Source organism: Dryobates pubescens, chromosome 11, assembly GCF_014839835.1.
Source record: "Dryobates pubescens isolate bDryPub1 chromosome 11, bDryPub1.pri, whole genome shotgun sequence".
Taxonomy (NCBI): Eukaryota; Metazoa; Chordata; class Aves; order Piciformes; family Picidae; genus Dryobates; species Dryobates pubescens.
In genome coordinates, this window is record NC_071622.1 from 30,285,082 (window position 1) to 30,386,113 (window position 101,032).

A 101,032-nucleotide genomic window follows, 5' to 3' on the forward strand; every position below is an offset into this window, starting at 1 on the left:
CTCACTGAGAGCAGAACATGCCTTCTCCTGCTGATTTCTGCTTGCCATATTGATTGCAGCAGGGTATAATGGAGACGAGTCAGGCAGAAAGCCAGCCACCCTTGGGAATGATTAAAGAGCAAGCAGAAATGGATAGAAGTGAAGAAAAACAGGCTGACACTCAGGACAGGGTGGGTTTGGAGCAAATCATGTCCCATACTCCACCTCACCCCAGCGCAGTGCCCAGGACAAGGCAGCAGCACCTCTTTGTCAGCTCTGCCCAAAAGAAGCTTCATATAGACCCCCGTGTAAGTGGGGAACAAAATCCCCAGAACGTGTACAATATCCCCATTGTGCATGGATTTGCAGACTGATTATTCTGCGCGTAGCCAAGGAAAGGTAAGGCTATGACCCATTGTTTTGCTGCGATCAATTGAATGCTGTCATTTGCATTTAAAACGCTCCGAATTCGCACTGTCAATATGCCAAACAGCTGCTCGGGCTTTTCAGCATTCCATGGTGACAATCACACTATCGTACATCATTGGCACCAGGACTTGCAATACTCTCAGTGTCAAAATTTTGTGGGTTTTTTTTTTTTTTAAGGGAAAAAAAAATAAATCCACCTCCCCCCCACCCCACCCCTCCCAAATACCCAAACCTGTGAAAAATCCACTTTTAAAACGATGGCTTTCGCTGCTGCTAAGCAGGCCTTCACAGATGCCAACATATCAAAATTCATCTCTTTTCTTCCTCTCCTACAATTAAAAGGTAGTTAAGAAAGAGGCTGTTCCTGATAGATCCACCTTCTGTTTTCTCCTTTGTATGCGTATTATTCATTAGCAGCCTAATAAGAGTTTCAAAATGCTCTGTGCCTCTGCCAGCAGGGCATATGTATGTAGACATGTGCTTGTGACAGATAAGTACATAAACAGCATATTGGCACCAGAAAGACATCTGTGCCTAGAAAAACGCTTGTGATATGTACATAAATGACATTTTAACTCCAGGCAAGTCCTTGTGGCTTTGAGAGGAATATGTGACTGTACTCTTCTCTGTGCATACTGAAAAGGTGCATAGTGGAAAGGAGGGGATTTCAGAGGTTTGCGGAGAGCCGGAGGAAGAGCTTCGGCTGCGGGAAGCCGCCCCGTGCGAACAGCCGGGGTTGCAGCCCCAGCTCTGCCAGGTTGCGGCAGACGGCGGCGGAGTCTTGCCAAGGGGATCGTGGGCGGTTGCCGGCGGCGGTGCCTTGAGCATGGCCCCCTCAGGGGGAAGCACCCGGCACCTCCCAAATCGGATTCGATAGGTCCGTATGGGGTCTGCCGTGACGGGCTGGCGAAGGCAATGCAGTTCCTGGCTGTGAAGGGAAAAAAGTCTTGGCGCAAAGATCAAAAAGTCAGGGGGTGATCCAGGGTCCGGAGGCATGGCGAGTGCTCCCTGCAGCACTTTCTGCTACCTACATTTAATTTTCTGGCTGAAAATCCTTTCATCACAACTGTCTTGTACAGCAGTGAAGGGACATTTTAGTTTGTGACAGGAGGGGATGCAGCATCCCACCTTCATAGATTCATAGAATGATTTGGGTTGGAAGGGACCTTTAACAGATCTTTTGGTGTCCTTCCTGAATTGCACAATAGGACACTTTATAGGTCTACCCACGCTGCTTAGTTTAGGCTCATAATGTCCTAATTTATCCATTCATGGTGACAGTTGCCTTATAGCTTTAATTAGACCTGGAAACGTTGTGGCCAGGAGGCTATAGGTGAAAGGTGTATGGGAGTCCCAGGAAAACTTAGAGAATATTTGCATCTAGTCTGAGAGAGAGAAGATGCAAAATTGAAGGCACTTTAGTATTCATTACACAGGTACAGCAACAAATATGGATGTAGCTCCATGATTTTGGGGCTCAGAGTCAGACTCACAGACACATTTGAGCTCTGAGCTCCCATGTATGTCCCGGTGAAATCACCCAAAGTGGGGAAACCGAAGTTTAACGACTGGGTTCAAGCATATCTTTCCTGAGCTTGCCTGGGGAGGTACAGGTGCCCCAGCACTCTCTGTTCATTGCCTTACTCAATTACAAATCTCCTGCAGATTTGAAAGGAAGTGAGTGTCCAGAGCAGTCATTGCTTCCAGGTCCATTAGGACTCACCTGGGCTGGATCATGAAACAGCAAGTACAATTGCATGAAAGCCCTCTGGCACATGGTCTTCATGCATATATCAAGGTGGTCACTGCTTGCTGCTGGTGAAAATGGCACCATTCATTTGAGTCTGACTTAAGGAGGAAAGAAGCAGCAAAATATTCCTTCTTGTAAATCAGGATGCGTCCTTGGACTTCACTGGAGCCTGTCTGTTGACATGACCTGAGCACGTGGCTCCACGGGTTGGACAGAGTCTCACACCTCCAATGTGGTGGATGCAACCACAGCGGTGGATGAGCTGTTACTTGCTTGAAAAGAAGTGTTGGGGGGGGTGAAAATTGTCTCCAGTCATTCTCATTTTGCATGTGATTTTTCCCACATATGCTTCTAATCATTAAGAAATTCTGTAGCTTAAATAATGCTCTGAAAGTACGGTAACTGTTGGACTACATTCTGCTGTAACCTTATTGAATTTCACTTCTCTGGAAAAAATAATGGGATACTCTATCTTGAAAAACAAATGGTAATTGCATTTTTAACAGAATGTTTCTCTTTGTGTTTCAAAACCTTCTGCACACAGTTAGACATCTAGCCAGGGAAGAAGGTACAAAGCATATGGGCCAATTTCTGTCTGTTGGCTGTTCAAGACGCCTTAATATTCAAGCAGTGATGTGTGTGTGTGTCCATGCAATATGGCACAATTTATCTACACAGTATCCATGAGCTCAGGTAAGGGGGTCAAAAAGTTGTCTCTTGGGGTCAGAAGAGATCAAAAGCAGGATCACATAGGGTAGCCTGCACAGGAATGCATCCAGGTGGGTTTTGAAACTCTCCAGAGAAGGAGACTCCACAACCCCACTGGGCAGCCTGTTCCAGTGTTCTGTCTCCCTCATTGTAAAGAAGTTTCTCCTCATGCTGAGGTGAAATCTTCCATGTTCAAGTTTGTATCCATTGTTCCTCATCTTATTACTGTACATCACTGAAAACAGCTTAGTCCCCTCCACTTGACACCCACCCGTCAGACATTTATAGACATCGATCAGATCCCCTCTCAGCCTTCTCAAGACTAAACAGCCCCAGGTGTCTCAGTCTCTGTTCACAGGGGAGATGCTCAAGTCCTTTATCTTTATATTAATTCACATTTTAGCTACTTGGACCACAGGATTGATGTTCCTGTGTACATGGTGCTGACCAGAAGCACAGGTTCACCTTTCAGGTGACCAGGGTCTTACAGCTGAGGGTCTTTGTTAAGACTGCAAAATTTAAGGAATTGTCCACACGTTTGTCCTGCCCATGTGCTCCAGCAATGGGACTTCCTCAGTGCTTTGGGGATTTGCGCAGCACCACGTGGTGAGAACTGATTTGAATAAAACCTGGGAGGCCCCAGAATAGCATCGTCACAACGCAGTTTGGTAACATGCTGGTGTTACTGTCTACCAAGGTTAGGAGAGCCCTGGTAATACCAGAATGCTCTTCCCTAATTTTTTAGTAAATCTGGCATGTTAAGAACTTTGTGAAGAGATGCATTTGGACATGTGAAGCTTCAAGGCAAAGTAATAGGCTTGAGGTTTCTGACTGACAAGACACATGTGAGTACATGCAAAATGTGCTCCTCCTGCTAAAAATAACATTTCTCCTGTCAACCACGATGCATCCACCCCCACAACACCACCCAGAAGAACACATTAACACCTTGGCTTTGCACGTAGCCCGATTCACAGCAGCCACAAGCGGTAGAGGGATCTGCACTCTGTGTGCATGCTGACAAATCATATGGCAGAGCGAAGAACAGAGGAGTGAAACTGGGCTAGCAGAAGTTGACGCCTTATCATCACAGTCCCTTTGAGCATGCTGTAGGCTGACACCTCCACCAACCGAGTCATCTCCCCGATGCCAGGATGAAGAGCACAAGCCCACTATCCTGATTTAGCCTCTGGTAAGCAAGGCGAGGCTTGCCACCAGGAAGGGTGGAATAGGTGCACTGATGGGTACAGAAGCATCAGGGGTGAGCTGGCATGTGGACAAGCCATGCCCAACCACTACTGTTCACAGCTGTGCTATGGTAAGATGTGAAATATACATTATAGACCTGCAACAGAAGATGTTTCTGCCATTACTGCACCCTACTTGGTGACTAATACCACCCAGAAACCTGCAAATAGTACTTCAGACCATGAAGCCTGGGATTTCAGATAGATATTAACCTTTAAAAGGATTCCTGCAATAACTAAGGTACAGCCTGGGTGCACTTCTGCTGGTACAGGAGGTCTCATCTCAGTGTCAGAACTATGATCTGGTAGAGAACATGGTTCTGACTGAAACTTTCTTTTTGTTTCCTCCAGGACAACCATTTGACCCTCATTACAAAATTAACAATGCTGTTTCAAACATCATCTGTTCCATAACTTTTGGGAACCGCTTTGACTACCATGACAACCGCTTCCAGGAGCTGCTGCACTTGCTGGCTGAAACGCTGCTGCTCATCAGAAGTTTCTGGGGCCAGGTGAAGTCACTTGGATGCTTTTCTAGCTTCAGGTGCACCTAAGTGTTCAGAAACTGGAGCTGAAATCTGCTTTTCTCTTGTAGAAAGAGTCATGTTGCAGGGGAAATGACCATGAGCATCGTTTTACATTAGGCAGTGTTTATACACAAAATCTGCCAGGAGAGCAAGGAAGTAGTGAAAATTACTGAGGCAGTTAGTGTAAATAAACTGACCTTTGTAGCAAAATTGATGTTTTTCCTGGTAGCAGAGATAATAAACTGTACAAACATCTCAACTATGATCCCTGCTCTCTTTTAACTCAAGAAATGCTCTTCTGCTCTGTTTGGTTTCTCACCAGCTGTACAATGCTTTTCCTCTCATAATGAGATTGGCTGCCAGGACCCTTTAAGAAAATCTTCAGGCACTGGGAGAAACTTGAGCATTTTGTGAAAGGAGTGATTGCAAAGCACAAGGAGGATTTGGACCAGTCTGAGGCAGGAGATTATATTGACTGTTACCTGAAGGAGATAGAAAAGGTAAGAGTTTCCCTAAATCTTAATCCACAAAATGAGAACACAAGACTTGAGGCTGTTTTGTTAGAAGAGCTTGGGTCTCCCATGTTGCCTTCTCCTCTCTACCTCTTCCAACTCAATCTTTTTAGCAACAGCAAGCATCTGGTTACTTTGGAAACACACAGATTATTTCTTTCTCTTTTCCTTTTCCTTTTCCTTTTCCTTTTCCTTTTCCTTTTCCTTTTCCTTTTCCTTTTCCTTTTCCTTTTCCTTTTCCTTTTCCTTTTCCTTTTCCTTTGTCATTTCAAAGTATTTTCACTTTGTCTTCTTCCATTTTTCATTCTGTAACATGGCATAGGGGGACTCTTGGGGAACATGTTCACATTTCTATGAGTGTTCACAGGCCTGATTCTGCTGGTGAGGAGCCCCAGGTTTGAAAATGCTACATGCTTTCATAAAGGACAGCATGAAGCTTTATTCAAAGGAGATTTCAGAAAATCCTGGAGATTTAAATGCATAAGTTCCAATCTCTCCCTTAGGTGACAGGCACAGGGGCCTATGTTCCCACTCTTGAAATTAAGCTCCTTTAACTCTTCTTTAAGTGGCTAGGCAGAGTAATGCTTCCCTTGTCCGAACTTCACCTGATGACTCTGGCAAAGCCAGGCAGGCTTTGGTGGATGCTAAAGACATCCAGCCCTTTGCAGACAGTGCTTAGCACTTAACAGGATCAGCCCCTGAGCAACTTGCATGGCGTCCATCACCTCAGATGCCTTACCATTTTTTTAAATTATGCAACGCCCACCATATGTAATTAGCCAAGTAAGCTGCTTTCACCTAACCTCAGATGTTTGTAATGCTTATAATCCCATTGAAGTGTCTGTATAAAGGGGCTCCCTGTTAAGGGCAGAAGGCAGAAATATTCTTCCATAAGAGAATCAGGGAGTTGACAGCGATGTAAAGCTAAAAGTTTGCAGCATTGCTCCTTCGGGGGCAAATATTTTGAAGTTTTGGGTTGTTTTTTTAGATTCTTGTGTTTAAACTTAGTTGTTCAGCAGGTGGTCTGGCAGTAGCTGTGCATGAGAAACCAGCTTGCTCATGGCTAGTCCTGTCCCAAATAAGTTATCATCATCCTAGCTTGTTTTGTTTTCTTTCCAGTGCTTTCTTGCTTTTGTTTTAACAAATGTAGTATCAGCCTCAGGTCCCTTCCTTGAAGACCATGGCCTTATCAGCCAAGATGGAGCTTCAGTTTTGGCCTAATTTTGTTTCTCTCTTGGAAAAACTGAATGGTTGGATGATCTTGGTGGTTCTGGTCACATTTCTTCTGGTTATTAACCTTGTGAGAATGAGACGACCCAGGAATTTCCCTCCAGGGCCACAGCTCTTTCCTCTGGTGGGAACTTTTGTGGACTTTAAGCAGCCTCTCCATCTTGCACTGCAGAAGGTAAGATCCATAGACATTTATCCTACTAACAATATTTACTTCTTCAGTGGCTTTCATCACCAAATCCTCAAAGCAAGGGCAGCCTCTAATGAACAAGCTATGTAATAACCATGTATGATAGATAACCCTTTTTGGTTTTATCTCTAACTATCATCTCCTCTTCCACGGCAGTAGAAAGGTCCATATAGTGGAGAAACACCTGCATGTTCCTCCTCTTTCTCCCCATCTGATCAAGACTATTTTCTGCTGAGGCCCAGGAAGGGTTTGGAGGGGTTGAGCCAGGCTGAGGGATGGATGGCAAGTGCTCTGTGAGAAATTAAGTGTTTGGATTGTGAAAACCATCTCTGGAAACTTTCTTGTCAGTGTATTTGCTCAGAGGCCAACGATTTGCCCCATTACATCTGAAAGAAACATTTAAGACCCTGAGGCACACTTAAGATCCCTGTGGCACCTTCTGTGTCACAGAAAGTGATAGTGATTCCTCTGGAAAGGTTTCCAGAGCTTTGACTCCCTCCAAAGCCAATAAAAGTGAGATATTTCATACATGCTGAGTATGCTTCTCTGAAAAAGTGGAAGAAGTTCTGACTTGTGGTTGCAAATATCCTTTCTGCTGATTATTTATCTCTTGTCTCTACTTAGCAGGCTGACACCAGTCTATCTAGCCTGGGTTTTCACAGAGTATCCTCTAGGAGATCCCCTCAGGAAGGCTGAGGCAGTGTGAGCAGGATATTTTGTCAATATACCCAATTAATATTAATAAAATTAATCACATTAACTTACACATACAATGACTAAGACACCCATTTAGCCCCAGACTGGTTTCACAGGTCACCATCGTAGTCCAGGGTGATCACGTTTGTCCTTCCATATAGACCTGGCAGAGTAAGTCCTGAGAGATAACACGATCACCCTTTGCTCTTGTACATCAGGGAGTTAAACACTGCACAGGAGACACTAACACTACCAAGGTTCATGCGAGGAAAATGGCTCTAATTTGGCCATAAATGCACTCAGGCTTAAAATTAGAAGCAGATTTCTAGCCATCAGCAGTTGCAGCCACTTTCTAAATGGGATAGCTGGAGCAAGACACCACATGACTTTAGACACAACGTTGTTGAAGGGATAATTTGTTGTGCTTTGCCCTCAGCAGCAAGAGCCTGGGCATGGTGACCCAGGTGGTGCCTTCACCTCTTACTGCACCCTTGCTGTGAAGAAGAAGGATGGAGCAGATGCCCATCAGTTACAAAGCAAGTAATGTGCTTTTTACAAGTTAAATTGATGCATCCTCCTGCTGAAACCCAGGTCCCACTTGATAACAAATACAAGGAAACTCTCTCCCACACTACAGCTCTCTAGCACTTTTTATGCCACTTCCAGTCTTCATGGAATAGTTTAGATTGGATGTGACCCATGGACTTGGGTTTGAGATTTTCTTAAGTCCCTTTTCTTCAAGCAAGACTAAATTCAAAGATAGATGCCATTGCTCAAGGTCTTCTCCAGGTGAGTTTTTTAAAACCTCCACATTCTTGCTCTCAGAGGGTGATGAACTCTCTTCCAGCTTACTGGTCGGTATGGGAACATCTTCAGTGTGCAGTTTGGAAGTCTGACTTTTGTGGTAATCAACGGGTACCAGATGGTGAGAGAAGCTCTTGTCCACCAGGCTGAAATATTTGCAGATCGGCCAAATATTCCACTCCTCCAAGAAATATTCAGAGGCTTTGGTAAGCACAGCACCCAGGATTGTGCTACAGGTTTTTCATCTATTTGCAATGGTAAAAATGAAAGTGAAACAGGTTAAATTCAGCCCTTGTGAACCGCACCCATAAAAACTTGCACAGGGGAAGAAGGCAAGAAGGGAATTCAGTATAATAATCTCACAGGTGCACTTTTTAATCTCTCTAGGATATAGGGAAGATGATGAGATCAAAGACAGGTCTTAATGAAAGAGGAGAAATAAATCCAGCTGCTCAGTGAGCAATACACTTGACGAGTTTTCCCCATGGGTTTAATTTGTTCTTTCTCTCCCCCAGTTGCATGTAACTCCAGAGATGAGGTGCAGTGCTCCTGCCTGCAGCTCTGCCAACAGCATGATAGTACTTTAAGTATTTTGACTTACACCTTTTTTTTTCCCACGCAAAGTGACAAAGTAGCAGATTAAAGCAAATCCATAAAGCTAGATCTTTAGCATAAGCCAATTACTCTTGAATGTTAATTCCCAGGCAAAGCTATAGATTTTTCCCATGTTTGGGGGTTTTGTTCAAGATGAGCGACCATTTCTGAATCCAGAATCCGAATCCTACGTGACCCAGAGGTGAGGTTTGTTCACTTGGGTTTTTTTTCTGCCTACAGGTCTCATATCATCAAATGGGCATGTATGGAGGCAACAGAGGAAGTTTACTGCAGCAGCACTGAAAAGCATTGCTGTAAGTTTTGAGGAGAAAGTGCAAGAGGAGAGCCGGTACCTTGTGGAGGCGATCGAGGAGGAGAAAGGTGTGTGGTTAAGGTACAGCACCCTGCCCAGAGCTGCCAGCTTAATGGGCAACAAGAAATAAAACTCTTACTCCAGCCCAGTTCCTAGCATGATAAACATTTCTTCAATAGCTCACAATCTTACACTTCCATATTGTGCCTTTCAGCACTTACTTTGGACCTCAGGGCTTCTATTTTAGTGCTTTCTTATTCATGTTAAGCAAACATAAACTAGGTGCTTATTAAAAATATTATGCTTATGTGGCTCAGAAGTCCCTCCTGTACTTTGAGAAGGAATAAATGTGGCAGGGGACTAGAACATCTCTCTTATGAAAAAAGGCTGAGGCACTTGGAGGTTTTTAGCCTAGAGAAGACTGAGGGGGAATAGTCTCTGTACTTATAAATACTTAAAATCTGGGTGTCAGGGAGCCAGTCTTTTGTCAGTAGCACCCAGCAACAGGACGAGAGGTAATCAAGCACAAACTTGAGCACAGGAGTGCTCTAAACATGAGGAGGAATTTCTTTGAGAGTGGGAGAGCGCTGGAACAGGCTGCCCAGAGAGATGGTAGAGATCTCTGGAGTCATTCAAAATCTACGTGGACATCATCCAGTGCAACCTGCTCTAAGTCAACCTGCTTTGGCAGTGGGGGTTGGACTGGATGATCTCCAGAGGTCCCTTCCAATCGCTAACATTGAATGATTCTCCTGGTGTCAGGCACATACACTTGGAGGCTGAGTTAACCTCTGCCTGTCCTTGGTTTTGCAAAGTATTTTAGAACTTGTTTAGTCAGGCTTTCCTTTTGTATCCTGCACAGATGAAGCCTGTGCCTTGCTCTTTTATGGTCCAGCTTTTAAGAACTGCCAGAGGGATATTAGTAAGAATAATTTGTATGTTGGTACATGGGTGAAGTTGCACTTCAGCTTTAAATAGAAGCAGATGGGGTTTAGCTAATTCTATGGAGCTATATATAGTAAACAAGAAAGATCTAAATAGGAATTGTGAAATTATATACTGAACTTGCTCCATTTTAATCGCTGGTGTGCTGAACAGGCCAAATACTTCACATTGCCAATTGATTATAGTCCTTTATAGTCCTAATCAATAAACTAATTAAGCTGCTGGTTTGGGCCTTTCTTCCCATTAGTAATGACAAATAGTGATCATGTCCATCATTCTGATATCTGAGCACCAGCCCAGTTTAATTACTAAGAGATCAGCAGTCCTGTGCAGAGTGCCTTGCATTTCAAAGTGATGCTCCCAGCATGCTGACAGCAGCTCGGGGCTGGACTGGATTTGTTACTGATAGTCTCTCCATATGATGGCAAGTAGCTCTTCAGGTTGCCTAAACATGTCCTAGAAGATGACTGCCCCTGCTCAATAGCTGTCCCAAGGAATGCAGGTGTGATCAATGTCATGACAGGCTTTGCTCATATAGGAGCTGATGTATATGGGCCATATGAGCTGGGTTTTACAGGTGGGCCCAGAAACTTGCAGTCCTCTCCCTGCTCTCTCCATCTCATTTGATTTCTGTGTGGTGGACAGTTAAAGGCCAAGGCAATGGCATTTTTGCAGTGTGGTTAGTCCTGAGCTCCCTCTCCCGGGCTAAGCTTTGTGGGACCCTCTCCTGGTGTTTCAAATTGCCACCAGAAGCATGTTGGAGCATGCAGACTCAAAACCCAGTGTGGCATGCTTCTGGTTGTTTTCTCTGCAATAAGGCTCAAATCCTGCTTGGGCAGCTCTGTGCTAACATTGGTGTGTGCCAACAGCTGGATACATGAGAGGATGTCCTTGGAGAAAGGAAGTCCTGGCCCAAAACACCCAAACTCCAGTAGGATGACAGAAATTATGGAGACTCCAGGATATGAAGTGAAGCCTTAGCAGCAGCATGGGTGAAAAATAGAGGAGGTCTAATCCCAGTGTCAAAACTATGATCTGGTAGAGAACATGGTTCTGACTGAAACTTTAGAAGAAAACAAGAAAGTTGTCTTTCTTTTTGTTTCCTCCAGGACAACCATTTGACCCTCATTACAAAATTAACAATGCTGTTTCAAACATCATCTGTTCCATAACTTTTGGGAACCGCTTTGACTACCATGACAACCGCTTCCAGGAGCTGCTGCACTTGCTGGCTGAAACGCTGCTGCTCATCGGAAGTTTCTGGGGCCAGGTGAAGTCACTTGGATGCTTTTCTAGCTTCAGGTGCACCTAAGTGTTCAGAAACTGGAGCTGAAATCTGCTTTTCTCTGTAGAAAGAGTCATGTTGCAGGGGAAATGACCATGAGTATTGTTTTACATTAGGCAGAGTTTATACACAAAATCTGTCAGGAGAGCAAGGAAGCAATGAAAACTGCTGCAACACTATCAGATTGTAACATCAAAATGACCTAACCAAGGATCAGTGGAAAAACCCGGAAAATATCCATGTTTATCCATGGTTTTATGAAAGGAAAATCCAGTTAGTAGCACTCTGAAAATGCCCATCTTCCACCCACACCTTGCTCAACCAGTTTCTCAAAACTGTCTGAGAGCCCAGGGTATATCCAAAAGAGGTGCATTTGGGGTTATAGCTTCTGTATGGCCACACACCACTGGTCAGATCTGCCCTCTGTCCCCTCCAGGAACAGCAGCACTAAAGGGCTTCTCTGTAACCACACTGGTTTCTGGCTCCAGTGGCCACCTTACCTTAGGTGACAGCTTTGGCCACCCAATATTAGAGATATCAGCAAAAAATAATCTGCTTGATTCTTATCTTGTTTGTCCTTGTTCACATGAGTGTAAATAAACTGACCTTTGTAGCAAAACTGATGTTTTTCCTGGTAGCAAACAGAGATAATAAACTGTACAAACATCTCAACTATGATCCCTGCTCTTTTTTAACTCAAGAAATGCTCTTCTGCTCTGTTTGGTTTCCCACCAGCTGTACAATGCTTTCCCTCTCATAATGAGATGGCTGCCAGGACCCTTTAAGAAAATCTTCAGGCACTGGGAGAAACTTGAGCATTTTGTGAAAGGAGTGATTGCAAAGCACAAGGAGGATTTGGACCACTCTGAGGCAGGAGATTATATTGACTGTTACCTGAAGGAGATAGAAAAGGTAAGAGTTTCCCTAAATCTTAATCCACAAAATGAGAACACAAGACTTGAGGCTGTTTTGTTAGAAGAGCTTGGGTCTCCCATGTTGCCTTCTCCTCTCTACCTCTTCCAAATCAAACTTTTTAGCAACAGCAGGCATCTGGTCACTTTGGAAACACACAGATTGTTTCTAATTTTTTAATTTTTGGTCATTTCAAAGTATTTTCACTTTGTCTTCTTCCATTTTTCATTCTGTCACATGGCACAGGAGGACTCTCTTGGGGAACATGTCCACATTCCTGTGAGAGCTCACAGGCCTGTGCTTGCTGGTGAAACTTCATGTTTAAGAATGCTACATGCTTTCAGAAGTCACTCCATGGCAAACAGAATGTCTTTCAATGCAGGTCATAGGGCTTGAAATTCAACGAAATTAAGAAGTAGCCATTTCCAAGTCCAGGAGTTGTGGTAACAAACTAACAGCATAACTTGAGCTATGTACAGGTGATTTTAGTATGGGGTTTAGAAATCTCCTCCTTAATGAGAGTTTTCATGGTCATGTTTGTCTCCTCAAGTATAAGGATGACACCAGCTCATGTTTCCATGAGGAAAACCTGCTGCGCACCACCCTGGACCTCTTCTTAACTGGGACTGAGACAACAGCAACTGCCATCCGATGGGCTCTGCTCTACATGGCCACACACTCCCACATTCAGGGTATGGCCATAGATGGGTCTTTCGTTTATCTCAAACCTAGAGAGGTGAAACTCAAAAAAGAGAAGTTATTTCCAGCTCTGACACACGCTGGACATGCCTGCATCCCAGGTTTCTTTCCCATTGAACACAGACTTTTTCAATGTTTTCTGGCTTCCTGCAGAGCAAGTGCAGCTGGAAATCGACGCGGTGATTGGCCAGTCCCGCCAGCCCACGGTGGCCGACAAGGAGAACATGCCCTACACCAGCGCCGTGCTGAGCGAGGTGCTGCGGATGGGCAACATTGTGCCACTGGGAGTGCCTAGGATGTCCACCAGCGACACCACCTTGGCTGGCTTCCACCTGCCTAAAGTATGTGTGGACACCAGCCTTTCCTTTGTCCTACCTGAGCAGGGTTCTCATGGCCCAAGTCTCACCTGGAGGGGAACCAAGCAGAAGGATCTTAGGGAGATGTCAAAGTTAAAGAAATATGTAGAAAATACAAGCCCTCCTGACAGACACTGTTATGGCTCTCACCTCCTTATTGAGTGGAATTGTGAGATCCTATGGTGTTGGTTATAATTTTCTATTTTAAAAGGTTAGGTTTACCCCTTAAATTTTATGAATGATGCTTTCCATGTATTGTGGGAACAGAAAGCCAAGAAACATAGGAAAGAAAAGAATGTGGGTTTGGTAGTTCCACAGAGAATTAAAAATAATCTGTTTAAAGTAGCACTTGATAAAAGCCAGGTAACAGGTACTGATGTGTAACTAGTGGAGTCCCTCAGGCATAAGTGATGGGTCCAGTCCTGTTCAACATCTTTATCAATGGCATTGATGAAGGGACAGACAGATACACAGAGTGTCTGCTCAGCAAGTTTGCTCATGATATCAAACTGAGAGGCTTGGCTGATACATCTGAAAGCTGTGGACAGACCGGAGAACTGGGCAAAGAGGAAGCTAATGAGGTTCAAGAAGGATAAGTGCAGAGTCCTGCATCTGGGAAGGAAGAATAAACTGCACCAGTACAGGTTAGGAAGTGAGTTGCTGGAGAGCACCACTATGAAGAAAGACCTGGGTGTTGTGGTGGACAAGAAGTATCCGTGGGACAGCAATGTGCCCTTGTGGCCAAGAATGCCAATGGGATCCTGGGGTGTATTAAAAGGAGTGTGTCCAGCAGATCGAAGGAGGTTCTCTTCCCCCTCTACTCTGCCCCAGTGAGGCCCCACACAGAATATTGCATGCAGTTCCAGGCTCCCCAGTTCAAGAGAGACAGGGATCTACTTGAGAGAATCCCACAGAGGGCTACAAGGAGGATTAAGGAGCTGGAGCACTACTTTGTGAGGAAAGGCTAAGAGACCTGGGGCTTTTTAGTCTGGAGAAGAGAAGACTTGAGAGGGGATTTAATCAATATCTATAAATATCTGAGGGCTGGGTGTCAGGATTCAGGAAGGGACAGCCTCTGCTCAGTTGCACCCTGTGATAGGATAAGGGGCAATGGATGTTAACTACAGCACAGGAGGTTCCACCTCAACATAAGGAAGAACTTCTTTACTAAAAGGGTCCCAGAGCACTGGAACAGGCTGCCCAGAGAGTTTGTGGAGTCTCCTTCTCTGGAGACTTTCCAGACCCATCTGGATGTGTTCCTGTGAGGCCTGTGCTTGATTCTATGGTTCTGCTCTGGCAAGGGAGTTGGACTCGATGACTTCCAGAGATTCCTTCCAACCTCTAACATCCTGTGATCCTGTGATATATACACATTGTTCTGCAATTATGAAAACAAAGATGAGATTTAGATATAACTATTTCTTCCAGGTATACAACTATTTCTTCCAGGTATATAACTATTTCTTCCAGGTATATGATTGGTAGCAGCAAGGAAAATGAATAAACAATCTAGGCATTTTGCTCCTCACTTATTAGAATATTTTCCTTTTCCTGATGGAAGATATGGAGATAAACCAGATTACTGAGGAAAAAAAAAAAAAGGCACAATTAAAAAGTTTGATTAAAAATTATTTGGATACGTTGCTCTGAATTCCTATGGGAGCACAGCATAACCACTTTAAAGTCGGTTCATGTTGCCATCACCAGTGATAGCAGCACAAGGTACAGATCAACACTATGTTGATATATAGAGACACACAGAAGTGAACAATCCTGTAGGCTTTCACCCTCATTTAATTACATAGCTTAGGAAAAAAACATTTTGCTCTTTAAATAAATGAACAAACAAACAAATAAATAAATTAGTAGTTTACTTTGTGTGTGGAACAGAGCTGACAACAAACTCATCTGACAACACTCCAGTTCTTCTCCATCACCTAATCCCCTGTTTTCTCTACCTCTTGCAGGGTACCACCCTGATGACCAGCCTGACTTCGATAATGTTTGACAAAAATGTGTGGGAGACTCCAGACACCTTTAATCCTGAACATTTCCTGGAAAATGGCCAGTACAGGAGGCGGGAGGCTTTTCTGCCCTTCTCTGCAGGTAGGATGATGGATGGATGTAGGGAGATGATTTTCCTTTCCAAAATGCCTTTTTTCCCCCTTTCTCCCCCCCCAAAACCCTCCAGAGTAGAGGGTACTGCTCCTTGTCCAGCTTTCAGCCCATCCCCACAGTGAAAATCCCAGCAACAGTTAATAGTGACTGCTCAGAGCAGAGGGGAGATAATTTGTTATCATAGGATGACAAAATACTACTTCTTCCTCTTGTGCAAGCTGCATAGTTTTGTTTTCTTTTCTTTTCTTTTAACCGAGTTTCCCCTCTTCCTCTTTCTGAGCAGCCGTCACTGTTTGCTCAGCAGTAAACTTCTAGGGAAGGTTTCTGCAAAATGTGTGGGTGAACATTGCCACCTAACCTTTCGAGGAAGAAAAGCTCTTGCAGCCTGTGCAAGGCAGTGCAAGCGAGAGGAGCCTGAGTGGTGGTTGAAACTCAGTCTGAACTTGGTGGGGTTATTTTTGTTCCTTTTCCAGGCAAGAGGGCTTGCCCCGGGGAGCAGCTCGCCAGGACCGAGCTGTTCATCTTCTTCACTAGCCTCCTGCAGAAGTTCACCTTCCGGCCACCAGCAGATGCTACACTGACCTTTGCCTTCACTCTCAGCCTCACGCGCTGCCCCAAGCCCTTCCAGATCTGTGCATTGCCCCGTGACTGAAGTCGATGTGGTGCCACCATAATCCCACCCCATTTCAATCCTCCACAAACTGGCAAGTGTCCCTTCTCCCTTCTACCCTGCAGATTTTGAGCTGAGTTGACAGACCATGGACATCTAGCACCCACCAACATGAGAGTGGCAGTGGGAAGGGCAGGAGGGACACATCCTGCACACTGTACCTATGACAACACTTATGGCTCTTTCCCTTCACCTCCTGCCTCCTGCCCTCTATCAGTTTGACAAAATGCATGAATTTACAGAATCACAGAGTGATGGGGGTTAGAAGGGACCTCTGAAGATCATCTAGTCCAAACCCCCTGCTAGAGTACAACCACCTAGAGTAAATCACACAGGAGACATTATTTAAGCTCTTCCATTTGGGCTTGAGGTCAGTGTGGTATATGCTCCCTCACCACCATGCTGCTGCTTTGTGATGGAAAATATCTAAGCAGAGATCTCAGCAGCAGTAGCATGTGTTGTATTTTTCATCAAAGAATCACAGAATAGTTTTGGTTGGCATAGAGCTTTAAGATCAAGTCCAACCATTAACCCAGCACTGCCAAGTCACCTCTAAACCATGTCCCTCAGCACCACACCTACATGTCTTTTAAATCCCTCCAGGGATGGTGACTTTACCACTTCCCTGGGCAGCCTGTTTGAGGGATTGAACACTGTGGTGGGTTGAAATTACCCCCCAACTCTTTTGGAGAAAACACACCCCAAAATAAAAATTGCCAGACCAGCTCAGTTGGAAGCAAATGAAGCTGTATTTATAAGCAAACTAAAATCTAGAAATATGAAATGCGTGAACATGTACAAAATATACAATATTTACATGTATTTACAATTTATAGACAACACAAGAAGCCCCCTAGGCAAAACCAGATGGCTATCAATAGTTTCCCCCCTCTCCCCCTGCCCTGGAAAAGGAAAAGAGAAAGAGAAGAAAAGCAGAGAGCAGCTTGTTAGTTACTTAGCCACAATGAAGAAACACAGCCAAGGTCAGCAAGCCAGCAGAAACAACCAGCTAGTACCTGCTAGAATGAAGAGACCAAGAAAGAGAGCAGAATAGTTATACAACTACCTTTATGTTCATTATCAGACCAAAGGGATTATTTAGACCTTATCACTATTTTCCCTTTACATCCAATGGTAATTTATTTACATTAAACCACTTTCTACTCAATCTGTGGAAAACTTCCTAGGCAGCAGCCTACAACCTGCCACTAACACCCTTTCGAGGAAGAATTTTTTTTCCTAATATCCAACTTAAATCTCCCTGGTGCAACTTGAGGCTGTTTCCCCTTGTGATTTCCTTTGCTACTTGGGAGAAGAGACTTATTCATGAGAAAGAAAAAAAAAAAATTGCAAAAAATGAATGGCATGGGGTGATCAGGAGCAGTTTCACTGAAGCTCAAGAGAATCAGAAGCAGCAGAGTGTCAGAAGGGTCATGCCCACAGTGGTTCACCACTGGCTGTCAAGAGAAGGGCAACAAAGTTGGTGAGGGGCTTGGAACACAAGCCCTATGAGGAGAGACTGAGGGAGCTGGGGTTGCTTAGCCTGGAGGAGACTCAGGGGTGACCTTACTGCTCTCTACAACTACCTTAAGGGAGGTTGTAGACAGGCAGAGGTTGATCTCTTCTCCCAGGCAAACAGCACCAGAACAAGAGGACACAGTCTCAGGATGCGCCAGCAGAGGTTTAGGCTGGAGGTGAGGAGGAAGTTTTACACACAGAGAGTGATTGCCCCTTGGAATGGGCTGCCCGAGGAGGTGGTGGAGTCACCATCACTGGAGGTGTTCAGGAGGAGACTTGATGGGGCGCTTGGTTGCATGGTTTAGTTGATTAGATGATGTTGGATGATAGGTTGGACACGATGATCTTGAAGGTCTCTTCCAACCTGGTCTATTCTATTCTATTCTATTCTATTCTATTCTATTCTATTCTATTCTATTCTAAATATCAGTGTGGAGGCTTTGTGGTGGGAAGTCACAAGCTCATAGCTCCCCCTCTGTGTCTGGCAACGATTTGGGACCATGCACAACAGGCATGTCCATAGCATGGGCCTGGAGGAGGTGGGTCAGGAGCATGGCATCCTCTTTGATGGAGACACTGCTTTTGCCCACACTGGGGGTCTCCTTGTAAAGGAGTTCATGAAATATGCAACTTCTAGAGAACTTTTTCCATTGATGTGAGCAAGCATTCATGCTAAGATGTGTTTCTGCCTGGAATAGAGTCACAGCAAAGATTGGAGATTTTCCCTCTTTTATTTTCTCACCTTCCACAAGTGACTTTTCTGTGGGCATCCACATAGGATACCACGTAGTTATGCGGAGTAAAGGATTAAACTCAGTCTCATCTGAACTGCCTTTAGACTCCATCTCTGGCAGCAACGCCTTTGCTGTTAGAAAGCAATCACCGTGCAGTGGCAGATTTATGCCACATGGGAGAGTTCTTTGCACATCACATGGGCACACCAGGATTTTGCCTATGAGCTGTCCTTCTAACTGATCACTTTAATCCTATTGCATTTTTAATTAATGTTTCGCTGTTACAAGCTCCCTCAGTGGCTTTTTTTTTTTAATTTCTAAAAGAGAAAACATAAAAGACCCGTGGACTTTTCTTCACCTAAGAAGTTTCCAAAGCCATTCAGGACTAGGCACTTGTTTCTCTCAATTTCTGTATTCACTCTGGTGTGGGTTTGACCTCTGATACGTGGCTACACTTTGTATCATTTGTACTGGCTTAGTAAGCAAATGTTGTTCTCTTCCCTCTTCCATATACAACTTGCCTTTCCCTGTTACTTAAGGGGTGCCTTCCCACCTCATGGGCAGAAAAAAACAATTTATGCCATCTTCTTTCTCACCTTTTTGGGTTTTGGGGGGCTTGGGGGATTTTTTGTGTGCATGTTTTTCTGTTTGTTAATAATTTGGGATCCAGAGACATTCAATTTATGATTCCATATCATAAAGACAGGAAACTTTTGTTGTTGTTGTTATGTTTTGTTTGGTTGATTTGTTTTTGTTTTGGTTGGTTGGTTGGGTTGGTTTTTTTTGTGAAACATCTCATACAAGTGAAGCAGAACATAAACATCCCTGCAGGCTGATGTCTACATGTGCTTAAAGGCCAGGGGTAAAAAGAGAGAAAACAGAGGGCTTTTTCCCCCTTAAATTCCAAAATTAAACAGTGGTTTTAGCTCTTCAGGGTTCTCTGCAGTAAAAGTTATACAGCAAGTTTCCTTTTGCACATCTGGCATCTCTCCTACACCTCTGTGCCTTGTCTTTGCCACTACATAATCCCAACAACCACAACTAAGGTCCCCAAAAGAGAGAAAATGAACCGGAATTATGCCCAGGAGCAGAAGGCAGCAGCTGATGACTGCAGCTGGCCACAGCAGGTCCACGTGATGCAACATCAAAGGGCTGCTGCAGACACCCCTGCTTTCTTGTGAAAACAAGAAAACACAAGACAGAGGTCAAACTGCAGCGTGGGAGATGTGAGCATGAGCAACTCCCTGCCTCAGAACTATTCCTAGATGGGAAAACTCGGCCCAGCCTCTTACCTGCTACCGCTGAAGGGCCATAGCATGATGAGCTGGGCATCTGCTTTGGCTTTTCAGCACCTGCCTTAGCTTTGGGCACTGCTCCAGCACAAGCTATACACTCCAGGACCTAAGCCAGTGAGACGGGATGGCCAGAGGGTTTGGTGCAGGGCCAACACCATGGCCGGAGCAGGTTGCTGTGCTTGCACTTGTCCAGCAGGGATCACGCAATCCCAGCGCTCAGAAACAGCTGCAGGTCCTGGCTGACAGCTTCCAGCCCACATGGCTCTGACAAACTAAATCCTCAGCCGGTGGTCAGGTGGTTTGTGAAAGGTTTGCGCAACTCTCTCGGGGGACTCCCGTGTCCTGGGGCTCAGCAAGGAGCAGTGAAGGAGCTTCTACAAAGCAGGAAAGCACAAGGTGCTCGGAGCAGCTGGAGCCTCCCTGGCACCTTGAAGCTGACAGCACGACCTGGCACGGTGAGGGCACCTCGGGGAGCAGGGCTCGCACTCAGCCCTGGGCTCCTGAGAGCGTCACGGGAGGCTGCCGGGAGGCTTTCAGCCCACGGAGCTTGTTGGTGTCCTTTAAACAAGGACGCGGATCACTAGGCGGGGGGAGTTATAAAGCGGTGCTGGGAAGTGGGAGGGAAAAGGAGGGGCTGGAGGTGGTTTGGTTTGTGGTTGTTTGGTTTGCTGTTGAGAGGAGACACTAGAGTTTAGCCAAGAAGGGGTTAAATGGAATGGTCCTTGCTGACATCCGGGGCACCAGGAGTTTGAAGACAGCCTCCATGCCAGGTCAGAGAAAGCCGCTCCACGGTGTCTTGTGTTTCTGCCCACAGCTGTCCATCTCCCCCTGTCTGTGGGGGTTCAGTGGTACCCTGTGAGCTCAGCCTGCCCCGACCTGCCGCGGGACACGTCCCAGTTGTGGTGCACTACCCAGCCATGCTGCTCTTGCTCTGGGATAGCATCTCCTTCCAGATGCTCCTCATCTTCCTCACTGTCTTCCTGCTCGTTGCTGACTACCTGAAGCGCAGGAAGCCGAAGAACTACCCTCCCAGCCCCCTCGCCCTCCCCTTCATTGGGCACCTCTACCTGATGGACCTGAAAGATCCTGCCAAGACAATGCAGAAGGTAGGGGAATGGTGGGCACCATGGGGGAGGAGGGATAGAGGGGATTGCATCTATGCAACCCTTGCAATACGGGGAAGGGTTTAACTCCAACCCCATGGGGCATGAGGACTCTGAGGAGCTTGCCCCAGGGTGGCCAGAAGATTTGCACTTGTTCAGCAGGATCATGGATGAGGTTTGCCTGGGTATGAGGAAAGGGGCAAGCGTGGAGCCATCCTTTGGGCAAAGGGAACACCACAATACCAGGGATGCAGTCACAGCTGTGGGAGCCTCATAGGGCTGACTTGGGTCTGGAAGGTCGTTGGGGAAGGGAGTGAAACAAAAGCTGTAAACCAGCAGGATGGTGTTACCTGAGCGATGGCCAGACAACACCAACTCCTGATTTGGGAGGAGAGGAAAGGAAAAAGTGTACAGTGCCCTGGTTTCAGCTGGGACAGACTCCATTTCATTCCTATCAGCTAGTGCTGAGCTGTGTTTGGAATTTCACAGGAGAGTAATGTTGCAAACATGCTGCTGCTTTACTTGTTGCTAAGTAATGCTTATCCTATGTCAAGGAATTTTCAGTTTCCTGTGCTTTTTGAGGGAGCAAGTGCACAGGAAGATGGGAGGGTGCATGGGCTGCTTGGGGCAGATGTCCCTGAATAGTCAAAGGGATGTTCCATGCCATAGAACTTCAGGCTTAGTACATAAACTTGGGGGTTGGAGTTAGCTGAGAGGGGCTGATTATTTCTCATGGCCTGGCTGGGCATAGTTGGTGAGTAATTTCATTGTGCATCACTTGTCTTGACTGGCTTTTATTTCTCTCTCTTTTCATTTTCTTTTATTTCAAGTATTAAACTGTTGGTCTCACAAGTTTAACCATTTTATTCCTTCCAGTTCTCCCCATTCCACTAGGGCAGGGGATGGACTGAGCAAGCAGCTGTGTGCTGCTTAGTTGCCAGCTGGGGTTACAACTTGACACACAATCAAGCAGACGCTTGTGGAAACACCTCATCTCCCATCCTGCTCCCAGCTTCACATGTCTGCATCCATTCTCCCTGTCAGAGCTGTCTCAGCATGTGCAGTAATTTCAAATTAAAATTATTTTATCTATTGCCCCCCCACCTCAGCTTATAGAAAAATGTGGAGATATCTGCAGCACACAGGTGGGCAGCGCATCATTTGTGTTCATAAGTGGGCAGCAGCTAATCAAGGAAGTTCTTGTTCATCAAGGGGAAAACTTCATAGATCGGCCTGATATCCCTTTGGAGCATGATTTCTTCAGCACCAAGGGTGAGTTACACCTCAGGACACTTAGCTGTAAGATCAAAGTGCTGATCCTGCAGAGGTCTGAGACAGGTGGAGATAATGTAGAACCCTAGAGCATTTTCCCCTCTGTGGAGGGATCTGCCTTGATCCAGGGTGGGGTCTTTCTGACAGGACTGATCAACTCTAACGGGCTCTTATGGAAGCAGCAGAGAAGATTCACCTTGAGCACCCTCCGGACCTTCGGGCTGGGGAGGAGGAGCCTGGAGGAGCGCATCCAGGAGGAGTGTCGGTACCTGGTCGATGCGTTTGGAGAGGAGCAGGGTGAGTGCCATGGCTCTCATAAGCTGTGCTGAAGGCAGGAACTTGTATGGTCTGTTAGATCTTCAGCCACAATTCTCTGCATGCTGAACAATACCTCACCTTGCAAGCGATGTTAGCACCCTGCCATCATCTTAGCTCCTTTTATAGGTCTTTTGCCTTCAACCACTGGGGAATGCAGCATGGTAATGCCCCCTGCCCCGTGGGAGACCTCTGCAGAACCCCAGGTGTGTGCAAACAGCAACGCTGTCACTGAATTTAAATTGAATCTAATCTTCTGCAGACCTTGTTTTCCAAAGTAAAAAACCATCTCCAATCATGATTTAACTGGAGCCACTAAGGATACCCAGCCAAGCTTGGCCAGTACCTGGGGGTGCTGAGGTGTCCCAGGAAATCAGGCCATTCTGAGGCCATTCACTTCACTTGTATTTGCTGACAGTTTTACCTCTGAGGACTTTGGTTCCTTCTCTTCTCTGAAGACTGGAAGAGAACTGATCATTCCCTTTCCTTCTCCAGGGAGTCCTTTCAATCCTCATTTTCAGCTCACTAATGCTGTTTCAAATATCATCTGCTCCATCACCTTTGGCAACCGCTTTGAATACCATGACGAGGACTTCCAAAAATTGCTGCACCTCCTGGAAGAGACAGTTAGGCTCCATGGGACCATAGCAGGCCAGGTACAGCCATCCTGCCACCAACATGGGGGGTGTGCAGTGTTGCAGGATCATAGTTACTTCTCTGGATTCAGTCTCAAAACTTGGTAGAGTTTTCAGCACCACACTTCCTTGTCATCCACTGTTCCCTTGCACAGGGCATATTTGCTGCAGTTTCTTTCTGCATGCAAATCATAGAATACTTTGGGATGGAAGGGACTTTTAAAGGTAACTCACTTCAACCCCTCTGCAGCCAGCAGGGACATCCTTACTAAGCTGTGCAATGTTCATGATGCTTTCTCTCACCCAGCATCACCTGTCCTGCTCATTGCCTGCCAGCCTGCCTGTTGGAATGTGGGGAATGCACAAGTCACTCCATAACACCAACTACAGTCCCTTGTAATGCTTTTCTGCAGCTGAACTACTTCCATGTCCAGCCACTTAGCAAATATGGCCTTGCGAGCTCTTCAAGTTTTGATAACAAAATGGGGATTTCAATCATGTATTCAATTTGCCTTTCTCCTTTATGTCCAAAGCTGTATCCATCTTTCCCAACTATAATGAAGCTCTTGCCCGGATCCCACCACAACATTTTAAACAACTGGAAGGTGATGAAAGCTTTTGTGATGGAGAGGATTGAGAGACATAAGGAGGACTGGAACCCCTCAGAGAGCCGAGACTTCATTGACAGCTACCTGCAGGAGATAGCCAAGGTCAGCAACACGAAGCAAACCTTTCTGCAGCACAGTTTAGACATCAGGGGACATACAAAATGAACACAAAGTCTCCATCTGAGCTGCCTGTGTGGCCATTTATGAGCCTTAAGGTGGAGATCACCCACCCGTCAGCAAGATGCAGGTGGAAAGGGCCAGCAGCTTCTGCCAAAAGCCTTGGGGCTGACTGCCACTAAGCCTAGTGACAGGGAAGCCCTTACAGTGCTGCACTAACACAGCTTTTTATGAAGGGTGACAGCAGCAAGATCTTCCAGGAGGAAAACCTGGTGGCCTGTGTGCTGGACCTGCTGTTCGCCGGGACCGAGACCACTTCCACCACCCTGCGCTGGGCTCTGCTCTATATGGCTGTGCACCCAGAAATCCAAGGTACAACCAGCCAAAGCTCAGGGGCTTTACCTGCTTGTAGCCCTCCCAGCTCCTTGAGACACTCTCCCTTTTGAGAGACAAATTGGGAATCCCCTTGCACTCAGAATAAAGAGGTGCAAACAATGGGGGGCATCTGGGGTCAGCCCTTAGGGGACCCTCACAGCTAGCATCCTGCCTTCTTCCAAGGGCTTCCTTCTTGGAGCTTGCTGATCCCTGCTCTTTGCCTCCAGCCCGCGTGCAGTCCGAGATTGATGTGGTCATCGGGCAGATGCGGCAGCCAGCCCTGGAGGACAGGGACAAAATGCCCTACACCAATGCTGTCATCCACGAAGTGCAGAGGATAGGCAACGTCATCCCTTTCAATGTGCCAAGAGCACCGACCAAGGACACGGTTGTGGGTGGCTACACCATACCAAAGGTAACCCCAGTGCTGAGGCTTTACCAGGAGGATCCCAGTTGCCCAGGCATGATCCTCCAAGCCAGGTGAAGGATCATCAAGCCACGTGAAGTCTCCACCCTGTCCAGAGTTCACTCCTACTGAGCATGTCTGTGTGCCACCCAAGCAATGTTCTCCTGTATGTAGAAGGCTGTAGAGCACTGAAAAATGTCACCCAGACACACAGCCCAAAAAGGAACGGATCCTATCTCATGTAGCCTTGACAGGAACTTTGGCCCAAGAATACAGCAGATAAAAGTGATGCTGATGAGGGATAATGTGGTTATAGAATCAGTATGCTTCCAAACAGATAAGAAGTAGGAAAAACTGGATATGCAAGGGGCTGCTGGACAAATAATTGCAGCAGAAGTTGACTACAGATGTTGTTCATGGAGAGAAGAGTGGAAGATAAAAATGCCCCTCCTGCTGCCAGTGACAAAGTGCAGTCTCTTCTTCTTTTTCTCCTCTTAGGGTACTTTCTTGATGATAAATCTAAGCTCCTTGATGTTTGACAAGAATGAGTGGGAAACCCCCCACACTTTTAACCCTGGGCATTTCCTGAAGGATGGCCAGTTCCACAAAAAGGAGCTTTTCATACCCTTCTCTATGGGTAAGTTCTGCTGGATTTTGCTGGTTTTGAGTGAGGCACTGGGGCGGGACATCCAACTCTATGGTGGAGGCACAGCGGAAAAGAGCGATGGATAGGGCAGATACTGGCTGCACTTGGTACCCCTCAAGATGTGCTCACATGACCACCCCAAAGCACCACTGCTCTGCTTCTAGCAGTTTTCTTGTTTCTCTTCACATAGACAGAGACAGATTAGGATGAATGAAAGACCATAAAGATGCCACAGAGCCTAGGCACCGCTTCACCAAGGCAAGAACATTACTCTGTGCTCCTGCTCTACCATAGCTGTGATTCACTAGGGACTTCAAGGGGAGATTGGACGTGGCACTTGGTGCCATGGTCTAGTTGTGAGGTCTGTTGGAACAGGTTGGACTTGATGATCCTTGGGGTCTCTTCCAACCTTAGTTACTGTGATACTGTGACTTCCCTGTTGCCACCACAGGGAGGACACACTGTGTGTGTGCAGTTACACACAGGTGCCCCTGCCATGTTCTGGAATTCATGGAGCAGCCATGTTGTGACACTTAACACTCTTCTTGAGAGCTCAAGTCAGGCAGCAACTCATCCACATAGAGTGGTAACACAGCTGCACTATGCTCCTAAGGGAAGGCAGAGGCTTTTTCAGCCGTGAAAGCAGCTGGGCAGGCAGTGTTTGCTGAGGGTGCCATGGGTGGCTGTCCCCACAGGGAAGCGTGCCTGCCTGGGCGAAGTGATGGCCCGCTCCGAGCTCTTCCTCTTCTTCACGGCTCTGCTTCAGAAATTCACCTTCCAGCGACCCCCAGGCACCACCTACAGTCTCAAGCCCAAGATGGGCCTCACCATGGCCCCAGAGCCCTACAAGATCTGTGCCGTGCCTCGGTAGGGAAGCTTTGGCCACCACACTCATGGGAAGATCCTTTGACAGTGTCATGGCTTCTGTTGAATCTGCTACTGTTCAGTACCATGCTGGTGTCATTTTATGGCTGGGCTGTTTCTGCTGTTCCTGCTTTTGCTTCTCTGCTGGTAATTGTGCATTGCATTATTTCCTTAATTCCTTATCTCAACACCTATGGTTGGGGTTTTTTTTGCTTACTCTGTTGTGGGACTGAGTCTTGTTTAGAGCAGACTGTAAATTAGGACAGTCTAATTTGGCACACAGTATAGGGCACAAAAGGGTTGAGATAATGAAGTGAAATAATGGGAAGATTTGATTAAGGTTGTTAAAAGAGTTTTGTGTAGGTTTTTTTTCCATAGTATGTTTGTCATGTTGATGCATTTGCTCTCCTGGGATGGCTGAGACTACGTGCTGGGGCCAGGCCTTGGTTATGTTACATGAATTGTGTGTTCCCTGTGAGGGTGTTTATCAGTCCAGGAAATGGGACTACAGTGTTGTTGTGCCAGATACTCATGTTATGATATGGTGATTCCTCTAGCTGCTTGGTTTAGATGTAATCTTACTCAATTAATGGGCCAGGTCTTGCCCAGAGTAATACAGGTCTTTCCCTAGAATACTACCTGGAGATCTGGCCAGAGGCTGGATGCTACAGACAAGTGCCTAGGATGGTGGTCACCTCCAGTGTTTTGGAATTTCACCCCTGAACAAGTGCAAAATCCTGACAAACTGGTAAAAGGTTTGGAAAAAGTCTCCTGTGAGCCTGGAACTTCCTGAGAGACAGACATCACTGCGGTGTGTTGGAGCCTAGCCCATACCTATCGAGCCCTTCTCATCGCTGTTTAGAGTGTTCCAGGGCAAGAGAAGGTCTCTGGGTTTACAGACAGATGGGCAGGCACTGCAGCTACTCAGAGCCCACCAGCAGGGATGGCAGCTGCACCACAGAACCAGCCTGTGCTGTTATCAGTCGCCCCTGTGCAGATGAAGAAATGTGCAAGGGAAGCAGCTTGTCTGGCAAAGGAGGAGAATCAATAAGGTTCATCAGGGGAGCAGGAGGAAGAGCCAGGGCTAGTCACTTGGTCTTTATCCCTGGCCTTGAGAGATGGCCAAGAACAAACAGTGGATGATAAGACTAGCACACTCCAGCAATGCAAGGGAAGTCTCTCTTCCTCTGTCCACACCTGTGCTTTAGCTGTGGAGGAAGTGTGCTGAGAGGTCCCTCAACAAAAAAGGCACATGTTCTTCTCCCCACCTGTACAGTCCTGCATTTCATCAGGTGCTTCCCTGTCCAACAGAGACAGTCTGGGAGGTACACACCGTGGTGTACTCTGCTTTTACTTGTGTGACCATGAGGAGGACATGAGGCAGTGGGATGGGAAATCTATTTCAGCCTTAGTTGCATGAGTATGTGAATTAAAAGGAAACTCTCCCTGGAAGAATGCCACCCCAGCTTCCAGTGGAAAATAGCCCAGTAAGTGATACTGCTTCTGATCCTTCTGAAAGGACTTCCAAAGCATCTTCACAGGATGCAAGTGAGAGTCAGAGGGGTCCTGAGTCCAGCCAGATGGAGGAGAGGGCCAGTCAGGTCTATTGGATTGTGTGGATCAGATGGCCTGACATGTTGGACTCATTTTGAGTGGGAAAGGACAGTGACTGATGTGTGTTGTGTGATGCTATTTGCTGCTGGGCATGACATAGATGGTATAGCGTAAGGAGTGGTGAATGCCATGGGTTTGCATTGAAATCTGCACCAGCCAATGGAATCTGCTGGTGAGTATTCAACACCATGCTGATGTCATGCAAGCTTTAAAATGAAAGTGCTGGCTGAAGAAAAGTATCATGGGGCTTGTAGTTCAGATTGTAATGAGAGGCTTCTTGCTTTTGGTTGTTGTTTCCGGGTTTGGGGTGTTGGTCTTTTGTGCTGGGCTGGCTGCAGGCTTGGAGGTGGGGGTGGGTCATTTTACGCCTAGCTGCTGCTGCTGCTGCTGCTTTTCCTTGTCTGCAGAATAGCTAAGGTAATTCTGCATGGTAGTATTTTCATTAAACTCCATATCTCAACCCAGAGGGCTTTTTGTGTTACTTTCCCTCCTGATCTTTGTCTGAGAGGCTTGATTGTGAGAGCAGGTTGTCTTAAACCAGGACATGTATGAACTTTCTGCTGGAGTGCTTGGCTTTTCAGGAGCTACCAGAGAAGCCATATGCAAACAGGCTGGCAGACCTAGGCTCTGGGACTTCTCATGACCAAGCACTTGGAAATAGAACCCCACTGCATACACCACCCCTCACTCATTCCTGCACTCAGGGAGGTAGTGGTGGCTGCCTGTGTGTTCTGTCACAGGTCTCCCAAGGCCTGAAAACATCCTGCAGCTCAGCTCAGGCTTCCTGCACAGCTGAGGGACTCTTCCTTTCCGTTTCCTTCTCCCTCAAATACACACAGCTGCAGTTTTTCTTCCTTGCTGTTAGAAAATGCTATCCAGCATAAGAAAGAAGGGAAGATAGTTCTTTTCTATCTGGACATTAATTTCATGATCACTGGAACACTTCTGCCAGTGCAAAGCCCCTTCCCTGTCCAGGTGTCCCACAGCTCCCCATCCTTGTAAGATCAACAGCCCAAGGCAATAGATAGTCAGTTCCCACTATCAGGATGGTCAGGCTAATGGAGTATGGTTCAGAGAGGGGAAGAACCAAGCTCTATAGCAAAATCAGGTCTGAAATAGATTTGTGGCACATTCTCCCTGCTAATTTTCACTCTGGACAGATGAAACACTGCTTGCTTTCACCCCCAACCTCACTTCCGGGTAGGGCTAGTGCTCAGGGAACAAGACTAAGAACTGGGCAAATAACCTGCAAAGCAGACTGAAGAGGGCACTGAGTTTTCTCTGCCAAGTCATAACCAGCACAGTGATCTAGAAGTGTGCACCTGTCTTCTGGGTGCTGGTAGTGGGGACTGGGGAGAGCAGTCTTATTTCAGTAGCAATTAGCAATCACATACAGCAGCTGATTTGTAGCAAGGTTTGGTCCTTTCACTTCAAAAGTCACTTGCCCAGCTCTCAGAGGGCTGTTAGCAGACATAACCAAGTGTTGGCTGGGAGTGGAGCTGTCAATAGGAGAGGAGGGGAAGGCAGCACAACTCTGAGTTAGGATTCTTACAGCACAACAGACTCTCATAGACAGATAGGACATGTCCTGTAACATTTCAGACAGCATAATCTTGTTTGACAGAAATCTATGGAAGACTCCAGGCACCTTTAAGCCTGAACATTCCCCAGAAAACAAGCCGCACCAGGATTTTGTCCATGAGCTGTCCTTCTAACTGCTCAATTTAATCCTTTGGCATTTTAAATTAATGGTTCACCGTTACAGGCTCCAGCACAAGCTATGCACTCCAGGACCTAAGCCAGTGAGACGGGATGGCCAGAGGGTTTGGTACAGGGCCAACACCATGGCCGGAGCAGGTTGCTGTGCTTGCACTTGTCCAGCAGGGATCACGCAATCCCAGCGCTCAGAAACAGCTGCAGGTCCTGGCTGACAGCTTCCAGCCCACATGGCTCTGACAAACTAAATCCTCAGCCGGTGGTCAGGTGGTTTGTGAAAGGTTTGCGCAACTCTCTCGGGGGACTCCCGTGTCCTGGGGCTCAGCAAGGAGCAGTGAAGGAGCTTCTACAAAGCAGGAAAGCACAAGGTGCTCGGAGCAGCTGGAGCCTCCCTGGCACCTTGAAGCTGACAGCACGACCTGGCACGGTGAGGGCACCTCGGGGAGCAGGGCTCGCACTCAGCCCTGGGCTCCTGAGAGCGTCACGGGAGGCTGCCGGGAGGCTTTCAGCCCACGGAGCTTGTTGGTGTCCTTTAAACAAGGACGTGGATCACTAGGCGGGGGGAGTTATAAAGCGGTGCTGGGAAGTGGGAGGGAAAAGGAGGGGCTGGAGGTGGTTTGGTTTGTGGTTGTTTGGTTTGCTGTTGAGAGGAGACACTAGAGTTTAGCCAAGAAGGGGTTAAATGGAATGGTCCTTGCTGACATCCGGGGCACCAGGAGTTTGAAGACAGCCTCCATGCCAGGTCAGAGAAAGCCGCTCCACGGTGTCTTGTGTTTCTGCCCACAGCTGTCCATCTCCCCCTGTCCGTGGGGGTTCAGTGGTACCCTGTGAGCTCAGCCTGCCCCGACCTGCCGCGGGACACGTCCCAGTTGTGGTGCACTACCCAGCCATGCTGCTCTTGCTCTGGGATAGCATCTCCTTCCAGATGCTCCTCATCTTCCTCACTGTCTTCCTGCTCGTTGCTGACTACCTGAAGCGCAGGAAGCCGAAGAACTACCCTCCCAGCCCCCTCGCCCTCCCCTTCATTGGGCACCTCTACCTGTTGGACCTGAAAGATCCTACCAAGGCAATGCAGAAGGTAGGGGAATGGTGGGCACCATGGGGGAGGAGGGATAGAGGGGATTGCATCTATGCAACCCTTGCAATACGGGGAAGGGTTTAACTCCAACCCCATGGGGCATGAGGACTCTGAGGAGCTTGCCCCAGGGTGGCCAGAAGATTTGCACTTGTTCAGCAGGATCATGGATGAGGTTTGCCTGGGTATGAGGAAAGGGGCAAGCGTGGAGCCATCCTTTGGGCAAAGGGAACACCACAATACCAGGGATGCAGTCACAGCTGTGGGAGCCTCATAGGGCTGACTTGGGTCTGGAAGGTCGTTGGGGAAGGGAGTGAAACAAAAAGCTGTAAACCAGCAGGATGGTGTTACCTGAGCGATGGCCAGACAACACCAACTCCTGATTTGGGAGGAGAGGAAAGGAAAAAGTGTACAGTGCCCTGGTTTCAGCTGGGACAGACTCCATTTCATTCCTATCAGCTAGTGCTGAGCTGTGTTTGGAATTTCACAGGAGAGTAATGTTGCAAACATGCTGCTGCTTTACTTGTTGCTAAGTAATGCTTATCCTATGTCAAGGAATTTTCAGTTTCCTGTGCTTTTTGAGGGAGCAAGTGCACAGGAAGATGGGAGGGTGCATGGGCTGCTTGGGGCAGATGTCCCTGAATAGTCAAAGGGATGTTCCATGCCATAGAACATCAGGCTTAGTACATAACGTTGGGGGGTGGGAGTTAGCTGGTTATTTCTCATGGCCTGGCTGGGCATATGCTGGTGGGTTGTGAGGAATTGCATTATGCATCATTTGTCTTATTTGGGGTTTATTTCTCCTCTTGTCATTACTCCCTTTCTTGTCATCCCCCCCTCTACTCTGTCCTAGTGAGGCCCCATCTAGAATATTGCATCCAGTTCTGGGCTCCCCAGTTCGAGAGGGACAGGGATCTGCTTGAGAGAGTCTAACAGAGGGCTACAAGGATGATTAAGGGACTGGAGCACTGCCTTATAAAGAAAGGCTGAGAGACCTGGGACTTTTTAGTCTGGAGAAGGGAAGGAAGACTCAGAGGGGATTTAATCAATGTCTATAAATCTCTGAGGGCTGGGTGTCAGGAAGGAAGAGACAGCCTCTATTCACTTGCACCCTGTGCTAGGCTAAGGGTCAATGGATGTAAACTACAGCACAGGAGGTTCCACCTCAACATAAGGAAGAACTTCTTTACTGTAAGGGTCACAGAGCACTGGAACAGTTTTCCAAGGGAGGTTCTGGAGTCTCCTCTGGAGACTTTTCAGACCCATCTCGATGTGTTCCTGTGTGATCTGTGCTAGATCCTGTGGTCCTGCTCTGGCAGGGGTATTGGACTCAGTGGTCTCTAGAGGTCCCTTCTAACCCTTAACATCCTGTGATTACAATTATTACTGTATGTTACTTCAAGTATTAATCTGTGTTTAGTTGCTGTTTGGGGTTAAAACTTGACACTCAGTCAAGCAGGCTCTTGTGCAAACACCTTCATCTCCCATTCTGCTCAGCTTCAATCCTTGTCACTGTCAGGGCTTTCGCTGTCCCAGCAGACACATTCATTGCAAATTAAAGCTCTTTTATTTATTCCCCCCACCCCATCCCAGCTTACAGAGAAATATGGGGATATCTTCAACATAGATATGGGCAGCACATCATTTCTGTTAGTAAGTGGGCAGCAGCTGATCAAGGAAGTTCTTGTAAACAAAGGAGAAGACTTCATAGATCGCCCCGATTTTCCTATCGAGCAATACGTCTTCAGCAGCAAGGGTGAGTTTTCCCTCAGGATGCTTATCTCAGCTCTAAGGACAAAGTTTGACCCTGCACAAGTCTGAGAGAGCGGGTGATAAGGTAGAACCCTGTAGTGTTTTCCCCTTGGTGGAGAGATCTGCCTTGATCCAGGGTGGGGTCTTTCTGACAGGACTGATTTCATCCAATGGGCTCTTATGGAAGCAGCAGAGGAGATTCACCTTGAGCACCCTCCGGACCTTCGGGCTTGGGAAGAGGAGCCTGGAGGAGCGCATCCAGGAGGAGTGTCGGTACCTGGTCGATGCATTTGGAGAGGAGCAGGGTGAGTGCCATGGCTCTCATAAGCTGTGCTGAAGGCAGGAACTTGTATGGTCTGTTAGAACTTCAGCCATAATTCAAAGGAGGTGACCTTCAGGGGGAACTTCATGTATTTGCTGACAGTTTTACCTCTGAGGACTTTGGTTCCTTCTCTTCTCTGAAGACTGGAAGAGAACTGATCATTCCCTTTCCTTCTCCAGGGAGTCCTTTCAATCCTCATTTTCAGCTCACTAATGCTGTTTCAAATATCATCTGCTCCATCACCTTTGGCAACCGCTTTGAATACCATGACGAGGACTTCCAAAAATTGCTGCACCTCCTGGAAGAGACAGTTAGGCTCCATGGGACCATAGCAGGCCAGGTACAGCCATCCTGCCACCAACATGGGGGGTGTGCAGTGTTGCAGGATCATAGTTACTTCTCTGGAGTCAGCCTCAAAACTTGCAGTGTTTTCAGCACCACACTTCCTTGTCATCCACTGTTCCCTTGCACAGGGCATATTTGCTGCAGTTTCTCTCTACCTTACAGTCATGCAGTGCTTTGTGTTGGAAGGGACTGTTAAAGCTCACCCACTCCAACCTCTCTGCAGCCAACAGGGACATCCTTACTAAGCTGTGCAATGTTCATGATGCTTTCTCTCACCCAGCATCACCTGTCCTGCTCATTGCCTGCCAGCCTGCCTGTTGGAATGTGGGGAATGCACAAGTCACTCCATAACACCAACTACAGTCCCTTGTAATGCTTTTCTGCAGCTGAACTACTTCCATGTCCAGCCACTTAGCAAATATGGCCTTGTGAGCTCTTCAAGTTTTGATAACAAAATGGGGATTTCAATCATGTATTCAATTTGCCTTTCTCCTTTATGTCCAAAGCTGTATCCATCTTTCCCAACTATAATGAAGCTCTTGCCCGGATCCCACCAAACCATTTTAAAAAACTGGAAGGTGATGAAAGGTTTTGTGATGGAGAGGATTGAGAGACACAAGGAGGACTGGAACCCCTCAGAGAGCCGAGACTTCATTGACAGCTACCTGCAGGAGATGGCCAAGGTCAGCAACACGAAGCAAACCCTTCTGCAGCACAGTTTAGACATCAGGGGACATACTAGCACTGAGCCTAGTGACAGGGAAGCCCTTACTGTGCTGCACTAACACAGCTTTTTATGAAGGGTGACAGCAGCAAGATCTTCCAGGAGGAAAACCTGGTGGCCTGTGTGCTGGACCTGCTGTTTGCCGGGACCGAGACCACTTCCACCACCCTGCGCTGGGCTCTGCTCTATATGACTCTGCACCCAGAAATCCAAGGTACTACCAGCCCCTTGAATCCCCATTGGGAATTTTGAGGTGATCATCCCCCTGTACTCAGCATTGTTGAGGCCATACCTTGAGTAATGGGTTTTGTTCTGGTCCCCTCACTATAGTAAAGACAAGGAAGTGCTGGAGTGTGTCCAAAGAAGGGCAGGGATGCTTGTCCAGGGCTTGGAGAACATGACCTACAAGGAGCATCTGAGGGAGTTGGGGTTGTTCAGGCTAGCTAAGGGGAGGAGGCCAAGGGAAGACCACATTGTTCTCTACAACCACCTCCCAGATGGAGTGAGGAGGGGGCAGGCTCTTCTCTTTGGTTTCAAGTGACAGGTCCCAAGGAAATGGTTTCAAGCTGTGCCAGTGGATGTTCAGGCTGGATATTAGGAAATATTTCTTCACCAGAAGTGTTCAAGCAGTCTGTGAACCTGGCACTTGGCAACGTGATTTATTCTTGACTCTTCAATACTGGGTCAAAGGTTTGATTGGATTCCAACAAGATAGATGATGTCATTCTGAATTCTGACCAAGGAGGTGCAAACAGTGTCTCAGTTCAGTCCTTGGCTGTTCCCTGCTCTTTGCCTCCAGCCCGCGTGCAGTCCGAGATTGATGTGGTCATCGGGCAGATGCGGCAGCCAGCCCTGGAGGACAGGGACAAAATGCCCTACACCAATGCTGTCATCCACGAAGTGCAGAGGATAGGCAACATCATCCCTTTCAATGTGCCAAGAGCACCGACCAAGGACACGGTTGTGGGTGGCTACACCATACCAAAGGTAACCCCAGTGCTGAGGCTTTACCAGGAGGATCCCAGTTGCCCAGGCATGATTCTCTAGGCCAGGTCCCTCCTGCACAGATGGCAGGGGCAGAGCCACAGTGTCTCCACCCTGTCCAGAGTTCACGCTTACTGAACACGTGTTTGTGCCACCCCCACAATGGTCTCTAGCACGTAGAATGCTGCAAAGCACTGCAAGGCGACACACCTCCTCTACACACCCCATCAAGGCACAAATACCATCTACTATAGCTTTGACAGGATCTTTGGCCTGAGAATACTGTAGATAAATTGATGCTAATGAGGGATAATGTGGTTATAGAATCAGCACACTTCCAAACAGATAAGAAGTAGGAAAAACTGGACAGGCAAGGGGCTGTTTGACAAATAATTGCAGCAGAAGCTGACTACAGATGTTGTTCATGGAGAGAAGAGTGGAAGATAAAAATGCCCCTCCTGCTGCCAGTGACAAAGTGCATTCTCTTCTTCTTTTTCTCCTCTTAGGGTACTTTCACAGTGATAAGTTTAAGTTCCCTGATGTTTGACAAGAATGAGTGGGAAACCCCCCACACTTTTAACCCTGGGCATTTCCTGAAGGATGGTCAGTTCCAGAAACGGGAGCTTTTCATACCCTTTTCTATGGGTAAGTTCTGCTTACCCATAGGTATTTTGCTGTTCCTATGTGAGGCACTGGGGTGGGACTTCCAACTGTATGGTGGAGAAACAAAGGAAAAGAGCAATGGATAGGGCAATGTTGGCTGCACTTGGTGCCATGTGAGCACAGCTCGAGTGGCACCCCAAAGCACCACAACCACACTCCTAGTGATTTGGTTTTAAAGTCTCCACTTGGGAGCTCATGTCAGGCACCAAAACTCGTCAGAGAGGGGTAACACAGCTGGCACCATGGTCCTAAGGGAAGGCAGAGGCTTTTTCAGCCGTGAAAGCAGCTGGGCAGGCAGCGTTTGCTGAGGGTGCCATGGGTGGCTGTCTCCACAGGGAAGCGTGCCTGCCTGGGCGAAGTGATGGCCCGCTCCGAGCTCTTCCTCTTCTTCACGGCTCTGCTTCAGAAATTCACCTTCCAGCCACCCCCAGGCACCACCTACAGTCTCAAGCCCAAGCTGGGCATTACCATGGCCCCAGAGCCCTACAAGATCTGTGCTGTGCCTCGGTAGGGAAGCTTTGGCCACCACCCTCCTGTGGAAGATCCTGTGGCAGGGATGCAGAGAGCAAGCCATGGGTGGTGGTATCAAGCTGCTGGCTGTGGCGTGAGGCCAGGCAGTTTGTTTGTTTCCTGTGCAGCAACTACAAATCAGTTCTTTTACAAGCAAACCTTGCACTCTGTGTCATGCAAAAAATGTGACCAGCCTGTGTGTGCTTCTAACTGATTGCTTTAATCCTACTGCATTTCTAAGTAATGTTTCTCCATTAAAGGCCCTCGCATTGGGGTTTATTTTTAATTTCTTCAAGAGAAAATGAGATCTGTGGATGTTTCTTCACCTAAGGTTTTCGAAGCCATTTAGGACTAGGCACTGGTTTGTCTCAATTTTTTTACTCCTCTGGTGTAGGTCTGACCTCTGGTAGGTGACCACAATTTATATTATTTGCAGTGGACTAGTAAATGTTGATCTCTTCTGTCTTCTGTTTCAAAGTTGCCTCTTTCTGTTACTCAAAGGGTTCCTTCCCTACTCATGTACAGAATAAATTACTATAGAGTTATCTTCTTTTTCTGCTTTCTTTGGTTTTGGGTTTTTTTTAATCACTTGGAACACCACCACCCCCCCAACCCCCCCAAAAAAACCATCCCCTTGTTAAATGTCATTATCGCAGACCATAAGGACAGGAGGCATGAATTGTTTATTTTTGACTGAATCATCTCATACAAGTGAGTTGAACATGTGCATCTCCACAGGCTCATATCTACATGTGCTAAAGGCCAGGGGTAAAAAGAGGGAAAACAGGGGTTTTTTTCCCCTTAAATTTGACAATCAAGTGGTGGTTTAGCTCTTCAAGTTTTTCAGCTGTAAAGGTGATGCAGTGGCTTTGCTTTTGCAACTTGGGCATTGTTTCGGCATCTCTCTTACTCCTCTGTGCCTTGTCTTTGCCACTGCACCATTGCACAGCCACAACTAACCAATGTACCCAGAAGAGAGAAAATGAACCCAAATAAGCCCCAGGAGCAGAAGGTGGCAGCTGATGACTGCAGCTGGTCACAGCAGGTCCACATGGTGCAACATCAAAGGGCTGCTGCAGACACCCCTGCTTTCTTGTGAAAACAAGAAAACACAAGACAGAGGTCAAACTGCAGTGTGGGAGATGTGAGCATGATCAGCTCCCTGCCTCAGAACTATTCCTAGATGGGAAAACTCGGCCCAGCCTCTTACCTGCTACCGCTGAAGGGCCATAGCATGATGAGCTGGGCATCTGCTTTGGCTTTTCAGCACCTGCCTTAGCTTTGGGCACTGCTCCAGCACAAGCTATGCACTCCAGGACCTAAGCCAGTGAGACGGGATGGCCAGAGGGTTTGGTGCAGGGCCAACACCATGGCCGGAGCAGGTTGCTGTGCTTGCACTTGTCCAGCAGGGATCACGCAATCCCAGCGCTCAGAAACAGCTGCAGGTCCTGGCTGACAGCTTCCAGCCCACATGGCTCTGACACGCAGAATCCTCCACCCGAGAGTGTCCTGGTTTAACACACTCCGCTCCGACAGTAGAGACCTCCCCACAAAGATGGGAGTGAAAATGGGATCTAAGGAAGCAAAAGCTCTATGTGTTGACATAAAGACAGTTTGCTGGAACGCTACAATGTACAATGGCCCTACCCTATTTGGCAGAAGAGCAAAATCGGAAGCAGCAGTGGCAGCCAGCAATAAGGCAGCTCCCTTGCCCGCTCCTCCAGCCCCACTAATCCTGCAGATAGGCCAGCAGGGGAAAAAAGAAACCAACTCCCCAAACCCAGACACTGGAAGGGGAAAGGAAGGCTCTCATGTGAACTTCTCGACACTGCTTCAGCAAGCACTTTCATTTTGAAGCTGGCAAGACGTCAGCAGGGTGTCTGTATCAGTGGAGACCATTGGCCAAATCCATGACAATGAGTCAGGTGGTTTGTGAAAAGCTTGCGCAGCTGTCTCGGGTGTCCGCCGTGTCCTGGGGTTCAGCATGAAGCAGTGAAGGAGCTTCTGCAAAGCAGGAAAGCAAAAGGTGCTCGGAGCAGCTGGAGCCTCCCTGACACCCTGAAGCTGACAGCAGGACCTGGCACGGTGAGGGCACCTCGGGGAGCAGGGCTCGCACTCAGCCCTGGGCTCCTGGGAGGCTTTCAGCCCACAGAGCTTGTTGGTGTCCTTTAAACAAGGACGTGGATCCTTGGGGCGTGGGGAGTGTGGGGGGAGGTGGTGGTGGTGTTGTAAAGCGGTGCTGGGAAGTGGGAGGGAAAAGGAGGAGCTGGGGGTGGTTTGTTTTGGTTTGTTGTTGAGAGGAGACACTGGAGTTTAGCCAAGAAGGGGTTAAATGGAATGGTCCTTGCTGACATCCGGGACACCAGGAGTTTGAAGACAGCCTCCATGCCAGGTCAGAGAAAGCCGCTCCACGGTGTCTTGTGTTTCTGCCCACAGCTGTCCATCTCCCCCTGTCTGTGGGGGTTCAGTGGTACCCTGTGAGCTCAGCCTGCCCCGACCTGCCGCGGGACACGTCCCAGTTGTGGTGCACTACCCAGCCATGCTGCTCTTGCTCTGGGATAGCATCTCCTTCCAGATGCTCCTCATCTTCCTCACTGTCTTCCTGCTCGTTGCTGACTACCTGAAGCGCAGGAAGCCGAAGAACTACCCTCCCAGCCCCCTCGCCCTCCCCTTCATTGGGCACCTCTACCTGATGGACAGAAAAAATCCTACCAAGATAGTGCAGAAGGTGTGGGAGTGATGGGCACCATTGTGAAGGGAATGAAGGGGATTTCAGCTAAGCAACCTTTGCAGTATGGGGAAGGGTTTAACTGAAACCCCATGGCCCATAAAAACTCACCCTAGGGTGGGCAGGAGGTTTGCCCTTGTTCAGCAAGAACATGGATGAAGTTTTTCTGGGTATGAGAAGAGGGGCAGGCCTGGAGCCATCCTCTGGAGGAGCCTTATAGGGGTGACTTGGGTCTGGAAAGGCATTTGGGAAGGGAGTGAAACAAAAGCTTAGTTGCACCCCTGTCCCTGTTAGGGCTGTCCCTGGCTCAGCAGAGATGATCATTGCAAATTAAAAATCTTACTTTTTTACACCCCATCCTAGATTAGAGAAAAATGCGGGGATATCTTCAGCACACAGGTGGGAAGCACATCATTTGTGTTCATAAGTGGGCAGAAGCTGATCAAGGAAGTTCTTGTAAACAAAGGAGAAGACTTCATGGATCGCCCTTATGTCCCTCTGGACCAGGAGATCTTCAACCAGAAGGGTGAGTTCTCTTTCAGACAATTGTCTCAGCTGTAAGGTCAAAGCATTGACTCTGCAGAAGGCTGGAGAGCTAGAGGTAACATAGAACGCCGGAAGCTTTTCCCCTTGCTGGAGGGATCTGCCTTGATCCAGGGTGGGGTCTTTCTGACAGGACTGATTTCATCCAATGGGCTCTTATGGAAGCAGCAGAGGAGGTTCGCCTTGAGCACCCTCCGGACCTTCGGGCTGGGGAAGAGGAGCCTGGAGGAGCGCATCCAGGAGGAGTGTCGGTACCTGGTCGATGCATTTGGAGAGGAGCAGGGTGAGTGCCATGGCTCTCATAAGCTGTGCTGAAGGCAGGAACTGGTATGGTTAGAATTTCAGCCACAATTCAAAGGAGGTGACCCAGGCCATTCTGAGGCCACTCGCTTCACTTGTATTTGCGAACTGTTTTACCTCTGAGGACTTTGGTTCCTTCTCTTCTTTGAAGACTGGAAGAGAACTGATCATTCCCTTTCCTTCTCCAGGGAGTCCTTTCAATCCTCATTTTCAGCTCACTAATGCTGTTTCAAATATCATCTGCTCCATCACCTTTGGCAACCGCTTTGAATACCATGACGAGGACTTCCAAAAATTGCTGCACCTCCTGGAAGAGACAGTTAGGCTCCATGGGACCATAGCAGCCCAGGTACAGCCATCCTGCCACCAACATGGGGGGTGTGCAGTGTTGCAGGATCAGTTACTTCTCTGGAGTCAATCTCAAAACTTGGTAGAGTTTTCAGCACCACACTTCCTTGTCATCCACTGTTCCCTTGCACAGGGCATATTTGCTGCAGTTTCTTTCTGCATGCAAATCATAGAATACTTTGGGATGGAAGGGACTTTTAAAGGTAACTCACTTCAACCCCTCTGCAGCCAGCAGGGACATCCTTACTAAGCTGTGCAATGTTCATGATGCTTTCTCTCACCCAGCATCACCTGTCCTGCTCATTGCCTGCCAGCCTGCCTGTTGGAATGTGGGGAATGCACAAGTCACTCCATAACACCAACTACAGTCCCTTGTAATGCTTTTCTGCAGCTGAACTACTTCCACCAGCTCCAGAAATTTAGCAAGTGTGGCCTTGCAAGCCCCTCAAGTTTTGATAGCAAAAAAGAGGGTTTCAATCATGTATTCAATTTGCCTTTCTTGTTTCTGTCTAAAGCTGTATCCATATTTCCCATCTATAATGAAATTGTTACCTGGATCCCACCAAACTGTTTTAAAAAACTGGAAGGTGATGAAAGCTTTTGTGATGGAGAGGATTGAGAGACATAAGGAGGACTGGAACCCCTCAGAGAGCCGAGACTTCATTGACAGCTACCTGCAGGAGATGGCCAAGGTCAGCAACACGAAGCAAACCCTTCTGCAGCACAGTTTAGACATCAGGGGACATACTAGCACTGAGCCTAGTGACAGGGAAGCCCTTACTGTGCTGCACTAACACAGCTTTTTATGAAGGGTGACAGCAGCAAGATCTTCCAGGAGGAAAACCTGGTGGCCTGTGTGCTGGACCTGCTGCTTGCCGGGACCGAGACCACTTCCACCACCCTGCGCTGGGCTCTGCTCTATATGGCTGTGCACCCAGAAATCCAAGGTACAACCAGCCAAAGCTCAGGGGCTTTACCTGCTTGTAGCCCTCCCAGCTCCTTGAGACACTCTCCCTTTTGAGAGACAAATTGGGAATCCCCTTGCACTCAGAATAAAGAGGTGCAAACAGTGGGGGGCATCTGGGGTCAGCCCTTAGGGGACCCTCACAGCTAGCATCCTGCCTTCTTCCAACGGCTTCCTTCTTGGAGCTTGCTGATCCCTGCTCTTTGCCTCCAGCCCGCGTGCAGTCCGAGATTGATGTGGTCATCGGGCAGATGCGGCAGCCAGCCCTGGAGGACAGGGACAAAATGCCCTACACCAATGCTGTCATCCACGAAGTGCAGAGGATAGGCAACATCATCCCTTTCAATGTGCCAAGGGCACCGACCAAGGACACGGTTGTGGGTGGCTACACCATACCAAAGGTAACCCCAGTGCTGAGGCTTTACCAGGAGGATCCCAGTTGCCCAGGCATGATCCTCCCAGCCAGGTGAAGGATCATCAAGCCACGTGAAGTCTCCACCCTGTCCAGAGTTCACTCCTACTGAGCATGTCTGTGTGCCACCCAAGCAATGTTCTCCTGTATGTAGAAGGCTTCAGAGTAATAGAAGGATGCCACATACCCACACACACCTCAAGGCACAGATCCCATCTCATGTAGCCTTGACAGGAACTTTGGCCCAAGAATACAGCAGATAAAAATGATGCTGATGAGGGATAATGTGGTTATAGAATCAGCATGCTTCCAAACAGATAAGACGTAGGTGAAAGTGGCTGCTGGACAAATAATTGCAGACGTTGACTACAGAAGTTCTGCATGGAGAGAGATAAAAATGCCTCTCCTGCTGCCAGTGACAAAGTGCAACCTCTTCTTTTTCTCCTCTTAGGGTACTTTCACAATGACAAATTTAACTTCTCTGATGTTTGATGAGAATGAGTGGGAAACCCCCCACACTTTTAACCCTGGGCATTTCCTGAAGGATGGTCAGTTCCACAAAAAGGAGCTTTTCATACCTTTTTCTGTGGGTAAGTTCTGCTGCTGGGGAGTTAGCTGCTCCTGTGTGAGGTACTGGGGTGGGACTTCCCACTGCAAGATGGGAAAAGAGCAATGGATAGGGCAGACGTTGGCTGCACTCTGTGCTCCTGCTCCACCATACCTCTGATTCACTAGGGGCTTCCCTGTCACCAGCACAGAGAATCCCAACCAGCATCTTCCCCCGAGGGATTGCTTCTAGTACACCCACTTCTCCACTATCTCACACCTTCTGTAGTAGCAATCTCTGATGTCGTTTAACCTACCCAGTTCTGCCAGCATTGGCACACCCACACTGAGCATGTCAGCCCAGCTTATCTATGCAGGGGAGCACACTGTGTCCTGCAAGGGAGCAGCCCTGTTGTGACACTTAACACTCTTCTTGAGAGCTCAAGGCAGGCAGCAACTCATCCACAGAGAGTGGTAACACAGCTGCACTGTGCTCCTAAGGGAAGGCAGAGGCTTTTTCAGCAGTGAAAGCAGCTGGGCAGGCAGTGTTTGCTGAGGGTGCCATGGGTGGCTGTCTCCACAGGGAAGCGTGCCTGCCTGGGCGAAGTGATGGCCCGCTCCGAGCTCTTCCTCTTCTTCACAGCTCTGCTCCAAAAATTCACCTTCCAGCCACCCCTGGGAATCACCTACAGCCTCAAGCCCAAGCTGGGCATCACTATGGCCCCAGAGCCCTACAAGATCTGTGCCGTGCCTCGGTAGGGAAGCTTTAACCACCATACTCAGGAGAAAATCCTTTGGCAGGGATGCAGACAGCAAGCCCTGGGCGGTGGTATAAAGCAGCTGGCTACTGGGAGAAGCCAGGCAGTTTGTTTGTTCCTGTGCAGCAATTACAAATCAGGTCTTTTACAAGGGGACCTTGCACTTGGTGCTATATGAGAAGCCTGGATTCTCTCAGGGCACTTTCAGGCTTACCCTGGGGCACTGTAAATGATTAATGGGTGTGGGGCATTCATGATTTCATGATGCACAGCCATGCTTCACTGTGGCAAGACAGCAAGCGGCACATGTGGAGAGTGAAGTCTTCAGGCTCTGTACTGTGGAAAAGCACCACCAGCCCTTGTTTTATAGCATTAATAAAAGGCATTCATTACCAACATGCTTAGATTGTATCTTTGACACAATCTGCTTAAGAGTTTCTAGTGTCTTCTTCTCAGGTATCACTAAATTTTGATGAAAACATCTTTGTCATGAAGCATTCTGCAAAGAGAAGAACACCACAGGAGCTTTCCGGCACTGGCCGAAGCCTTCAGCCATGCCCTGTGTTTTGGGACTCAGGTGGCAGGGCATGTAGCCATGCAGCACCTGACCCATGTTGCTGTGGCACTGCTTTCCAATAGCAGAGAAGCTGGCACTGGGATAGCAAAGGCACTTTCTATAGAACTGATGAAAATAAATTGCCCTGACAGCACAAGTCAATTTAGCAGGGTCACTCAACAGCTAATTTGCAAGCAAGCTTTAGTCCTCCTACTTCACAAGGTCACTTGCCCAGCTCTCAGATGGCTGTCAGCAGACTGAGCAGAGATGGCCAGTGTGGGGTGGGAGCAGAACTGTGATGAGGAATGAAGAGAGGAGGGGAAGGTAGCACAGCTCTGATCTGTGGCTGTTACAGCACACCATGCATGCACTCATATGTGACATCCTGTAACATGACATTTCAGACAGTGTCATTAGATCAACATTAGTTCACACACTGCCCAAAACTAATGTCAACTTGTGACCACTACATACACTGCTTGGAATAAAAGACACCAAAGAATTCATTTAAAAAAAAATCTTTATGTGAATATAAAAGAATTCTTTCCAAAGAAAAATAAAACCAAAAGTCTAAAAATTAGTGCAATTTTCCCAGTTCTATGCAACACAGTGCTTACATTTATTTTAAACAGAAGATGTAGACACTGGTACACTGAAAACCTTAACTCTAGCTTGACTAGTGGGGGGAAAAGGGGAAACAAGCAATAAAGTTATTACTTGACTAGGCATTACCAACTCTTAAACAATTGTTTTCATTTTCTTATTCCTAAACTCTTTATGGCTACCTAAGTAAAACATCAGTATTGCTTATATTCATTATTTCCAAATAAGTATATTGTAGAAAATAGAGTACCCATATATATATATATTTATTTTAATGAACAACAAAAAAAATCAGTTAAGTGAAAAATTATTTGCAGTGAATATTTCCTAATCCACTATAATACAGGTGTTGCTAAAGAATCTTCTCAAAACTGCTGCCTGATCCACCTGGAGTAAAAGAACCAACTAGTCCTTGATTTGTATTATTGCTACAGAACACTCCTCTTCCATAGTGGCTATTCTTAATCTTGTATAAAAAAAAATTATGTATATATATAAACAACTGATCTGTCAATCAGCACAGATTTTTGTTTCTTTGGATCTATGTTACCCGTTTTACTAGAAGCTGGCTAAAGTTATTAATAAAGCTGCTTAAATTCAACGATAGTCAATACTTTCACCTCACAATTTGAATCTGTTCCTAACTGTGCTGTCTGGGTGTGACAGAAATTCATCTTGCAGCAGACAAGCAGCCTCTTTCTTCATCCTGCCTCAGCAGTGGTGCACATTGCCTCAAAGAACAGCGTACTGGCATTGTTCTGCTGCTACGTGTTGCAAATGACTCAGCTCTAAGACAGCAACACTATTAGTAGCTTTTTTAGTTTGACATGCATGAAGTGAACATTAAAATGACATTTACTCTAATGATCCTTTTTGCACAGCCAAATGAGCTGAAGTGAATACATCATGGCTTATCATCAAATACTTATTTCCACAGATCTGTTCCTCATTCATAGGACATAACCCAATTTTAACCAGTTATAAAACAGCCACTCTTAAACAGGTTCTCAATCCCAAAGAAACACCAAGATTATATTTACACACTTAACTTTTAACACTTTGGAAAACTCCCAGATAAATAACATTTCACCTAATACCTGAAAACCTGATTAATTTTTGGCAATCCAAATAACCCCCTTGGGGACAACCTTGCACTGAAAAAGGCTGATGACACCCCTCCACCCCCCTCCCCACCTTTAGTTCTCTATTTAAATTCAGAAGAGAAACTTCCCATAAGGAAGTTCTCAGTCATTTTTGGACCCAGGGTCTGCAGTTTTGAGAAGTGTACATCAAAAACATTTGCTCCAAGTTTTTCACTATTCAGCACCTGATACAACTACTGACACAGCTCTACTACTGTGAGAAGTACAAATTCAACAAGCCTACTAACTAGATGAGTATTTGAAAGACGCCCATGAAGGCTTCCATGCTATAGAGAACAAGGGTTAAGAGACCAAACTCAGCACCACCAGTGACAGTTTCACATTTTACTAGAACACACCGAAGTACCAGGCTTTAGAAACATAAGCATCCTGCTAAGACATAGTTTCCTGTTCCACTGCTCATCACCATCTCCCACACCACTAGCAGATAAAACAGGCAATTGCATCTTAAAAATACAAACCCCAATAATATCACTTGCAGCAATGAAAGACCTCAAAACCCAAGAGGTAGTCCAGGGAAGCATAAACTCCTGAAGAAGACAACCTGACAGACAGAACTGTCCAATGCAGCTTGTCTATCATATTCTCTGCTCATATGACATTTAGCATAAGAGTGGCTTTGTGTAGACAAGTTTTCAAAGAGGAAGTCTCTGTTGGATGCCTAAATGTATAGCACTGTAAAACTCTCAACACAACTAAGGAGCAACACTAGCTAAGTGTCAGAAAAAGAACACTTCCCTTTTCTCTAGCATTGCATGCAATGCCCAATAAAGAATTTAAGATGCTGGGGAAGGATGAAATCAAAGAACAAGCCATACTAAGAGGCATGAAAAAATGAAATACTCATAACTTAAATTCTGCAAAGCTGAACCTTGATCTCAATTCAAAGGTGGCCTTAATGGTAAAGACAGACATATGCTTTCCTTCATGCATATGGCTGAGTTTTCTATTAGATTGCAGACTGGTACAGCACCCTCAGACACTTAGTTTAAATATAGTCATTTTATGGGCTGCTGTAAATTTATTTTCTTTAGTTGTGGGGAGAAATGGATTTGTTCTAGACAGTTTGCAAAGGAGAACAGACGGTAACAAGTTTCCTCAAAGCAGAGTTGACAACAAAAATAAGATAATTGGTAAACAAAGTGACACAAATGTTGTGAAAGATAGCAACTTCCCACACACACATTTCAGGTATCAACCCCCAGTTCATCTTCTTTGATCTAAAATACTGCAAAACTATTACAGTTTATGCACCCTTCTCCCTGCCAACAAATCACAGAAACATTCAGGTTGGAAAAGATCCTCAGGATCACCAAGTCCAACCAAGAGCCCTACTCTCGAAGGTTCACCCCTAAACCATAGCCCCGAAGCACCACATCCAAACCACCTTTAAACACATCCAGGCTTGGTGACTCAGCCACCTTCACACACTCCAATGCCTGACCACTCTTTGCTGTGAAAAAAATTCTTCCCAATGTCCAGTCTAAACCTACCCAGTGGCAGCTTGAGGTCATTCCCTCTTGTTCTATCATTTATTACTTGTGAGAAGAGACCAGCACCAGCCTCTCTACAATGTCCTTCCAGGTAGTTGTAGAACTCTCAAGCCTTTCTTTCAAACAAAGTAGCCCCTGCTCCTTCAGTCACTCTCCAGGCCCTTGCCCAGCTTCATTGCCCTCCTCTGCACTGGCTCCAGCACCTCCACATCTGTCTTGTATTGAGGTGCTCAAAACTGAACACAGTACTCAAGGTGTAGCCTCACCATGGTGAGTACAAGGGGACAATCACCTTCCTACTCCACATAGCATTTCTAATACAAATAATGTTTGCTGCCCAAAAAGCAAAGCATTCCTCAGCCTAGCACAATTAGTTCAGAATAACTGAAGTGAAATTACATTTTTAAAAAGAGAAAAAAAAAAAAAGGTTCTATAGAGAGGGTTGCATAAGTAACTGGAAACAAATGGGGTTCCTTCCCATTTAAGCCCCTTTCTGCAAATAAATGCAGTGTACTGATATGCCAGACTTTAAAAATACAGCCCAGACATTTGAATTGTTATAACAGTGTTTTTCTGACATAGGAAAACCCCAGCTTATTTGGTTGTAGCGAAGTCAACACCTTACAGACAGGTTTTCCTTAATGTATCCACGCACAAACTTTAAATAAACCGAGTTCATTCTGCTTCTCACTTGAGAGAACAAATCCTGTCTTTCAATCGCTAACAAGTCAACTTGTACAGCACCTTTTTTTCCCCCCTTCTTATAGTTTTGCCTTGCTTTAAAAGCTACAGTTAATCAATCTCCATTTATTTTCAGAAGGGCCCAGCAAAACTGCCTGATAACGCCAGTTTCCTGAAGTACATTTTTGCATAACATCTTCCCCACTACAAAAGTCACCTTTCTAGCCCAAACCCATTAAATAAAGTTTTAAATATATAGTGCCAATTTTCCTATTTACAATATATTCTGAAGGCAAATACAAATCTTTTAAAGTTGTGCTTGTAAATACATCCTGCAATTACTAAATCTACTCCTACTTGGAAAACACAGCACTGATCAACTTAATCGTGTCTTGAGAGGTTCTGATGTTGAATTCGCAGTTGCCCACCATTCTAAGCTCCTCTTTCATCAAGTGAAGTGGAAGCTATAAAACATTTAAGGACACTTTAACATATGAGTTTTTCTTGTGGTCCTTGTGGCTTAATCAGATGTTGCACCTGGTACTTTAACAGTGAGATTCCTTCTGGTATTGGTGACATGTCGTTGTTGAGCTAAGAAGGAACGGCCAGGTCCATCTTTGCAGGCACCACTACTGCCAACCAGTCTTGCTTCCATACCTAGCTTCTGAAGAGTGAGGCTCTGCAAATAAGTTAAATAACATTTACACTACAGCAAAAATCCCCAAACCAAACCCCAAAGCAAACTGGCCATCTGTCATACACCATGCTCAGACTTACACTATTTCTTACACACCATTTCTTGCTACCATAAAAGGCTGAAGAAAGTAAGGTTGATTTCACATTGATATAAAATGTGTTCATTCTAGTTACAGCAAAGTTGTTATCTTATCAAGTAAGCCATTTCACTTTCCTTTGTTGGTTTCCCATTCTAATCTTCTTTATGAAACTAAATATTGCTTCATATGCTGGTAAACAACTTTTAGTCCTTTTCCCAGCAATCTAACATTAAATGTTCTAACAGCCTTTGCAACACTGCTGTATTCCACAAATACTCTGCTAAAGATGCTCAAGCCCAAAGTGGGAACCTGGGAACTTTCTGAACCATGACCTTTTTGTCTCAAGCCTGAAATCAGTTGCTAACGCAACTGAACAATCAGGAATTTTGGCTGCTGAATCCAGATGGAAGCTCGTGGCAGAAAACAGGACATTGCTTTCACAGAAGCCATGACCTGTGCCAAGTTTTAAGTCTCCTGTTCCAAACCACAGCAGACAAGAAGAAAACACAACAAACTAACTTTACAAAAGAGTTGTTCCAATACTGCTAAAAAGAAATCTTACAGAGACTTTTTTTTTAAACTGACGAATTTAGCAAAGTGTTCTTCTGAGACCCCAAATAACCAAACTTTTGGCCCACCTTGTTATACCATGCAGTTACAATCAGCTTTTCCTCATAATCACGTAACTTAGCAAGTTTGTATTCAGCCTGCAAGGAGACAGAAAACAATCTCAATTAAAACACAAAAGTAATCTGCATAAGCTTAATGCAGTTCACAAAAAAATAAACACGGCAGAAATGTGTAAGCATGGCAAATAATGACAAGGGTTAGAGGTGTAAATAAAGATACTTCCAGAAATGACTATGGAAAGAGTTATAGACTTCAAGAGGCGGCTAAACTTTGCAGTTCAACTCAGGACTATACTATGAGAGGGTGTGTGGGGAAAATATGCATGAAAGTCTAAGGTATGTCATAAAGTCTATAAATAATTTAGTAAACTTTTCACCTGAAAGTCAAGAGACAAGAATGTACAGCTAGTGGATAAAGATTCTTATGCCACTGAATAGTCATTGCATAGCATAATTACTTAGTACAACACAAAAGTAATCTGAGGCCGCAGTATTTAGTGTCAGACCGCTAACACAGTGAGGAGTTCAATATTTGCTCAGGTAACTGTTCTATCCAGTCCCCTCACTATTGCTATGAAACTGAATGCAGCATTACCCAAGTATTTTTGGGACTGTCAACAATCCTCTCAGCTGTGCAGATTTTACTGAACTTTTACTCTCCTACATATACACTAACTCTTCTACAGGTTTTTAAGAACTCCGGTATATGAAGCCGCTGATAATAGGGCTAGTAAATTAAACTTGTCACTCCCCAAATACAAACTAAGTGGCATTACTACTGGTCTCTGCAGCTCTGTAACAAGTTACCATAATGCAGCAAAAAAAATTGGTTTTATGAAGTACTTCACTTACAGCTTTTCAGATTTAGAATTAATCCAAGTTAGTGTTTCAGGCCTCCAATGAAAAACTAAATTGAACAATTAAAAGTGCTCTGACAAACTTAACTAGGATACAGGGTTAAAGCCAAGCTAAGGATCTCTAGGTTTGATATTCTGTGCAGTTTCTAGTTGAGTGGAGTATTGAAGGGTATTGGATCATTAAGGAAAGACTAATTTCAGTGTCCAGTGTCAGAGACAGCAGAACATTAGAATTTATTATTACATAAGTAAATGTTTACCTCTAGTTCTTCAATTTTTTTGTCTTTCTCTGTCAGCTGTTTTCTGAGCAACATAATTTCTGCTGATGCAGGATTTAACTTGGGATCTAAGGTTCTTATCACCTGTACAAGGTGAAACAAATGCATTAGAAGTCAGGTTTGATTCTCAACAGCTCTGTACTTTGTTTGCTCTTAGCAGAAATATGAAAGCCAAGTGCACTAGTGAGGCAATTATGAAGAAAACTCGGCTGTTAGTATGACAGAGATACCAAAGGGTATAAAGGAATCATGAATGCATCTCACACTGTAGCCCACACTCATACATTTAACTGACTGCAGCTGAGCAATACAGAATCATAGAATTGGTAGGGTTGGAAGAGACCTCAAGGATCATCTAGTTCCAACCCCACTGCCATACGCAGGGACACCTCACACTAGATCAGGTTGCTCAGAGCCACAACCAGCCTGGCCTTAGAAACCTCCAGGGATGGGGCTTGCACCATGTAGTTACTAGTTGCAACTGGTTGGTGGGGAGGATGACTCAAATCAGTCTGTTTAGTAATTTATGAGGGAGGAATGCCTGTCTTCAGAAATACACCACCCACATTTCTTGCTTTCTCAAGGTACATTTTGTATCTTTCTTCCATTGCTTTCATATCTTCATCCTTTTTTTGCAATGCTGCTTCCAGCTCTCCAATCTTCTGAGCTGTTTACAGAAACATCAAAGACAAAATAAAACCAGACGTGGTATTTTTCAAGGTTTCTGTGCTCTCTTGATTCAGCCATCCCCAAATAAACTTTCCAGCTACTAAACCATTTCCAGAATCCTTATTTTTGTTTTAGTTGTACTAGAAGGTCCCCACCTGACCCTGAAGTCCCATTTGTTGAACTAAACTAAGGCCCCATGAACCTCCCCCTGCCTACTGATGAGTGCAAAAAAGCAGCCCTCCCTTCACCTTCTATTCACATTTAAAGCTGAGCTGTAGCAGAAAGCCTTATCCATGCAAGTATTCCAGGGGTTATTGTAATAACTTTAGAAGAAACTTAACATCATTTCTTTACAAAATAAAACCAAACCCCACAGAAAACAACTTACGGTTCTGAGTAACATCAGGCTGTAGTTCTGCAAGGTCAGCCTCTTTCTTCTGCAACTCATCGTGAACTTCATTCAGTTTTTCCCTATGAATAAAAGGCTGGGCTAAGGATTAAGGTCACAAACAATTCCATGCATAGTTTCAAGAGCCAAAAGCCAAAACTTGGTGGTGGAAGTGTTTAAACAATTATTTTCTCCTCTGGCAATTCTTCTGAGTGTCAATACAAATATTAGCAGGCATTTTTGAAGAACCACAAAAGCTATGACTTCTGAATTGAATCTCCTTCACTTATAACTAGAAATAAATGAGAAAATTATTAATAAAAGACCCCTCCAGCATGTCCTTAGTAGGAACTAAGGATGAAAATATTTCAGAACAATGAAATAAACCTGGAGTTCAGTAAGAGTGATGGTTTTGGCAGTCTTTTGCAGAACCAGAACAATTCAAATGCTGCTGGTGATGGGGAGACAGTTAAGTGGATACTAGCATTACAAGATTTATCACAGAGTGGACAACTGGAATGCTAATCCTCCATTCAACACATGCATGACTCAAATCAGTGGCTCAGAGAAACAACACATCCCTGCAAAGACTTGGGCAGTTTCTGAGCTACAACAATGAAATTATTTGTCATAAACAGGCTATTGTGAGTGCATGTGCCATACTTACATGTGTGCTTCCAGCTTCTGTTTCAGGTTGCTGGACTAGGCAAGGAAAGAGTTAAAATGCAGTTATATTTCAGTTTTTCACACCACATGTTAAAGTGATCTTATGAAGTTAGACAAGATAGTTTGCTCATCAAACCAAAGAAATCCTAAGAAAGCTGAATTTTTTTGTGCATTTCTGTAACTGCATTTAGATTTTTTTGCATCACAGATACCAGTTTCAGCATCTTTTTTCTTTAGAGCTATTCTCTCAATATATCACCATTTAATTGTAACACTAGAGGGTTTTAAAAGTACAGTAGAAGGTAGAAGAGTGACAGTGGGGAACCGAGTGGCCCCAAAGAGGCTTCAGAGCTTATTCTTACTACTGTATAAACTAGTGTGTTTCAAACTAACTTTAAAAGAATCAACCCAAAAAGCCAACCAAGAGAGCACTGAACCACTATCCTGCCTTCTTAGTTATCAGCAGTAGATACACTGAGAAGGAGACATCTAAACAAAGGACTTGATGTTACACTGAAGGATTTTAAACAAAACTGCCAAAAAGTCTTTTAAGATTTCACTTACTCCTTCAGTCTTGGATCCCTGCTCCTGCAAAGTCTTCTGCAGGTCTTCAATCTGTTGCTGTAACTCTCCAATACGTTCTTCATTTAGCCTTTTAGGAAGAAAAGACAGTTCTTACCGCTCTAAATCCATCACAAGAAGCAGATTTTTCTGCTTCCTGTCTGGATGGGTACATCCTGTTTCAGAGGGTATATCCAGCAGTATTTAAGCCACAAAGGAAATTATTTCAAATGCTTTAGTTTGACCTGAACTTCTGGGGAGACAAAGTTCTTCCAGAACTTTCATTATGAAATGTTTAATAAAGTTGTCCTGTGTTTAAGTTTTGAGGAAGCTTAATACCTAAAAAGTCTTACATCCTAGTAAACTGCTTTCAGCATGCTTTAACTGAGAGATTCAGACCATATCCCAGTGTTACAACATGATCAGTCTGAAGTTGCAGAAATAGAGGTTACCTCCATTCTTGGTCTACCTAGAATCATTAAGAGCTAAGAAGAGCATCCTACAAGCAGAGCAGACCACATACAGACCTACCACATCAAACATGACATTTAAGCTACTTCCCCTTCTTGCTTGCCTCAATCATTCATTAGTGATGACACAGGTGAAAGAAAACGGATAGCTGGCTTCCAGCATAGTGCTGCACTACAGATGCAAGCCATAGAGCCACTGCAAAGGTCTACAAATCAGGGGTTTTTGTATTGCTGTTTCTCCTCTCACCTTTTCTCAGTTTCTAGTTCATTCACTGTCCGATGCTTTTGCTCCAGCTGTTCCTGGAGCTTCATGATACGCTCATTTTCTGATCCTTCCTGTTGCAATAGGAGCATCTTATTTTCATGCTGCAGCCGGATAAACATTTCTCTGAATCAAAACCAACAAGAAAGTCACTGTTAACTAAGAAAAAAAACCAAGAACAGACTAAGAGCAGGAGACTATATTCCTGTTTCCTCCCCCAACCTTAGAAGGGACCAAAACAAAGTCTGCCTGAAGAGATCCAGCCACGGTAACGACTCAGCCACAGGCTACTAGTAAACCAATAGATACCCAGACAGAGCCAGCGCACAAGCATGCAGGTGTCCAGGCAGCTAGCTGCAGAGAGTGCTGGAGCCTGGCACTTGGAAGGGAAGGTGAAGGAGACAACACCTGTGTGAGGTGTGACCAAGTGAATTATCTTCTCCATCTAGTGGCTGAGCTAAAGGATGAAGTATCGAGACTCAAGACTATAAGGGAATGCAAAAGGGAGTTATGTATGTTGGAGCAGGCTTTACAGACCTCCCTGTTGAGGGAGGTGTCCCTGGAAACAGCAGGGAATGGGTACAGGTCCCTGTTAGGAGAAGCATGGCGAATACATCCCGGCCCTCTCTGCCTCCCCCATTGCTCTTGCACAGTAAGTATGAGGCCCTGCATGTTTAGGGCAATGTGGATGAGAAGACAGGAGAGGAACCATCTGATGGGATGCCTAAAGCAAATCAGTCCTCACCATCCATCAGGACTAGCACCATAAAGAAAAAGAGGAGGGGAATTGTTGGTGACTCTCTCCTGATGGGAACAGAGGGTCCTATATGTCATCCTGACCCATCCCACAGTGAAGTCTGCTGCCTACCTGGGGCTGGGTAAGGGACATCACCAGGAGACTACCAATGCTAATCCAGCCCTCTATTACCCATTACTGGTAATCCAAGCTGGAAGCAATGAGATTGATAAGAAGAGCACCAGGACAATCAAAAAGGAATTCAAGGCCCTCAGACGATTGATGGGGCAGGAGCTCAAGTGGTGTTCTGCTCAGTTCCCTCAGTGGCAGGGGTGTACACTGAAAGGAAGAGGAGAATCCATGCCATCAACAAATGACTCAGGGGATGGTGCCAGCAGCAGAATTTTGTGCTCTTTGATCAAGGGGCACCTGACCTGCCAGACCTACATGGGGTGAATCTACCAGAAAGGGCAAGAGGGCTCTAGCACTAGAGTTGGCAGGGCTCATTGGGAAGGCTTTGAACTAGGTTTGAAGCGGGTGGGTGATGAAACCAGTCTCTCTGGAGAGGAGAGAGGGAGACAAACTAGAGTTAGTTGAGAAATCAGCAGCCCAGCTGAAGTGCAGGTACACCAATGCACACAGTATGGGTAACAAACAAGAGGAACTGGAAGTCTTGGTTCACCAGGAAAACTATGATGTAGTTACCATTACAGAAACATGGTGGGATGATTCACTGATGATGTACTGCACTGGGTGGTTACAAGCTCTTTAGGAGAGACAGGCAAGGGAGAAGAGGAGAAGGAGTGGCCCTGTATATTAGGGAATCTCTTGATGCCACAGAACATGAAGTAGAGGATGAAAGGACTGAGTGCCTGTGGGTTAAAATCAGAGGGAGGGTTAACAAAACTGACATTCTGGTTGGAGACTGTTATACACCACCCAACCAGGATGAAGAGGTTGATGAAATATACTGGAGGCTGTCTCAATATCATCAGACCTTGTCCTTGTGGGAGACACTAACCTGCCAGACATCTGCTGGGACCTTAACTCAGCAGAGAGGAGGCAGTCCAGAAGGTTCTTAGAATGTAGGTAAGACAGCTTCTTGATGCCACTGTTGTAAGCCAGCCAGGGGTCAGGCCCTGCTTGACCTGCTGTTCTCAAATAGAGAAGAGCTGGTGGGAGATGTGAGGCTGTCTAGGGTGCAGTGACCATGAGATATTCAATATGCAGGGACATAAGGAGGAGCAATAACAGAACCCTTACTTTGGACTTCCAGAGGGCAGACTTCAGCTTATTTAAGCAACTAATTTGCAGAATGCCCTGGGTAGCAGCCCTTAAGAACCAAGGGGTCCAGGACAGTTGGACCTACTTCAAACAGGAGCTCTTGAAGGCACAGGAACAGGCTGTGCCCATGTGCCAAAGGATGAGCTGCAGGGAAGGTGACCAGCCTGGATGGGCAAGCAAGAGGCTGTATTGCCTTTGGAAAGGGGGGCAGGCAACTAGCGATATGCTTAAGGATGTTGTTAGATCAAGTAGGAGAAAAATTAGAGAGGCAAAAGCCCAGTTAGAACTCAAGCTGGCCACTGCTGTGAAAGACAATAAAAAGCATTCTTATATATATATTAATGCTAAAAAGAGGAGCAAGAAGAACCTCCACTCTTTATTGGACCTGGAGGAAAACATTGTAACTAAAGATGAGGAAAAGGCTGAGGTACTAAATACCTTATTTGCCTCCATTTTCAACAGTAAGGCAGGAGGACTTCAGGATAACTGACCTCCTGAACTGGTAGACGGGGTGAGGGAGCAGTGTAGTACCCCCAAAATCCATGAGGAAGTAGTTAGGGACTTGCTGAGCCACTTGGATACTCACAAGTCCATGGGATCCATCCTAGGGTGCTGAGAGAGCTGGCAGATGAGCTGGCCAAGCCGCTCTCCATCATTTACTACCAGTCCTGGCTCATGGGAGAGGTCCCAGATGACTGGAAACTGGCCAATTTGATGCCCATCCACAAGAAGGGCTGGAAGGAGGAACCTGGAAACTACAGGCCTGTCAGCCTGACCTCAGTGCCAGGCAAGGTTATGGAGCAGATCATCTTGGGGGCAATCACAATGCATCTGCAGGATGGCCAAGGGATCAGCCCTGGCCAGCATGGATTTAGGAAGGGCAGGTCCTGCCTGACCAACCTGATCTCCTTCTATGATCAGGTGACTGGCTGGTGGATGTGGGGCAGGCCGTGGATGTAGTCTACCTGGACTTCAGCAAGGCCTTTGACACCGTCCCCCACAGCAAACTCCTGGCCAAGCTGTCAGCTCGTGGCTTGGACAGCAGCACTCTGTGCTGGGTTAGGAACTGGCTTGGAGGGCTGAGCCCAGAGAATGGTGGTGAATGGTGCCACAGCCAGCCACTAGTGGTGTCCCCCAGGGATCAGTGCTGGGCTCCATCCTGTTCAACATCTTTATTGATGATCTGGATGAAGGGATTGAGTCTGCCATTATTAAGTTTGCAGACGACACCAAGTTGGGAGCAGGTGTTGATCTGTTAGGGGGTAGAAGGGCTCTCCAGAGGGACCTTGACAGGCTGGACAGATGGGCAGAGTCCAACATGATGGCAAGTCCAAGTGCTGGCTGCTGCACTTTGGTCACAAGAATGCCATGCAGTGCCACAGGCTGGGGTCGGAGTGGCTGGAGAGCGGCCAGGCAGAAACCGACCTGGGGGTACTGATTGACAGCTGGCTGAACATGAGGCAGCAGTGTGCCCAGGTGGCCAAGAAGGCCAATGGCATCCTGGCCTGGATCAGAAATAGTGTGGCCAGCAGGAGCAGGGAAGTCATTGTGCCCCTGTACTCAACACTGGTTAGGCCACACCTTGAGTCCTGTGTCCAGTTCTGGGCCCCTCAATTTAAGAAGGACATTGAGACACTTGAATGTGTCCAGGGAAGGGCAACAAGGCTGGGGAGAGGTCTTCAGCACAAGCCCTACGAGGAAAGGCTGAGGGAGCTGGGATTGTTTAGCCTGGAGAAGAGGAGGCTCAGGAGAGACCTTATTGCTGTCTACAACTACCTGAAGGGAGGTTGTAGCCAGGAGGGAGTTGGTCTCTTCTCTCAGGCAACCAGCACCAGTCTCAAGCTGCACCAGGGGAATTTTAGGCTCAAGGTGAGGAGAAAGTTCTTCACAGAAAGAGTAATTGGCCATTGGAACGTGCTGCCCAGGGAGGTGGTGGAGTCACCGTCCCTGGAGGTGTTCAAGAGGGGATGGGATGTGGCACTTGGAGCCATGGTTTAGTTAATCATGAGGTATTGTGTGATAGGTTGGACTTGATGATCTCTGACGTCTTTTCCAACCTTACTGATTCTATGAGTCTACATAGTTAGGGTAGCCATGGAATTTTTTTAATTAAAAGGTAACTTTGAAAAAAGATTATTGTGATGCAAATGTTAAGATTCAAACGAAGGTGTAAATTAAGTCACTCCAAAGTCACATTTTATTGTGCCTCTATGCTTCACTCTGCCAGATTTCAAAAGCAATTATTAGCTAGCCTCTAGCTATTTGGTCTAGTAACTGTGTGTTATTTACTTATTCTGTTTGCCAGTGGCAAGGTAAGAATCGTTTCATGTTGCACTGAATTTAGGGAATAATCTCAAGCAATGATCAGCTGATAGAAGGAAATGTTTTTGCTCTTGTGGGCCACAAACCCTGTGAGCAAACTGCAATTATGTAGAAGAGAAAAAAGCATTTAGCTAATTACCAACGGCCATTGTGACTCAGGATGGCACACAACTACCTGTTAATGAGTGCGGGTAAACATTGCAAGAAAGTCTTTTCTTCTTTCTCTGGCCTTAGATAAGAGACGGTGATAGTTTGCCTTTGGTCTAACACCTGTCTGAGCCTTGCTCAGGGATCTGTGTTCCCTGACATTTCCTCGGCAGCCAACCACGATTCTGTAACTGTCGCACGGACACATCTAATTACCAATCACAAGTAGCCTTCTGAACATGTTAGCCTATATAAAGAAATGACTTTGTACAACAAAGTAGACACTTTGCTTGCATCAAGCTTCGTCTCCATCTCTCAATCGCGGTAGTTTCACTCTTTAAAGATGTTTTAAGCTTAATCCTTGTATGTCACAATCTAATATGCTTTTAAAGTAAGAACGGAAAGTAATTATAGTATGGGAAAATAATTAACAGCTACATGGGGGCCCAGGAGGGAAAGCAAGAAGTGTGATTCAGAGTCAGTATTAAACTTTCACAGAGATAATATTATGCTCCATCCATTAAAAAAACAAAACAGCCATGACTCATTTCTTACCTATATTCCACTGGCAGAATTTCCGCAGCAAGATTCTCATGGCTTTTGTCACGAGATGCACCTGAAATTGCAGGGGAAGTTCAATTAACCAAACTAAAAAGAAATCACTGAAATACATGAAAAAATCCCCTGTAGATAAAGCCATACCTGTTTGACTCAGGTGATCCTGCTGCATCTGTGAATATCTGAGCTCTTCATTTGTCTCTTTTAATGCATCACACTGTACTATCAGTCTCTAAGAAGATATATTTGAGGTGGAATTAAGTCATACTGCACCACTTCAAGAGCAAGTAACATTAATCAGGAATAGTACTGACACACAGACTTTAAGACCTGTTTTATACGTGTATGCACTCATAAGAGGCACTGAATATTTTTATAGTAGCACTGTGTCCAGTTCTGGGCCCCTCAATTTAAGAAAGACATTAAGATACTTGAACATGTCCAGAGAAGGGCAACGAGGCTCGTGACAGCCCTGTGAGGAGAGGCTGAGGGAGCTGGGATTGTTTGGCCTGGAGAAGAGGAGGCTCAGGGCAGACCTTATTGCTGTCTACAACTACCTGAAGGGAGGTTGTAGCCAGGAGGGGTTTGGCCTCTTCTCCCAGGCAACCAGCACCAGAACGAGAGGACACAGCCTCAAGCTGCACCAGGGGAAGTTTAGGCTGGAGGTGAGGGGAAAGTTCTTCACAGAGAGAGTTGTTAGCCATTGGAATGTGCTGCCCAGGGAGGTGGTGGAGTCGCCATCCCTAGAGGTGTTCAAGAGGGGATTGGACGTGGCACTTGGTGCCATGGTTAGTAGGCATGAGATCTTGGGTGACAGGTTGGACTTGATGATCTTTGAGGTCTTTTCCAACCTTGTTGATTCTATGATACTTCTGGGAAGACTTTCCTCAAGCAGAGGAACGTCAGATTTATTAGGTGTTCAAATAACCCCTTTTACTACAGGCTTACCTCTTTTTCTTTGATTGAAGCTTCATGTTTTTCTTCAAGTCTCTTCATTTCAAAGGCCAGCTTATCAGCCCTTTTGGATTCTTCAGACAGTTTGTTATGAAGCTCCTGGACCTTTTCATAAAAAGATGACATCCAGCATACGAACTTTGCAAACTGCCACCTCTAAAAGCTATGTTAAAAACCTTCACTCTTGCCCTTTTCAGCTGAAATAGAGAGCTGATCCTCCAAGCTTGGGGGAAGAGAAATTGAACAAAGGTCTGTGTGTTTGGAGATTATTGCTTTCGTTTGGGTTTTGCTTTGTTTTGTCTTCTCAGGCTTTATTTAACTCCTGCATCTCTTTAATTACTACTGAAATAAGTGAAATTAAAATTAAACCAAGTTTAGAATACATTTCCATGAATGAAGTTTGGAATATTGCATACAAGTAATCTCAGCAATAGCTAAACAACCCCTCCCAAGCACAAGAATTACCTCATTTAAAGAAGAAAAGCCTAGAAACCATGAAAAACTGATCAGTTCAGAGGGCAACTACAGTTAAGCTTGCTAGCTTAATGAACAGGGGAAGACAAAGAGTGAACAGCAGTGCATGAAGGAGTTTCCAACATCAAATCTTATGGGGCAATACAGGTTAAGCACATGGGCTTAAATTCAGCTGTTAAATTATGCTTCTATGAAAAATATTTGAATAAATCTTATGTAGGTGTTGTAGGTTTCTTTCTTTCTTCCCTTTCCTGCATATTCCCTATTTAAGAGGCAGAACTTTCAGTCAGCACTCTTGGCTCCTGCTTTCACTTTTGCTGGCTGTGGGCTGCACGGTGGGGCCTAGTCCATCAGGGCCTAATAAATTCCTTTTTCCCTTAATACCTTTTCTATTTTGTTAATACTACTTTTATTCACTTCCAATACTGTGTGAGTTTGTTTATCCATTTTACCTTCCCCTGCGTAGCTTTTCCCTGTGGGAGGAGAAGGAGGGGAAAGAGGGTAAACCTACGTTCCCTCAAACCAGGACAAAAGGTAAGATGCGTATTTGAAGAAAAAGTAGCACCTTAAGTATAGCTGCAGCCTTACCTGTCTCTTGTAGGTCTCTAGCTGGGCCCGTGCTGCGTTGGCTTTCCTCAGTTCCTCCTCCAGACTGACTGTATTGTGCATGTACATCATGTTGGTTTCCTGCAGAGATTTGACTTGCCTGCGGAAGTCATTCAGATCCTGGAGCTTTTTACGATAGACTTCCACAGTGGATTCCAGCTTACTTGCCTTGTCTGCAGTATTCCTTCAAGTACAAACAAGAATTAGGAGTATGTTGTTGTTGTGGTGGGTTTTTGTTTTGTTTTTTTTTCCAAAGATTGAAGTAGTAAAATTCTGCTGTCATGCCCATTAAAGCTTTTTCAGCGTGCTTAGCAGCAGAGTTAAATCTCACCACTTTATTTACAAATGCACACTTGTGTTATGCAAAGACTGCTCATAAAACATTGCAATTAGCACAGGGTTCAAAGTGGGAGTAAGACTGACAGCTGAATGCCAGAAGTAGAAGCAAGGGTTAGTATGTCAAATCTCTCTAGGGAATTCTGTGGGGTGCAATGTAACCGCGCCACAACATCCTGCGCTAGATAGTCAAAATACATGTACCTGGTAAGGAAAAACATGCAGATGTTCTCACGGTGGGCTTATATATAATGAGAATATAAATGCACTACAAAAAGGATCATTAGCAAGTATGACCAAGAATTACCAGCTGATCATTAACCAAAACCAATGTGGTAATATTTGAATCATAAACAGAGAAATTTGAATGTCTGTGTTTATTATCTGCTGTCTCATATTACTTGCAGCTAGTAGAAGAACACTGTGGGGGAAAAAAAAATAGATCTATACTTAAGATTTGTTTCAGATGCTAATTAAGAACCACTGTAAGTTAAACACCTGAAACCACTTTTCTTCCATGCCTTATTCATATTACCTTATTAATAGCAGGTCTGCTTTTGCAATAGAGTTTGCTTTGGCTATTTCTTGGGTGGTCTGGTATTTAGATTATGCAAGATGGAATGTTACGTTAAATTCTAGTCAACGTTACTATGTATTTCATCTTCATTTTGTTAATCGTGTTGCCAGCCTAAATCAAGCCTGAAATGCTGACACTACAAGCTACGTTGAAGTTCTAGCTGTATATATGCTTTTCTGCATTCAGAAAACGCAGCCTTTTACCAGTACAAATTTCCCCTTAATAAAGAATGCACAAATGCAAGCCCATGAAAATGTCTTAATTCTTGCAGAACTTCACCATTCATTCCATATGAAGAATAATTTCTGTATTCATCTTACTTCACAGAAAAATCCCATGTGGGTATTCTTAAGCAAACAATAAAGTCTATGCCTGAAAGCTTGCACTCCATCTCTGCATTGTCAAAGGACTTTTTTCCAACACTTACTTTAAGATCTATCTGCAGAAGTAATGCCTCAGGAGCAAGAAATCTCATTACATACAATCCCTTGGCTTTCATCATGAAATCCTCCTAATGCGTGTGTGGGGAGCTCTCTCTTACATACCTAAGAATATCATTTTCATCTTTCAAGGCTCTAGACTCTTCTGCCAAAGAGGTTAGTTCATTGTTTCTGTGCTGCAGCTCAATCAATTGTTTCTCTAGGTCTTCACAATGGACACGATAATCATCTTTTGCAGCTTCAAGCCTGCCAGATCAAAACCAGGAACTCTGTTTAGAACTCAGTGTTATCACGCATTTTTTCATTTAGTGCTAGAACTACTAAACATGAATAAGACAAAGGAAACCTACTAGATTTAAGTAGTCAGAAAAATGGTACTGTAACCACAGAACATTTTGTCTACCTGGTAAATCACAAAGGATTGTATACTGCAAGTTTACCGTATCAAGGGACCAGATGAAAAGTCATTTCCACACCACCCCCCCTCCAGGAATCACCAGGAGAAAAATTAGTATGTAACTGAAATCAATAGAGATAAGAGATACAGTGGGGTTTGAGTGTGTTAGAATTTTGTTTACACACAAATCACTTCTGTGCTCATTTTCTGCCTTCCACCAACTTCTTTGCAGCATCAAATGGCTACCATATGGCAATTACCAAGTGCTATTTTCTGCATCAAGTAACAGGTTTTCAAAAAGGTAAGGACTGTACTAGGAAGCTTTCCTAGCAAAAGACATTGAGAGAAAAATCCTGAGAAAGTAGCAGAAATTCTCAGGACATAACTGACATGACAAGGAAAGCATTTTTGAGAGAAACCACTTCATACCTGAAGTTTTCTTCTTGAAGTTGTTCAAGCTGCAACTGTGCATGAAAATACTTTTTTGCAACTGCAGTATTTGGATCATCAAGAGAGTCATCTAGTTGCTCTAGCCTGTCATTCATAATCTCATTTTCCGACATCAGGCTGTTTTTCTCATCCTGGAGGGCAGCCACCTAGTGCAGATAAAACAGCACCAACAATGTAAGACCTGTCCAACTGGGAGGAACCAAGGCAGGACAGCAGTACATCACCAAATTAGTTTATGAATAAGGCTAAGCATTTATAACTTTCAGAATGTAATTTACACAGCATACTTGAGCATACAGATGCTTTAGTGTATGATAGTTATGAAGCACTAAAGGGAGAAGTCCCTCTAAAAAAACAAACCCCAATTTTTGTAACTGAAACCATGGTAGAGGCAGACAATGGGTTATGGAGAGAAACTGGTACTTTCATTGAAAAGGATACCATGGACACTGTACAAAAAAACTTCTATTGGTGTCAAGACACTCTCCATCTTGCTTGTACTTAACAATAAAAAGCAGGATGGCACTGGCTAGCACACCAACACAGCTCTGCCGTGCGCTCCGCAGTGAATGGCTGCGCAAGAAGCGGTTTCAAGCGCTGTAAGCTAGTAAGCACACACGCAAAAGAAAAAACCTAGACAGCTTCAGAGAGAGCATGCACTTCTTGCAACATGTTATCAAACAGGTTTGATATCAAAAGTGTTCACAGCTAAGCAAATGAGAATACAACACTTCATTGAAACAGTCAGTATATTAACAGCCATAAAATGGGGAAGGATTAAGAAGAGAGAACCTTTAAAGTTTTTCTAGGGAAAGCTGTTGTGTTAATTTTAACGTCCTGTCAAACATAAGAGCACGTAGCATGTGTTAGTTAACTGGCATTTAAAAACAGGGACAATATGCTGTTTGGGTTATGTTTTCCTGAATCATAAAGGAAACCTACCTTTCTTATACTCTTGGAAAATATCAAGGAAGACTGAGACCTTACAAGTGAATTTATTAAGAATTAGTTTAAATGAGAAGTGTCAAGTCAATATTATGGCTTCAAATAAGTAAAATAAACATATCATGGTGACATTATTAGACTAAACATCAAACATAAACTAGAGTATGTAATATTAAGAAACAGTTTGTGATCATACTTTAGAAGTCTATCACACAGGTGTAAGGAACAGAACAGTAATTAATCCATCACTTCATTAGGTGCTGGCTTTCTAGGTCACTCCTTTTTACACACCAGATGTCACATGCATACAGAACACCTCTGAGCAGAGCCACACCTGAGCCTTGCTCAGCAATAACACTTCCTGTTCAAGGTTCAACCACTCCTTAAACATGCACAACACTCACACTTACAACATTTTTATGAAAGAACACCCATCTCAGAGTAGAATAAAACAAAGCCCCAAAAAGCTCAATCACACAGAGAAATTTTTTCAGCTTCTCCAGTGCCTGATAGGTTTTTGCTTCTTTTCCATTATTACAACATAACAGAAGTTATTTAAAAGTCAAGACAAATTCTGAAGAGGTATTCTTAAAACACCTCACAGTAATTATGATCTACGGTGTTATTAACTCATCTCTTTATACCCTGCAGTACCTTTCCCTCAAACACCTTTCATGCCTTGACCTGGCCGACACCATGTTATGAATAACTGGCTTTGTGTAACCTATCATTAGTTAATAGAGAAATCTCAAAAGAGAAATTTGTGGGAGTCAGGAGAAAGCCTGGGGACTTTTCTAGTGAGACACACTAATTCTCCTAATGGAAGGAGAAAGTGCAAGTGAACTTGTTATCCAGCAGCTCTTGAAACAAGAGCTTTTGAAGAGCTAACAGTTTAACAGCTGCAATCTGTTGGTTCAGCTGTCAAATCAATCCTATTGCCCATTTAGAAAGAAATCATCTTCTCCTGCGGATTCTGCTCACAAGCATTTGTAGATCTCTACATTTACTAGGGAGCCTTAATACTGCCTCAGGAAAAAAGAGGAACTGAAGCATCAGTTTAATTCTAGCAAAAGCTTCCTGGTCATGGTAATTGGCTATGAGCTACCTAATATAGTCAGTAATCTACTTTTTCAGCTGTCACTACCTGTAAGAAATGCAAAACTGGCCTCTAGTTTTGTGTTGCTATTTTGTTCCAGAGGCTCATACAGCCAATGTGGCTTCTGTAAGAAGACGTCAGTCAAATGTTTTCTTTGTACGTCATCAAAGCTCAGATGAACTTGTCTTACCAGATAAAACTTCTTTCTATTCTCAGACTATAGTGCTATAAAAGAGGGATCAGACCTTAAGGCTCACAAATGGATTGGCTGTTTTGTTTTTTGTTTTTTTTCCTCTAAAAAATTTGATTGAAATGCAAATTCCAGTTTATAGTTATGAAATACTCTTTTCTGGAGTGACCTGATTAACTTCTATATTTACTAAAACAAAAGTAGGTCTATTATCAGCCTGGTTTGAAAAATGTCAGCAAGGATCTATTTGTGTCCATTATTTTTATTTCCTGAAATATCCTCCCTGTGGCAACTGTGTATGAGAAAAAGTTGGTAAATTTTAGAGAAGTTGCCCATTTTAGTCTTTCATCAACTCCTATTGAAAACAGCATCATTTTCTGTGATTAAATCTAATGGCTGATTGTTACATGAACTGGATTTTTTTGGACACAGTTCAAAACACAAAAGGAAGCAGTGACTAAAAATTAAATGGGCAATTTGTAAAGGCATTGTAACACTGGTTTAATGCTACTCTCTCCTAGGAGTAAACAAAGCTTAGCAGAACAAACCACCATTGAGTTCACAGTTGGCACAAAATCTCAGCTTACACATCCCTCAGAAAACTATTCCCAGTAATTGCATTTTGGAGTACAGAGTAATTGCTTTTCCCCAAAACCCAGCTAAATATTCTCAGACAAAGTTAAATAAATGCAAAATTCTTTGCCCTTCAGAATGTCTTCACCTTAATAGCAGCACCACCACATATTAAAGAAATAAACAGCTTGCTGTTTCTTACCTGTAAATCTAGCTCTTGACACCTTTGTGCCAACTCTTCTTTCTCTGCCAGTGCTTCCTGAAGATCTTCCAAAGCTTTTTTAAGCTTTTAAAAAAGGTAAGAAAAGTCAATCATTCCAGCCTATATTCAAAGCACTCAGTTTCAGCTTCCAAAACGTCCCATCAGGTTACACTAATTGTTTAAGGAAGACATTAGGCACACTCATTGACACAGAAACCTACCTGTACACTGTCTGACCAGGATCTCTGTTCATTTCTCCAGCATTTTAAAAGACTACCACATTAAAGAAGTAAATTATTGTAACTTGGAATAGCATCCAGATCCAACATAGCTGTGCTGAAAGCACGACAAAAAACAAACGCAGAAACATTTGTGTTCTCACGACCTCAAAATCCCTGCCTGTTAAATTAAACGCCCTTCATCTTAAAATAAAACTCAGGATTTCTATTCTGTGTGCAACACTTTGAAGTGAAGAGCATCCCCTTTTTTCAGTTAAGAGATGGCAAGATACCAACTTATCATTCAGGCTTGAACTATGACAGCAACAAATATTAAGCAGTTACCTGCTGTTCAATTTCATTCGATGCATCACTTGTGGAAGGACCTGTCATTTCCTTGCTCATGAGCTACAGAAAGAGGACACAGGAAAAAGAGGTTAAATTAGAGGTCAAGTATTTCTAAATTCACTGTTTACTGAGTACCAAGTGTATTTTTCACCATTTCTTTGCATCTCTTCAACATATCAAAACAGATTAATGATGATTACAAAACCTTCATGGTTAGTGAAGGTGTCTTAAAAATCCAGAACAAGGTGACTTTCTGAACCTCCTCCCTCCCCAAGTTAACCAAGTTAGCAGCAACATTTCATTGGATGAATCTGATCTGTATCTGATCTGTTGAAGTTACTGCTACTCAGATGTCAAATCAAATGGAGTGAACCAGAAGACAGGGTTTCACCCAATTAGTTTAAATAGTTACCATACTTCTTTGTGTCACATTTATTGCCACTAAGCAAAGAACAGGAACATTAAGAGAGCTCTCACTTATATCAAGTACAAAGATATAAACAGTATGTTTATCAACAATTAAACAACTTTGCTTCTTACTCAGGAATTGCTTTCTACAGCTACCTGAAAGGACATTGTAGAGAGGCTGGTGCTGTTACACATGACATTTTCTTTGAAGTCAGCATCTGGTTTTGCCTCCCTCCACACTACTCTTCAATCCTGAAGCTCACAGATGTGAGTGACTGCAGAGCTATGCTGTGAGCTGGATCACCGAGATGATGCAACTAAGAACAAAGTAAGCTGCAGGGGGAGCATGGTACAGCAAGAATAAAGGAAATATGGCTGGGAGTTTGCAGATCAGATGCTAGAATGGTCTGTCAGAACAATGTAGCCTCACAGTGAGTTACATTCAGCTCAACTTTTAGCCTGGGACAGAAAATCCAGAACCTGACTCACCATACACTCATCAGCTGGAAACTAGATACATTTCTTATGTGAAACAGGGTATCTTAAGCATTTATTGTCGCCACAAGTTATTTGCTTGGGCATATATACATGAGACTAAAGTAAAAACCCTTTTGTTTGGTCTGGGGCCTCTTGGTCCTGATCTTCCCAGATAATTTAAGGAAGTACTTGCACTCCTCCCTTACCTTTGCTTGGATTGAAAGAATTTAAAGATCAACAAATGGATATTCAAACTTCTCAACTGCATTAGGCTATGAGTTTCTTACTTACCTCTTGAATGGCAGTCATGACAACATGCTGAACAGACTCCTCAAGGGTCATGATATTTTGTATGTGTTCTGTGAAAAAGAATTTGTGGTGAGTCCTGACAACTTCATATCAATGGCTTGAGTAGCATGAAATACTGTTTGCAGAAAGATCTGTTCTCTATAAAGCTTCTTCAAAACAGGTAGCAGTCTTTATTATAGACAGCACTATCATTAACCAGCAACATTATCACCCAGTATTATGGTAGATATTATCATCCCCTAAGTGAACAACTTTGTACTATGCAGAATAAGGACATTAAGATATTTACATGGCTCCTTTTCCATGTGCAGCCTGACAGTTTGTTTCCCAAATACTCTTTGATGCAGTCATTTCTGACTAGCTAAAAATTTTATCTGTTCTATGAAGAGAATCACATGGAAGATTCCTTAGCCAGAGCATTAAGCATTAGCTCCTGCATGGGGAGCGAAAACTTAACCAATTCAGTCTTGAGCCTCTGAAGATGAACAAGTGTCAGCTTCTAATGTAAGTTTTTAGTTTAACTTACTATTCAAGTGCAAATAAAGCAAGTTTTAGGTCTTGGCACATATTTGAACAAGTATGAACAATACACACACACACTTCAGACTATTTTTGAAAACCAAAGTTTTGAGTTTTAGTCACAGAAATTTCCCACAGGTTCTCCACCTTGAAGTGAATTCCAATTTCAGAGTAAGCATGCAACACACTAAAAAAGACCTTTTACTATATGTGAAAAAATAAGAAAGGTTTTTTATATCTCTTCCACCTCAATCACCTGAGGCTGTTTGCTGAACAGATAAGGGTAGTGTGTACCTTGTTTCCTTTCACAGTTGACTGCACAACCTAAAATAAGCTGCAGCAGCCTCCCCAGTTCAGTGGGATCCGAGTTCTCGGAGATCTGGTTTAAGTCTGGAATAAGCTCTTCTGAAATCTGCTGGCCCAAGAACTGAAAACAAACAAAGAGAGCAAATAGACTCCAACTTTTGTACAGCAGAAATCTGGACTCAGCAAGACATCCAAAGAAAGTGGTCTATTAATAAGTTTTTTTACCATGGAAGGGAAGGATTTTAAACACTAAAAATACTGGTTGATGAGAGAGTACACAGCAGAATCAGACCAGAAAATATGAAGAGGCTAGATAAAGTGAATGTTATCTATTTTATGTAACTCCTTTGTTACAGGGCTTCATACATAAAACTCAGATGTCATACACCGAGGTTCTCTCTGGCACAAGCAAAGCTCATCCAAACATCTGTCTCTATCCTTCTGTCCCTGATGAGTATTTTCTGGGGAAGGGGTACTCCATCCACTGCAAGCCAGTGACCTTTACCCTATTGGGCATCTCCAATTTTTATACTAAAGAAGAAATAAATGAAATATATGCAACCACCTAGCAATTATTTACTGGAATGAAGATAGCCACTTGAGTAAGAGTTCTGTAAAATTGTTCCAGCAAACCCACAAGTTTCCCAAGTGTGGAGGTCTAGTTAACTGACCACAAATACAAGAAAAATCGACAGCAATAAGTTAAAAGTTCTTGGGATAGACTAAACTATTTCATATTGGAGGTCTATCAACACAGGAAAAAAGCCCCAAAATTTCCAAATTCAATTGCTTCCTAATACTTCAAAAAGCTCCTCATAGAGCTAAAGAAGTCCTATTTCTGGGGCTTACCAGAGAGCATCAGTCCTGCCAATACAGAAGGGTCTGGCAGGAAGTAGAACTTGTAGAAGTTAGGGTAAGTTAAAAACTTCAGTTCTCAAGTTTCTGTTTAGCTGCTACCTCGTTCTGAAAGCATCACTGCTTTTTCAAAGTGAGAGTTGCCCAGCAACTGAGCTTTTTCCTGCCCGTGCCTCAAATTCCATGCCGTTTGGCAGATTATGTCCAAAAATCACTCAGGGTCTAGAAATTAGTGTTTCCCTATCAGGATCTAGGAATCCTTTCCATGTATTAAGTGTACACTGAAACATCTATCATAAATCCATGGATGGGCTACATAGTGGCAACAAATTTCTTTTAACATACTGCTGTTGCTACCTTATCTCACCCTTTCCTCCAAACTTCTGCAGAGAGCTCACTACTTAAGTCACATATCCAAGGAAAGGGAGATAAAGGTCTACAAGACCAGGGAGCCATAAGATGACCTGGCAAGTTTATCCATACCATATCCACTACAGAACTGTCACCAAGCTCCATACAAAATTCAGCAATTTCTTGGTTTAAATTCAAAATATAGCTACCATAGTAGCATGGGAGAGGATAAACTATAACCCTTACTATGTCCAGGAGGATTTGCAACTTACCTCCCAGCTTCCAGGTGAGTATCACAAAACCTAAACTAGGGCTGCCAAAGCTGTTCTGTTGCATACAAAAAGACCAAAACATGACTAGACAAGAGCAAATATGAACACACACAGAGAAATCAACAGGATTCTGCAGCACAGTCCATAGGAGATTCACCTGGGCAACAACAGAGACACGGTTTCCATATTCCAGGAGTCCTATCTAAAATACATCTGCTGAAATTATATCCACTCAGACCTCTCACATAACCAGGTAGTTATTATATACTTTCTGCCCAAAAAAAGTCTTTACAATGTATGATTTTGCCAAGAAAAAAAAGCTAGGTGACAGAGAACAACAATTACAATGTTTAATGATTAGAAATTTTAGAATTGCTTTTTTCATACCTCGTGATAGTAGTCCATAATGCCTTGCAGTATCTTCTTCAGATTACTGGACTAATTGTTGTACATGAAAGAAAAGTTATAGGCTTTTATTAGAACTCTTAATTTTGCTGAAATTAAATGGCAATTTACAATAAAATGTGTACATAGCAGCTCTACAAAAGGACCCTACAATGACAGGGGAAAAGAAACATCTCAATGATGGATGCATCAACGGTGGAAGCACCTAAACTATCAGATAGCTCAGGTTCATTCAACGGAATCTAATAAAGTCTGATCTTAATGCCACAGGGTTTGGCCTGCTATATACTATCAGGATAGACACGATACCCAACCCCACAAGCTTCTGCTTACTTCAAGGTTTTGAATACCTTTATTCTCCAGTTGTCACCAACATCATCTTTAATGCGATTTAGCCACGACGCATCAAACCAAGCAACATCTCTGAAACAAAATTGAATGATTAAGTATCATAAAGCATAGACTTAAATAAATGAGATACCAGATTCCCAGCATTAAAGCATCAGATGTTTGACTACAGTGCCTAATGAGGCATGAATTCCTGGAGACTGCAAGTTATGTCACAGGAAATTTCCATCCTGCTGGCTGTATTAAGACACCAGCTTCCACGGCAGGAAGAATTTCTGTGCATGCTTGAGCTAGCTACAGCTACACAAGGATCTGGAAGGTCACGCTGAATATTTTTGCACCTGACAAAGCGATCACAATGATGTAAAGCAACATCCTCTTCTGATGTTTAATGCCTACTCATGTACACTTTGACAAATTGCAGCAACGGTTGAAAAATTCAAGGCACTTACCAAGTTAAAAACACACATCGCATTTTAAACCATTGGCGTTTGATGTTTTTTGCAGGTCTGTGATTCCCTCGGGCAAAAGTATATTCACTCTGCCAGCATAAATAAGGATGGGCTGCTGATGGAGGTGTTTGCACACACTGAGCTGTCAAGTGTTACAATCACAGCATATCTAATAATACCTTAACTTTTACACTGTGCTGTTTATTCACTAGTCTCAAAGCACTTAATAAAAGACAATTATTATCCTCACTTGCATATCAACCAGCTTGGTTGTAAAGAAGTCTGACCAGAGCCTATGGCAACCTAGTACCACAAACCCATGGGAGGTGACCCTCAGTAAACCTTCACTAAGCAGCCCTAAATCAATTTTTGCCATGCTCTACCAAAAGGATGATTTTTTCCTTACACAGCACTTTCAAAACCTTTTCAAGCAGATGGGGATTTCTGGGTTTGTATTTTTCAGACGGGGCTTTTGTTCGGAGTTCTTTTGGGGGGCAATGGCAGTGTTTAAATTTCTTGGTAATCAAAAATATAGTTTGAGCAAGAGATGGCAATTCAGATTTCTCCATATTAATTGAGCCAACAACAATAAAATTACAGTGATGGCCCTGTACCCAGGCACTCGACAAAAGACTCCTGTTACAACCCTCTCAAGTAACTGCAAATTTCAAATCTAATGTCAGCCAGTACCATTTGTCATCACACCAGTAAAAAAGGAATTATCTTCTTTTGATTAATAAACTATTTTTTAGTAATAGGATTGCCACTGAAGTTTCATAGTTCTTTTTTTCCATGCAAATAAGTTATCATTTAAATCCTAGAAATAAAGTCAAAATTAATTGAGCAGTCTTAAAAGAAAAGAGTACAAAGACATGCCCTCTGAACTTTTAGTTCCTCATTCCTACTTCCTGAAGCACGGATATCCATAGAAATGATGTTGATGGGAAAAATGAAGATCTTATTATTCTTGCTCAAGAATCCTTAAGTATTAATTTAATGGTGCAGTATTAGAATACCTTCTCCATTCCATCACAACTATTATTAATTAACTATTATGTCATACCCCCAAACAATACAAAGCCATGTCTTTTCCTATAAACCATCCACTTTAATTCTCTTCTTTAAAAGCAACTATGCACATCAAACAATGCCCTCAAAACATTAAATATCTCCTCTTGGAATTTAAGTAACAACTTACATTTGGTGAAGGACCTGGGCCATGGCAATCCCATTAGTCAAGTCCTGAACATTTCTGCAAGGCGCAGCAGTATTGAATGTCTGCAACTGAAACAGGGAAAAACACTGAATTTCTCACTCAGTAGACAGAGGTCAGAAAATTAGTTGCTATTTTCCTTCTATTTGTTAAGGTATAGGCGTTTAGCAAGATGCCTTTCTACCTGAGGCAGTTGAAAACCTTTCTCAACGATGCAGATTTTAAGTTTTTATCTCAATACTTGTGACTGTTATGACTAGTGGCATGAAACTTTAGAAGTCATGACACCAACAAAGAGCCTTGAAATTACCTGAAGGAGTGGAAGGGAGAAAATTATGCAAAAGTAGCGGAAAGAAACAGTTGTCTGAGAGCTACTACACACTTTAAAGACATGAAGACAGCTAGAAAAGACTGAATCATTTCAAGTCCTGTGAGCTGGCAATGTACTTGCTGGCAAATCAGAAATTCCAAAATTAAATATATTTCTATACATGCACAACTTCAAAAATATATTTTAAATCCATAAATAAACCCAAGAAACTTCACTATAACCTGAAGTTATTAAATCTTTTCCTGAGAGTGGTATTTTATTCACACACTATTTCTGGTGTTTAGAGTTAACACACATCCACACATTTTTTTCCTTGTTCTTTTCTAAGCATCGCACACTACTCAGTGTTTTAGCATAGGGCTGGCTGCAGCTTTACCCTATCTGCTTATTTCTGTCCAAAGATTAGGCAACAAAGGCCCAGTTTTCCCCTTTTCTCCTCTATTACAAAAGCAGATTATATATGGAAACATTTTATAAGCAGCTGCCTGATCTATTCTTGATGAATTGCTATTTGTAATCTTTGTGCTGTAACTGGTGCTTCCAGGCACAAGTACAATTACAGCCCCTTTGTAACAGGGCTATACAAACAAGATGCAACTCCCATCCTAAAAAAAAAATAAATTAAAAAATTTTAAAAATTAATAGCTTAAGTGCTTTGCAGCTAGCTTCTCTGCAAGCCACCCGAGTGACATGAACACCTGAACACCCCACAGACAGCTCTATACATAACAGCCTCATCATCAACCTGACCTATGATCCTAGTTTGTTACACAGCCATAGGCAGCTCTTCTGCTGTCCTGGTAATTTCTGCCTAAAATTCTGCCTGCTGCATGAATGAAGCCTTAAAACACTGAGGCGCCCCAGGTCCTCAGATCACTCCAAACTATAAAAAGTGACTATACTCTGAAAAGTGCTCCATTAGGCTCCAGGAAATTGGGTCTTAGAGTACTGCAGAGAGTACATTTCTATTTAACGGCCCTCAGTGAGGTTTCCTTCCATGAACTCACAGACGAGGCACCCTATGCAGCCACAAACTCTGCATCCAAGCACTCTGCAGGATATCCTCTCTTGTCAGTGTACCACCTGCTGTCTTTGCCTTGTTTTCTCCACTTCTTCTGCAGACAGTGAACAGACTCTTCCACAGCTGCCTTCTCCTGGAGCTTAAGTCTGTATTGACCTCTCACACTTCCCTCCTCTCACTGTTATTCCCATAACCAAGAGGACTCATCTCTTCAGCCAGTTCTGGAGTACTGTGTCCAGTTCTGGGCCCCTCAGTTTAGAATGATGTTGACTTGATGGAACCTGTCCAGAGAAGGGCAACAAAGTTGGTGAGGGGTTTGGAACACAAGCCCTGTGAGGAGAGGCTAAGGGAGCTGAGGTTGCTTAGCCTGGAGAAGAGGAGGTTCAGGGGAGACCTTATTGCTCTCTACAACTACCTGAAGGGAGGCTGTGGACAGGAAGAGGTTGGTCTCTTCTCCCAGGCAACCAGCACCAGAACAAGAGGACACAGTCTCAAGCTGTGCCAGGGGAGGTTTAGGCTGGAGGTTAGGAAGAAATTCTCTGTGTAGAGAGTGATTGGCCATTGGAATGGGCTGCCCAGGGAGGTGGTGGAGTTGCCATCAGTGGAAGTGTTTAGGAGGAGACTTGATAGGATGCTTGGTTGCATGGTTTAGTTGATTAGGTAGGTTGGATAATAGGTTGGACGTGATGGTCTTGAAGGTCTGTTCCAATCTGGTTTATTCTATTCTATTCTCATATGGAAGCTCCCCTGCACTTCCCATGAGGATGGTAATTTTTTTCTTAGTTTCCTTGTTTTCCTGTATTTAAGATCTGCAAAATGGGATTACCTCAATGTCAAACGCATTCTCCATTTTTTGATTTTGTATTGTATTTTAACTACCCCAAGCTTACATCTAATATTTGGACAGAATTAGCTACTACTACTGCAAAATTTTACTTCCCCCAAGACAATCAGCTCAGAACTAACTATCCTAGATGAGAGAAACACACAAGCCAGCTCATCACATGCTCAGGAAAATGAGAGCTCAGCAGTTCTTTTAAATACAGTCATCTTTATAATGATGAATAAACTAGAAAGGATAAAGTTTGCTGTTAATACTATTAAAAGATGTGGGATACAATAGAAACAAGAACAGATCTCCTTATAATCTCTGTCCACTGCAAAAATTGACTTCTTAAACTTACTGTGTTTACAATGTCCCAAATGACCTGTCTATCTGCAAGAGAGCTTCCCCAAACATCCTGTGAAACATAAGCTTCTTCAGAGGTCGCTGGTGAATGACCTGGTCAAGTGTGTTTGGGAAAGGGAAACACTTGAATCAGACTGGTGGAAAAGTGGTTTCCAGCTGTGAGAATTTGAGGCAGTTGTCATCCATACAAAGAGTGACCATATACTCTAAATATTTGTTTGCTTGCTTCAAAGAGAGTCTTATCAAGCCATGAAGAGAAAAAGCATGCAGCACAAGGGCTGGGCTTTTTGTATTTGTTTTTCAATTAAAAGCAAGTATTTTAAATCCTCTATTACAGCAAGTGAGAAGTCAGTAATCCCTGGTAGCTTACATAAAAGATTAAGTAGAACACCACCAATGGAAGCAGCTGTGACTGACAGCATTGGTTTCTAATACTACAGCCTTACTACCAAGGCAAAAACAGGCATGTAAGCCTATGAGTCAAGACTGAGCATGCCAGAATGCAGAGTGTGATGGCACAATACCATGATGCTGCCGTTTGGATATACCCCCTTGTAAATCAAAGAAACTGCTCAGCACAGGCACTACCATTTCACCTGAGCTTGTCAGAGCCAGGAAACAAAGCCTTAGAAGACCCTGTGACATGGAACACTGCTTTATGTAGGCCAGTATCTCCCAGAATAGAAACAGCTAATTAAAATTAAGCAAAAAGCAGGACAGAGAGTTACATAAACACTTAGAAATAATATGAGAGTAGAAGTATTAATTATGGGTTCTTTAAACACCAATCACTTCCTCAGAACAGATTATTACTGTACTTGCAAAACAAATGAAAGCTGTAGGCATGGGAAGGAGGTTGGTAGAAGCTGCCACAGACTTCAGGATTCTGGTAGCATCCTCTTTTTTTCCCAGATTTGATCAGTTTTACTAATTATAGCTTCCAGGAGCTGCTCTTGCTGAAAACCATTTCATGAACCTAGCTAAAATGCACCCTGCCACTGGCTACTACAAGAGAAGCAAGCATTTTTCTCTCAGACACACAGCTATTACACTCACACTCTACTCCTGAAAAATTTATTTTGTATCACGTAACACCCAGTGCCTTTTCTCTGGATCTGCTGAAGGCTCTGCCACCAACAGCTGTAAGTGAAACAAGAGTGTTCACATTACCCAGTGGAAATCAGCCTATCCAACTCTAGGGAATGCATGCCCTCAATTTCATCCAGAGGATGCAGGCTGGTGTTCTCTGTACACACCAGGGATGTAAGTTATGCAGACAGCCAGAGATTTCAAAGCAACAAAAGTAATTCTTAATCCTAGAATATAACAACTCAGAGTTAACATTACCACTGCTGCCAGTGCCAAACAGGGGTACACCTAATACAGAAAAAGCTTTCTGTTTAAGATATTACCATACATCTAGTTTCTAGTTTGGAGACAAAGACAGAAGCAGTCTCAGACCAGCACAGTACCAAAAGATACTCAACACCTGTTGTAATGGCACCTAAACACAAAAGGCTCTACTGCATCACTAGGCTTACTGCTGCTACACTTACTACTCCACTCCTACCCAGAGGGAGAAAATATTAAGGTTTATTTCACGTACACTAAAGTTTGTCTTTCTGAGTTAAAAAATGCTTTCTGCAACAGATTGGTGAGCTCAGTCTTAACAGATATTACTTCGGTACTAATATCCCTTGGAAACTGACATACATTTTCCCTATATTGTAATCGAGCTCCCTTGTGTTTTTCCTGTAACGTCCTCAAAACTTTAAATTCAATAACATCTTTGTTGCAATATTTTGTAAAATAAAAACAAGACGTGGCAGGAGGGCGCAGAAAGCCATGAACATCTCTTTGCTGTATTGATGCCTAAATATTAAATTCAGAAACCTTCAGAACCAGAGTTCTAAGCCCATTTCTCTTCAGATATACAGCACTTCATTCTCTCTCTCCCCGACTTTTTCTTTCCCCTATTATTCAAGTTGAAAAAAAGTTTGAAACATCTTAGTGTTAACAACCAGCTTTTACTAAGCTGTGAACTACAAATAGGGTGTTAAAGCTAAACCCACGCATCTGGCAATACACCTGCCACGTAGTGTATACAAAATGTGAACACACAGAGGTGGATGGCCATGTACATTAACGACACCACACAAAGCTCTTTCAGTTTAAGGCTAAAGTTCCACTAGCATTCCTTTAAGATCCATGGCATAGTTACAGCTATGCACTGAGAGGATACTAAAAATGCAAATTAAGTTTGTGAAAATCATTAAAAAAAATCAGCACGCCTGGCAGGTTTTTGAGGCAGAGTTCAGGATTGCACTGATCATGATGGACTTATCTGACTACCGAGAGGAAAACATAAAGAGCCCTTAAAAAGAGAGAGAGAAGTATGCATAAGGTTAAACTACAAAAAAAAATCCCACTCCAGATAACCAAAATTCTGAAGACCCACAAAATAGGATACAGAATGCCAGGAGGAGGATACAAGGTCACTAAAAGTATTGCCTCTGTAAGGTACTCACTTCTTTCCCTGATTTACACTTTACATAAGTGGAACACCTGCTATTACTTGCGAAACCCTTCACAGCAGGTAACTGTGGCTTCCTTGTCAAGACTTCACATGAAATGTCTATTTTTTCAGAGTTGCCTCCCTCAAAATATATTGCATCTGCAAGACCAGAATGACAGACAAGGAAGCAGGAGCTTAGAAAGATCAAGAGATAGAAAGAAAGATTGACTGGACTGGAAGATCTCAAAAAAGGTCTTTTCCAACCTTAGTGATCCCATGACTCTAAATGCACGTTCCTTGCACAGGCAACATCACACATTTGGATGTGCTACAACTGACTAATAAATGCTTAGCCAACTGAAAGCTGGTATGAAACGTTTTGAGGTTTCAGAACGCAATTAAAATTAATCACATGTATTTATTATTAATTACTGAGCGGTTTCCACGTTGCAGACACTGCTGGAGAACCACTACTTGGGGCCTACAGGGTATTCAAACGACCACATGTACGCTTCAAGGGTGATGACATTTCAGTGGAGGTATAAACACTTGTTTCTCTGCTGCGGCCATGCTTGTACCGCAAGCGCCACCCGCTTCTGCTCGGGCACCTCTCCCCCGCCGGGAGCGCCTGACTGCAGCCCGGAGGAGCGGGCTGCTCAGCCCCCGAGCGGCGAGTTTCGGCAGGCCTCGTTCCACCGCCTCCTCCAGCCTGTGGCGGTCGCCCACCGTCACCGCAGCAACGGCGGGAGGCCAACAGGTGCCCTCGTGCCGCTCCCGACCGCCCCCGCGAAGCCGCCGCCGCGTTCCGGGGCTCTGCTGTGCCAGGAACAGCCCTTCTCCATCGGGACAGGCTGTTCCTGCCTAAGCCCCCCCACGGCCTCCTCCTAGGAAGGATCCACGAGGACAGTGAAGACGGGCGGGGAGGAAGGCGTCGGTGCAGACCCCCCCCCGTCGCGCCACTCACCCAGAGGATGAGGCTGTCACAGAGCAGGAGGTCCGCCGGCTTCGCCTCCATGGCGGCGGCCACTTCCCCCCACTGGCCGCCCCCGCTCAAGGTGGCTGCGTAAGCACCCGATGCACGAAGCGCGCTTACGCCCACAACAACGCGCAATTGACGTGCCAACGCAGCCCACTCCACCCGCGCCGGTCCCAGCGGGGCAGGGGTGTCGTCGGGACGTACACGTCAGCGCCCGCCCATGCCTTCAAACGCTGGGAGTGGCAGCGGGTGTGACCAATCACAGAGAGGAGGTGTAGCTGTTCTTGCCAATCACTCGGGAGGGCGAACGCGTGCCTCCTGGCAGCGTCTCCTGTCAGCCGCCCCCGCTGCTGGCTCTCCTCCCCTCAGCCCCCGGATCCGGGGGTGTAGGGAAGCGGGAGTGTGGCACCTGCCCGTGGGGTGAAGCGTGGGCTGGGCACTCAGTGGGTACAGCTCCTACCGTCCTTCTGCAGCTGCGAGCCCGCGCAGGAGGTACCGCTCCATCCCAACATGGCGGCTGCTGCCTCCTCGCGTTGCCTTTTAGCTGTCACAGGCCGGGGACGGGCGGTAAAGAGCTGCTGGCGTGGTTCAGGCTTACCTGTGCCTAACGTGTAGGTAGGACAGTGTGCCTACACCAGCCACGAATGTAGCTTTCAGAGCAGGATACCATTGTTAAATTAGGCAAAAACACCGATTCCCTCTTTCGGGGAGGCAAAGGAATGCGCTTAAGCACGGAGCTGATGAGTAACTCGTTTTCCTGCAGGTAGGACGACGTGCCCTTGCCTTACAGACTTGGTGCAACTGAGAAGGGCTGTGGCAGTTGTACCTCTTTTTGATTTATATTGGGGCTGGTTGGTTTGTTTTTTCCCCTGCCTCGGAGACTGTTAGTTGCTAGCACAACCCAAACCCCATCGGATTCCGTATCTCATGGGCAGCTGTATTCACCCCGCCAGGAAGGCAGGGAGCGAAAGAGGCCTGGCAGCTCAAGGAACTGGCACTGCAAAACTGCACACCCCCACCCCCTTCCCTGCAAGGTTTTCATCCACCTGGCAATGCCCGGGGCTTGCTGCCAAGTCCCTGCAGGCAGTCCTGTGATGACTGCCTGCACAGTACGTCAAACGCCACCAGACAGGCACCATGCACGTTCCTGTCATCTTACGTAGTTCACTGCAAGCTATCTAAAATGTAGGAGTATTTTTATCTTTGATCTTTCATGTTTCCAAAAAAAACCACACCCCACCACACTAAAACTCTTCATCTGCTTTCCTCTACTATATTTGTTTCATAGGAAAAACTTAGCTTATTAGATCAGATATTAGGTATGCCTGATTCAGGACCTTGTCATCTATAATACCCTGCCACAGATACTCCAAAGAGAAGTCTAAGTATCTTATGCTAAGATGTGATTACTCTGTCCTGCTGTTTCTGCACAAGAACAAGTGATTTTTCTTGCCAGCAGCCTCTTTTACTAATTGACTTGAACTGTTCTATTTTGTTAGATTATTCTGTTTTATGAAAGTTCTTATATTGCCATTTTTTACGGGGATGTGCAAGATGGCATTAAACACATCTGTGTTTACCTTGGCCTAAGAGTGCACAGCAGATGTTATAGGCACCATATTCTCCTCTCTTTTTTTGGCTATTCTGCTTTTAGGATACATGCTTTAATTGTCTGTTACAGATTCTGCTTTGACTCAGAGAGATTAAAATTGTGGTGGATAATGTGGACAGTATTTATTGCACTATTTCCCCTCATAGTGCTGTCCAGAATTGATAAAGACTCAGGAGTGGATTTGGATTTCTAGCAACCCTTTGACTGTTTCCTTCACCAAAGGTTCTTAAAGAGATTTGGTTGCCATGGAAGATTATTGGAAATCCTTATTAAGAACAGAATAAGGAATAAAGGGGTTTTGCAGTAAAACCCCACAGAGTTCTGTGCTAGGATTTGTACTGTTGAGCATGCTCATTTTAATTTGCTTTTTTGTAATTCCAACTAGCTTTTGTTCATTTTACCCTTCTCCATTTGCTTACTGTTTCTCCTTTCTGTAATTTCACATCCTTTCCCTTCTTAGGAACATCCTAATGTCTGTCACTTCCTACCAACCTTTACCCAGTTTTCTATGACCCATTTCACAGAAACAGATAATTCTATGTTTCAACTTCTTGATTTCATAGGCTCTTTCTCTGCAGATTGAACCTCTCACACACTTCCTTTCATAATATAGTTTCTAAAGGTCTTTTTTCCCTGGCTACATAAGACAAAGAGCCACAAAGGTCAGCTGCTTTCCAGGGAACATGGAGCCAAGAGCAAGAAGGCAGCCAGCAGGGCAGGGGTTTTGCCACCCAGGGCCCCATCTCACAGTATCCACACACAGGGTGAGCAGGGTAGGTTCAGGGATGTTCAACCACAACCTGAGAGAGTCTGGCAAGTTCATGGTGATAAGGCAAGTCCAAGGTAAAGTCCGGAAGGCAACCCAGCAGTCAGGGTCAGGCCCAACAAGGGTGGAGGGTTAGACACTGTCCCATGATCACTGGGCAATGACAAGGCAGATCTGAGGTTATGCTAGGAATTCTGTCTACAGGTTGCAGTCCAGATCAGTGGAGTCCATGACCACGCAGAAGCACAGCTCTGACTCATTTGAAGGCCAAGGGCTAAACTTAAATAGAGTGGTCCATGGGCAGCGAGTGAGGACAGAGGCACCAGGTGAGGCCATTAAGGTTTATTTGTGCACTCAGGGCCCTGACAACATACTCTGTTTCTGTGGGCTCATCTTCCATATATGCAAAAAATACTGCAGAGAACAGTTTTCCACTAGTGAGCTAATACCTGTGTTTCAGAATTGCTCCTTGTTCCAGAGCATGTAGAAATTATTGTTGATAAAGGATGGCTGTGCTGGGAAGGTGTTTCAGACAGTGGGCAGTGCATGGAGCTTGGTGGAGATCAGTGGGTGGGGCACTGATGTGAGAGACAGAGCAGGCTGTGCAGGTTTCGTAATCTGGGATTATGTCAGAATTGGCTCACCCATGCACACCTGGCTGTGGCATCCATGTCAGATGTCTGACTCTGCATGCTTGAGGGCTCACCCAGATAAACCAGAGTTAGCACACAACAAGCATCTATCTAAGGAACGTTACACTTGTGGCATACCAAATTCTACAGAGAAATCAAATACAAATGCATAAGGAAATCTGTGCATCTTAATGACAGAGTTTAGTGGGGACCTGGCTGGGTTAACAGTTGAACCTTATGATCTTAAAAGTTTTTTCCAACCAAAACAGTTCTGTGGTTGTATTTGTCAAGTTGCAGCTACACAAGGGCACCTCAGGAACATCACAGCCATGGCAAACTGTACTTAGAGTTCAGCAGCAGGGCAGAGGTAGTAACAAAGGGAAGCTATGAAAATTCAGTAAGGTAGTTTGGGGTTTTTGGAATTGTTTTTTAAGCCTGTCTGGAAATTTGTTCCTGAGCTGCAACTCGTGTGAATATCTGCCAGCAAATTCTAATTTCGTGCCAATCAAAAATTGTGACCTATATTAACATTCTAGAAGCAGGGAAGAGAGCTTGGCACTGCCCGCCAGGACTGCACTCCAGTCTCCTGATGGCTAATGTCTGCTGTCACTACATTTTAAAGGCAGGTTGGATTACTTCTCACAATAGGAACTTATTTATAGTGCGTTCACTCTCAGTGCATCCTTTGCCTTCTTGACAAAGCATCTGACAATCTCTCAGTAAAGGTTGTCTGCCTTTTTTAACAAAAGAGAATGGGATTGATAGGCTTAAAAATGAAATCCGATTCCTAAGGGGTTTATTTTCCATCAGACTTAAACTATTATATCCAGTAATATGAACAGTATTTAGTTCAGACACTGCTTGGTGCCTTGCTCAAGAAAGCCACATATCCAGACATCTGAGTTTCCCCTGTACATTGTGTGGGAGATATTTGTGTTTAAAAATATTCCTGTTGGAAAACCCGCATTTACAGGGCTGCTTCTGAACAGGATTTTCTAAGCACTTTGGGAACAAAGATGTCAGAATGTAAAAATACCAAACAGTGACACTTGGTGGTTAGTTATGTGACTTGCACATTTCTCACCACCTACCTGATGAAAAATGACCCTCAGCTTTTGTCATGTTTAGTAGCCTGAGCAATGTGATTTATGGCAGTCCGCACTTCAAAAGCTTTAGAAGCACCAAGTGAGCCTCACTGTGTTCTGTGGTGCTGAGACATGTTTGAATTTTTCAGATGCAGAAACAAGAAACTAATCAATTGCCAAAATCTGTGCAGTTCATTATTGCACAGTACAAACTGATTTGATACCTGCTGTGTTCCCTAGGCCACATGTCTCTTCCTGTTCTGTCATAATCTCATCTAGCTTCCTGGCATATACACACCCACTTACTTTTGAATCAAGTTCTGAGTGTATTGGAAGAAGTTGTATTTTCATGAAAAAGGCCTTGGCCACCTGTTTATTCCCCAGATGTATCCCATTTATAAGATATTATAATAAAATGAAGCTTATTCAGCCCAACTAAATGCCTAAAAATCATAAAATATGAAAATCCTACTAATGTGAACTCACGTTACTTGTCTGGCTGAAGATTTTCAGTATCTTGCTGATCTCATGCAGGTCTGTGCTTCCTGATTGCACAAGAGGCACACCAGGCTTCCAAAACCAGCAGGTCACTTCCAGTCAGCACTAAGACTTGTGTTCCCTGCTGTACCCCAGGGCCTCACAGCTCCTTAGAAAGCTACCCAAGAGACCCATGCCAGCTGTAAGAGTCATACCAATTGCTTGCTTAGGTAAAAATAATAACCAGGAAGAATGGCTTATTTAATGATTACTTTCCAATCTCACTATGAATGCATTCTACAGGAGTAGCAACTCCCAGAGCAGGGATCTGAAGAGGAGTAGTTTGGGCACACAGTACTGTCTTACCTCCATATTTCTATCTAAGGAAAAGAGCTTGAGGAGATGGAAAGAAAGAATAAAACTAGGCACAGTAAAAAGTGGCAGTCCTAATGGCTGAAATGTCAGTGGGGTAGCTCATCCTTTCACAGTGTTCCTGGTCTGTGCTCTTGTATGATTTCTGGTGAGGGAAGGAGGTACTTCTTTGGTATTTTAGGTAGGAGGGAAGCAGGAAGTGACTGGGAATACAGAGTGTGTCTATATTGCACAGTTAGCCAACCCAAATGACTGCTGTGCTGTTTGAACGAGACCCCGTTGCTTTGTCTCTGAAGATGTTCTGTGGTACTTTCCAGGTCAGTTTATGCCCTGAGGGAAATGGGAGCAATGTCATGATGATTAATGGGTTCTGTAAAATACTCTGAAATATTTTGTCTGGCTGTTGTAGAAGATGAAAGTCATTGTCATCTATTCTTTGTCAAAATAGTAGGAACTCTGGGTATTCTGAAAATACCTTGTAAGACAGTATACTCATTACAGGAGTCTTGTATTCAGGCTTTCCTGAAAGGTGGAACTATTTTCACATGGAATATGCCTCTTTCAAGTATTTTCACATTAGGTGGAAATACTTTCATCACTTGAGGCCCTTTCTTGGAAGTGATTCAACTATGTGAACTCTTGCTTTTAATAAAAGACTGTTTAAGCCAGTGGGATTCCTGGAATTCCTGAGCCATTTATGCTCTTCTTTACACTTCTCTTAGCACATCTTAATTCAATGAACATTTACTTTGATCCCCACAGACTTAATGATGGTAAGAAATAGTCATCTTGTGAAAACTATGAAGGCTTGGACTGGCATTTCTAGTCTGATTTAAGATGAATTTAGTTTTGACTGGTGTAGTTTCTGGGGTCTTTGGTTACAAACTTTGAACTATCTTAGCCCAGGTGATACAGCTAGTGTCTGTGTAGAGTATTATAGTAGTTTCAGAAGAAAAATAGCAAGTACTTTTACAAGTATTAGTTAAGGTTTATTATATGTCAGTGGAGTCAGCATTGCTAAGCTATTGTTTAACAATATTACTAACATGAGCTAAGCAGATCACATTTTATTACAGATAATACTAAATTGCAATAGGAGTCCATAGTTAATCTCACATGTAAGATGAAAAATAAAATAAAAACATAATTGTAATTAGAAAGAACCCAAAAACCTCCTAGGATCTCCACAGGCACTTTTTTATCTTTTATTAGAGAGAGAAGGGGAGAGGAACTGAGTGGAGAGAGGCTGCTTGGACTTGATTTGAAGCAGTTAAATTACTTGCCTGAATGCTCTCCAGAGCCACAGGCTCAGAAGTTGTGGCTTCTTTTAAAGTACGTATGTGTTTCTGACCAGTCCACTCTCTCAGTTCTCCTGGAGAAAAGAAAATCACTTTGCAGGGTCAAAAAGTAAAAAAGATAGACTATATAAGGACTACCTCACCCAGTCACACTTTAAGAAAGTAGAAAAGATGAATGCAGAAGATGAGAGATTATCTCTGCTTTAGCATAATGTGATTTCCATGTAAGGGGGGTAGGTAGGAAAAAAGACAGAACTAGTGCCACAGAGACAGAAGTCCTCATATCTCTTTAAATTCCATAAAAAGCTACTGTTGAAACGAAGAAGGTCAGAGGTGGAAAGCTACCTCCCTACATTTCTAACAAAGACTGTGACCAGATCTTTATAGCTGTACCTTTTAGCTTCGTACAGAACTACAATAAATGGTGAGCCTCTTTAAGGAATTATCTACCTTGATTATCTCAGGGAAACATCTCAGAATTGGGAACTTTTATGAGCACAGACTCCAGCAGGATAAAATAATCACATCTTTTATAAGCATTGACTCCAGCAAGATAAAATACATCTCTACAAGATTATTTTTCCTCAATGAACCCTCACTTTGTCACTGTAACCTTCCCCCCTGGCAGGCTCTCTCACTGCCTTGGTTGTTTCCCTAACATTTGTCAATCCCCTATCTATGCTTTTCTATTTCTGGCTCTTTGTTTGCTCTCTCACGGATATCTGCACTTCTATTTTAGTACTCTTATCTTTTATTTCAGTGAACAAGGTCACAAGTGAAAGTGGGCTTTGGCAATTCCAGTATTAGCTAGCTGACATTAACTGACATCATGGAACTGTTTGCAGTGTCACGGTAGAAGCTCTGGGCTTTACACATCCATGTATATTAAATTTCTCAGATACAATTTCAGGTGGTGCCCCTAACACAAAATTCGGCACTGGGATGTGCTGAATACGTCACCAACAAATCCACATGCACACTTTCAAATCCCATTTCCACTGGTGCATGGAAAAGACAGGGCAATGCTCTGACTTCGACAGCAGCACTTGGGCAGGAGAAGTCCTTTAAGATCATCAAGTCCAACTGCTAACTTAACACTACCAAGTCTGCTGCTAAACCATGTCCCTCTAGGGATGGTGACTCCACCACTTCCCTGGGAAGCCTGTTCCAGGGCTTTACAACTCTTTTAGGTAAGAAATTTGCCTATATCCAACCTAAACCTAAACTTTGGCCTGAACCTGAGGCCAATTCCTCTTATCTTGTCACTTGCTACTTAGGAGAAGAGACGGGCCTTCACTTTATTCCATCCTGCTTCCAGATAGTTGTAGAGATTCAGAAGGTCTCCTCTAAGCCTCCTTTGCTCCAGGCTAAAATTCCTAGTTCCCTCAGCCACTCCTCAGAGGACTTGTGGTCTAAACCCTTTACCAGCTTTGCTGCCTTTCTCTGGATGCACTCCAGCACATCAGTGTCTTTCCTGTATGTGTTCTATGTCCCAACAAGATCATCTGGATTGTAGATACTGACTCTTGAGAATATCCTTACACGCATTTAATATTGTACACCAAATGCCTCCAGTTTTCAGTAGTCTGGGTTACTCCATGAGTAAACCCACGAACATGATCTTGTCAGGATCAGGGAAATCAGAGACTTGATTTCCAAGAAGAAGCAATCCCTTTAGATTGATTCTGTGCCAGGCTACTGGCACAGAGAAACTAATTCTGGCAGTATCTCTAGTCTCTAAACACAAAATAATTTTCAAAACACTGTGCTCCATTGTGCCTATTATACACCACTGTTTTCTTACTCAGAAACATTATCAGTATAGAAGATTAAAGAAATTAATAAACTGAATAACTTGTTTATTATTTTAATAACTTTTTCATTATTTTGAAGTGGGAAATGAACAGCTGAGTTACTGTAGAGTATTTCCTTTCTCAGCATCTCTAAGCTGGTGGTTTTAAAAGGAGTATTTAAATTGTGTTCTCTAGCTGAAGAAAAAAATGTGAAGAAAAAGTCTGTATTCAGAAATAGAACCACCAGGTGAAAATGTTGTAGCTATCACTTGCTGTTAAGTAACACAGAAATGTCTAAACCCAGCAGGACTGCTGTAGGTTTGTAAAGCATAAGATGAATGGTTCTCATACTCACCACAACATGTACACAATAAATAAGCAAGCTAGCATCCACCTCTCAAAAGTGAGTTCAGCTTCCCATCATTTTGTATCAGTCATCCTTCCTTTTGTTCTTGGAACATAAGCTTCAAGTTGCCTTCCTCTTTTTTAATTTATTTAATATTTCAAGGTTCTCTTGCTATAGCATATCCCAAAGAGTGAAAGCCAGCTCCTACCGCAGGGGGTCAGGCCTCTTACGAACAGGTAGCTCACTCTAAGCAGTGTCAGGGAGGTCACAGGTACTTTTCTTGGCATTTTTAACAACATTACATTTTTCTTATGGATCGCTTTTTAAGATAAAAGGTAGAATTGTCTGATTTTATTACCCATTCACTTGTGTTTCCATTTAAAGAGATTTCTCTCTTGTTTTTCTGAGGCCCTTCCATGGCAGCTAGGCTGACTTGTTTTGCTCTTGCACAGGAACTGGGCTCACAGCAGTACTGATAGCTTAGCTCCTCATTTTAGCAGAGCACTGTGGAGCCTGCCTACGTAGCCAGCAGCCACCACTCTTACATCCCAGGGTGGAATTAGGTCACAGCTGGGACACACTGAGCATGCACAATGCAGAAGTCAGCTGAACCGCCCCTGGCTTCTGTCAAATGCCATTCCATAGCCCTGCTCCAAAGTGTTATTTCACATCTTCATGCTTCTCAATCCCTTCTTTATACATCTCAGGGCCGCTTTTGGGGTGACTCAAAATGTATGTAGTAGAAGAAGAAACTCTGTTTGTGAATCTGGGAACTAATAATGAATAATACAAGTGGTTGGCATGAACAGATCTGTTGGCTTTGATTGGACTATATGACTATGGTAAATATTCAGGCACAGAAGTGTTCGCCAGCTTATACTTCAGAGCCAAAATGACAAGCTTATTATCAGTCAACAGTATTACTTGTGCTGCTTTAAGGCTTCAGCCGAAGATCTAGCACCAAAAAATCCCAACCTAAAATTAAGATGAAATGCATCCAGGGTTGCAACTTTCAGGCATGTACTGGGACCAGAAAAGTTAGCAAGGCAAATAGGAATGGCTGCTCTGGGACAATCGTATTTTTATTGATTTCACTGATAGATTTATAGAAGCTTAGGAGATTTCTTTTGTGTCCGTTCCCTTTCTCAAATTATTCTGGAGCCATGTGAAGGGAACCAACAGGTATGGTCAAGCTCAGTGAGTTAAGCCTAATAAAATCTGTTTCCCTCCTAGAGATGATGGAAGCATGAGAAGACTGCAGATTCCCTGCTCTCCCACATCTTAGCTGTACCTGGGGGCAGAGGGAAGTACTTTGATCTGCAATGCACCTGAGCAGTAGTAAGTTTATAGAGTGGCATAAAAAATGGAACCAAAGTCTTACTTATGGAAACGATGCAGACTTCAGCATCCAGTTTCCAAGACCAGGCAGGCTGTTTGGTCAGGGCATAAAGCATTGCAGAAGAGCCATTGCACTGTGCATACAGCCCCTGGCAAGCATAAAGAAATCTGGGCTCACTTCACCTTCACAAAACATCTGTCATCTTTTTGCTATTATGTGGTGAGAGGTTTCCCCTCTCTATTAAAACCATCCAATTCCTTTTTTTTTTGAGTTAGTACTAATCAAATGCCTCACTGACCTAGCTAAAACAAATTTAATGTGTTCAATTTTCCAGTGTATAAACAGTTCTGTCTAAAAGTGAGATGAATAACTGACATCTTTCTTAGCAGCCTTTATGAATTGAACATGTTGAGCAGAGTAGCTGGGAAAAGGTCAGAGAGAAAGGGCTATGCTTAGATATTTCCGGGGGGAGGGGGGTGGGTGGGGGTGTCCATCAGGGTGAAGCATTTTACTAGAACAGCCTGGAGAGGATGTTACTGCTTACACTGTGTCAGTTCTGAGGGTGAAGAAACAGCTCCAGCGTCTGCATCTGTCAGTCTGGCACCTTTAATAAGTAATTAAATCACACTGTAGATTTGTATACATACTGGGATAAATAATAAATGACAGCTATCACACTGGCATGCAAGCAGGCATGCATTCCCAGGGCAGGAAATCACATACAGCATTTCATTTGTTGCCAATTTATCTGTAACAAAGTGAGGAAGATGCCCTGGGGACTGGTGACTAACAAGGAGCATTGTTTATGCTACAAATCCCATCCGGTTATTAGTCTTTGAAAAGTGCTTTGTTTAGCTTATCAGCGCTTCAGCAGCAATGCCAGCGGCAGGCTTTCTGTTCTAAGGGTATTCCTAGTTCCAAATTCCTGACTCTCACTCTACCCCTCCACCAGAGGTTATGTGTTACCTGAGGGCTGAAAATTAGGCATGTGAATAATCTGTTTGTAATTTTTTTAGCAACTTGATCATTATGTGGGAAATTAACAGCTGAGCTATTAATTTCTCAGCATCTCTAAGTTAGTGTGGAAAATTACTATGAGACATGGTTTTAAAAGGAGGATTTAAATAGTGTCCTCTAGCTGAGTGTTTGGAAACAGAAACACCAGAAAATGTTGTAGCTATGACTTGGTATTAGGTAACACAGACATGTCTAAACCCAGCAGGACTGCTGGAGGTATGCAAAGCATAAGATGTTCTGAAAAACTGAAAATTAGGCAAGGTGCTCCAATGTCTTCTTGAATCGGGATCAGGATGGTTAATGCTGCACAAAACCCAGCCCTTAACAGGTTTCCTTATTAATTTTTCTGCATTAAATTGGAGAAGATCTCTACATAAATCAAGGTTTTATTAAGGACTGTGGAGCATGACAAAGAGTAAGCAGCCTGTGAAATACATATGCCTGCTTGAATTCTGCACTTGATACACTTCTACACTGGAACAGGTAGCCCAGGGAGGTGGTGGAAGCCCCATCCCTGGGTGTTTCTAAGGCCAGGCTGAATGTGGCTCTGGGCAACCTGATCTAGTGGAGGGTGTCCCTGCCGACGGCAGGTGGGTTGGAACTAGATGATGTTGGGGTCCCTTCCAACCCTGACAATTCTGTGATTCTGTAAATGGACACTACTGTATTACACAATCCAATTCTGCAGTTACACAATCCCAAAGCATCACAAGAGTCGGGCAAGTTTTAAGCCTGTTTCATAACAGTATTGATAAGCCACTACTCTACCAGATGATCAAATACCTGTACTGTGTCCTTGGTCAAGTTAATATTTAAAAATAGTCATGCCATTTCTTATTAGGCTCAGGTATCCTTTTGATTATATTAAGCAATTTGGGGGCATGGGAGGGAGATTTCTTTAGATCATTTAAAAAGGGAGGGCTGTTGGTTTTTTTCCGGCACTACTCTGCTTTTTTAGCAATTTGCTGTATTTGAGAGAAAAAACCAAACAAACAACAAACCACTGTGTTCTTTTCCTAACTGTAATTTAGGAAACCTGTCAGCCCCTTGCCATTGGGCAATGCAGTTAATAATTGACAAAGATGCTGGCCTTAATGAATGATTCCACACCAGCACTGGCAGTGGGTGTAATGCACTCAGCTCCTCTCACACATTTCTGGGAAGAGGAATGGTAAGTCCAACTTTATGTAGTCATCTGAACCATGGTAGGAAGCAATCACTAGAATGATTATGACTAAATGGCTGCAATATTTATTTATACTTCAAATCATTAGATTACTTTTGGAAAAATTGCCAGAATCAATTAATCCTTTTGAAATATGTCATATTATTCATTTACTTGTGATGAGGTTAAATATGTATTGTCAAATAATGAGCTGTCCAGTATTTCCTTCCTGATCATCATAATTGGTCTTGTAATTGAGACAAGGAGCAGCTGATCACCTTACCAAAGGAATCTGAGCAAGTGGCCACACAGTGCCCTGTCTTCCTAACAAGTCTGAACCTCAAAGCAAGGTCTATTTTACTTCTAAATAATAGCACATGTTCATGGAAAAATGACCGAATGTTTGCTAGCATGTGTGTGAAAAGTTTAAGGCTTTCTCTGAATCTTTGGATTCTGTTTTCCAGATTAATTTGCTTCTGAATTGGTGGTTCTTAGGAGGGGTTTATTTCCTCCAAGTGAAGTAAATTATTTCTATGGGACTATTCATTTTACTGGCCCATTCTGTAGTGTGACTCCCGAGAACATACGAGTTAGAAACACCAATATTTTAGGGTTTTTAAAGATGAATCTGAGACAAAAGTCAACATTAGGTGTTCAAGATAATATTAAGAAAATTGTATGGAAAATCTTGACCTGGGTGTCTTCCTTCACAGAACACAACAGGGTTCTGTGGTTGCAGAGTATGAGCAACAATTCAGCTTCCCTCTGTGGGAACAGACTCATTTCAAACTTCACTGTGTGAGCAGTATGAATTCTGAAGGTACTGCCAAATTTTACTTTCTGTGCTAACTTTGTGGCACTCTCTAATCTGACTGCAGCTAATCAAGTTACTAGGGCATGATGCTTTTGGGGACAAATGGTGCAAGTTTGGCCCAATTCTGCCATAGCAGAGAATTTTCTGGCAAAAGAGCCCAAATTCAGTGTGCTACCTTGAAAATTACACTTTGATAGTCCTCTTTTTATTCATCAAAGATGCCTTACAGTGCCAGTACAGCATTATCCAGGCCTGGGATTTTTAAAGGTGAGACAGGCATCAAGATTCAAATACAAGGCTACAAAATGGTAGCTTTTATGGGCACTCTCCAATTTTCCAGCCTAAAATCTTAACAGGAATGACAATTTTAATTATGCTGTTTGTGATTAGGTATAGAACTACTATCTGAAAGGAAGCTCCAATATATATCTGTCATTTTAGGCAAAGTCACAATAAATATCTTATACTGTTAAAACTGTTTAATGCCATCAAAAACTGAAAGCCTCATGACACAAAATACTAAATGCTGTAATCACTACTTCAATCTCTAATTCAATCTGCTAGTTCAAATGTTCAAAGGCTGGCTCAAGATTTTAGAAGGGGTAAATCAATTCTGGCAGACTTATAGCTACATTAGATATCATCTGTCTTCTCTTTCTATCAGATCCAGCTGGGCGGTCCCCTTATAACCAGGCTAAAGTCAACTTGAACATCATTTGAGTGCTTGGACTCAATAAATCAGAAATCTGATTATGTGCACATAATCTATTAAAAATAAATGAAAGAAAGACTTGGCATGGTTTTTCTAGCCTGTCTACTCAGGACAAGCCTAAGCCACTGATAGCTTTGCTGAAGGTGACCCCAAGTCTCTTTTTTCCCTGCTGTTAATGAAAGAATGGCTATAGCAGGTCAAACCTGGGCCATCTAGCCCTCTCTGCAGCAATGGGTGCCTACAGATGAATAAAGAAACATTAATGATGCCTTGCTAGAATACTCTGGTGATTTATGGTTCAGGAGCTGCCTCAGGCAGGGGTACTACCTTTCACTTCACAGTACTTGATAGCCAATACCTGTTGAACATCCACTACTGAATCTGCCCCTGTTAGTCACACTGCACAAGCTGATCAGTTTCTCACCTTGCTTCACTCAGTAAGAGAGAGGTTATAATAAACTAAAAAATGCTCTTTCATGTCATTGGGTGAATTTACTGGTACATGAATGATTTCTCTTAATTGTATACATGCACATACTCTTCACCTAGTATCCTTAGTGCAGGATCATTGCCTGGTCTTTGTCCTGATTCATAGTCTTAACTCTTACCTTAAATGCTCTGAAAGCAGAGTTTGAGCATTGTCAAGTTCTCAGCAGGAACTTACTCTCAGCTGAGAAATTTCCAGCCCCTCTGTGTGGTAGCTTACCTCAGCAGCCAGAGAGGGTGTCATACAGCAACACAGCAGCATTCAATTTTCCTATTTTCTGAAGAGCACAGACTCTGTTTCTGCAGATTTGTTCATGTAAGTCAGCAGAAGATGACTCATCTGGAAAGAAACTATAATCTCTTGTCCCCCAGGAGTCATATAGTAAGTTAATTATTGTACAACACATTCTAATACGAACTACACGAGCAGTTTCAACTTTGTGAGGTTGCAAAGGGCAAGAGAGCTTTGCAAAGTTTCCATCAGTTATGGTCTGGGAATGCTGGGTTTCCCTTGACTCAGTATCTGTTGCATAATCAGAAACACATTTGCTTCCCTTTGTTGTATGAGACAAAGATGAAGAAATATGCATGTTATTACTTTGCAAAAATAAAGATACCTAATGAGCTTATGTTATGTATGCAGTGTTTATAAACACAACTGCTCTGGGGCAGTTCCTCAGCTGATGAAAACTAGTACAGCTTGTATCAGCTGAAATAACACTCTTCTGAGGCTGCAAATACCCCAGCAGTGCTGCGTGGGAAGTCAAAATACAGCAACATGATGTGCGATAGGAATTTTGGGTAACACTGTGTTGAAACCTGCTTGCCTGGGGTTCACCTCTCAGTGCACTGGACTTGAATCTCATCATTCTTGTGTTTTGGTTATTCATACCCAGTCATCCCAGCTTTGTTGGGCTGTTGTGTAGCTGTTATCTCAGCAGGAGATAATCTTATCAATGCCCAGAGAGGAAAATCTGAAAACAGTATCAATGCCTTTAGCATTTGATTTATTTTTTTTTCTGGTGAGAATCAGAAACAAAGACATTTACAACTTCACAAAGAGTAAAGGAGAAAGGCTTCTTTCAGTAGTTATGCCACATTATGTTTAAACCTCCAGTACTTATTTACAGATCCTCGTTATAGGAAGGATGGTGCTGATTTAAAACTACTTACTTAAGTGAACTCATCATTTTAGACATGGCTTCCTATAAAAACATTTGGCAGACTTACATTGTGCCCTCTCCTTTCTTGGAATGACTACATTAGAAGAATTAATTGCTTACCAAAAAAACCTGTGCTGTCAAATGAGCTTGAATCTCCACAGTCACTATGAGTCTCCCATTATTCGGCATGCAAAATACAGAATCGATTCTATTTTCTCTTTATCAAAATTTCTAGGAATAGGCCAAGTACCTGGAAGTGTAGACACTGATCCATCATGTAGACAGGTGCCAGTCAGATATCTGAAACACAATAACCAAACCAAATGGGGGGTAGCAAGCATACAGCAGTACTGTAATCTCAAAGTATGCCAAGCACTTCCTCTGACTGCAGTAATGGAGAAACAATGCCCATCCCATATAATGCTGGGCCTCGGTGAAGTTCACAAGTTTTTGATCAAAATACCAAATAAAACTAATTGATGCCATCTCCTGTTGTGTCTCACTAAACACTTGTAGGCAATGGAGGACAATCCATAACCTTCAAGACTTAAAGTGAAGGAACTTCCTTTTAAGCTCCTTCCCAGTTTCAGTAGTGCCCCTCTGGTTCTGAGACTGACAGGCAGAAATAACTTTGGCTCAAAAAAGGACACTAATCATGTTATTATTACATTTCTTGATCTCATTGTGGTTATGGCAATTGAACATATGGTCAAATGCAAGTTTCTCCATGGTGTGCTAAGGTGAAGTGGGCAGGTCCATCATCCATTACAGACCGGCTAATGCATCATAATAAAGGCAGCACAACCTTACACTGTGGTAAGGAATCAATATCAAGTAAGAAGAGCTATTTCACCTCTCACCATACCAAACAATCCTGGCATAGATGAATGTATCATCAGACAGGCTTTTAGTGCTTTCAGGCAATGATTTAGGAGCAAAGATTAGGCCAACGTACATCCTTCAGCTTTTCTCCTCCAGAAATGTGATAATACATGTTAGGTTTTCCAAATGTCTCTTTAGCAAAGCAAATAGAAGGATGGTTTGGAAGCAATTTATTAACTTAGGAATTTTTGTTATGCATCGTCTGGTACACTCTAAGGATTCCATTCTGCCACCCAAGGAAGGCAAAGAACACACAGGTCTCTATTTCAGTACATTTAAGTGACAGACAGGATTACAAAAGAGGAGGAAAAAGCTCCAAAGGCTACTGAAGCAGACTTTGGGTGCTGCCTAACTAATAATGACAGCTAGACAAGCCAGTGGTGCAAACTCAACTCGCTGTCAAAGTGTAAATATTATCCAGTGGTGTGTGGATACATCACTGGAAGCAGAAATGTGGCATCATGGTATTACCTGTACAGGATTACACAAAGCACTTCATGTCTTTGTGCCCAGACTTCATTAGCTGCTGAGGTAACAAACAGCTATATGTGACATCTATACTTCAGTTTTTGTGACTCTGCTAATGATGGTAAATAAATACTAATGAACTCAATATGCCAGCCAAAATACTCATTTACTGAAGACTCTCTGCTACCTTTATTCTAGGAATCACACCGGGTTTGGCAACCTGGTAATCACAGTGACTTCAGCTGCCCCATCTGTCTCCAGACAGCAACTCTCCCAGTAGAAACCAACTGTGGACATTTATTCTGTGGTAAGTTTTCTGGACTGACAGTGCAGTGCTTATACAGGCACTAGAGGCAGAAACCCCATCTTTACATGCTCCCCAAAATTAGTAACACTGTTTTAATTTGCTCATTGCTTTCATACCTACGAGGTACCACTTCTGAAATGTCCAAGAAGTCTTAAGATGACAAGAAGTAACAGATCAGCTCACAGGATATGGATAAATCACAAAGCAAATTCATGGAATGGCTAAAATGCACCCATAAATCATACTATTTCTGTTCAGCTATGCAAAACCACTCCTGTTCTAAAGATCAACAGTCTAATTATCAGAGTTTGGAACTATGAAAGCTCAAGACATAACAAACATGAAGTCTTATCTTCAATCATGGACTCACTGCTAAGGCAGCTTGTCCTTATAATCAGCAGCATAAAATTCCAGCTATCCCATAGAGTTAAATCTGATTGTATTTATATTGGTGAAAATCAGGAGCAAGGCACACTGGGCTTAGATCTGATTCTGTCCCAGAGATTTGTTTCCCGTGTGAAATATTTGCCTAAAATGAAGCAGAAGTGATCTAGACCAAGAAGGCAAATTACCTTGGTTTATGGCCCTGTAAGTTCCTTCTAAACAACAACAAAAAGTGGAAGTTGCATGTTAAACAATTAAATAAGTTTCTAGTCATGTATAAACCTTCTTTTAATCTGTTTATTGTTTTTCAAGTAAATCTGTGTGGCCATGAAAGGGAAAAACGCTCAAAGACATCTCATGCATGATCACTAACTGTTTATTCCAGCTCAGGATCTGTGAATAGGCAAGGGGCAGATCCAGATATATAAGGTCCTGCTATTGAGGCTGTCCATGGTGTGGTCTGTCCTCCCCCAGTGCATCTACACTGACTGGAAAATCTAAGTAGAACCATAAGCCTCCAGGGAAATGTGTCTGCTAGATGCCTTCTTTGAGGCTGCTAAGCCCTGTGGTCAGGATTATAAAATTGAAATCATTTTTCAAAGGGAATACAAGGACAAAGCACAGGATAAGGGAGGAAGTTACGTTCATCACTGCATTTATAAAGGGGATTTCAGGATTTTTAAGGCCCACATTCTGCACCACTGGTGCCAGTGTGAGCTTTGCACCTGCTGGCAGGCAGCAGGATAAGGCCACCAGTATGCTTTGCCTGGACTCCACACTGTCTCAGATGCCTGAGACACACTGTCCAGTGCATTCACAGGTGAAGCTGACAATCTCACTGCCCCAGTTGCTTATCAGGTTCCTTGCTGAATGCTCTCAGCCTCACAGCAGTGTTGGCAGAGACAACTGGAGTTCATGATCTGATGAGCCCATAAAGGTACTTCAGGGCTGCTGTGCAGCAAGTGATCTCTGGCTGTGGGGCAGGCAGCTGGCATCAATAGTACCTGATACTGCAACAGCAAGCCACAACAGCACTCCAGTCAGAACCATAAAGCTCCTTTTCCACTGCTTTGACATTTTAGAGACCTTAATGCAAGGCAAAGTTTTTATATTTACAATCCATTTGCACTTTTTTTTCACCATGTGAGAATGTTCTAAGAAGACCCAAACATAAATGAGAGCAAGAGACTGTCTTGTTAATGCTGGTGCAATAAAAGCACATTTTCACCTTTAAGGGAATGTTATTTGTCTCTAGTTTGAAATAATGTTCACACAGCACAACCCCTTATCACCACTGCCACTACCTCCATCCTCTGAAACTGATACTGTAAAGTCTGGCTATACAAGAAAACCTTCTAAGGCATCAAAAGCACAGTGGATCACCAACAGCTAGGGACACTTGGGGCTCCTCTGTCTCATAAGCGACACCCTTTAATACTTTAGGTTGTCGCATGTTTTTATAACACTGTTTTATAACACAAAGGAAAAGGATGCTTTGAGTCTAACTCACTCCAGGACAAACAGTAAGCATATGGCCTCAAAATGTGTTTCAAATAACATCCAAGAAGTTACAGTTTCAGTACAAAGATAGACAAAACAACAATGATCATCAACTTTCCTCTTTCTCAGGCCTGGTTCATTTTCTCTTTTCCATCTGTGACTGTGCCATAATGGTGTGGATTTTATTTTTATTTCCCTCTGAGATCTGCAGAGCAGAAGTACCATATACAAGCTTGGCATATAGCAGCGTCGTCGTTAGCTGTATGTATTTAGCCAGGCCTTGCTTTCCTCAAGTGCATCGTCAGTGCATGATAGATGTTATGGCTGTGTTTATATAGTAGAAATGGCCTCTCTGACGTGTCTGTTTTTCATGTCTTAAACCAATAAAACTTTACATTGGGCTTATCAAAACCATTCTGTGTAGATCTAAGTCTGTTGTGACTGAAATCAGTCATAAAACTTCTCTTGATGCCCTATAGAACAGAGCTAAAGCAACACTGGGCTCTCTTAATAAATTCCGCTCTGGTTAAAGTTTTATTTAAAAAACATGGTCAAGCCAGAGCTTTTAAAGAAGATTAATGTGGACTTATAAAAAATGTCTGATTTTATTATTAGTAGTAATTCATACAGTTTGTCCTGAAGTTTTCCTTTTCAGCTCCAGTTTGAACCATATGTTCAGGAAGTTCAACTGAAAAGCGATCCTTGAGCAATATTATTTTTTTCTAATTAACAATAACCACAGAGGTATTTTAGAGAAACCTCCAGACTCCCGCAGAAGGTTGTGCAGCCAGCTAGATTAAAACAGGATTTTCTCTATTTTATTAAAAAATGCACCAAAGCACAAATAGATCAACTTCAGAGGAGTCCTTCTTTTTCTCTTCTACTCAACAAAGGGTTCTGCATGCAGCAACTTTTAATTTCTATGAGGTTCTTTTCTGAAAGCCCTTGAAGAACTCTGGATCCATCAGTGCCCCACTGTCATCACTGGGACTGAGCACAGGCACAGCAATACAGCCATATGGATCATGGCACTGGATCTGGACCCAGCAGGTCAAAGCAGCTCCTGATGTCAGGCATGATGCCTGTCAAATGCAAAAGTTCAGGCGAAAGCTGGAAGCCAGCTGCCAGACTGAATTTATCTGTAGTGCACGGGGGGTGGATATAAACACAGCCAAACCAACCAGCCTGTGCATGCAAACAAAACAGAAGAGCCATAAAAAACCCTGCACTCAAACGAAAGCACAAGTAAAAAGCACAAGTCAGAGTGAGGTTCATGAAAAACACCTTCAGGCCAAATGTAACAGTCCCAGCATACAAGATGCAATTGAGAGCACCAAGAACATTCCTGTACTTGATTTCAAATGTGCTTTCTCCAACTTTCCCCTTCTCAGTGACAATACAGGCAAAGCAAGTCTGGGTGCAGAGAAACCCTGCACTGAGTGCTCCTGAAGATGTCTTGTTATAAAACTGCTTACAAGCAGCTACTTGCTTGTTATTTTTTAAGAACAAAGAGCATTGTTCAATTCAATAAAACAATCCTATCAAAACGGCAGCCTTCTGCATCTGTTTTCACTGGGTCCTTGTCAAATCTCATCAGTTTAAATGCTAAGGGACTTTTTTTCCCCCCGACCTGTCATACTCCACACCAAGCCCAGGAACTGCAAGTCACAATGTGCTGCTTCTGATTAGCTGCTATTTATGCTTTCCTGTTTGTGCTGTTAGTGCCAGCACTGACATTCATGTATGTCAACCACTGCTGTCAGCTACATGTGCCATCTAGTCTTCCTGTCCTCAGATTCTGCCTTCTCTCACACCTGAGACCTTGGTGTAAGAGAAGCCAATGTTGTGTTTAGAAGTCAGTTACTTGTCTGGGTAGGAAGAATCATCAAGAATGCAGCAGCTCACTCATCCAGAGCTGTGCAGTTCTGGGAGGGTAAGAACAGAGATGAAATATATCGAGAGAAAGAACAAGGAACAAACAGAGAAAACATCTCAATGTATGATACTTAGCACCAAGATACATGGTGTGCTACCAGGAATCTGCATGGCTGGACACATTGGGTTATTTGGGATAAATGGCCCTCACAACCTTTAAAAGCCACATTGGCTCTGGAGGAACTCCACCTTTATGCAGCTGCCTTGCTTTTGTACACAGCAGCCAGTGCTGTGCTCCGAAGGGTGCCTCTAGTCCCAGGTGCATCAGCCACAGTCTGGGGAGCGTCAGGAATAAGATGCCATCAAGAGGAAAAGAAATTGAATCAGTCTCCACTAGGAGGTCCATGTATCTCTGTATATACCAGTGGAGAAGAGCTAAGGCTCCATTTTGACAGAGTCATGTTGTGGAGTAAAGCCACACATCAAAACAGAAGCAACAAATTGCATTCATTGTTACAGGCAGTTGTGGAAAGAGAGTTCATAAATTCTGATAGCTTCCTTGTCAGCATGAAATAGCCTCAAATATATTTCATGTATCTTTAGTTCTTTTTTTTTTTTTTTTTTCCCCCAAACTTTTATTACTTGTTAGGTTCCTGTCTGATCACATACTGGAAGCACAGTCCCTGGCTAGCAGCAATAACCTGCCCTCTCTGCAGACAAAAGGTAAGGTATGAAATTAGAAGCTTCAGCTTTTAGAATCCACTTTATTTATCCTCTGATTTTCTGCAGCATTTCAAAACCCACTCAGACTTCAGTGACCCTGCAGCTGCTGGCATTTATAATTTAACACACTTTGTATCTGACAACTCTGTGAAATATTAGGAAGATGTGAAGGGCAGTTGGGGAGGATGGAGCCAGGCTCTGCTCAGTGATGTCCAATGATAGGACAAAGGGCAATGGGTGCAAGCTGGAGCAGAGGAGGTTCCACATGAACATAAGGGAGAAATTTTTCACTGTGAGGGTGACAGAGCCCTGGAACAGGCTGCCCAGAGAGGCTGTGGAGTCTTCTTCTATGGAGACATTCCAAACCTACCTGGATGTTTTCCTGTGTGACCTGCCCTAGGTGATCCTGCTCTGGCATGGACTGGATCATCTTTCAAGGTCCATTCCAGCCCCTAACACTCCATGATTCTGTGACCTCCAGCATTTTACTTCTGTACCATTTGTTGTTAGATAACATTCCATAAAACACAGTATGGAAGCTCCTCATCTCATCTGGCCCTACTCAGTGGCTGCCTGTTCTACTGAAGGTTGGATGCAAGTTACAAAAGGAAAATGTTCTGCCTGTTGTGGAACTGCTGGAGCTGGACAAAGGTCCAGTTGTGAGAGAGAGGCTATGGAGAGGCACGTTATCCTTTCAATGGGAGACTAAAATACACCCTGCTAATGTCAGTCTTCTCTTATGAAGGTGGTTCTCCTGGACAACATCTCTTGTGAAAAGCAACACAAGTCCAGTGACCAAACTGCACATGACATCAGAGATTACAACAAGCGCTTCTCAGGGCAGCCGCGACCCGTAAGTGTTTATCAGTCTACCTCTGCACAATGCAGAGAACTGAAAGAGACCCAGCAATGAGAACTAGTTTGTATCACTACGTAACTTTCCTTTCCATCCACTTATTGGTGATATCACAGTAGAAGTGCTACCATCCATTGCTCAGTCCAGCACCTAGTGAAGGTGGTTTTGGGGAGATCCTAGCCCAGAGGAGTCCTCCTGCAGTTATCCTGGAGATGAAATACAGGAAGCAAAGAGAATGGTCAGGCGGGAACTTTAAATATGAACTTGGGTTTAAACTTTAGGGTTTTAATTTGCCTCTAAAATTTCACATCAGACTACAGCTCAGAAAGCAGCATTTTTTCTACCCCCCAGATACTGCCAAATTTGAACAGTTCACACTGTCTCTGCACTTTAGTAAAGCTAGAGTCCCAAGTGGTACAGAGATATGACAGGCAGTGGAAATGCTGTGAAAGATGAGGGCTGGAGGCACAAGCAAGGCCCATTCTTGACAGTGTGTAGTGTATTACCAAAGCAAATCTTCCTCTCCTGTCACATGCTAGTAGGGGGCCTGAAAGGACTGTGGAACCTGTCTCAAGTTTATGTACTAAGCACTGCGGAGGAGAATATTACTTTTCAGCCCAACAAAGTAGCACTAATGAAGAGGACTAATCACTCAGGCCTATGGTTCACGTCCACATCAAGTGGAGAATTTTGAAGCATTTGAATTTACACTTGGTGCCAGATTTTAAAGACTTGCATACACTCAGTACTGCCACTAGGGCCAGTTTCCAAAAGGATTCAATGTCAAACATAATACTTGCTTTTCAAAGTGCTGGGGCAGCAGGGTTTCCTTTTAGAAGTCTGCCTTAGACACTGTAAAATAATTGAACAGCGTAGGTTGATTTGCACAGTACAGAAAGCTTCTGCTTTCAAGAGACTTGAATCTAAAAGTGCTTAAGGGACACACTGAACTGAAAGAACTGCATGCATCAGGATGCAAACCAGCCTAACTCCTATGAACATTTAGCTTGCAGATTACCTCTATGACATGCCGTTATTCCTGACCCTTGCCTTGCGTGGAATCTTCACCTGGGGTGGTCTCCTATGGATCTTTTTCCTAAGAGTTGCCGTTTGCTCCTTTGGAACAATCATATGCTTGTCTTCTCCATTTGACACCAAGCCTGGGCCCCTCTACAGGATGCTTGGAACAGCTGATGACATGGTGGTTGTCTCCCTTCTTTTAATTTGCATGATCAACATTTGTCAGCAGATTGCATCTAATGGGGTATCTATGGCCAGGTCTGCAGCTCCGAGCATGCTCTCAGAATCCTGACTGTCTCAGACTTGGATTCCTTGGACAAACTTCATCAAGTGTTAACAGTCTTCTCTTTGATTTGGGGCACTGTATCATTCTGCTGCTGACAAAGGCTGAAGCAAGACTCAGCAAAGCTTGGCATGGCCAAGCGATTTGATGTGCAAGCGCTTAGGCAGCCAGTTTTACACTCTGTACTTGCTGGACTCCTTCATGCTTCATATTCCTGTAACTTATCTAGACACAAAGTGCCTGAACTGAAAATGCCTCAAGCTATGAACAGAGCTTAAAATTACAAACCAAATCAACATGCAGTTGAGGAGGTTTAGAACTCCTGAGCTTTAATATTTTACATCTTGGCTCAACATGAATAAAATTTTAATTTGAGAACTCAGCAAACTGTTCAATTTGCTCAGTCTTGTACAACACAAGGAACGCTGGGCAGGATCATTACAAACCCTGGTATCAGTGCTCTGTGTTACCACAGCTGATCACACATCTGCTGGAACACAGATGGGTTTACAGCTCCGCAAGAAGTTGCCCTGGTTTAAACTGGAGAATATGAAACTGGTACGAGGACTGGCTTGGAACAAAAATGCAACTAGGAAAGTATTACAAGGGGAGAAAAGCAGTAACAAAATTCATGCAAGAAACATGAACA

General features: G+C 44.0%; 5 protein-coding genes across 5 annotated transcripts; 4 read left to right on the forward strand and 1 right to left on the reverse strand.

Moving 5' to 3' along the window:
* The first annotated feature begins 6,299 nt into the window (after positions 1-6,299).
* On the forward strand, positions 6,300-25,991 carry LOC104308782 (uncharacterized). Its single transcript, XM_054164968.1, has 18 exons — positions 6,300-6,557; positions 8,116-8,278; positions 8,907-9,047; positions 11,034-11,194; positions 11,945-12,121; positions 12,672-12,813; positions 12,974-13,161; positions 15,144-15,282; positions 15,768-15,943; positions 20,270-20,617; positions 21,724-21,886; positions 22,034-22,183; positions 22,697-22,857; positions 23,370-23,546; positions 23,798-23,933; positions 24,164-24,411; positions 24,841-24,979; positions 25,684-25,991. Exons 1-18 carry the CDS (start codon positions 6,333-6,335, stop codon positions 25,857-25,859), a joined length of 3,210 nt encoding a protein of 1,069 aa, XP_054020943.1. The 5' UTR covers positions 6,300-6,332; the 3' UTR covers positions 25,860-25,991.
* Positions 25,992-29,799: 3,808 nt separating this feature from the next.
* On the forward strand, positions 29,800-35,857 carry LOC104301748 (cytochrome P450 2J2). The gene is made up of 9 exons (XM_009902172.2): positions 29,800-30,260; positions 31,851-32,013; positions 32,165-32,314; positions 32,511-32,671; positions 33,183-33,359; positions 33,479-33,614; positions 34,200-34,387; positions 34,891-35,029; positions 35,383-35,857. Exons 1-9 carry the CDS (start codon positions 30,072-30,074, stop codon positions 35,556-35,558), a joined length of 1,479 nt encoding a protein of 492 aa, XP_009900474.2. The 5' UTR covers positions 29,800-30,071; the 3' UTR covers positions 35,559-35,857.
* Positions 35,858-38,019: 2,162 nt separating this feature from the next.
* LOC104301749 (cytochrome P450 2J2-like) lies at positions 38,020-42,171 on the forward strand. The gene is made up of 9 exons (XM_054165149.1): positions 38,020-38,285; positions 38,649-38,811; positions 38,962-39,111; positions 39,317-39,477; positions 39,992-40,168; positions 40,288-40,423; positions 40,654-40,841; positions 41,304-41,442; positions 41,982-42,171. The coding sequence occupies exons 1-9, from the start codon at positions 38,097-38,099 to the stop codon at positions 42,155-42,157; spliced, it is 1,479 nt and encodes a 492-aa protein (XP_054021124.1). The 5' UTR covers positions 38,020-38,096; the 3' UTR covers positions 42,158-42,171.
* A 4,569-nt stretch (positions 42,172-46,740) lies between these two features.
* HOOK1 (hook microtubule tethering protein 1) lies at positions 46,741-77,177 on the reverse strand. Its single transcript, XM_054164947.1, has 22 exons — positions 76,997-77,177; positions 70,962-71,047; positions 69,314-69,386; positions 68,946-68,996; positions 67,069-67,201; positions 66,238-66,305; positions 65,059-65,121; positions 64,496-64,579; positions 61,469-61,635; positions 60,748-60,888; positions 59,272-59,473; positions 58,204-58,314; positions 57,400-57,487; positions 57,253-57,313; positions 52,194-52,334; positions 51,480-51,567; positions 50,917-50,951; positions 50,250-50,332; positions 49,759-49,859; positions 49,175-49,276; positions 48,067-48,135; positions 46,741-47,331 (listed from the first exon to the last, which is right to left on the reverse strand). The coding sequence occupies exons 1-22, from the start codon at positions 77,045-77,047 to the stop codon at positions 47,173-47,175; spliced, it is 2,157 nt and encodes a 718-aa protein (XP_054020922.1). The 5' UTR covers positions 77,048-77,177; the 3' UTR covers positions 46,741-47,172.
* Positions 77,178-77,518: 341 nt separating this feature from the next.
* On the forward strand, positions 77,519-100,489 carry LOC104301761 (E3 ubiquitin-protein ligase RNF170). The gene is made up of 5 exons (XM_054164969.1): positions 77,519-77,575; positions 93,634-93,742; positions 98,151-98,224; positions 98,970-99,077; positions 100,087-100,489. Exons 1-5 carry the CDS (start codon positions 77,519-77,521, stop codon positions 100,390-100,392), a joined length of 654 nt encoding a protein of 217 aa, XP_054020944.1. The 3' UTR covers positions 100,393-100,489.
* The last annotated feature ends 543 nt before the right edge of the window (positions 100,490-101,032 follow it).

What these genes read in the sequence shown, in the direction of transcription:
- LOC104308782 (XM_054164968.1), top strand. Translation starts at nt 6,333, where the DNA reads ATGGCCTTATCAGCCAAGATGGAGCTTCAGTTTTGGCCTAATTTTGTT. An exon ending in CACACACTCCCACATTCAGG is followed by an intron (nt 12,814 to 12,973) that starts GTATGGCCATAG and finishes GGCTTCCTGCAG; the next exon opens with AGCAAGTGCAGCTGGAAATC. An exon ending in CTGCCAAGACAATGCAGAAG is followed by an intron (nt 20,618 to 21,723) that starts GTAGGGGAATGG and finishes CCCCCACCTCAG; the next exon opens with CTTATAGAAAAATGTGGAGA.
- LOC104301748 (XM_009902172.2), top strand. Translation starts at nt 30,072, where the DNA reads ATGCTGCTCTTGCTCTGGGATAGCATCTCCTTCCAGATGCTCCTCATC. An exon ending in ATACGTCTTCAGCAGCAAGG is followed by an intron (nt 32,014 to 32,164) that starts GTGAGTTTTCCC and finishes TCTTTCTGACAG; the next exon opens with GACTGATTTCATCCAATGGG. An exon ending in TCTGCACCCAGAAATCCAAG is followed by an intron (nt 33,615 to 34,199) that starts GTACTACCAGCC and finishes CTTTGCCTCCAG; the next exon opens with CCCGCGTGCAGTCCGAGATT.
- LOC104301749 (XM_054165149.1), top strand. Translation starts at nt 38,097, where the DNA reads ATGCTGCTCTTGCTCTGGGATAGCATCTCCTTCCAGATGCTCCTCATC. An exon ending in GGAGATCTTCAACCAGAAGG is followed by an intron (nt 38,812 to 38,961) that starts GTGAGTTCTCTT and finishes TCTTTCTGACAG; the next exon opens with GACTGATTTCATCCAATGGG. An exon ending in ATGGGACCATAGCAGCCCAG is followed by an intron (nt 39,478 to 39,991) that starts GTACAGCCATCC and finishes TTCTGTCTAAAG; the next exon opens with CTGTATCCATATTTCCCATC.
- HOOK1 (XM_054164947.1), bottom strand. Translation starts at nt 77,047, where the DNA reads ATGGAGGCGAAGCCGGCGGACCTCCTGCTCTGTGACAGCCTCATCCTC. An exon ending in CGAATGAAATTGAACAGCAG is followed by an intron (nt 64,580 to 65,058) that starts GTAACTGCTTAA and finishes CTTTTTTAAAAG; the next exon opens with CTTAAAAAAGCTTTGGAAGA. An exon ending in CTTCAAGAAGAAAACTTCAG is followed by an intron (nt 60,889 to 61,468) that starts GTATGAAGTGGT and finishes TTGATCTGGCAG; the next exon opens with GCTTGAAGCTGCAAAAGATG.
- LOC104301761 (XM_054164969.1), top strand. Translation starts at nt 77,519, where the DNA reads ATGGCGGCTGCTGCCTCCTCGCGTTGCCTTTTAGCTGTCACAGGCCGG. An exon ending in CTGTGGACATTTATTCTGTG is followed by an intron (nt 93,743 to 98,150) that starts GTAAGTTTTCTG and finishes ATTACTTGTTAG; the next exon opens with GTTCCTGTCTGATCACATAC. An exon ending in GCCCTCTCTGCAGACAAAAG is followed by an intron (nt 98,225 to 98,969) that starts GTAAGGTATGAA and finishes TCTCTTATGAAG; the next exon opens with GTGGTTCTCCTGGACAACAT.